Consider the following 144,179-nt stretch of genomic DNA (forward strand, 5'->3'; position numbering starts at 1 on the left):
AGACAGAGAATCAATCAATCAATCGATCAATCGTCTTTATTGAGCGCTTACTGTGTGCAGAGCACTGGACTAAGCGCTTGGGAAGTACAAGTCGGCAACACATAGAGACAGTCCCTGCCCAACAGCCGGCTCACAGTCTAGAAGGGGGAGTCAGAGAACAAAACCAAACATACTAACAAAATAAAATAAATAGAATAGATAAGTACAAGTAAGATAAATAAATAAATAAATAGAGTAATAAATCTGTACAAACATATATCCATATATACAGGTGCTGTGGGGAAGGGAAGGAGGTAAGATGGGGGGGATGGAGAGGGGGACGAGGGGGAGAGGAAGGAAGGGGCTGAGTGTGGGAAGGCCTCCTGGAGGAGGTGAGCTCTCAGCAGGGCCTTGAAGGGAAGAAGAGAGCGAGCTTGGCGGCTGTGCGGAGGGAGGGCATTCCGGGCCCGGGGAATGACGTGGGCCGGGGGTCGATGGCGGGACAGGCGAGAACGAGGCCTAACGGTGAGGAGATTAGTGGCGGAGGAGCGGAGTCCGCTGCTCCCTGGGGCCTCTGTCCCCTGCCCTTCTTCTTTAGGGGGTATCCATTCATTCAGTCATATTTATTGAGCGCTTACTACTACTAATAATAATATTTATTAAGCGCTTACTATGTGCAAAGCACTGCTCGAAGCACTGAGAAGCAGTGTGGCTTAGTGGAAAGAGCTGGGGCTTTGGAGTCAGAGGTCATGGGTTTGAATCCCAGCTCCGCCACTTGTCAGCTGTGTGACTTTGGGAAAGTCACTTCACTTCTCTTTGTCTCAGTTCCCTCATCTGCAAAATATGGACTAAGACTGTAAGCCCCCTGTGGGACAACCTGATAACCTTGTATCTATCCCAGCGCTTAGAACAGTGCTTTGCACATAGTAAGCGCTTAAAAAATGCGATTGTAACAAATACGATTGAATGAATGTACTGTGAACAGAGTGCTGCATTAGGTGCCCACTGGATGCAGAGTATTGAACGGGAAGCTCACTTGTGCAGAGCGCTCTATTGGGCCTGTACTGTGTACAGGCACTTGAGGACTACACAGAAGCATGAGAGTGCAGAGGAGCAGCGTGGTTTAGTGGAAAGAGCATGGGCTGGGAGTCAGAAGGTCCTGGGTTCTAATCTCGACTCTGCCACTTGTCCCCTGTGTGACTTTGGGCAAGTCACTTCACCTCAGCACTTAGAATAGTGCTTTGCACATAGTAAGTGCTTAATAAATAATAATAATGATAATGGCATTTATTAAGTGCTTACTCTGTGCAAAGCACTGTTCGAAGCGCTGGGGAGGTTACGAGGTGATCAGGTTGTCCCATGGGGGGCTCACAGTCTTAATCCCCATTTTACAGATGAGAGAACTGAGGCCCAGAGAAGTTGACTTGCCCAAAGTCACACAGCTGACAATTGGTGGAGCTGGTATTTGAACCCATGACCTCTGACTCCAAAGCCCGGGCTCTTTCCACTGAGCCACGCTGTAAATGCCATCATTATTATTCTCTGTGCCTCAGTTCCCTCATCTGTAAAATGGGAATGAAGACTGTGAGCCCCCACGTGGGACAACCTGATTACTTTGTATCTACCCCAGCGCTTAGAACAGTGCTTGGCATATAGTAAGCGCTTAACAAATACCATTATTATTATTATTATTATGGCTCAGCCCAACTCATCAGCACTTTCATGATGCGGTACAGAGATATGAGGTCTTAATCCCCATTTTACAGATGAAGTAAGTGAGGCACAGAGAAGTTAAGTGCAGACATATGAGGTCTGAATCCCCATTTTACAGATGAAGTAACTGAGGCACAGAGAAGTTAAGTACAGACATATGAGGTCTTAATCCCCATTTTACAGATGAAGTAACTGAGGCACAGAGAAGTTAAGTACAGACATATGAGGTCTTAATCCCCATTTTACAGATGAAGTAACTGAGGCACAGAGAAGTTAAGTGACTTGCCCGTGGTCACACAGCAGACAAGTGGCAGAGCCAGGAAAAGAACCCAGGTCCTCTGACTCTCAGATCCAAGCTCTTTCTACTTCTATGGCACATTCCCAAGTGTGTTTCCTGCACAACTGTAGCACCCAGCCTGGAACCCTGCTCAGAGTAGGCACCCAAAGCAGCACCCTTCACACAGTAGGTGTTCAGTTCAGTATCCTACACTCAGCAGAGGCTTAGTACAGTGCCCTGAACACTGTAGACACTCAGTACAGTGTTCTGCACATAATAGACCCTCAATAAAGTGCCCTGCACATAGTAGGTATTGAGTAGCATGCTCGGCAGATAGTAGACAGTCAGTGACGCTACTGATATAAAGAGTAAAGGGAGGCTGTGAAGGGGCTGGGAACCCTGGTGTCAATCAATCAATCAATTTATTCATTCATTCAATTGTATTCATTCATTCAATCGCATTTATTGAGCGCTTACTGTGTGCAGAGCACTGTACTAAGCGCTTGGGAAGTACAGGTCGGCAACATATAGGGACAGTCCCTACCCAACAACGGGCTCACAGTCTAGAAGAGGGAGCCAGACAACAAAACATTTACGAGAGCGCTCAGTAAATAGGACGATTTGACGGATTTATGAAAGCGTTCAGTAAATAGGCTGATTTTAGGGATTTACGAGACCGCTCAGTAAGTGGGCTGATTTTAAAATGTTACGAAAGTACTCAGTCATTACGGTTCTAGAGATTTACGAGCGCTCAGTAAATAGGACGATTTGACAGATTCCCGAAAGCGGTCAGTAAACAGGAGGATCTTACAGATTTAGGCGCGGTCAGTAAATAGCTGACTTTACAGATTTACGAAAGCTCTCAGGAAATAGGCTGAGTTTAAGGAGTTCAGTCATGACGATTTTTCAGCGCTTACAACAATGCTCAGCACCTAGTAAGCATTTAACAGATACCAGCTGAAAACGCTCAGAAAATAATAATAATGGCATTTATTAAGCGCTTACTATGTGCAAAGCACTGTTGATCTGACGGATTTACGAGCGCTCAGTAAATCATCATCATCAATCGTATTTATTGAGCGCTTACTGTGTGCAGAGCACTGTACTTAGTGCTTGGGAGAGTACCATACAACAGAAATAGCAGACACGTTCTCTGCCCATAACGAGCTTCCACCCGGCTCTGCCACGTGTCTGCTGTGTGACCTTGGGCAAGTCACTTAACTTCTCTGTGTCTCAGTTACCTCATCTGTAAAATGGGGATTAAGACTGCGAGCCCCATGTGGGACAGGGACTGAGTCCAACCTGATGATCTTGTAAGCACCCCAGCTCTTAGAACAGTGCTTGGCACATTGTAAGCACTCGAGAAATACCACAATTATTATCATTATTATTATTATTATAGACATTAATGTGACGCCTGAATTCTTCCCCTTTGCAGGTATCCCTGCTCCCCTAACTCCAGGGGAGACGGGATGGATGGAAGGTCCCAGTTTCAGAGGCCCAGCCTATAGTTTGAGGGCATTAGGCCAAATGTGTTGGGTTCTCCTCCTGCCCTGGCCTGCTTTATAAACAGAGAGAGCGCATTCCAGCTGCCATCCACCTGGGAACTAAATTGCCCGACTTGGGAATGTCATCAAAAGCAGCTGAGGCGAACGGGGCCAGACAAGTTCCAAAATTATTCCCGCGAAACCCTTGCATGCCTGCTTGAAAATAGGAGAAGGACAGAGGTTAGGGAAAGAGGGATCTGAGGTGCAGGAACCTCCGGCTGCCGCGATCCCCTCTTTCTCTGGGTTCAGAGCCCACTCACCGGCATTGTGGGGACCCGTCCCCCAAATCCCCGAGTCTGCTTGGCTACATCCTTCTAGAAGCAGTGTGGCCCAGTGGAAAGAGCCCGGGCTTTGGAGTCAGAGGTCATGGGTTCAAATCCCGGCTCCGTCAATTGTCAGCTGTGTGACTGTAGGCAAGTTACTTAACTTCTCTGTGCCTCACTTAACTCATCTGTAAAATGGGGATGAAGACTGTGAGCCCCCCTGTGGGACAACCTGATCACCTTGTAATCTCCCCAGCGCTTAGAATAGTGCTTTGCAAACAGTAAGCGGTTAATAAATGCCATTATTATTATTATTAAGACTGTGACTTTTCCATTTAACATTCTGAACTTTAACCTCTAATCGATCCTCCTTAGACTTACTGACATTTCTTCTTTTTCTTCTTTGACCGGACTTTGATTCCTCTTCCCAGGATCTTACAATGGCCAAGAGTTCCCTGTTAATAATAATACTCTGTGGGCAGGGAATGTATTGACCAACTCTGTTGTATTGTGCATTACAATCTGTGACCTGTACATTGTAAGTGTTCAGTAAATATCACTGATTGATCGATTGATGATAATAATTGTGGTATTTGTTAAGTGCTTACTATGTGTCAAACCGTGTTCTAAGCACTGGGGTAGATTCTAGATAGAGCAGACACGGTCGCATATGGAGTTCAATGTCTCAGGGGAGAGGGGAACAGGTATTTAACCCCCATTTTACAGATAAAGGAAACAGAAGCACAGAGAAAGTAAGCAATAACAATAATCATAACCCCATTCCTCTTCTCTCACTCCCTTCTGCAACATCCTGACTTGCTCCCTTTATTTATTCCCCTTCCCATCCCCGGAGCACTTATGTACATATCTGTAATCTACTTATTTATATTAGTGTCTGTCTACCCCTTTAGACTGTAAATTCGTTGGGGGCAGGGAATGTGTCTGTTTATTGTTATATTGTATTCTGCCAAGCGCTTAGTACAGTGCTCTGCACACAGTTAGCTCTCAATAAATGTGACTGAATGAATGAGATTCCGCCCCCTGCCCCTTACACTGTGAGCCTGATGAGGGATAGGACTGAGTCCGACCTGATTATTCTAGTACAGTGTTTGGCACGTAGTAAGTGCTTAACAAATACCTCAGACACCTCACCTGTAAAATGGGGATTAAAAAATTCTCCTCTCTCTTACACTGTGAGCCTGATGAGGGGTAGGACTGAGTCCGACCTGATTATTCTAGTACAGTGTTTGACACATAGTAAGTGCTTAACGAATACCTCAGACACCTCACCTGTAAAATGGGGATTAAAACATTCTCCTCTCTCTTACACTGTGAGCCTGATGAGGGATAGGACTGAGTCCGACCTGATTATTCTAGTACAGTGTTTGGCGCATAGCAAGTGCTTAACAAATACCTCAGACACCTCACCTGTAAAATGGGGATTAAAACATTCTCCTCTCTCTTACACTGTGAGCCTGATGAGGGATAGGACTGAGTCCGACCTGATTATTCTAGTACAGTGTTTGGCGCATAGCAAGTGCTTAACAAATACCTCAGACACCTCACCTGTAAAATGGGGATTAAAAAATTCTCCTCTCTCTTACACTGTGAGCCTGATGAGGGATAGGACTGAGTCCGACCTGATTATTCTAGTACAGTGTTTGGCACATAGTAAGTGCTTAACAAATACCTCAGATACCTCACCTGTAAAATGGGGATTAAAAAATTCTCCTCTCTCTTACACTGTGAGCCTGATGAGGGGTAGGACCGAGTCCGACCTGATTATTCTAGTACAGTGTTTGGCGCATAGCAAGTGCTTAACAAATACCTCAGACACCTCACCTGTAAAATGGGGATTAAAAAATTCTCCTCTCTCTTACACTGTGAGCCTGATGAGGGATAGGACTGAGTCCGACCTGATTATTCTAGTACAGTGTTTGGCACATAGTAAGTGCTTAACAAATACCTCAGATACCTCACCTGTAAAATGGGGATTAAAAAATTCTCCTCTCTCTTACACTGTGAGCCTGATGAGGGGTAGGACCGAGTCCGACCTGATTATTCTAGTACAGTGTTTGGCACATAGTAAGTGCTTAACAAATACCTCATCATCATCATCAATCGTATTTATTGAGCGCTTACTATGTGCAGAGCACTGTACTAAGCGCTTGGGAAGTACAAATTGGCAACATATACAGTCCCTACCCAACAGTGGGCTCACAGTCTAAAAGGGGGAGACAGAGAACAAAACCAAACATACTAACAAAATAAAATAAATAGAATAGATATGTACAGGTTAAATAAATAAATAAATAGAGTAATAAATATGTACAAACATATATACATATATACAGGTGCTGTGGGGAAGGGAAGGAGGTAAGATGGGGGGGATGGAGAGGGGGACGAGGGGGAGAGGAATACCTCAGATACCTCACCTGTAAAATGGGGATTAAAAAACTCTCCTCTCTCTTACACTGTGAGCCTGATGAGGGATAGGACTGAGTCCGACCTGATTATTCTCGTACAGTGTTTGGCACATAGTAAGTGCTTAACAAATACCTCAGTTACCTCACCTGTAAAATGGAGATTAAGACTGTGAGCCCTATGTAGACAGGGACTGTGTCCAACCTGATTTTCTTGTACTCACCACAGTGCTTAGTATAGTGCCTGGCACACAGTAAGCACTTAGCAAATATACCACAGTGCTCTGCACATAGTAAGCGCTCAATGAATACGATTGATGATGATGATGATGGTGATGATTATTCTCATGATTCGTCGTCTTCTCTGTGTGTTGGGGGTTCCTCTCCTGTGAGGGTGGGAGGAGGAGGAAAGGAGTAGCCCCAGAACCCCACTGTAGAACCACGGCAGGGAGCAGGGAACCCCCGGACTGCAGTCAGCTTCCAGATCTGTTCAGATCCAGTCAAGTGGTCTTCATTAAACTTTGCAGTTCAGCAAGGCCATGACTCCCTCCTTAGGCCTCCCTGCCCAGCGTCCCATCTCCCCATGGCTCAGAGCGACCCTTGGGTCTCGCTTTTTTTTTAACGGCATCTCATTCATTCAGTCGTATTTATTGAGCACTTACTGTGTGCAGAGCACTGTGCCTAGTGCTTGGGAAAGTTCAACAGTAAACAGACACATCTCCTGCCCACTTGTTAAGCTCTTACTATGTGCCAGGCACTGTACTAAATGCTGAGGTGAATACGAGATAATTGGGTTGGATCCAGTCCCTGTCCCACATAGGGCTCGCAGTCTTAATCCCCATTTTGCCGATGGGGTAACTGAGACACTGAGAAGTGAAATGACTTGCCCAAGACCACACAGCAGACAAGCGACAGATCCAGGATTAAAACCCAGGTCCTCATACTCCCAGGCCTATGCTCTTTCCACTAAGCCACACTCCTTCTTTTTGCTTCCAATCAATCAATCAATCAATCAATCAATCGTATTTATTGAGCGCTTACTGTGTGCAGAGCACTGTACTAAGCGCTTGGGAAGTACAAGTTGGCAACATATAGAGACAGTCCCTACCCAACAGTGGGCTCACAGTCTAAAAGGGGGAGACAGAGAACAAAACCAAACATACTAACAAAATAAAATAAATAGAATAGATATGTACAAGTAAAATAAATAGAGTAATAAATATGTACAAACATAAATATATATATATATATATATATTCCAGGCCCACAATTTCCATTTCTTCCTCCAAGAGTAGTTTCGAGCTGTGGTCCTTCGACAAGTCAGAGGAGGGTTTGCTTGCATCAAAGTTCCCTCTGAATGGTGAAAATATACAAGGCTGAATTCCAAGATAAATATTTGGCGACCAGCTTGTCCTTCAGCACAGGGGAGGGATGGGGGAGAGAATGCAGTATTTGTGTTTTTGCGGTCGTTCCAAGAATCTGCGCTCACGTGACCGGCTCGCGTTGATTAGGGCAGAGATGCAATGAGAAGAGTTCACATGTGCCTCCCAGGGCGTTGTGGGTGCTATACTCAGGGGGAAATCTCGGCCAGGACCCAAGCTCAATCCATAAGGGGAGAGGGGCTCACTGGAGAAACTGGAGAAAAAACCTTGATGTTGTTGCCACAGCCTTTTTTCTTTAGCAGAAGGGAGGCTGGATTCTCCAGGTGTCTACAAACTCTCCACATAATTACTTCTTTCTGTACTTTGCCTTAATTAGACATCCGTGTTCTTAGATTTGATTTGGGAACCTTGAAAAGCTTCCTGGAACAGCTAATCTCCGCAAGCAGATTGAGCACATTGTATGGGCCAATGGGGCCTCTTGGCTTTTCCTTCTGCAACATTTTTTTTGCTCTCTCCCCAGCCTGAGCAGGTTGGGGCTGCCTCTTGGGGGAGAACATTCCCATTCCACCTGCTGCTTTTTACCCTGCCCACCTGACACCATCGGCGAAGTCCAGTCACCGAGATTTGAGAGCCCTCATCATCATCATCATCATCATCAATCGTATTTATTGAGCGTTTACTGTGTGCAGAGCACTGTACGAAGCGCTTGGGAAGTACAAGTTGGCAACATATAGGGACAGTCCCTACCTACCCAACAGTGGGCTCACAGTCTAAAAGGGGGAGACAGAGAACAAAACCAAACATACTAACAAAATAAAATAAATAGAGTAACAAATATGTACAAACATATATACATATATACAGGTGCTGTGGGGAAGGGAAGGAGGTAAGATGGGGGGGGATGGAGAGGGGGACGAGGGGGAACTGAGAGGTCCCTGCGAGAGCCTGGCCCTCCGTTGCTTCTGCGGTCTTCGCTGCCCACATTAGCCAGCTATTTTCCAAGACTCCTGCCTTGCCCGTTTACCTTGTGGAATGGCTATGAGTGTCTTTGGTCAGAAACCTTCTGCACCGATGCCACGACCCCGGACAATGCTCTACTACCGGCAGAGCCGGGGCTAGGATGCCTGATTCCCAGAGTAGCGCTTCTTCTGCTGGACCCCCACCAGAAAAAACACACCAGAGGTAGGGATCTGTGTTTCAGGGAGACCCCCAAATGGGCAACTAGCCCCCAGCCCCAACTGACACACCCACCGGGCTTGAATCCCATGGGCCCTGTGCTATGTTTAAAATGCCAGACAGAGCCCCGGTGATCCAGGGAGAGTCCCTGCAGGCTGGACCACCTGTGATCATGGCAGTAGCTGGTTTCCCTGCAGAGCTCTGGCCCTGGGCCCGTCTCCTGAGGGCTGAGGTCTCCTGGGTGGGACCTGGGCCGCCTTGCAGCATCTCCAGAAGAGATGGTGGAACCTCAACAATGTGTCACTTGAGATGTCCTGGCTGGTTTCAGCCTTCTGGGTGGAGTTCCCTCTGAGGAAGAGCATGACCTAATAGAAAGAGCACGGGCCTGGGAATCAGAGGACCTGGGTTCCAGTTCCAACTCAACCACTCATCTGCTGTTTAGTCCTGGGCAAGTCACTTAACTTCTCTGAGCCTCAGTTCCCTCATCTTCAAAATGAGGGTCAATACCTGTTCCCCCTCCTACTTAGACTGTGAGCCCTCTGAGGGACAGGGACTGATAATCTCACCTGATTATCTTGTATCTTCCCCAGCAGGAATGTGTCTGTTTATTGTTGTATTCTCCCAAGCTATTAGTACAGTTCTCTGCACACAGTTAAGAGCTCAATAAATAGGATTGAATGAATGAAAGCTTGGCACATAGTAAGCCCTTAACAAATATCACAATTATTCTAGACTGTGAGCCCATTATTGGGTATGAACCTTCTCTATATGCTCTATATGTTGCTGATTTGTACTTCCCAAGTGCTTAGTTCAGTGCTCAGCACACAGTAAGTGCTCAATAAATCCAACTGAATGAATGAATGAATTATTATCATTATTACCTTTGACTTCAGACCCTCCAAGTGACAAAACAAATCAATCGATCAGTCAATCAGTGGTATTTATTGAGTGCTTGCTGTATGCGGAGCACTATACTAAGCATTTGGGAAAGCACAATAATATAGAGTTGGTAGACACTTTTCCTGCCCACATGGAGCTTGCAGCCTAGATTGGGAGACAGACATTGAAATGAATAAATAAATAAATATATTGTGGATAAGTACAAAAAGTGCTATGAGGATGAGGGGGGATTGAATATCAAGTGCTTAAAGGGTACAGTTCCAAGGACAAATGTGATGCAAAATGGAGAGGGAGTAGGTAAAAAGAGTGCTTAATTGAGGAAGACTTCTTGGAGGAGATGTGATTTTAATAAGGATTTGAAGGTGGGGAGAGTGGTGGTCGGCCGTATATGGAGGGAATTCCAGAACAGAAGGAGGATGTGGGCAAGGGTTCAGTTGTGAGATAGACAGAGATCAACGTACAGGAGTAGGTTGGTGTTAGTGCGTGGGCTGGATTGTAGTAGAAAATCAGGAAGGTAAGGAAGGAGGGAGCAAGGTGAGTGAGTGCTTTAAAGCCGATGGTAAGGAGTTTCTGTTTGATGTGGAGGTGGACGGGCAACCACTGGAGGTTCTTGAGGAGTGGGGAGACATTAGAAAAATGATCCATGCAGCAGAGTGAAGTATGGACTGGAGTGGAGAGAGACAGGAGGCTGGGAGGTCAGCAAGGGGGCAGACATAGTAGTTAAGGCAGGATCCAATAAGTGCTTGGCTCAGCTTGGTAATCATTTGGTTGGAGAGGAAAGGGTGGATTATGGTGATGTTGTGAAAACACACACCTATCATAAGGTACAAATAGGAATAGCAACAAAAGCACCTGGACACAAATTATGTTCCAAGCCCTATACTAGACACTTGCTGTCTGAAAAGCCCTGTACTTCAATCAATCAGTCCTATTTATTGAGCACTTACTATATGCAGAGTATTGTATTAAGTGCTTGGGAGAGTACAACAGCACTCTTTACACAGTACCCAGAATTACCAGATATGTTCCCTGCCCCTAAACGAGCTTACAGTCTAGAGGGAGAGATCTTGACACCACGAGTGTGCTGACCTCTTACTGTGTGCAGAGCACTGTACTGCGTGCATACTGTGCACAGAGTGCTGTGCTGTGCTCGGTACCTGTTGGGTACAGAACGCTCTCCATTTTCAAAGCTGTCCAAAAAAAAAATGCAACTCTTCCAGGAAGGCTTTCCTGATTCATTCACAACTTTCCAATCACAGTTCACCCTTAGCACTTCTGAATTTTATTTTTATTCTCAGCACCGATGCACATTTGTATGGTTTCATTTATTCATATTTTTATGAGTGCATTAAGCTGTACAGTCAGCTGTATTTTATTTTGTTAGTATGTTTGGTTTTGTTGTCTGTCTCCCCCTTTTAGACTATGAGCCCACTGTTGGGTAGGGACTGTCTCTCTAGGTTGCCAACTTGTACTTCCCAAGCACTTAGTACAGTGCTCTGCACACAGTAAGCGCTCAATAAATACAATTGATTGATTGATTGATTGATTTGGTCCTGAAGTGTTTGTGCTGCTTCCTTCTTTATCCTTGCTCTTCCTCCGGCTTTCTCAATTGGTAAATTATTTTTGCCAGTTTCCCCCTTAAATTAAACGTTCCTAGAGGGTAGGGAATGTGTATCTTGCTACTGTTGAGCTCTCCAAAGGACTTAGAACTGTGTCTAGCACTCATGGGGTGCTCAGTAACTACCCCAAGCTCCGAGCTGCCTCCCCTCCCCTCCTCTTTCCTTGGCTTTCGCTTTGTTTGAATGTGTGTCCCGTTGCCAGGGGCACAGGGATCTGCTGTGTTTATGGGGCCGAGAGGGAGGGTGGGAGGCAGCTGATGGGTAAATACGGTTCTCTGCTTCCCGGGCTGGACCATCGCCTGAGATGGGCAGACCAGGGACCTGCTGCTGCCACTCCTGGGGCTGGGAGTGGGGAGAGGAGGGTGGGAAGTCAATCAATCAATCAATGGTATTCACGCAGAGCACTGTATTAAGCACTTGGGAGAGTACAGCAGAATTAGCAGACAAGTTCCCTGCCCATAAAGAGCTTACAGTCTAGAGGAGGAACAGGCCCAGCTTAGGTGGCTCTAGAGAAAAGAAACCTTCTGCTCTCGTCCAGCCCAGAGACCGCTCCGTTAGTGCCAGCACCAGTGCCCTGGGCCCAGCCCTTGGGGTAGAGGGAACTGGTGCCCTCCCCTTCCCATCCCCTCAGCTCCAGCCCCCGGCTGTGGGGCTAAGTGGGCAAGGGTCTCTTGGCCCTGGGAAAACTCGGTGGCTGCTCTTTCCTTTCAATTGGTAGGAGCTTTTCCGATGGGGAAGGTGGAGTTCCCCAAACAACTTACCGGCTTAAGTAAGTTTCTTCTCCAAAATGTTAGAGGATGTACAAATGCCTAGTACAGTGCTCTGCACACAGCTAAGTGCTCAATAAATACCATCGATTGATTGGTTGGTGTAGGTACCTGGCCACCGACCTTAACTAAAACCCATTCATGGAGCATCCTTCATTCATTCATTCAATCATATTTATTGCATTCTTACTGTGTGCAGAGCACTGTACTAAGCACTTGGGAAGTACAAATCATTCATTCAGTCAGTCATATTTATTGAGCGCTTACTGTGTGCAGAGCACTGTACAAAGCGCTTGGGAAGTACAAGTTGGCAACATATAGAGACGGTCCCTACCCAACAATGGGCTCACAGTCTAGAAGAGAGAGACAGGCAACAAAACAAAACAAGTAGACATCCTTCATTGAACCTATCAGAATGAATCGAAGGAGAGAGTCAGGGGTGGGGAGGGGAGTGTCAGAGGTGGAGAGAGGAGAGTCAGGAGTGTTGGATGGATTGTGCTGGGTCACTAGGAAGATTTAGGGATGGAGAGGGGAAAAGAGTGTTGGATGGTCTGTGCTGGGTTACTGGGGAGAGAAAGGGATAGAGAGGGGAGAGTCAGGGCTGTTAGGTGGTCCATGTGGAGTCACTGGGGAGGATCAGGGATGGAGAAGGGAGAGTCAGGGGTGTTGGATGGTCTGCCCCTAATGCTAAGGGCTGTTTTCGAGGAGGGTTACCAGCACACAGCTCCTCCTCACATTCTGTTGCCCCAGTATGATCTGGAAGGCCACCGGACTACCCCAGAACAGGGTGGCTCCTGGAATGATTTTTCTATGACTCACAAAGACATGTGTTCTGTCTCCTGGCAGCAGGCACCGAGTAGCTATTTGTGTCTCTAACCCTATAAATCACAGGTGAAATCACTGTGGTCGGCGTTAACCCCCCACCCCCGAGGTGGATGAGGGCTGAATCAGCAGCTGCTCTGGGATCAAGATTTCCTGTAATCCAGGTCAGGATCTCTCTCCTTCCCCATCTGTGATTCAGCACCGAGTGACCATCAAGAGTCCTGACCTGGATACCCAGTGGGAGAAGAAGAGCCGTGAACTCCGGGCAGCTGCCATCTTCCTGACCCTTGCTTTCAAGAGCCGCCCAAAGTGAGACTTCTGATGGTAAGGGGTGACTGGTTCCCCCTCGCCCACTGAGGAAATTTGTTTTTAAATAGTATTTGTTAAGAGCTTACTATGTCCCAGACACTATACTAAGCGCTAGGATAGATACAAGCTAGTCAGGTTGGACACAGTCCATGGCCCACAATGTTATTCCCATTTTACAGGTGAGGTAACTGAGACACAGAGAAGTGACTTGCCCGAGGTCACACAGCGGACAAGTGGCGGAGCTGGGATTAGAAAGCAGCATGGCTCAGTGGAAAGAGCATGGGCTTTGGAGTCAGAGGTCATGGGTTCGAATCCCGGCTCTGCCACATGTCTGCTGTGTGACCTTGGGCAAGTCACTTAACTTCTCTGAGCCTCAGTTCCCCATCTGTAAAATGGGGAGTAAGACTGTGAACCCCCCATGGGACAACCTGATCACCTTGTTGCCCCCTCAGTGCTTAGAACAGTGCTTTGCACATAATAAGCACTTAACAAATCCCATTATTATTATTATTTATTATTCTGACTCCCAGGCTCAAGCTCTATCCATTAGGCCATACTGCTTTTTTCACCAGGCCCCGCTCAGCGTGGCTCAATGGAAAGAGCCTGGGCTTGGGAGTCAGAGGTCATGGGTTCTAATCCTGTCTCTGCCAATTGTCAGCTGTGTGACCTTGGGCAAGTCACTTCACTTCTCCATGCTTCAGTTACCTCATCTGTCAAATGGGACAACTTGATCACCTTGTAACCTCCCGCACGCTTAGAACAGTGCTTTGCACATAGTAAGCGCTTAATGAATGCCATTATTATTATTATTATTATGTTGGGTTCACTTCTAGACCGGCCTTGTCCCAACCCCTCTGTTCTTCATTCATTCATTCAATCGTATTTATTGAAAATTCCCCCGGGCCTGGAATGCCCTCCCTCCGCCCATCCGCCAAGCTAGCTCTCTTCCTCCCTTCAAGGCCCTACTGAGAGCTCACCTCCTCCAGGAGGCCTTCCCAGACTGAGCCCCTTCCTTCCTCTCCCCCTCGTCCCCCTCTCCACCCCCCATCTTACCTCCTTCCCTTCCCCACAGCACCTGTATATATGTATATATGTTTGCACATATTTGTTACTCTATTTATTTTACTTGTACATATCTATTCTATTTATTTTATTTTGTTAGTATGTTTGGTTTTGTTCTCTGTCTCCCCGTTTTAGACTGTGAGCCCACTGTTGGGTAGGGACTGTCTCTATATGTTGCCAACTTGTACTTCCCAAGCGCTTAGTACAGTGCTCTGCACACAGTAAGGGCCCAATAAATACGATTGATGATGATGATGATGATGATTTATTGAGAGCTCACTGTTTGCAGTTCTCATCACCATCCACAACAGTACTTGTCATCCCCAGCGGCACACACTCATCATCGTCACCAGTACCGCAAGTTGTCTGCTATGTGACCTTGGATAAATCACCTAACTTCTCTACCTCACCTCATTGATCTTCTACTGCCCGGTCTGCACACTCCTTTCATCTAGCGCCAGTTTACTACTCATGGAGGCCCGATCTCCTCTATCTCGCCGCCGACCCCCTTCCCACCTCCTCCCCCTAGCCTGGAACTACCTCCCCCTCCATATATATCAGACAACCACTCTCCTCACCTTCAAAATATCATTAAGGTCATGTCTTCAAGAAATTCCCAGGTTAAGCTCTCTTTTCCCTGGCTCGCTCTCATCTATGCATTTGGATCTGGAACCTTTGGGAATTCGCTATCCACCCCACCCCCAACCCCACAGCACTTATGAACATATCTTTAAATTACATACTCTGAATTATTTATTTATGTTAATGTCTGTCTCCCCCTTTACACTGTAAGCTCATTATGGGCAGGGGACATGTCTGCTAATTCTGTTGTATTGCACTCTCCCAAGCACTTAGTACAGTGCTCTCCACATAGCTCAATAAATACCAGTGATTGATTGATTCTCTGTGTCTCAGTTTCTTCACCTGTAAAATGGTCATGACTCCATGTAGACAGGGACTGTCTAAGCCATGTCTACCCCAGCATTTAGTTCAGTGCTTGGCACACAGTAAGCGCTTAACAAATACCACCATCATCATACACAGTAACATTTACCTGGTACTTACAGTTTGCAGAACAAAGCAATAAGTACTTGGGTAAGCCCAATGGAGTCAATAGTCGTAATCCTTATGGATCACGGATCAATAGACAGGGAAGCAGCGTGCCTCAGTGGAAAAAGCACGGGCTTGGGAGTCAGAGGTCATGGGCTCTAATCCTGGTTCTGCCACTTGTCAGCTGTGTGACTTTGGTCAAGTCACTTCACTTCTCTGTGCCTCAGTTACCTAATCTGTAAAATGGGGATTAAGACTGTGAGCTCCACATGGAACAACCTGATCACCTTGTATCCCCCCCAGAGTTTAGAACAATGCTTCCGACATAGTAAGTGCTTAACAAATACCATTATTATTATTATTATTGTTATCCTTGCTCTCAAAGAGCTTCCAGTCTGGCAGGAGACACAGGACCTAAAATGAATTACAGACAGGAGGAGATAGTAGAGTATCTGTGTTATGAGTATTAGGCATTTGTGCTCTAATAGTAATAATAATAATTATGGTATTTGTTAAGTGCTTACTAGGTGCCGGGCACTCTACTAAGTGCTGGAGTGGATACAAGCAAATCAGATTGGACACAGTCCCTGTCCCATTTCATAAATGTGGGAACTGAGGCCCAGAGAAGTGAAGTGACTTGCCCATGGTCACACAGCAGACAGGTATTGGAGCTGGGATTAGAACCCATGACCTTCTGACTCTCAGGCCCATGCTCTATCCACTACACCATTCATTCATTTATTCATTCAATCGTATTTATTGAGCACTTACTGTGTGCAGAGCAGTGTACTAAGTGCTTGGAAAGTACAATTCAGCAACAAAGAGAGACAATCCCTGCCCATACCGGGCTTACAGTCTAGAAGAGGGGAGACAGACATCAATCAATCAATCAATCCATCAATCGTATTTATTGAGCGCTTACTGTGTGCAGAGCACTGTACTAAGCGTTTGGGAAGTACAAGTCAGCAACACATAGAGACAGTCCCTACCCAACAGTGGGCTCACAGTCGAGAAGGGGGAGACAGAGAACGAAACCAAACATACTAACAAAATAAAATAAATAGAATAGATATGTACAAGATAAATAAATAAATAAATAGATAAATAAATAGATAGATAAATCAATCAATCAAAACAAGTAAACAGACATCAATATAAACAAAATTATAGATATATACACTTCAAAAGCAAGTAAGCAGGCATTAATACAAATAAAGAGAATTATAGATATGTACATAATAATAATAATGGCATTTATTAAGTGCTTACTATGTGCCAAGCACTGTTCTAAGCACTGGGATAGATACAAGTTAATCAGGTTAATGAGAAGCAGCAGAGCTCAGTGGAAAGAGCACGGGCTTTGGAGTCAGAGGTGGTGGGTTCTAATCCAGGCTCCACCACTTGTCAACTCTGTGATTTTGGGCAAGTCACTTAACTTCTCTGTGCCTCATTTACCTCATCTGTAAAATGGGGATGAAGACTGTGAGCCCCCCCGTGGGCCAACCTGATCACCTTGTAACCTCCCCAGTGCTTAGTACAGTGCTTGGCACATAGTAAGCACTTAACAAATGCCATTATTATAATTATTATTATTAGAGATGATAGCTAAAGCCGTGGGAGCAAATGAGTTCACCAAGGGAGTGAGTGTAGATGGAGAATAGAAGGGGACCAAGAACTGACACCATGCTGCTTAGTTGTTGTGAACAGGGAATGTGTCTACCAACTACTGAATAAATACCACTGATTGATTATTGCAGGGATTATGTCTACTAACTAGCAGACTGTCCCACTTGTTTAGTACAGCAGACACATGACTGATTGACGGATTAGGGTGGGGTGTGTGGTTGGTGTCTCTTCCCCTAACCTAGCTGGGTACTACTAGTTTGAGAAGACCTTATCATAATTATAATTATTATGGTACTTGTTAAGTGCTTGCTATGTGCCAAGCACTGTTCCGAGCTCTGAGATAGATACAAGTTAATCAGGTTAATGAGAAGCAGTTTGGCTCAGTGGAAAGAGCACGGGCTTTGGAGTCAGAGGTCGTGAGTTCTAATCCCGGCTCCACCACTTGTCAGCTGTGTGACTCTGGACAAGTCACTTCACTTCTCTGTGCCTCAGTTACCTCATCTGTCAAATGGAGATGAAGACTGTGAGCCCCACGTGGGACAACCTGATTACCTTGTAACTCCCCCAGCGCTTAGAACAGTGCTTGGTACATAGTAAGCGCTTAACAAATCCCATCATCAGCACCATCAGGTTGGACACAGTCCTTGTCCCACATTGGACTCACACTCTTAATCCCCCTTTTTTACAGATGAGGCAACACAGAGACGTTAAGTGACTAGCCCAAGGTCACACAGCATACAAGTGATGAAGTCTGGATTAGAACCCATGACCTTCTGATTCCCAGACCCGTGCTCTATTCACTACACCATGCTGCTGACAGGATTCAACGACATATGTGACTTTCTTGTTCCTGTTTCATTCCTGTCCCTTGCTGCATTCTCCCCCAGCCCTTTCTGTCTCTCTTGGGAACCTCCCCATCCTGGAGGCGCAGGGGCCTGGTCGAATGGGGATCTCTCTGGTCTGATGGTTGAGAAACACAGGGGATGATTCAAATTTGCTTGTCTTGTCTTATGCTGTCCTTTTAGACGTAGGGACTGTCTCTATATGTTGCCAACTTGTACTTCCCAAGCGCTTAGTACAGTGCTCTGCACACAGTAAGCGCTCAATAAATACGATTGATGATGATGCTGTCGAGCCATAACGACACCATGGACACATCTCACCTGTAAAATGGCAATTAAGACTCTGAGCCCCATATGGGAGAGGGACCGTGTCCAACTGATTAGCCTGTCTCTACTCCAGTGCTTAGAACAGTGCTTAGCACGTAGCAAGTGCTTAAGAAATACCACTGTTACTATTATTATGGCATTTATTGAGGATCCCATTCTGAGGGCTGACACAAGGCGACCGGCTCAGACATAGTCTCCGTGGCCACGGGGTACACCGTCCAAGAAGGAGACTTGGAGAGGGAGGCTGATCCCCACTATACAGATGAGAAAACTGAGGTCCGGAGATGTTAGTGGACTTGTTCTAGGTCACCTCAATATGTCAAAAACAGAACTACTCATCCTCCCGCCCAAATATCCTGTCCTTCCCATCACTGTAACATATTGTACATATTTACTGTTCTATTTATTTTGTTAATGATGTGTATTTAGCTTTAATTCTATTTGTTCTGACGACTTGACACCTGTCCTCATGTTCTGTTTTGTTGTCTTGTCTCCCCCTTCTAGACCGTGAGCCCGTTGTTGGGTAGGGACCATTTCTATATGTTGCCAACTTGTACTTCCCAAGCGCTTAGTACAGTGCTCTGCACACAGTAAGCGCTCAATAAATACGATTGATGATGATGATGATTTAGCTTTAATTCTATTTGCTCTGACGACTTGACACCTGTCCTAATGTTTTGTTTTGTTGTCTTGTCTCCCCCTTCTAAACCGTGAGCCCGTTGTTGGGTAGGGACCGTCTCTATATGTGGCCAACTTGTACTTCCCAAGCGCTTAGTTCAGTGCTCTGCACACAATAAGTGGCTCAATAAATATGACTGAATGAATGAATCTCCTCCAGAATGCCCCATCTCCATCTGCAATCACTCTGGTAGATTATCCATAGTGTTTTATTGGTAAAAATACGGAAGTGGTTTACCATTGTCTCCTTCAGCACAATGAACTTGAGTCTCTGCCTGTTATTTTTTCCCCAAGACTCTGCAGCCCAGCATGGGTAAATTTTGACTTGTAGTAGATTGCCTTCCACTCGCTAGCCACTGCCCAGGCTGGGAATGGAATGCCTCCCATAGTAGAGACTGGTAGAGGACTGGAAACTCTCCACACTGAGAGGGATCACATTTGCTGCAACAAATAAAATTGAGGGAAAGGACGGGTGTTTGTTGGTTGCTGTGCCAATATGGATGACACTGCACAGTTCGTGATACTGGGAGTCATTAAAAAACCGGAAAGACAACCGTGTTACTCCAAGCAAAATTTATTAGAAGTCTATTCAAGAAAAAACACCAAGACCTTTGCTTGTAAGAATTCAATTACCCGAAAGTCAGGCCTGAAAAATCTTCTTTTTTAAAATCAGATACAGAGTGTAGAAACAGCAAATTTCCTTAAATCTTACCAGCAACGGATACTGAAGTATTTCACCCTAAATGGCATCAAAGAGAAGTATTTGCCTCTCAGCAAAGCTACATGCAGGGGGCCCAGCGGCTTCGCCTTTACAAGACGAAGTCCCTCATGCCTTCCTTCTGCAGCCACAGATGTGCCCTTACCCCCGACCCCCCCACCCCCCTCCCGAAGGCCATTTCTTTGTAACAGTGAAGATCCGGAGGCCACTTCCACTGGGCTGGAAAGACCGCCCCCTTTTTATTCATAACATTTTGCATAAAAGCTGGGGTACAGGATTGCACTGTCAAAATGGGCTTAAAGACGGTAGGGAGGTCAGGTAAAGAACACGCAGTGGCACTGCAGCAGCTGGGAGATGTTCCTGGGCGTGTGTGTGAGAGAGAGAGAGAGACAGAGAGACAGAGAGAGAGAGAGAGAGAGAGAGAGTGTGTGTGTGTGTGTGTGTGTGTGTGTGTGTGTGTGTGTGTGTGTGTGTTAAGAGAGGAAGAGAGACAGAGAGAGAAAGAATTAGGGGTCCATCTGCTCTACTAGCAACTAAGGGGCTCAAACACCAGACGACATATATACAAAGGACTCTGGGGTATCTCCATTGTGACAGGCTCCATCACCACCAGAAGAGAAATTCAATACAAACTCCTCTAGGGTGCTGAAGTATTCAAAGGCGAAGAATTTTTGTAAGAAATCACAATACTGGGGGGGGGGGGGGGGGGTTGCCGCATTTTCCCAGGGGCAGCCAGTTACCCTATCTGTAAAATGGGGATTAAAGCGGTCAGCCCTATGAGGAACATGGGCTGCATCCAGCCCAATTATCTTGTGTCTACCCCAGCGCGTAGTACTGTGCCTGGCACATAGTAAGCCCTTAACAAATGCCATAAAACAAACAAAGAAACAAAGATACAAACAAAAACAAGCCCTCCTCCTATCCTCCACCTCCAAGGGGAGGGGAGACATCGCTCTTTTAGGCCTTTTAGACTGTGAGCCCACTGTTGAGTAGGGACTGTCTCTATATGTTGCCAACTTGTACTTCCCAAGCGCTTAGTACAGTGCTGTGCACACAGTAAGCGCTCAATAAATTCCATTGATTGATTGATTGATTAGGCCACCTAGTAGCCTGGAGGAGGGATTGCACACCCCAGGGGAAGAATCGGTCTCAACTCCTCCTGCCTCTAACACGGACTCGACTGTGACCTGTACCTGACCTGCATATGGAAAAGAAATGGCATATCCACGGGGACAGCTTTGTTCACACAAAAACGGACTAAAATCAGGCTTAATACTCATGACATTCCTTTTGAAGTGCTCTATTCCTATAAAATAATGTGGAGCTCGGACTGCCGAACACGGTTGTCACCTATGCATCCAAATGCACATGAATGTGACAAACAGCACAGATGTATATATGCACACGCTAATATGTCGTGAAAGAAAATCAACGATTGACGATACTTCCTGCGAATATCTTTTCAAGTGCCCGGGTTAGAGGAAGCCTTCACACCTCAAACTAACACTGCTTTCACTGAAATTTTTTTCTGATAAATACTAGAAACACTAACACTTCATTGTTCATGTTGCCGACGATTATATTTTTCATATAAAAGAGCAATGCGACTTGAGAAGACGATAGCTTTTTACGGTCCATCTTCCGTTGTTCGCTCCAGCTTTCTAAGGGTTTGCCCAAACGCAGGAAAAGCCCAGGCTGAAAGATTTGGGGTTGCCCAAGGAAGACCGTGCTGATCACCGGTGGTCGACGCAGGTTCACACCGGCCCGTGCTGGTCCAAGGCGGGCCCACGCTCTGGCTCCTGGCCCGGCTGGGACGTCAGGTCACTGTCCCTTGGGTTTAAACATCCCGGGGGCAGGACTGCGATCTGTAATCCTCACGGATGGAACATAGGTGACTCGGTAGCGAGATTGCAGCTCGGGCGGTCAAGCCGAGGCTGGGGAAACACGGTGTCGGCTGGAATCTGTGATAGGCAACCGGCCACCGGCATCCCCGATCGCCCGCAACCACTTGCGGCAGGGGCAGGGCCCCGGCGGGACGCTCCGTTCACCTCTGGGATCCTCCCAGGCCCTCTCGGGCCACACGCTTCAAATGTTGAAAAACGGAGGATGGAAGGAGGAAGGCAGACTCAGTGGGAATCGCTTCTCCTGGGCCCCGCGTGGCGTGGGAGTGGTGGCGGGGGGAAGCCTGGCAGGTGGCGGGGAGGGGGAAGCCGGGCTGAAGCACTAGCGGGGAGACGCGAGAGCCGGGGAGCGTGGTTTCGGGCCAGCTGGAGGTGACGAAGACACAAGAAGTTACAGCCTTCTGACGTAGTTCCCGGGGAAAGTCCCAAAAAACTTGGTTCTCCTTGAGGTCCCTGAAAGTGAAAGCATTCCTTCATTCGATCATATTTACTGAGTGCTCACTGGGTGCAGAGCACTGTACTAAGTGCTTGGGAGAGTACAATAACGTTAAACAGTCATATTCCCTGCCCACAATGAGCTTACAATCTAGAGGGGGGCTTACAGTCTAGAAAGCATCTTGAGTCCTAGTCTAGCATATGGATCTCTGGTCCTGGAGCTGGACAAAGGACCCCCAGACTCCATCCGGACAAGATTTCCAGTTCCAGCTGGAAATGGAACTCCTGGGTCTTGTCCCAAATCCTATCCAGACACAGGACTTCCAGGCCGCCCCCCGAACTCTGGGGCCCCAGGTTTGGGGAAGGGGTGAGGGGAGGGCCGTGGCCCTTTAAGGTTGTGCCCGTAGAGCGGATCCCTCGGCTGGAGGTGGGGGACAAGCCTGGGCCCCACCATGGCACCTCGCCAACCTGACTGCAAGCAAGCCAGTGTCTCCTTCAGGATTGGCAGGATTTTCCTCCCCTAAGGGGAACCGGTGAAAGTTGGCTAGATACAGGATGGGAATGTTGGGGAAACAGAAAAGGGGTGCATGAGGAGCATGGGAGAAGCGGCATGGCTCAGCGGAAAGAGCACAGGCTTGGGAGTCAGAGGACGTGGGTTCTAAACCTGGATCTGCCACTTGTCAGCTGTGTGACCTTGGTTAAGCCACTTAACTTCTCTGGGCCTCAGTTATCTCAACTGTAAAATGGGGATTAAGCCCCTGAGCCCCACATGGGACAACCTGATTACCTTGTATCTACCCCAGCTCTTTTTTATGGCATTTATTAAGCACTTACTATATGCAAAGCACTGTTCTAAGTGCTGGGAAGGTTACAAGGTGATCAGGTTGTCCCACGGGGGGCCCACAGTCTTAATCCCCATTTTACAGATGGGGTAACTGAAGTGACTTGCCCAAAGTCACACAGCTGACAACTGGCGGAGCCGGGATTAGAACCTATGACCTCTGACTCCAAAGCCCATGCTCTTTCCACTGAGCCACGCTGCTTCTCTTTAGAATTTATTAGAACAGTGTTTAGCACATAGTAAGTGCTTAAAAAATACCGTAATTATTATCATTATTTATTATTAAAAGACATAGTAAGCAGTGGGTCCCAGGGAGACTTGTTCCCCAGCAGTCCGGGAGCTTGGAAGTGGGCCAGGACCACGCTGAGGAGCCAGGGCAGTAGAACTGGCCACCTCTACATCCTGAACCCGGTGCCTGCTTCCCTGACCGATTCTAATCAAAATAATAATTGTGGTATTTGTTTAAGCACTTACTATGTGTCAGGCACCGTACTAAGCGCTGCGGTGGATACAAGCAAATCAGGTTGGACACGGTCCCTGTCCGCATGGGGCTCACAGTCTTAATCCCTATTTTACAGATGAGGTAAATGAGGCCCAGAGAAGTGAACTGAGGCCACAAAGCCAAGTGGCATAGCTGGGATTGTTAATAATAATAATAATGATTGCGGCATTTGTTAGCGCTTACTATGTGCCAGGCACTGTACTAAGGGCTGGAGTGGATACAAGTAATCCGAGTTGGACACAGTCCCTGCCACATGTCGGGACATCTCAATCTCCATTTTACAGATGAGGTAACTGAGGCACAGAGAAGGGAAGTGACTTGCCCAACTTCACACAACAGACAAGTGAACCCAAGCCCTTCGGACTCCCAAGCCCATGTTCTATCCACTAGGCCATGCTGCTTCTCTTGCTGTTTCTCGACTGGCCAGGGACGAGTCAGGGGGAAATTGAGTCAAGGGGACAACACAGTCTACAATTTGGACATTTCCAGCCTCCAACCTGCCCCCGTCCTATGGGGATGGGGTGGGGTTCTGTTCCCAGTTCGGTCCACCCACTGGGCCTCCGGACCAGGCCTGGACCTGCTCCGCGAGGGGAAGAGGGTCTCAGAGCAGCTGGACTGGGAGGGGGCGAGGGCCAACTGGTCCGCAGAGCTGAGGGGGGACCGGACAGACGGACATACCCACAAACCAGCCATCATCGCACTTCTCCAGGACATCCACGACGTCGTTCTCCCACAGCTCCAGCTCGTCCTTGTTGCGGGGCGTGTAGTGATACAGGGCTTGGAACCTGCAATGCATCTGGGGGTGGGCACGGCGCCTCTGAAAGCCGGGCATCTAGGGGAGACCTGGGGGTGCCACTGCTGGGGGCCTCGCCCACCACAGCCCAAACTGGCCATCTTCGGGTGAGGGGAAGGTGGGAAGATAGAGCTCTTTCCTCAGTGCCCCCGTTCCTGCCACGCTGCACCCCCTGATCTTCTCCCTAAGTTCCACTGGGGCCAGATCCAGGCTCAGATACATAATAATAATAATAATAATGATGGCATTTATTAAACGCTTACTATGTGCAAGGCACTGTTCTAAGCACTGGGAAGGTTACAAGGTGATCAGGTTGTCCCACGTGGGGCTCACAGTCTCAATCCCCATTTTACAGATGAGGTACCTGAGGCCCAGAGAAGTGAAGTGACTTGCCCAAAGTCACACAGCTGACAATTGGCGGTGCCGGGGTTTGAACCCATGACCTCGGACTCCAAAGCCCGGGCTCTTTCCACTGAGCCATGCTGCTTCTACATGGTGACAGAGCCTCAATCAGTCAATCAATGTCCCATCAAGGATGACAGGCGGGCTTCGGTCAGAACCGCGCAGGGAGGAATTGGTGATAGCCGGTAATAATAATAATTGTAGCATTTGTTAAGTGCTTACTATGTGTCAACCCCTGTACTAAGTGCAGAGGTGGATACAAACAAATTGGGTTGGACACAATGTCCTGCATGGGGCTCACAGTCTCAATCCCCATTTTCCAGATGGGGTAACTGAAGCACAGAGAAGTGAAGTGATTTTCCTAAGGCCACACAGAAGACATGTGGCAGAGCCAGGATTAGAACCCATGTACTTCTGACTCCCAGCCTGTACTGTATCCACTACGCCCCGCACGGAGCCACTCTCCCCTTCTCGTCTCCCCTATCAGGTTCCCGCTGGACCCCGAGTGCCACGAGCTAGGAGGTGGGCAGGGGTTTGAGCCTTGGGGAGGTAGTAGCAGGGGCAGGCTTCCTGCTGCCCTGCTTCCTCCTCGTCCCCCTCTCCATCCCCCCCATCTTACCTCCTTCCCTTCCCCACAGCACCTGTATATATGTATATATGTTTGTACATATTTTTTTTACTCTATTTTATTTGTACATATGTATTCTATTTATTTTATTTTGTTAGTATGTTTGGTTTTGTTCTCTGTCTCCCCCTTTTAGACTGTGAGCCCACTGTTGGGTAGGGACTGTCTCTATATGTTGCCAATTTGTACTTCCCAAGCGCTTAGTACAGTGCTCTGCACATAGTAAGCGCTCATTAAATACGATTGATGATTGATGATGCTGCCCACTTGACTACGGCACAATGCCCACCAAGGGCCACAGAGCCCACGTGTGCCAGCTGTTTCCTGGACCCCACTAGGACTATCCGCTATTGGCAACCAGGGCCTCTCTGAGGGGATGGGAGAGTTTAGAGACCCTTGGCTGCCAGGAGGATGTGCTGGCTTCCTGTCCTCCCCACCAAGTGTGTGAGTCTGTATGTGTGAGTGTGTGTGTGTGTGTGTGCACCCATAATAATAATAATGATGGCATTTATTAAGCACTTACTATGTGCAAAGCACTGTTCGAAGCACTGGGGAGGTTACAAGATAATGATAATAATAATAATGATGGTATTTATTAAGCGCTTACTATGTGCAAAGCACTGTTCTAAGCGCTGGGGAGGTTACAAGGTGATCAGGTTGTCCCCCTGGGGGGCTCACAGTCTTAATCCCCATTTTACAGATGAGGGAACTGGGGCCCAGAGAAGTCAAGTGACTTGCCCAAAGTCACCCAGCTGACAATTGGAGGAGCCGGGATTTGAACCCATGACCTCTGACTCCAAAGCCCGGGCTCCTTCCACTGAGCCATGCTGCTTCTCCAAGATGATCAGGTTGTCCCACAGGGGGCTCACAATCTGAATCCCCATTTTCCAGATGAGGGAACTGAGGTACAGATAAAAAGTGACTTATCCAAAGTCACACAGCTGAAAGTTTGCAGAGCTGGGATTGGAACCCATGACCTCTGACTCCAAAGCCCGTGCTCTTTCCACTGAGCCACGCTGCGCATGCATGCACTGGGTATTTACATATTTACTTACTATGTGCCAGGAACTGTACTAAGCACTGAGGTAGATACTAGCTAACCACGTTGCACACAGTCCACATCCCACATGGGGCTCGCAGTCTTAATCCTCATTTTACAGATGAGGTAACTGAGGCACAGAGAAGTGAAGTGACTTGCCTAAGGTCACACAGCAGACAAGTGTCAGAGCCGGGATTAAAACCCAGGTCTTCCGACTCCCAGGCCTGTGCTTTATCCACTAAGCCACGCTCCGTCCCAGAGAGCATGTATCTTGGAACACGTGTACGCGAGCATGTGTGTGCATGCGTGTGTATGGGGGGGAGTGCATGCACAAGCATTTGTGGTTATGTTCGTGCGTGGGAGGAGGAGAAGGAGGAGGAAGGAGGGAGAGGGCTGAATTGCGAAGCCTTAAAAGGATATTTTTTTCCCTTACAAGCTATTTCGAGCAGAAATGTTTAGAGTTCAGCTGTTCCGAGCCAGAGGGCCAGAAACGCGGCTCAGCCCCGTGACCTGGGGGTCTGGGGGGTTCGGGGTCCCGGGGGCGGCTTGCCTGTCCCAGTGGACTGGAGAAATGGCTAATTAATCAATCAATCATATTTATTGAGTGCTTACTGTGTGCAGAGCACTGGACTAAGCGCTTGGGAAGTCCAAGTTGGCAACATATAGAGACAGTCCCTACCCAACAGTGGGCTCACAGTCTAAAAGTCTAAAAGGATTGGGGAGCTGGGCCCTGCCGGGCAAGGGGGGCTCTTGGGGGCCACCGGTGGGGCATGAACAAAGGGATGGTTTGAAGAGGAGGTGCTCCCTTCCCTCCAGACAGCAGGGGCTCCTGGGGTGGGGGTGAGGCAGGGGTAACAACCCCTGGCCACCCGAGGAGGAGAGGCAGGAAGGGGCTGGTGGGAAGGAGACAGAGTGGCCCACCAAGAGAGAGCCAGCTGGGTGGACTGGCAACCGGCCCAGCAGATGAGTGTGGGAGGGACATGGCCTAGAAAGGATGGGTGAGGGAGAAGCAGAGGAGAAGGAAGAGGGGAGGGAGATGGCGAGGATACTGGGAAGGCGGAGGGAGGAAAGATCAACTGCGGGGGGGAGAAGCGAAGGGGAAGGGAGGAGCAACTGGGAAAAAAATGATGGCATTAAGTGCTTCCTATGTGCAAAGCGCTGTTCTAAGCACTGGGGAGGTTACAAGGTGATCAGGTTGCCCCACGGGACGCTCACAGACTTAATCCCCATTTTCCAGATGAGGGAACAGAGGCCAAGAGAAGTGACTTGCCCAAAGTCAAACAGCTGACAATTGGCAGGGCCGGGAGTTGAACCCCTGACCTCTGACTCCAAAGCCCGGGCTCCTTCCACTGAGCCACGCTGCTTCTCATGAAGGGAAGGGAGAGGGAGGGAATAGTAAGAGGCAGTAAGGAGAATGGTGGGGATTAGAAGAAATGAAAGGAAGTGGGGGAATGGGAGGGGTCCGAGTTCAGCTCCCTCATCACTGCTCTCACCCCGTGGAGGCACAGGCCGCCCCCCACCCCCAGCTGTCTCTGGCCTCAAGCACTTAGTACAGTGCTCTGCACACAGTAAGTGCTTAATAAATAGGATTGAATGAATGGTAGACCCTTCTGGGCTGAGGATCTCAGTGGCTTTGCCACCGTTTCCTGGTCAGAGACTCCCTGCGTGGGCTAATGTTTGCCAACCATGGCTGCCAGCATCCCCTTCCCTCCTTATTCTGAGACTATGAGCTCCACGGGGGGGGACGGTTTTCCAGCGCTCAATATTGAGTGTTGCACTCATAGTAAGCGCTCATGCAGTGACAGTGAGCACCCAGTTAGTACTCTGTAAATACTGTTCTTGCTGCCAGGAGAGTGCTGGGAAGGTCTATTCATGTAAGCTCCTTGTGGCTAGGGAATGTGCCTGTGTATTGTTGTATTGCACTCTCCCAAACACTCTGCACACAATAAGTGCTCAATAAATACAATTGAATGAATGAGAGAATGAATGACACTACCATAGCAGCTGCAGTTCCTTTTAGAAAAATCACTGCTGGGAGAAATAGTTGTAAAGGGGAGGGGGCTCATTTCCCCTCCTCCTCACTCACTCGGGGGCAGGTGCCCTGTCTGGTGTCCAGCCAAAGTGCCAGGCATGGTGTCTTCCTGGAATAGGGGTTAGTGCAGGCAGGAGAGGGCATCAATAACAATAATAATTTTGATATTTGGTAAGCGCTTACTATGTGCCAGGCACTGTACTAAGAGCTGGGTTGGATACAAGCGAATCAAGTTGGACACCATCCCTGTCCCATGTGAGGCTCGCAGTCTCCATCCCCATTTTCCCAGATGAGGTAACTGAAGCCCAGAGAAGTGAAGTAACTTGCCCGAAGTCACACAGCAGACAAGTGGCAGAGCTGGGATTTAGAACCCATGACCTTCTGAGTCCCAGGCCCAAGCTCTATCCACTATGCCAAGCATACTCACGGTTCCCCTCCGCTGCGGGCGCCTTCCTGGGTGAACGCAGGCCGCTGAGGCTGGAAGGAAAGAGTCGCCAAGGTCAGGGGAGGCCAGGACCCCTCCTCACCGTACCTTTGGTAAGGGGCAGCGTGTCAGGACCTTCCGGCCATGGAGGAGAGGTCAGCGCCATCATCATCAATCGTATTTATTGAGCGCTTACTGTGTGCAGAGCACTGTACTAAGCGCTTGGGAAGTACAAGTTGGCAACATATAGATCCAGTCCCTACCCAACAGTGGGCTCCCTCCGCGGGCTTTAGGGGTGGTCTTCGCCCTCCCCACAGCCCGCATGCTCAGCCTGGCACGTTTCGGTCCACAGATCCACACGGAGCTGTGGCAACAGGTCAGTGGAGTCATCACCATCACTGCTATCATTCATTCATTCAATCGTATTTACTGAGAGCTTACTGTGTGCAGAGCACTGTACTAAGCGCTTGGGAAGTACAAGTTGGCAACACATAGAGGCGGTCCCTACCCAGCAACGGGCTTACAGTCTAGAAGGGGGAGGCAGACAACAAAGCAAAACATGGGGACAGGTGTCAAGTCATCAGAATAAATAGAAATAAAGCTAGATGCACATCACTAACAAAATAGATAGAATAGTAAATATGTACAAGATATTTACAAAATATGTACAAAATATCATTACTGTTATCCATGGTCCCAATCACCACCGTCACATAGGTCACCCCAATAGCCACCGCCACCGCCATCATCACTCATCACCACCATTGCTGCCGTCACCAATCATCACAGTCACCGTCATCCGCGTCTGTCCCGAGCCCTTTCTCCCCAAGAGACCCCACCCCTCCCTCATCTTAGCCCTTACAGGGAAGGAAAGGTGGGGCTGCTTATCCCCATTTTACACATGAGACAACTGAGGCCCAGAGAAGTCAAGTGAGTTGCTTGAGGTCAAACAGCAGGCCCGGGACCGAGCCTGGATCAGAACCTGGACTCCTGATCCCTTGCTCTTTCTGCTAGACGGTGAGTGTTCAGGAAGAGAGATCATCATCATCATCAATCGTATTTATTGAGCGCTTACTATGTGCAGAGCACTGTACTAAGCGCTTGGGAAGTACAAATTGGCAACATACAGAGACAGTCCCTACCCAACAGTGGGCTCACAGTCGATCCCCTCTCCTGAGATTCAAACGCCAACATCTGAGACAGGGGAAAGTGCTTTTGGTTTAGTGGATAGATGAGCTCTGACCTGTGACCCTAGGTCTCACCCCCAGAGCCCCCATACCAACGCTGGGACGTGCCTTCATCTGAGCCCCATGAGGGACCACAAACTTAAACCGTATCTACCCCAGCTTTTTCTTAACACAGTGCTTGGCACACAGTAAGTGTTTAAACCATACCACAATTACTAAGTGGCTCCTTTTGGTAGAATCTCAATCCGAGCTGTGGCAGGGCTGGGCGGGGGCTCCGTCTGCGGGTTGGGAGGTGGACGGGGCTGTCCAGGCTCTGCCCACTCGGCTTCACCCCTCCTCCCATTTCAGGATCTCAGCGTCTCCAGCCCCACGTCTGCCCAGGCTCAGCTATTCCTATTCCTATTCCTATTTTAACCCAGGCAGAGGCATTCCAAATACTCAGAATCCCCCCCTCCTACGGGTAAAAATAGCCCGGCTCACAGCTGTGACCTTTGGGCAGGGGGCGGTGGGGAATGAGGTTGGGGCAGCAGGCGGTCCAGCGGCTCAGGACCCAGACCGACTGAGGCGCACACTCTGTGCCTGGAACCTGGAGAAACCCGTATCCCATTTCCTCTCCTCAACTACTCCGGGTGGTCGAAACCCGGGACAGTCCCTGCGGGGCTCGCGACCCTTTTTTTTTCTCTTTCGTGATATTTGTTAAGAGCTTACTACGCATCAGGCACTGTACTAAGTGCTAGGATAGATACAAGTTCATCAGGTTGGACCCAGACCACGTCCCAAACGGGGGTTAGTCTTAATCTCCATTTTTGCAGATGAAGTAACTGAGAACCAGAGAAGATTGAGAGGCAGCGTGGCTTAGTGGAAAGAGCCCGGGCTTTGGACTCAGAGGTCATGGGTTCAAATCCCGGCTCCGCCAATTGTCAGCTGCGTGATTTTGGGCAAGTCACTTCTCTGTGCCTCAGTTACCTCATCTGTAAAATGGGGATTAAGACTGTGACCCTCCCCGTGGGCCAACCTGATCACATTGTAGCCTCCCCAGTGCTTAGAACAGTGCTTTGCACGTAGTAAGCACTTAATAAATGTCATTATTATTATTATTATTATTGAGTGACTTGCCCAGGGTCACACAGCAGATGAGGGGCTGAGTGGGATTAGAACTCAGGACCTTCTGATTTCCACATCTGTGCTCTATCCACTAGGCCACACTGTTTCTCTGCAACTGCCCTCCGCCACATGGGAGATTTGACCGCTTTGGCCTCTTCCTCCAACCGCTTTCCACTGTTGGACTGTGAGCCCGAGCTTTCTGCTGTTGGGGCTGTGCCCTCCCAGCTCCCGGTAAAAGGGATTCTGGATCTCAGAGCCTCCTTTCCCAGAGGCCTCTGAGAAGGCCTCATCTAGGCCGCTCCCCCTGGGCTGATGGAGGTCCAGACTCCCCTCGCTGGGGATGGTGGTCCAAAGAGGAGGGACACGGCGGGAGGGGAAAGCCTGCAGGCATCGCTGCACAGATTAAAAAGGCAGGTGCTGCATTACACTGGAGAAGCAGCGTGGCCCAGTGGAAAGAGCATGGGCCTGGGAACCAGAGGCTCCACCACTTGTCAGCTGTGTGACCTTGGGTGAGTCACTTCACTTTTCTGTGCCTCAAGTTTCCTCATCTCTAAAATGGGGATTAAGACCGTGGGCCCCAGGACGGACAGGGACTGCCTCCAACCAGATTATCGTGTTATCTACCCTAGAGCTTAGTACAGTGCCTGGCACATAGTAAGCACTTAAGAAATGCCATTGCTATTGTTATTATTATCATTAATCAGTCAATCAATCAATCGTATTTATGGAGCGCTTACTGTGTGCAGAGCACTGTGCTAAGCGCTTGGGAAGTACAAGTTGGCAACATATAGCGACAGTCCCTACCCAACAGTGGGCTCACAGTCTAGAAGGGGGAGACAGAGAACAAAACCAAACATATTAACAGAATAAAATAAATAGAATAGATATGTACATGTAAAATAAATAAATAAATAAATGGAGTAATAAATCCGTACAAACATATATACATATATACAGGTGCTGTGGGGAAGGGAAGGAGGTAAGACGGGGGGATGGAGAGGGGGACGAGGGGGAGAGGAAGGAAGGGGCTCAGTCTGGGAAGGCCTCCTGGAGGAGGTGAGCTCTCTCAGTAGGGCTGTAATGTAATTATTACATTATTATGTAATAATAATGTAATTATTATTATTACATTCCAGCCACCTCTAGTCTCAGTGGCTGCATCTGGCCAGATGGCTGCTGTCCATCTGATCTGGCCTAGGAGGAGGGATTGTACCACTGTTCCCCAGCTAGAAGAGACAGTGGAAGGAAGAAAAATGGAGGGGTGAGGAGGGCAATGAGGGAATTGATGGAGTTGGAACCCGTTACCAAGCAACACCCCCTGCCCACCATGAGTAAAGATCTGAATCCCTCACAATTGAAGATGTCCTCAGCAAGCCCACAGCCTACAAAGGATGCAGCGTGCTTTGTCGAAATGGCGGACGGAGGGGGTAGAATTCAAGGGGCCATGAGGGGCGTTTCCAAACAGCTCACGACACATCACCTCCAAACCCAATGTCTTTGTTCAACCAAAAGATCACAAGAAATGTAAGACCCTAAGCCCCCTGAGGACGGGGACTATGCCATTTGCTTATGTTGTACTCTCCCAAGCACTTAGAACGGTGCTGTGTACAAAGTAGGAGCTTCACAAATACTATCGGTGGATCGGTCAGTAGATCAAAGCCAGCTGGCTAATGAAGCCAGGGGTCACTGAAAAGTTCCAGTGGGGGAGAGCACAAAGCCAGGCATCCATGCTTTCTGTAGCACTGCCTTTTTGGATGATGGGAGTTTGCTTTTTCAGCGTGATTTGATTTCAGCTGCTCTTGGACTGATCATTCTTCCCTAAGAACTTTTGACAAATGGTCCCGAAGGGCCACCCAGGAGAACTGGCACTCAGCCTTCAGAGCTGACTCTGCCCAAAGGGAGATCAGGGATACATAGTACCAGCTTCACCATGGCATGCTGGCAGCAGACGGTGCCCACAGTTGGGCAGTTTGGACAGATTCAGGGCCAAGATGTCTACCAGGAATTATCAGGAGAGAAGCTAGGTTCATGGGCAACACAGGCCCAATGCAGACTGACAGGAATGAAAAGTTAGGGCAGCTTGTTACAAGTGGGGAACCTATCTGCTAATTCTGCTGTATGCTCCCAAGTGCTTAGTATAGTGCTCTGTACATAGCAAGTGTTCAAAATACCAGTGGTTGATTGAATGATTGATGTTAGCGCAACAAGGGTTTAGTATTCTTCAACAAGTGACTCATGCTGGGGCACTGAAGCGAGAGTTAGGGATGGAGAGGGGAGAATCAGGGATTTTGCACAGTTCATGCGGTTCACTAGGGGAGAGTAGGGGATGGAGTGAGAAGTGTTCACGCTGGGTCACTGGAAGGGGAAGAGTCAGGCGTGTTGGATGGTCCATGCTGGGTCACAGGAGAGGGAGTCAAGGATGGAGAGGGGAAAGTCAGAGGTGCTGGATAATGCATGCTGGGTCACTAGGGGAAAGTCAAGGATGGAGAGGGGAGAGCCAGGGATATTGGATGGTCCATGTTGGGATACTGGAGAGGGACTCGGGGATGGAGAGGGAAGAGTGAGAGGTACTGGATGGCCCACCTATAACCATGACGGTGGGTTTCCAGGAGGACAACCAGCACCCAATTCCCCCAGTAGTCCTGGGCCACCTGTCCGAGACAGAGTCCTGGACTGGAAGGACCATGGGGATGAGCTGGGAGAGCCACCTGGGACCACCAATGGCAATCAATCCCACTGCCAGGTCACCAGGGAATAATGAAATAGCAGAAATCACACATTGCGGGCAGTGGGTACCCTACCCTGGGCGAGCCACCGTGGCTTCGGGCTGGCGGGCTGCCGCACCTCCTGGCTGCCCCCGGGCTCCGAGGCGGCTTACTCGTGACGCAGAGCTCGCCGTTTAGCCCAGCCTGTAAGAACCACAAAGACGGGGTCAGCTGCGACCTCCAAAGGGCTTTTGGGCAGGGGAGACCCGGCTGCCCGCCTGCCAATGGTTACACTGAGCAGCTCTGTTGAATCTCTCATACTGGAGGCCCTGGGTCTGGTGGGGAGCGGCCACCGCCCATCTGTGGAGAGCAGGTGGTACCCACCATCCTGCTGGCATCCCTGGGCTTGTGGTAAGGGTACGGGGGCCCCAAGCCTCAGGCTGCAGGGGCACCATAGGACTATCATGTGGCCCATTTCCGCTGGGCCAACGGGGCAGTGCATGGGAGTTGTGTCAAGATGCCCGGGCTGAAGCCACTTGGGACTGGGTGCCTCAGGTCACCCTTAGGACCTTGACCCTCCTTGCCCCTGGCCCCCAGGTCGGATTGGGGCTGGAGGAAACGAGACCCACCCTCCACCAAGGAAAAGCAGATGGAAAGCTGCAAGGGTGGAGCGGTAAACGTGGGGGCATGGTAACAAGAAGGAAGGGATGGGGCTGAGCAGAGAGCGAAGGCAGGGACCAGTATCCAAGGATGGAAATGAGGCCAGGGCAGGAAATGCAAGCACATCTCAGCACCCTTAGTCCCAGCTCCGACAGTGGGCACGAAGGTGTCCTTTCCCCTCGGCAGTGCCAACTCCCAAGTCACCAAGATGGGGTCCAGTAGGCATTTCCTCTTCAGGGCTAGTTCTTCTCAGTCTTGCCCTTCCAGCTGGCTACTGCTCGGGCTACAGAAAGCTGCAGGTGCAAACATGAGGAGGCACCAGCGATCTGTGCCCTTGGGGGGGCCCGGTCAGCCGGAAGGCGCAGTGGCCTGATCAATCAATCAATCATATTTATTGAGCACTTACTGTGTGCAGAGCACTGTACTAAGCGCTTGGGAAGCACAAGTTGGCAACATATAGAGACAGTCCCTACCCAACAGTGGGCTCACAGTCTAAAAGGCCTGACGAGTGCGCTTTCCCAGGATGCCCCGGCCTGGATTTGCGCCATGGCTCACTCAACGCCCCATGTGTCCAGCTCGTGTTCTCCACTGCTGTAATTGCATGGGCAGTGAGTGGTTGGAGAGGAGCCCTGAGGATCAACCTGCCCTGATGAAATGCTCCACTACCTCCTCTGCCAATCCCCTCCCCAGACACGAAGACACCTTCCCTCCATTACCCACTGACCACCGCCAACCGCTTTCTCCCGCAAGTCAGGGCCAGTCGCCCCAGCCAGAGGGTCCATGGGCTGGGCCGAACCTGCCAACTGATGGGGTGAGTCTCATCCACTAAAACGTGCCAAGACAGCACACGCTTTGACCCTAACGGGACGGTATGGGCTGCCTCCCCCGGCCCCCTGACAGCAGCCAGGTCCTGGGCCACGAGTCTCCTCAAGAGGCTGCTGGACCCTGGGGCTGTCGAGGCTCCAGGAAGCCATGCGAACTCGGTTACGGGTTAGCAGCGGGGATTTGAAACAGCTGTTTAGTGGTTGCAAGACAGGAGATTAATGGGAACATCCCAGTTCCTTTCCAGCGTTGCGTGCGTCAGGATGCCATGCAGTGGGGTCAGGACCCCCACAGGCCGGTTACCTTTCGCTGGGCCGAACTGAGGGTTGATCTGGAGGGGCATTTAGGAAGGAGAGGAGGTGAGTAGCACTGGGTAGGCTGCGGCCCAGAGAAGGGGCACTCAGAGAGCGGTGCCCAGGGGTAGGGGGGCAGGGGGATAGAGGGCAGCAGGTCCAGGGAGGCGGTGGGGCTCCCTCGATTCCCAGGAGAAACGGAGGCCGGCTTAAACATGGAAGAGAGACAGGAGACAGGAAACACTCCACATACGGTAATGCAATGAACAAGAGTCTCTACAACCGCCACGGAAGGGACCCCGGCATCTGGATAAAGTGGGCCCCTGGCTATTCGCGTATTCTCCCTGGGGCCTGTTCCGTTTGAACAGACGAGGTCACTGCCCGAGGCTGGATTAGAACCCAGGACTCCAGAGTCTCCGCTTTCTCAAGGAGTGGCCCTGAGGCCTCTGACCCTCCCGGACGTCACTGACTAGGTGAGTTAGGAAGATCGTGGAAACTCTTGGTTCTCAAAGCCCATCCTCTGGATGTGGGGAGGAGGAAGCCACTGGGACTTGGTGCTTGGGAGTATGATTAGTCTAATGACTGGGCTTCCCAAGCGCTTAGTACAGTGCTCTGCACACAGTAAGCGCTCAATAAATACAATTGATGATGATGATGATTGGGAATGACCTCATCTGAGGACCTCTACTCTCTTTTTTATTACAGAATTTATTAAACGCTAACTATTCCCGGGCACTGTTCTAAGCACTGGGGTAGATAGAAGCTTATAGGGTTGGACATAGTCCAATTCCCACATGGGGCTTTCAGTCTTAATTCCCATTTTACAGCTGCGGTAACTGAGGCATGGAGAAGTGACTTGTCCAAGGTCACACAAAAGACAAGTGGCGGAGCCAGGATTAGAACCCTGGTCCTCTGGCTCCCAGGACTGTGGTATTTTCCACTAGGCCATGCTAGTGAAGCATGAAGCTAGAGAAGCAGCGTGGCTCAATGGAAAGAGCACATGCTTAGGATTCAGAGGTCATGGGTTCAAATCCCAGCTCTGTCAATTGTCAGTGGTGTGACTTTGGGCAAGTCACTTAACTTCTCTGTGCTTCAGTTACCTCATCTGTAAAATGGGGATGAAGACTGTGAGCCCCACGTGGGGCGATCTGATCACCTTGTATCCTCCCCAGCGCTTAGAACAGTGCTTTGCTCGTAGTAAACGCTTAACAAATGCCATCAATATTATTATTATGCTGCTTCAAAGGGACAACAAGGTGAACCCCAAACTCCGAGAAGGGAAGGGCCTTCTCTGCTCTCAGAGCACAAGTGGGTGCAAAGTCACCCATCTATATCTCATCAAGCTTGGTGGATGACACCATCACCACACTCCGAGGAAGGCACGTGACACCGTCCCTAGCTGGTGGCCGTGAGGATGAGTTTGCTCCTTAATTGGGTTGCTGGAGATCAAGAAATTAAAATACCTCTGGATTTGGGGCATGGCATTCTTGCTTAAAGAGACCGGGATCACTTCCAACTGTTCCTGGGCTTTTGGGGCCATCATGGTTTGCCTCCCCCTCTGCTTCCTCCTCCGCCTCCTTCTCCTTATCTTTCTCTTCCTCCTCTTTCTCCTCCTCCTCCTCCTCCTCTATGAACAGTCTGATGGGGGATCCTGACGTTTCGGCTGGCTCCTGGTAGAAAGCCAGGCCTTCACAGTTTGGCATTTCCGCTTCGAGTCCTGACATCAGTTCCTCCCGGAACTCCTCCTCCCGCTCCTCGATGGCAGGGAGCGTTCTGGGCGAGGGCCCTGTGTTCGAATCCTCGAGGTCCTCAGAGGGTTCCCTGGTGTGGGAGAGGCTCACTGTCCCTCTGCCAGAGGGATGGCCTCTTGCTTCCTTCCAGCCCAGGGGCATCTTTTCCCCTTGCACGGTCCCGCCGCGCCAGGACCAGGCCGCCGGTAGCGGAGGGGAGCCGGGAATTGGGGGCGGGGGTGAAAGGCATTTTGGAGGGTGGGAAGGGACTCTCAGGATGGGAGAAGAAGGCACCTCCTTCGCGTGAGGGTGGACGGTTCCTGAGGCGGCCGGTGTGGCCAGCCACTCTAAGGAGGCCAGCTCTCTCTCTAATTCATCGAAGAAGCTGTCGGGGAAAAGGGGTGTGGTTGGGGCCCCCAGAGTCAGTGCCAACCACTCACTGGTGACCTCTTGAAGGGTCCCCTCAGCCTCCTCTGGGGCCGGCGATGACTTCTGCATGGGAGGGCGGGGAGGGAGGCGGGGGCGGCCGAGACCACGTGTTGGGATCGAACGACGTCGACCAGGAGAGAAAAACAGAAAAGAAAATGACTGCGGCAGCCAGGAAGGGTGAGTCAGGGAGGAGGCCGGGCGAGGGAAGAGAAAGGAGGGTGCAGGGGAAGCGGGTGTGGAGGCAGAGGGAGGGAACGGAAGAAAGCGAGCAGGGGAAGCAGTGGATGGTAGTCCGGAGCAGAGTAGGAGATGGGAAAGGTGGCCAGTGGGCACTAGAGCAGGAAGTCACTTGAACAAGAGTCGGAAAAGATTTAAGAAAAGAGGAACTCGGTCACAAGCCCTCATTGTCAGGGGAGACCGAACCTGACACCCTCGATTTTAGGCTCAGGTCTCCCTGCCTCTCACCAGCTCTTTTTCTTTTATGGTATTTGTTAAACACTTATTATGTGCCGGGCACTGTACTAACCGCCGGGGTAGATATCAAGATAATCAAGTTGGACATGGTCCCTGTCCCACACGGGGCTTACAGTCTTAATCCCCATTTTAACGATGAGGTAACTGAAGCATAGAGAAGTGAAGTGACTTGCCCAAGGGCACACAACTGACAAGTGGAAGAGCCGGTATTAGAATGAAGCTCCTTCTGACTCTTGGGCCCATGCTCTATGCACTAAGTAATGATGCTTTTCTCCATAGGACAGGCAGAATTATGGTCACCCTCTAGACTGTAAGCTCGTTGTGGGCAGGGAATTTATTCATTCATTTAGTCAGTCAGTCAGTCATATTCATTGAGCACTTACTGTGTGCAGTGCACTGTATTAAGCACTTGTACAACAATAAACAGACACATTCCCTGCCCACAACGAGCTTACAGTCTAGAGGGTAATGTGTCTTGTATTGTTATATTGTCCTTTACTCATTGCTTAGTACAGTACTCTGCACACAATAAGCACTCAATAAATACAGTTGACTGACTAGGAGATCATGCCCTCCTCCTGGAGGCAGTTGCTATTTTGCCGTCCCCCGTCCCCCACAGCACCCCTCCTCAGGCTGACTAGGGCGAACAGTCATTCTACTGGGGGCAATCGCACCCTCGAAGCTGTGGGCGTGCGGGTGTGTAGTGCTGCCCATGTTTCCACATGAGAGAGCTGTGCCACGGTTACAGTTTCCATTCGAGCCAGGAACTTTCATTCATTCAATCATATTTCCTGAGCGCTTACTGTGTGCAAAGCCCTGTACTAAGCACTTGGGAGAGTACAATACAACAACGAACGGATACATTCTCTGCCCGCAATGAGCTTACAGTCTAGAGGTGGGAGACAGACATCAGTAGAAGTAAATAAATGACAGATATGGACATAAGTGCTGTGGGGCTGGGAGGGGGGGAAGAGCAAAGGGAGCAAGTCCTGGTGATGCAGAAGAGAGTGGGAGATGAAGAACGGCAGTGGATGACCCAAACTGACTGGAATCCAATTGGCTAACTAACAGCCGGCAGGGAGAAAGGACCAATGTCTCTCTCTGCGATGTCTGGGCACAAGGTCCCAATATTATTATTATTATTGTGGTTAATAATAATGACAACATTAATTATTATTAATAATAATATTGATCATTAACTATAATAATAATTATGGAATTTGTCAAGCGCTTTTCTATGTGTCAAGCTAATCAGGTTGGACACAGTCCATGTCCCACAAGGGGCTCACAATGCTATTCCCATTTTACAGATGCGTTAACAAGCACAGAGCAGTCAAGTGACTCGCTAGACTGTAAACCCGATGTGGGCGGGGACTGCCCTCTTTATTGCTGAATTGTTCTTTCCTAAAGCTTAGTATAGTGTTCTGCACACAATAAGCGCTCAATAAATACGATTGAATGAATGAACGAATGCCCAAGGTCACACAGCAGACAGGTGGTGGAGCCGGGATCCTTCTCACTCCCAGGTCCGTGCTCTGTCCACTAGGCCTCGCTGCCTCCCCTCTGATACAGTCCCAATATCGGAGACGTCACCATCAGTGAGAACCAAGTCAATAAGAACCACAACAATACAAGTCCTAACATCAGTGAGAACCTTCCATCCGTGAAAAACACCATCCTTGAAACCCCACCACTATCAATTGTCCCACCCTCAATCCATCCCACTGTCAAGGAGATCTCACTACAGTGAGAGCCACCATCAGTGAATCCCACCATCAGTGAATTCCATTAAGAGAGAACCTATGATCAGTGAGAAACACCGTCACTGAACCCACTATCAGTAATCCCACCACTGGTGACTTCCACCATCAGTAAGTGGTTCCCGGGGCCTCTCTGACCCCTGAGGCCCTGAGGAAACAGCATCAGCCTCTGCCCTAGACTCCCTCCTGCATCCAAGACAGAACCTCACCCACCTCCTCTGCTCCCTGCCAACGTCCAGTCTCAGGAGGAAGGCGAAGGAAAGAGGTTCCAGGCAAAATCTTTTTCCAACAGGAGGCCCCAGGGAAAATAACTTCTCCACCACCAAGCTCCACTGGAAACAACTTCCGCACCAGGAACCCCATCGAACGCCATTTCACCACGGTGGCGCCTCACTGAAAGCAGGGCTTTTTTTATGGTATTTGTGGTAATACTAATGATGGCATTTATTAAGCGCTTACTATGTGCAAAGCACTGTTCTAGGCGCTGGGGAGGTTACAAGGTGATCAGGTTGACCCATGGGGGTCTCACAGTCTTCATCTCCATTTGACAGATGAGGTAACTGAGGCACAGAGAAGTTAAGTGACTTGCCCAAAGTCACACAGCTGACAATTGGCAGAGCCGGAATTTGAACCCATAGCCTCTGACTCCAAAACCCGTGCTCTTTCCACTGAGCCACACTGCCTCTCCTAGTAAGCACTAGTACAGTGCTCTGCACACAGTAAGCGCTCAATAAATATGATTGAATGAATGAATGTGCCAGGCACTGTACTAAGTGCTAGCATAGATACAAGATAATCAGGTTGGACACAGTCCCTGTCCCCCATAGGGCTCACAGTCTAAATCCTCATGTTACAGATGAAATAACTGAGGCACAGAGAAGTGAAATGACTCCCCCAAGGTCACGCAGGAGACAAGTGGACGACCCGGGAGTCCTTCTGACTCCAGGCCCGTGTTCTGTCCACTAGGCCATACTGCTTCCCTCCCCAATGGGGCACTGGGGTGCGGTCCAACATCACATGGGAAGCAGAAGAAGAAGCAGCATGGCTCAATGGAAAGAGCACGGGCTTGGGAGTCAAAGGTCATGGGTTCAAATCCCGGCTCTGACAATTGTCAGCTGACTTTGGGCAAGTCACTTCACTTCTCTGGGCCTCCGTTAACTCATCTGTAAAATGGGGATGAAGACTGTGAGCCCCATGTGGGACAATCTGATCACCTTGTATCCTCCCCAGCGCTTAGAACGGTGCTTTGCACATAGTAAGCGCTTAACAAATGCCATCATTATTATTATTATTATTACATGGCCTCCCCCAGCCATCCCCACCCCTTTCGGTCAGTTGGCCCAGCCCCAGCTCACCTTGCCCATGGAGTGGCCGTAGCCGTGCGGCGGCGGTGGCGGCGGTGGGTCGGGGTCATCGTTGCCACCCGTGGGGCCGCTCCCCTTCACCACCTCCACATAGGACACTGGGAAGATGCCCTGCCGGTTGGTGCCAGGCACCTTCCCCTCATACCAGTTCTGGTCCACACGCTTCACCAGCACGACTCGGTCTCCCTGCGACACAGATGGCATTTTATTAAGCGCTTACTATGTGCAAAGCACTGTTCTAAACACTGGGGAGTTTACAAGGTGATCAGGTTGTCCCACGGGGGGCTCACAGTCTTAATCCTCGTTTTACAGATGAGGTAACTGAGGCCCAGAGAAGTGAGGTGACTTGCCCAAAGTCACACAGCTGACAGTTGGCAGAGCCGGGATTTGAACCCATGACCTCTGACTCCAAAGCCCGTGCTCTTTCCACTGAGCCACGCTGCTTCTCAGATGGCACACTGTCAGGGATCGGCAGCTTGGCGAGAGGCATCCAGTACAGTGCTCTGCACACAGGTGTTCCCAGCCCAGCGTTCTGCACAAAGGGATGCCCAGTACAGTGCTCAGCCTATACAGGTGCCCAATTCATTCATTCAATCGTATTTATTGAGGGCTTACTGTGTGCAGAGCACAATGCTCTGCCTAGAGGTACCCAGTATAATGCTCTCCTCACAGTGGGGTCTAGTACAGCGCTCTGCCCAAAGGGGTGCGCAGCACAGGGCTTTGACTCAGGGGTGCCCAGTACAGTGTTTCACTTGAGGAGGTACCCAACACAGTGCTCTGTATGCCAATTCAGTTCTCTGCCCACAGTGGTGTGCAGCACAGCCCTCTGAACATAGTGGGCACCCAAAACTGCACTTTGCCCACAGCATGGTGCCCCGTGCAGTGCCCTTCACCAGTGGGCAGTGCGTAAATGCTGTTGACCATGACGAGGGGACAATGTGTTTCGTCTGCCCGTGCCCATTTCCTTGTCAGCCCATACCTTTCTCAGGGACAGTTCCACATTGGTGTCTGCATTAAAATTGTACTTGGCCACGGCTTGTCCGATTTCTCCCAGCGGGGACGGGGGCGGGGGTCTCACGGGCTGTGCCCTTTCCGGCGGAGAAAGCTTCTGAAAGGAAGAGAGTTTCTTAGCGCGAGGCCGGGGCGCCCCTCCAACCCACCACCTCAGCACAGCGAGAGAGGGAACCAACCTCCACGTAGGAGACGGGGAAGATCCCAACCTTCCCGAGGCGCTCGCCCTCGTACCAATTCTGGTCGATCTTCCGAAGGATGTAGATCGTGTCGCCCTTCCAGAACGACAACTCCCTGCAACGGAGTTTCCACAGTCACCTTCCTCGCTGAGGCCGGACGGTTGCCTCTTGGCTGAAGTTGGGTGGTCACCTCCCCTCCCCAAGATGAGGGCAGACGGCCGTCCCTCCCCAAGATGAGGCCGGATGGTCACCCCCCTCACCCAAGCTCCCCCAGATTGGGGGCACCAATAGTCCCTCTGCTCACCATTTTCCAGTTTTTTCCCGACTCAGGCTCCCTCTCCCCTAACCCCCAGGTCTCTCATCATCATCATCAATCATATTTATTGAGAGCTTACTATGTGTAGAGCACTGTACTAAGCGCTTGGGAAGTACAAATTGGCAACATATAGAGACAGTCCCTACCCAACAGTGGGCTCACAGTCTAAAAGAGTGGGCTCACAGTCTAAAAGACTGCGCAAGCTCATCTCTCTCCCTTGGTTAACTTTGTGCTCTCCCTTCTCTCTCTGATCTCTCCCCCACATCCTCCCCCACCACCTCCCTCCCCATCTTCAAAGCCTCCTGAACCCCCTCCTCCAAGGATCACCCCAGCAAAAAAAAAAAAAGAAAAGAAAAAGTGGTATTTGCTAAGCACTTACAATGTACCAGGCACTGTACTAAGCAATACAAGCTAATTGGGTTGGACACATCCCGGCCCAATATGGGATTCATGGTCTTAATCCCCATTTTCCAGGTGAAGTAACGGAGGCACAGAGAAGTGAAGTGACTTGTCCAAGGTCACACGGCAGACTAGTGACGGAACTGGGATTAGAACCCAGGTCCTTCTGAGTCTTAGGCCCGTGCTCTATCCCCTCGGCCATGCTGCAGATGATTCCCCTCAGCCCCACCTCCCCGCCCAACCTCTGCCACCCCAAATCACTCCAGCAGGTACGGAGTGATTTTGGTGCCCCATGTGCCTAAGCCGTCGGTCAATTCTCCAACCTCTGGTCGATCCCACGTGTGTTCCCCTTCACTGTCCCCATTGACCTCTAAACTCTTTCAATCAATCGGATTTATTGAGCGCTTACCGTGTGCAAAGCACTCTACTAAGCCGGAGAGTACGCTACAACGGAATTGGCAGACACGTTCCCTGCCCACAAGGAGTTACAGTGTACAGGAAGAGACGGACATTAAAATGAATAAATAAATCATCAATATGTACGCCAGGGCTGAGGGAGGGAGCAATCAATCAATCAATCGTATTTATTAAGCGCTTACTGTGTGCAGAGCACTGTACTAAGCGCTTGGGAAGTACAAGTTGGCAACATATAGAGACGGTCCCTACCCAACAGTGGGCTCACGGTCTAAAAGATGAACAAAGGGAGCAAATTTGAGAGCAAGGGCAACACAGAAGGGAGTGGGAGAAGAGGAAACGAGGGCTTAATTTGGGAAGGCCTCTTGGAGATCATCATCATCAATCATATTTATCGAGCGCTTACTATGTGCAGAGCACTGTACTCAGCGCTTGGGAAGTACAAATTGGCAACATATAGAGACAGTCCCTACCCAACAGTGGGCTCACAGTCTAAAAGAATTTTTAATGGCATTTATTAAGCGCTTACTATGTGCAAAGCACTGTTCTAAGCACTGGGAAGGATACAAGGTGATCAGGTTGTCCCTCATGGGGCTCACAGTCTTCATCCCCATTTTACAGATGAGGTAACTGAGGCACAGAGAAGTTAAGTGACTTGCCCAAAGTCACACAGCTGACAATTGGCAGAGCCAGGATTTGAACCCATGAAGGAGATGTGCCTTCAATAAGGCTCTGAAGGTGTGGAGAGTCATCTGAGGGCAGGGATGAGCTCCACTGCTTCTTTTACGACCCCAAGCTCTTGGTACAACGCTCGCCATAGCGCTCGGCACCAAGTGCTCAGCACACAGCGGACACCCAGTACAGCGCTCCGCACACAGCAGGCCCCTAATTCAGTGCTCTGCATGCAGAGAAGCAGCGTGGCTCAGTGGAAAAGAGCCCGGGCTTTGGAGTCAGAGGTCATGGGTTCAAATCCCGGCTCCGCCAATTGTCAGCTGTGTGACTCTGGGCAAGTCACTTCACTTCTCTGGGCCTCAGTTACCTCATCTGTAAAATGGGGCCTAAGACTGGGAGCCCCACGTGGGACAACCTGATCACCTTGTAACCCCCCCAGCGCTTAGAACAGTGCTTTGCATATAGTAAGCACTTAATAAATGCCATTATTATTATTATTAGTAGTAGTAGTAGATGCACCGTACAGCACTCGGCACAGAGTAGGCACTTAGTACAGAATAGCCCCTCCCCACAGTAGACACCCAATACAGCACCCGGTACCATCATCATCATCAATCGTATTTATTGAGCGCTTACTATGTGCAGAGCACTGTACTAAGCGCTTGGGAAGTACAAATTGGCAACACATAGAGACGGTCCCTACCCAACAGTGGGCTCACAGTCTAAAAGGGGGAGACAGAGAACAAAACCAAACATACTAACAAAATAAAATAAACAGAATAGATATGTACAAATAAAATAGAGTCATAAATATGTACAAACATATATACACATATACAGGTGCTGTGGGGAAGGGAAGGAGGTAAGATGGGGGGATGGAGAGGGGGAGAGGAAGGAAGGGGCTCAGTCTGGGAAGGCCTCCTGGAGGAGGTGAGCTCTCAGCTCCAGGAGATGTCCAATACAGTGCGCTGCATCCAACTGGCGTCCAGTACAGAGCTCAGCATGCAATGAAATCATGCCCCCGCTCTGTCATGGACTGACTGCGGACCCCCCCTCTCCCCTGAAAGCCCACCCAGCCCGGTCCGGCCAGTTGGAGCTGACGGGCCGGACGCCTTACACTTACTTTGAGGTCTGGGCCTTGAAATCATACACCGCCCGGGCCGGCAGCCTCTGTGGAGGGAGAGAGACCGTCAGGGGCTCGGCTAGTCCCAGCTGGGCGACCGAGCCCAAAAAACGTAGGGAGATCGGCTAGTGGGCTGGAAAGGGTTTGGGGGATTGGCTCAGCTACCTCCTTGGGTAGGGGGGAGAGTTGACCCCAGCCGGGCTGCCCACAGATGGGTTGGAGTCATCTAGGAGGGCCCCTCATCCCAGGGGAACGCTGCCTGGCTGGCAGTCCCCTCCCTCGATTCCTCAGGCTGTTGCACCCGTCATCCATGGAAGAATTCTGTTGGGATGCTTGTCCTCTGCCACCTGCCCACACCCTCCCACCACAACCCTTAATTTTTTCAAATGACACTTGTTAAGCACTTCCTATGAGCCAAGGACCGCATTAAGAGAAGCAGCATTGGCTCAGTGGAAAGAGCCCGGGCTTTGGAGTCGGAGGTCATGGGTTCGAAGCCCGGCTCCGCCGCAAGTCTGCTGTGTGACCTTGGGCAAGTCACTTAACTTCTCTGAGCCTCAGTTACCTCATCTGTAAAAATGGGGATTAAGACTGTGAGCCCCACGTGGGACAGCTTGATCACACTGTATTCCCCCCCCAGCGCTTAGAACAGTGCTTTGCACATAGTAAGCGCTTAACAAATGCCATCATTATTATTATTAAGCACGGGGGTAGACACAAGATAATAATAATGATAATTGTGGTATTTGTTAAGTGCTTACCATGTGCCAGGCACTGTACTAAGCGTTGGGGCAGACACGAGGTAATAATAATGATACTAATAATGGTAATTGTGGTATTTGTTAAGCGCTTACTTCTAGACTGTGAGCCCGTTGATGGGTAGGGACCGTCACTATATGTTGCCAACTTGTACTTCCCAAGCGCTTAGTACAGTGTTCTGCACACAGTAAGCGCTCAGTAAATACAACTGAATGACTATGTGCCAGGCACCATACTAAGCGCTGGGGTAGACACGAGGTAATAATAATAATAATAATGGTAATTGTGGTATTTGTTAAGCGCTTACTTCTAGACTGTGAGCCCGTTGTTGGGTAGGGACCGTCACTATATGTTGTCAACTTGTACTTCCCAAGTGCTTAGTACAGTGCTCTGCACACAGTAAGTGCTCAATAAATACAACTGAATGAATATGTGCCAGGCACCATACTAAGCGCTGGGGTAGACACGAGGTAATAATAATAATAATGGTAATTGTGGTATTTGTTAAGCGCTTACTTCTAAACTGTGAGCCCGTTGTTGGGTAGGGACCGTCACTATATGTTGCCAACTTGTACTTCCCAAGCGCTTAGTACAGTGCTCTGCACACAGTAAGCGCTCAATAAATACAACTGAATGAATATGTGCCAGGCACCATACTAAGCGCTGGGGTAGATACAAGGTAATTGGGTTGGACACAATCCCTGTCCCACATAGGGCTCACAGTCTTAATCCCCATTTTGCAAATGAGGTAACTGAGGTACAGAGAAGTGAAGTGACTTGCCCAAGGTCACACAACAGACAAGTGGTGGACCCTGGATTCCTTCTTATTCCCAGGCCCATGCTCTATCCACTAGGTCTGGGTTCTAGGCTCAATCAATCAATCGTATTTACTGAGCGCTTACTGTGTGCAGAGCACTGTACTAAGCGCTTGGGAAGTACAAGTTGGCAACCTAAGTTGGCTCAGAACCCAGAGAAGTCACTTAACCTCTTGGGGCCTCATTTTCCCCATCTATGAAATGGGTATAAGATCTCTGCTCTCCCCATGAGGGACTGTATCTGATCTGATTGTCTGAAATCAACCCCAGGGCTCTGCACAGTGCTTGGCACCTAGTAAGCCCTGAATCAAGACCACAATGAAGTAGTGGGGATGGGACTCAACCACATAGCAGAGATAGATTGTAGAGAAGCAGCGTGGCTCAGTGGGAAAGAGCCCGGGCTTTGGAGTCAGAGGTCATGGGTTCAAATCCCGACTCCGCCAATTAGCTGTGTGACTTTGGGCAAGTCACTTAACTTCTCTGGGCCTCAGTTACCTCATCTGTAAAATGGGGATGAAGACTGTAAGCCCCCACCATGGTGTCCCAACCTGATCATCTTGTAACTTCTCCAGTGCTTAGAACAGTGCTTGGCACATAGTAAGCGCTTAATAAATGCCATTATTATTATTATTATTATAGATCTAGAGGAGGAAATAGAGGCAGGGCTTTTTTTTTCTTTTTTTTTTTTTTTTTGATGGCATTTGGCTTTCTCCATGGGTGCTCCAGACCCCAACTGGGCTGCCTCTGCCCCGGATCCCGATGCATATTCGGGATGAGCCCACCTAACCCCCAACCCCAAAGCCCTCAGGCCGCCCTCCTGTTCTCCAGTCCAAGGGCAGTGGAGGTCATGCCTGAGGGCAGAGCCTTGAAACAGCAAGGCCCTGCCTGGCAGCGGCCACGACCACCCCCCAACACACACCCAATCCCCTCGGCCAGCTGGGTACCTCTCTCTCCAGCGTGGCTCTCCGCTCCCAGGGGCTGCCGCGGACCCCGTCCGTGGCCAAAGATCCGGAGCTCCTCGGACACTCTTGCTCTGGAGAGGGATGGGGCAGGGCATGGTGAACCAGGCTCGGGCCCAAACCGATAGGCTGAGCCCAGCGCGAGGCCCACCCCAGCTCCAGGGCACACTGGAAAATCCACAGGTCATGGGCGGCCGGGCAGCTCAGGGGACAGCAGGATGAGAGGAAGAGTGAAATCGGAGGGCCCCAAACCAGGCCCGAAACCACGCGGCAAACCCACCGGGAGGCAGAGGGACCCCTGCTGCAGGGGTCTGCTCTCGGAGACCCTGCTTGCTGAGAAGGTTACAGCTCTCAAGACAGCCAATTCCCTCTGCAGCCCCCCGCCCCCCAGACCCAACTCCCCACTTTACCCCTTCCCTCCCCTCTTGCCCCTGGGGGACTGAGAAGAAGGGCTCAGTCCTAACCTGCCCGTGGGTGCCGGGAAACCCCGGACTGAATTTCAGGTCATGTCTGGTTACATGCAAGGTGAAGGGTGACTGCGGAGATGAAGCCCGGTGGGAGATGGATAGACAGGTGGTCAGGATGGTTTGGGGGCGAGGCTCCATCCAGGATGCAGAACTCTTTGATTTGTGGCCCTCCCCTGAGTGGGGGAAACTGCAGGTGTAGGGTATCTGTGACAGATCTTGGAGGAAAGGGAGGTTCTTGGGCCTCTGTTTCCACCGCTAGACTATAAGGAACCTTAGGGCAGGGACCATATCCTCTGACTGTACTGTACCTGCCCAAGTACTCCTAGATATTAGGGAAGCAGCCTGGCCTAGTGGAATGAGCAAGATTCCAGAAGTCAGGAGTCTGGAGACTCTTTTTTTTTTGGTATTTGTTAAGCGCTTATTATGTGTCACGCACTGTACTAAGCACTGGGATAGATAGATACAAGCTAGTCAGGTTGGACACATTCCTTGTCCCACACTGGGCTCAAAGTCTTAACCCCCATTTTACAGATAAGATAACTGAGGCACAGAAAGGTGACATGACTTGCCCAAGGTCGCACAGCAGACAAGTGGCAGAGCCGGGATTAGAATCCAGTTCCTTTTGTAACTCCCAGGCCCCTGCTCTAACCACTAGACCGTGCTGCTTTCAATCAATCAATCAATCAATCAATCGTATTTATTGAGCACTTGCTGTGTGCACAGCACTGTACTAAGTGCTTGGGAAGTACAAGTTGGCAACATATAGGGACAGTCCCTACCCAACAGTGGGCTCACAGTTCTGTTCATGGCCTGCTCTGTGACCTTGGGCAACCTCTCTATGTCTCAGTTTCCTCATTTTCAAAATAGGATTAAAATACCCGTTCTCCTTCCCTCTTAAACTGCGAGCCCTATGCTGGGCAGAGACTGTAATTTATCTGGTCATCCTGTACCCGCCTACCCTAGGAATTGGCCCCAGTAGCATCAGTATTATCAGTCTAGTTTTCCACACACAATAGATGCTGAGGAAGTTCCACTGACTGATGGACTGAAATGCTGACGAAGGCTGGGAATAAAGGCAGTTTTTTTGTCGTTGGGGGCAAAGCGCTCAATAAATACGATTGAATGAAAAAGGAAAGGACGGAGGGAAAGAGCTGGAGATTTGGGGGAAATTGCCAAAGTCACTCACCCCAGGCCTGGAATGCCCTCCCTCTGCCCATCTGCCAAGCTAGCTCTCTTCCTCCCTTCAAGGCCCTGCTGAGAGCTCACCTCCTCCAGGAGGCCTTCCCAGACTGAGCCCCTTCCTTCCTCTCCCCCTCGTCCCCCTCTCCATCCCCCATCTTACCTCCTTCCCTTCCCCACAGCACCTGTATATATGTATATATGTTTGTACATATTTATTACTTTATTTATTTATTTATTTTACTTGTACATATCTATTCTATTTATTTTATTTTGTGAGTATGTTTGGTTTTGTTCTCTGTCTCCCCCTTTTAGACTGTGAGCCCACTGTTGGGTAGGGACTGTCTCTATATGTTGCCAATTTGTACTTCCCAAGCGCTTAGTACAGTGCTCTGCACATAGTAAGCGCTCAATAAATACGATTGATTGATTGATTCAATGTGCCGGTGCTACGTCGCCCCCTGCTGGTGGATTAGAGAGAAATCCCTCCCGCACGGCTGGTTTCCTTGGAAACGGACTCAGTGCGTCGCCTGGGGGGAGAGGTGCTGAACTGAGCGGAATAATAATAATCATCATAATGATAATAATAATAATAATAATAACAATGGTGGTATTTGTTAATAATAATAATAATGGCGTTTGTTAAGCGCTTACTATGTGCAAAGCACTGTTCTAAGCGCTGGGGGGATACAAAGTGATCACGTTGTCCCACGTGGGGCTCACAGTCATCATCCCCATTTTACAGATGAGGGAACTGAGGCTCCGAGAAGTTAAGTGACTTGCCCAAGGTCACACAGCAGACATGTGACAGAGGCGGGACTCGAACCCATGACCTCTGAGACTCCCAAGCCCGTGCTCTTTCCACTGAGCCACGCTGCTTCTCTAAGTACTTCTCTGTTAATAATAATAATAATAATGATGGCATTTATTAAGCGCTTACTATGTGCAAAGCACTGTTCTAAGCGCTGGGGAGGTTACAAGGTAATCAGGTTGTCCCCCGTGGGGCTCACAGTCTTCATCCCCATTTTACAGATGAGGTAACTGAGGCACAGGGAAGTTAAGTGACTTGCCCAAAGTCACACAGCTGACAATTGGCAGAGCCGGGATTTGAACCCATGACCCCTGACTCCAAAGCCCGTGCTCTTTCCCATTGAGCCACGCTGCTCCCCAGTAAGTAAGTACTGTTAAGTACTTACTATGTACCAAGCACCGTACTACACCGTACTACACCGCTGGGCCTGAGTCACTCCTGGCCAGGGGACAGCGAGGGAGGGGGCAGAGGCTGTTGGCGGGTCACCTCAAAGGCTAGTGCATCTCTGGACCCCACCTCCCCCCAACTACCCCCTGGATGCCACATTTCACGGAAACAGGACACGGACAGGGACAACTGACTGATGAAGATACAGACGTCTGCATGGAGGGATGGGCACGGGGCCGAAACGCGAGTTGCTTAAAGTGACACTCCCCAAAATGTCATCCGAATCGCCGCTTCCACGGGGCCCAAAAGATGGACAATTTCTCCAAACTCCTGATCGATCAGTAGGAGGCTCCCAGAATCCTTTGTGAGCCAACACTCGACAGGGTTGAAGTGGAGGCATCTCCCCTCCGCTGCAAAGGGCAGATGTAGAAAAATGGCAAAATCTTCCTGAAGGTTTCAGTAAGGTGCCCACTCCCTGGGGCAGGAGGTGGGCGATGGACCCCTCCCTGCAACTTCTGAGCTAGCCCCCGGTCCTACTACCCTGGCTCACTGACAAAGGGTTTCCCCAGTATGGCAGCCTTCTGGCCTGTTCGCTCTGTGACGCCAGACCTCCCACAATCTACCGCTCTCCTCTGCCCCGTGCTCCAAAGAGGCCGGAGTTCCGGGCATCCCGGGATGCAGACCAGGATGCCGGGCGAAGCTCGCCCCAAACGATCGCATCTACTGTGGACTGGCCACTCTCCAGGGCCTGACCCCAAATGTCTCCCGGCCGGCTCCGGCACTGGGCCTCCACGGGATGTGAGCTGCCAGCCCTCGGAGCGGGTCTCGCCTCGCAGCTCCAGCCCAAACATTTCTGGGAGCAGATGGTCACTTTAAGCAACGGACCTGCCGCCCGGAACGGTCACGACTCTCAGTCGCGCACTACGGGGTGAGGGAGGCGAATCAGCCGGGCATCCCGACACCGGGCCAGCATGCAGGATGGGTGGAATGGAAAGGACACGGGAGGAGTGGCTGGGCGTGGAGGACGGGGGGGTGGATGTCTGAGGGAACATTAATCCACCTGGGAAGCACAGGGAGCCGGTGCTGTCCGGGCGGTGGAGGTGGTGGGGGTGGTGGAGGTGGTGTGGGGGCCGGAGGTGGGCGGTGTCCACGTCGTGGCAGGACGCGCTGCGGGGCATCCGTCCCCAGGCGGGCGCGTGCAGCGGGCAGCGGGGGCCCTCCCTCAGGGCCCGGAGAGAGGAGGTCCTCTCGGGGACGTGCGGCAGCAGCTCGGCCAAGAGCCTGTGCAGGATGCTACTGTCGGGCAGGCTGCCCCGCCGCCCCTCGGCCTTGATCTGATCGCAGATGTCCTTGAGGGCCGAGTCCAGCGCATCCAGCACCGAGGCCTTGCGCTTGGCCTGCTCGCTCCTCCGCTTGGGGGTGGCACTCTTCTTCCGGCGGAAGGGCACCGGGCTGACCAGGAAAGCGATCTTGGACAGGCCGGGGTCGGCCCTGGGCCTCCGGCGGTCCTCCGGGTGCTCCTGCCTGGTCCTCTCGGGTTTCTGCGCGGCGGTGAAGCGCGTGTGGGCGGCGGGACAGCGGCCCTTGCAGGAGCCGACGGGCTGTCGCGGGTGGTGATGGTGGTGGAGGTGGTGGTGATGGTGGTGGTGATGGTGGTGTCTGAGGCCGACCCCGTGCCCCAGGCTGCTGGCGTGGCCGTGGCAGCTCTCTGAGGACGTGAAGGAGGAGAAGCGGTCCAGGTCACTCTCACTGCAGAAGGAGGAGCCATCCACGTGGGTGCAGTCGCTCGGGTCGGAGGCGGCGCCATCCTGCTCACTGTCCGAGGACTCGGCTGGGGCCCGGCTCGGTGGCTCGCCGCCGCTCACCTCGATGTGGACGGGCACCGGCGTCCGGGGGCAAGGGCCGCGCGGGGCCGGGGGCTCCTCCTCCAGCAGGGACTCGATGGAGAAGCGCCGCGGGGGGCCCGGAGCGGGCCGAGCCGCGTCCGGCCCCTCTGCCGCCCCGGTGGTCGAGGCCTCAGCCCCCAGAGTCTCGGCCTCCAGCGCCGCCTCGGCCTCCAGCGTCCCGGCCCCCAGGTCCGGCATGGACTTGGACTTCTGGATCAGCTTCTCGAACTCCGAGACTCGGGTGGGCACCACGTGGCGCGGGACGCCCTCGGCCTCCGGCGGGCCCCAGCCACGCAGGACTCCCCCGCGCCTCTCCTTCTCGTACTGCAGGATGCGGGCCCGGACGGAGCACAGCACTTCCGAGCGCATCAGCCCCTCACGGTCGATGCGGTGCATCTTCCGGTACATCCGCAGGAACCCTGGGGTGCCATGGGCCGGGCGCGGCCGGAGAGGCCCACCCCCGAGGGCCTCAGCCCCGGCCCCGAAGGCTTCGGCCTCGCCCCCGGCCCCGACCCCCAGCTCGGGAGCGCCCGGCAGGTTGCCCAGGCTCTCAGACCGGAGCTGCAGCTGCGGGGGTGGCGGCGGCGAGGAGGCCTGGGGGTCCCGATCGTCGGCCAAGAGGTCGTCGCAGCTGCGGGACTTGAGCTTGGGGGTGGACGCCGGGCCCGTGGCCTCCTCGCTGCTGCTCCAGACGTCGGCGGCATCCTGCCGGCTCCTCTGCCACCCATTCTTCATGCCGAGGGCCCTCCGGGCATCCACGGGCACAGCTAAGTGCTGCGGGCGTGGGCCGCCGGGCTCCAGGGGGCTGAGGGGCGGCTGGCGCCGGGGAGGCGGCGGGCTTGGTGGGCGCGGGGGGCACGGGGGGCTTGTGGCTCCACCTCCGCCTCCAAGGGCAGCGGGGTGGGAGGGACCGCACCGGGGGCGAACGGGGCGATAGAAAGGAGAGACCGGTCGTGGGTTAAAATCAGACGGCGGAGGCCACAGCCAGCCACCACCGGTCACTACGAGGCTCAGAAAGGAGCGCGGCTAGGGCAACGCGGGCTGAGGGGCTGCCCACTCCCGCACCCCGGTGTTAAACAGGCCAAAGTCAGACCCCGCTGGGTAACACGGAGACCTCTACTTCCAGGCCTGGCTGGGTGGAACCGGACCAGAGAACGGAGCCCCCGGTAAACCCGCAAACTCCACTGACACCCCCCAAGGGGCAAGGCCTGGTCTTAGCACGGGATACCCCAAAGCCGAATTCCACTCCTCTGGGCATCTTGGTACGAGCCATAGCTCTCTGTGCCCAACAAGGAGCCACAGAGGGCACACTCTGGTCACGAGGGCACCCTTCACCCCAGGCCTGATCCCACCAAGGCGGTGAGACAGGGCAGGGCGCGGGACAGTTGGCCAGGAGCCGAGGACTGAGCAGTCAGGGGCCAAAGTTTTGACCAAAAATCCACCCAAGGTGTGCCTTGAGGTGTCAGGCCCTTCAGGGATACTAAAAAATCACAGTGGCTCCTGAGGTGACCGCCTGCTGGCGTCGCATCGGCACTGGTTGTGGGAACTTCTTACTGCACATAAAAACCTTTGCCCTCACGAAGTTAGTGCTTGGGGATTGGCTCAAGGGGGGCTTAATGGGCTCTGACCATACGCTCCCTCTGAGGGATGGGTGAAAAAAGACCCTTCTCTGAGCTCTACAAGAGACACAGGCAGAGTGCCCCTCCTCTTCCTGCCCGCCCTGCCACAAAATCCTCTTTCTGAGTAGCGATCTCTAGAAAACCAGCTACTAAAAAGATAGGCTAAGTGGGAGGCCAAACCAAGCCCATCTCCCAGGAAAGGGGTCTGCTCCAGATTGGACCGCTCGGCCTGGGGTTCATTCCGGACGGGTTATAACGGGGCTGGGGGCTGGGGGCTGGGACTTTCTTCAGGACAGGACAGGGCTCAGCTCTGGACAAAGTGCTCACTGTGTGCCAGAATAAGCCTAGAAAGCCACAGTGACTTCACCCTGAGCTGAAACCCTGGGCCTCCCCTGGTCCTGGAAGCGGAAGGCGGAGCTCGACTCCAAAGACCTCTCGCCCCTCGACATCAGCGGCATGTCCCAAGGCTCCCTGACCCTAGGAGCGGACCTCGGCCCCTTACCTTGAGTTCTGGATGGGGAAGAAGGGGAAGAGGTCGTGAAAGACTTGACGAGCGTTGGATTTGGGCTTGGGAGGTCGGACCGGGAGGGGCTGATCCTGTTGGCGTTCTGGTGGCCCACGGCCGGCTCACTCTTCCGCCTTTTCCGGTAGTCACTGGAGGTGCTCGCCGAGCTGGGGGAGGGGTCGGATGAGCATCTGGTTCTCTTCCTTCCTTCAAAGCCCTACTGAGAGCTCACCTCCTCCAGGAGGCCTTCCCAGACTGAGCCCCCTCCTTCCTCTCCTCCTCCTCCCCATCCCCCCAGCCTTACCTCCTTCCCCTCCCCACAGCACCTGTATATATGTATATATGTTTGTCCGTATTTATTACTCTATTTTATTTGTACATATTTACTCTATTTATTTTATTTTGTTAATTTGTTCATATGTTTTGTTCTCTGTCTCCCCCTTCTAGACTGTGAGCCCACTGTTGGGTAGGGATCGTCTCTATACGGTGCCAGCTTGTACTTCCCAAGTGCTTAGTACAGCGCTCTGCACACAGTAAGTACTCAATAAATACAACTGAATGAATTAATGAATCTGGAGAGGCAGCCCCCCACCCGCTCTCAAAAGGCACCACCCAGCCTACCAGCTCACGCTGGAGAAGCAGCGTGGCTCAGTGGAAAGAGCCCGGGCTTTGGAGTCAGAGGTCAGGGGTTCAAATCCCGGCTCCACCACTTGTCAGCTGTGTGACTTTGGGCAAGTCACTTAACTTCTCCGGGCCTCAGTGACCTCATCTAAGACTGTGGGCCCCCCGTGGGACAAACTGATCACCTTGTAACCGTCCCAGCGCTTAGAACAGTGCTTTGCACATGGTAAGTGCTTAATAAATGCCATTATTATTATTATAATAAGTGGCCCCTGTCCAGGACACACCATCAACCTCCTCCTGCCCTCCTGCCTCTTGGTCACGGCTCTGCCTAAACATGGGCTCTGAGCTTGAGCTAGTCAGATAATCAATCAGCAGTATTTGAGTGCCTACTGTGTGCAGAGCACTGGACTGGATGCTTGGGAGAGAACTACAGCACCATGGCCTAGTGGAAAGAACACAGAACTCAGAATCAGGAGACCAGGTTCTAATCCTGGTTCCACAACTTGCCAGTGGGTAAGTCACCTTGGGTAAGTCACGTAACTTCCAGCGCTTAGAACAGTGCTCCAGTGCTTAGAAAAGTGCTTTGCACATTGTAAGCGCTTAATAAATGCCATTATTATTATTATTATTCTCTGTGCCTTCATTTGTTAATCTGTAAAATAAGGATTAAGTACCTGTTCTCTCTCCCCAGTAGACTGTGAGTTCTACGTGGGAAAAAGATTGTGTATGATCTGATTGCACTGTATATAACTAGGGTTTAGCACAGCGTTTGGAAAGAGCTCAACACTTTGCTACTCAATAACCACTGGTCTTGCTGATATTCCCCTCCCTCAAGCTTGGAACTCCCTCCCCTTCCATATCTATTAGACCTCCACTCCCCTCATTTTTAGACTGTGAGCCCACTGTTGGGTAGGGACTGTCTCCATATGTTGCCGACTTGTACTTCCCAAGCGCTTAGTACAGTGCTCCGCACACACTAAAAATCATACCTCCAACTTAACCCTTCAATTCCTCAACTATCTGACTCCCTTCTGCATCATATCTAGACTAGACTAGACTGCATCTAGCCTGTGAGCCCGCTGTGGGCAGGGATTGTCTCTATTGCTGTATTGTACTTACCAAGCGCTTAGTACAGTGCTCTGCACACAGTAAGTGCTCAATAAATACGAAAGAATTAATGAGTGAATATGACAGAGTGAATGAATGAATGAATAAATGAATGCACTTCGGTGTTAACCCCTTAAAGCACTTTCTCTCCCCACCTCAGCCCCACATCAGCCTTAAGCACTTTGAAACTCACCCAATTCCGTCCCCATAGCACTTGTGTACCTATCCTCATACTTGGCCATTACCCCTATCTTTAATTTATTTTAATGTCTGTCTCCCCTACTATATTGCAAGTTCCTTAAGGGCAGGGGAGCAGCGTGGCTCAGTGGAAAGAGCACGGGCGTGGGAGTCAAAGGATATGGGTTCTAATCCCACCTCCACCACTTGTCCGCTGTGTGCCCTTGGGCAAGTCACTTAACTGCTCTGTGCCTCAGTTACCTCCTCTGTAAAATGGAGATTAAAAGTATGAGCCCCCTGTGGGACAACTTGATTACCCTGCATAATAATGATGGCATTTATTAAGCGCTTACTATGTGCAAAGCACTGTTCTAAGCACTGCGGAGGTTACAAGGTGATCAGGTTGTCCCACAGGGGGGCTCACAGTCTTAATGCCCATTTTACAGATGAGGTAACTGGGGCCCAGAGAAGTGAAGTGACTTGCCCAAAGTCACACAGCTGACAACTGGCGGAGCCGGGATTTGAACCCATGACCTCTGACTCCAAACCCCGGGCTCTTTCCACTGAGCCACGCTGCTTCCCCTCAGTGCTTAGCACATAGTAGGCACTTAAATACCATTATTATTATTATTACCAAGTCTAATAATAATAATTGCAGTATTTGTTAATCACTTACCACGTGCCAAGCACTGTACTAAGCACTAGGGTAGCTAGTTAGGTCCCACAAGAGACTCAAGGTCTAGGTAGGTGGGAGACAAGATATTGAATCCCCATTTTGCAGATGAGGGAACTGAGGCTCAGAGAAGTGAAGTGACTTGACCAAGGCCACACAGCAGACAGGGGCAGAGAGAGGATTAGAACCAGGTCCCCTAACTCCCAGGTCTGTGCTCTTTCCACTAGGCCACACTGCTTCTCAGATCTCTTGTACTCTCCCAAGCACTTGATACAGTGCTTTGCGTATAGTAAGCAAAAAATAAATACCATTGGTAACTGATTAACAAATACCACAATCATTTTTACTATTATTAGACATCATCTCTCCTTTTGACACTGTGGCCCACCCCCTTCACCTGGAAACATTATCTAACCTTGGCTTCGCTGATACTATCCTCTCCGGGTTCTCCTCCTATCTCTCTGGCTGCTCATTTTCAATCTCTTTTGCGGGCTCCTCCTTTGCCTCCCACCTTCTAAATTATGGTCCCCTTCTATCCTCCATCTACACCCACTCTCTTGGCTCGTCCATTTGTTTCTACAGCTTCAACTACCATCTCTATGTGGATGATTCCCAAATCTACCTCTCCAGCCCTGACCCGCCTCCTCTGCAGCCTTGCATTTCCTCCTGCCTTCAGGATATCTCTACCTGGTTGTCCTGCTGACACCTCAAACTTAAAATGTCTAAAACAGAACTTCTCATCTTCCCACCCAAATCAATCAATCATACTTATTGAGCACTTACTATGTGCACTGCACTGGGAGAGTCCAATACAACAAAACTGGAAGACATGTTCCCTGCCCAAAACAAACTTACAGTCTAGAGGGGGACCTCACTCCCTTTCCTTTCCTTATTCTCTGTTCAGTCCACAACACTTGTGTACATATTTATAATTTATTTTAATGTCCTTCTTCCCCTCTTCATCATCATCATCAATCGTATTTATTGAGCGCCTATTTTGTGCAGAGCACTGTACTAAGCGCTTGGGAAGTACAAATTGGCAATATATAGAGACAGTCCCTACCCAACAGTGGGCTCACAGTCTAAAACTCCTTGTGAGCAAGAACCATATCTATCAATTCTGCTGTATTATACCCTCCCAAGATCTTAGTATAGTGCTGTACACACAGTGAGTGCTCAATAAACACGATGGATTGATTGACTGAAATAATTTGCGTTTGTCTTCCCCAATAGACTGTAAGGTCTTTGAGGGCAGGAGTCATGTTTGCTAACTCTGTTGTACTCTCTCACATGCTTAGTATAGTGCTCTCTAAACAGTACGCACTCAATAAATATCATTTGATTGATCAAACTGGGAAGAGTTCCCTACCCTTACAGGAGGCTGAGGATCTAATAGCTAATATTTTGCTTTTTAATTATTACCCAAACTAAAGAAGTCAAAGGAAAAAATGCCTCAAAGAGTTTCAGTACACAAATGAGAACTAGATCAGACATGTGCCTCCCTCTCTCTCTCATATTTCACATTTTCTAGGAAGAAATGGGCCAGTTATTTGGTTGAGTGCTAGAAAAACGATTACTTACCTAGATGGTCTGTCTGGGCCTCTCTCTCTCTCTATAGAAGTTTGGTATAATGAGGCCTGTAAAACCAAAGAAAGATTCCATTGTGCTTTATGACAAGAAAACCACACCGTTCATTCTTAATGGCTAGAGCCCACACCGCTCATTCTTATTGGGTAGAGCCAACACCTTTCATTCTTACTTTATTACTCTATTTATTTATTTATTTTACTTGTACATACCCATTCTATTTATTTTATTTTGTTAGTATGTTTGGTTCTGTTGTCTGTCTCCCCCTTTTAGACTGTGAGCCCACTGTTCGGTAGGGACTGTATATGTTGCCAATTTGTACTTCCCAAGCGCTTAGTACAGTGCTCTGCACACAGTAAGCGCTCAATAAATACGATTGATTGATTGATTACTGGCTAGAAAACTGACAGTGTTGATTCTTACTGGCTAGAAAGCTGACTCCTTTCATTCTAACTGGCTAGAGATCTGATACCATTCGTTCTTACTGGCTAGAGAGCCATGTGGCCTTTCCTCAATGATCTGAAGAAAGACCCCATAATAATCACAGGTTGTTGGAAGTAAAAATTCTTTTGCCCAAGTGCTCAGTACGGAGGACTGCATCCAGTAGATGCCCAGTAGTACCATTTCTGCCATTACAGCTAGAGCCATGACTCCTTCGGGGCAACATCAGTTTGGGGGTGACTGTGGCTTGATCAGCTCCTGTTCCCCTGTGAATCCACTGATGAAATTCTCGGGGATAGGGTCATTCAAAAGGGAGCTGAGTGTTAGACCCTGAGAAACTCCCCAGAGTGGTACAGGATTTTTTGTCTGGAAGGAAAAGTAGTGGGAAATTCTGTGGGAGGGCAGATGGCCTGAATTTCGCAGCAGTGACTCGGGGCCCCATCCCAGAGGAGCAGAAACTTGTGACAATATTGAGAGGCGGCCCATGTTCCCATCTCTGCCGCACCCTTTACCCACTTTGGCACCCAGAGGTGTGGTGAGAAGCACAATGCGATGGGGCTCTACACAAAAATTACAACACAGAATGTGGTGGATGGTGGGGCCTACTATCAGAGTAAAATTGTAAGCTCCCTGAGGGCAGGGATCATGCCTTTTGTTCTACTGAAAGTTGAAAAGCCTTGTACTTTATTACAGTGTTCTATTCACAACAGATACTCAATACAGTGCTCTGCCTAGGGGAGATGCCCAGTACAGTGCCCTGTACACAGAAGGCACTCAGTACAGCTCTCAGCACACAGTAGGTGACCAGGATGGGGCTCTGAACGCAGTAGGTGCCTAGTATAATATGCACTCAATGACCTAGACAGGCATGCATGATATGCATCAAACAGAAAGTTACAACATTCAAACATCAATCTAAATATAATAAAACTTCTTTATTACGTCACAATAGGGTGATTTTGTGGAATTTGTCCCGTGAAAGTTCTTAGGATGGAGGAAACACTTCTTCACGCACACACAATGGATGGGAAACATATGGAATTTGTTACTACAGGAAGCTGTGGTAACCAAAATATCAACAGGTTCAGGAAATGTTTGGATGAGGAACCTATGGTAGGCAGTCAGAGGGAAAGTCAAGATTGGGGAGGGGAGAGTTAGGGGTGTTGGATGGTCCTTGCTGGGTCACTGGGGGAACAGAGAGGAATGGAGAGGGAGAGGGAGAGTCAGCTGTATTGGCAGTCAATCCCTGATCATGAAGGTGGGCTTCCAGAAGGACAATCACCATGTTTTTTGTTTGTTTTTTTTAAGTGGTATTTGTTAAGCGCTTACTTTGTGCCAGGCACTGAATGTACTTAGCACTGGATAGATACAAGCTTATCAGGTTGGACACAGTCTATATCCCACATGGAGTTCACAGTCTTAATCCCCACTTTATGGATGAGCTAACTGAGGCACAGAGAAGTGAAATGATTTATCCAAGATCACACTAGTGGCAGAGCCGGGATTAAAACCCAAGTCCTCTAACTCCCAGGGCTGTGCTCTTTCCACTAGGCCATGCTGCTTCTCCTGTTTCTTCCAATCGTCCTGGGCTGTTCAGACCACCAGTCTGAGCCAGCACTGACAGTACCCACAGTCTTATCTTTCAAAAATGTATTGATTACACGGTGGGGAATGGGGCCAAAGGCCCACGATCTCTTTGTTTCCAAGACGTTCACTATAAAGCATTGAGCCAACAAGTTTAAGGACCTGAACAAGACTAAGGTCACTTCCAAACAGCACTGATTCCCTCTCTGCAGGCCCAAGATGTTGCTGACAGTGGCCAATCCTCACCGGAAAGACACAAAAGGAGCCTCCAAACCTGATTTCAACCAAGCATTCCAACTCCCTCCCCAACAAAACCACTGGACGGGGTGGCTACCCAGAACAAAGTTGCTGGGTACCAGCCAGTCTGGTGTAACAACCGATAGCCCCAGAAAGTGGTGGTTCGAGAGACAAGGTGGGAGAAGAAGTCAGCTTACGGGGTAACCCATTGTCTGGATAATCCACAGCCCCGATCAATCAATCAAACAATCATATTTACTGAGCCCTGATGACCCAGAGTCCAGATGACCCAGAGTCTAGATAATCCAAAATCCGGATAATCCAAAATCTGGATAATCCTCATTCTTGGTGACCCACAGCCCAGCTATATATGTATATATGTTTGTACATATTTATTACTCTATTTATTTATTTTACTTGTACATATTTATTCTATTTATTTTATTTTGTTAATATGTTTTGTTTTGTTGTCTGTCTCCCCCTTCTAGACTGTGAGCCCGCTGTTGGGTAGGGACCGTCTCTATATGTTCCCAACTTGTACTTCCCAAGTGCTTAGTACAGTGCTCTGCACACAGTAAGCACTCAATAAATACGACTGAATGAATGAATATCACATGGGCCAGTTGATCCACGGTCCAGCTGGCCCTCATTTTGGGGACTCTGGTTTGGACAGTCCAAACAACAAAACATTGGTGAGAGGAATTTATCTACAGCAGTATGGGTTGGGGAATGTGGGTCAAATGGAGGCCGAAGTAAGATTTCACCACTTGTGATTCACATTGGCTTTGTTTGGTTCTGGAGTGTCAGAGGAAAACCTGTGGGTGAAGAAAACCTAGGAATATGAACAGCAACGAGTTCCCAATTTTGACCGGCCCCATGCGACAGGCCTCACACCACCCCCACAAATACATTTCAGTCCCAGCAAACTGGTAACGGAAGCACTTTCCTCAGCCAGAAAGTCATTGCTCTTCTTCATGCTCATTACCGAGAGGTTGCATGGCCTAATTGTCGGAGCACAGAACTGGAAGTCATGACATCCAGCTTCTAGCTCCGGCTATGCCAAGGGCCTGCTGCATGATCTTGTCAAGTCACTTCATCTCCCAGGGTCCCAGTTTCATCATCTAAATAACGAGGTTAAGTTACCTGTCCTCCCTCAGTCTTGGACCATGAGCCCCATGTGGAACAGAGACTGTGTCCGATTGGATCATCCTGATTCTACCTCAGCACTTAGCACCGTGATTTACTCATATTAAGTAGAGAAGTAGGGTGGCCTCATGATAAGAACATGGGACTGGGAATCAGAGGACCTGGGTTCTAACCCTGGCTCTGCCGCTTGTCTACTCTGTGACCTTAAGCAATTTACATAGCTTATCTGTGCCTCCGTTTCCTCATTTGTAAAACGGGGATGAAATCCTACTCCCTCCTACTTTGACTGTGAGGCCCAGGTGGGCAGGGTCTGTGTACAACCTGATTAACTCGTATCTACCCCAGCGCTTAGTACAGTCCTGATACAAGTGCTGAGCACGTGCCATAATTAATTCTAGTAAGCGCATACTCAACGCCATCACTAGCTCATTCAGGCCACCAAAGGGCAGATCAGTGCCTGACAATGGTGCAGGCCAAGTGGTGGGTGGAATACACTGAAGTGTCCTTTGTAGTCTAAAGACATTAACACTCTTCTAAAAGACCTGATTTTCCACCAGGGAGTAGGCTTAAGCCCTGGGAGACTTAGGGTCTCCCCACTTCACCTGTGCAAGCCACTATAGTCTAAAGCAGGCACCCTCTCAGAAATGGCTCAGCAGCCAGAGAAAGGACCAGAGAGCTCAGAACTTGGGCATCCGGCTTGGAAAAATCAGGGCGGCACACTCAAGAGCAGGGGTCACACCAACGGGCAGGGGTCACACCTGAAAGAAGGGCTTACACCAAGATCTCTTCAAGGCCCTACTGAGAGCTCACCTCCTCCAGGAGGCCTTCCCAGCCTGAGCCCCCTTTTTCCTCTCCTCCTCCCCATCCAGTGGCTACCAATCAACCTACGCATCAGGCAAAAACTCCTCACTCTCAGCTTCAAGGCTGTCCATCACCTCGCCCCCTTCCTACCTCACCTCCCTTCTTTCCTTCTCCAGCCCACCCCGCACCCTCCGCTCCTCTGCCGCTAACCTCCTCACCGTACCTCGTTCTCGCCTGTCCCGCCGTCGACCCCCGGCTCACGTCCTCCCCCTGGCCTGGAATGCCCTCCCTCCGCACATCCGCCAAACTAGCTCTCTTCCTCCCTTCAAAGCCCTACTGAGAGCTCACCTCCTCCAGGAGGCCTTCCCAGACTGAGCCCCCTCCTTCCTCTCCCCCTCCCCCACCCCCCCCCCCACCTTACCTCCTTCCCCTCTCCACAGCACCTGTATATATGTACATATGTTTGCACATATTTATTACTCTATTTATTTTACTTGTACATATTTATTCTATTTATTTTATTTTGTTAATATGTTTTGTTGTCTGTCTCCCCCTACTAGACTGTAAGCCCGCTACTGGGTAGGGACCATCTCTATATGTTGCCAACTTATACTTCCCGAGAGCTTAGTAGAGTGCTCTGCACACAGTAAGCGCTCAATAAATACAACTGAATGAATGAATGAATCCCCCTGTCCTACCTCCTTCCCCTCCCCACAGCACCTGTATATATGTTTGTACAGATTTATTACTCTATTGATTTTACTTATACATATTTACTATTCTATTTGTTAATGGTGTGCATCCAACTTTACTATTTATTCTGATGATTTGACACCTGTCCACATGCTTTGCTTTGTTGTCTGTCTCCCCCTTCTAGACTGTGAGCCCACTGTTGGGTAGGGACCGTGTTTATAGGTTGCCGACTTGTAGTTCCCAAGAGCTTAGTACAGTGCTCTGCACACATGAAGCGCTCAATAAATACAAATGAATGAATGAATGAATAATTAATTCTAGTAAGTGCATACTCAATGCCATCACTAGCTCATTCAGGCCACCAAGGGGCCGTTCAGTGCCTGACAATGGTGCAGGCCAAGTGGTGGGTGGAATACACTGAAGTGCCCTTTATGGTCTAAAGATATTAATACTCTTCTAAAAGGCCTGATTTTCCACCAAGGAGGAGGCTTAAGCCCTGGGAGACTTAGGGTCTCCCGACTTCACCTGAGCAAGCCACCATAGTCTAAAGCAGGACGCTCCCTCTCAGACATGGCTCAGTGGCCAGAGAAAGTATCGGGTAGCTCAGAACTTGGGCATCCGGCTGGAAAAATCATGGTGGCACACTCGAGAGCGGGGGTCACACCGAAGTGTAGGGGTCACACCTGAAAGAAGGGCTTACACCTGAAAGTGGGACTCTTTCTCAAGAGTGGGGTCACACCTGACAGCAGGTTTTGTTCTCTGTCTCCCCCTTTTAGACTGTGAGCCCACTGTTGGGTAGGGACTGTCTCTATATGTTGCCAATTTGTACTTCCCAAGCGCTTAGTACAGTGCTCTGCACACAGTAAGCGCTCAATAAATACGATTGATGATGATGATGATGATAGCACTCAAGGAACCCAGACCTTGAAGGCCAGCCACGACCGTCACAAAGAGGGACTCCGAGACCTGATGACTTTCTATAGAGGCCAAATCCTGACTCCGCCAATTGTCAGCTGTGTGACTTTGGGCAAATCACTTAACTTCTCTGGGCCTCAGTTACCTCATCTGTAAAATGGGGATTAAGACTGTGAGCCCCACGTGGGACAATTTGATCGCCTTGTAAACTCCCCAGCGCTTAGAACACTGCTTTGCACATAGTAAGTGCTTAATAAATGCCATCATTATTATAGAGGTCATGTTTGCAGAAGTCTAGCCAGTAGAGAGCTGTTCCCAGGAGGACCCCTCACCCCAGGTCTCTCGCCTTCCCCTCACAGTCCCTGGGAACATGGTTGCTGCTTCCAAGCTGTGGGACTAGGAAGCAGGAGCCAAGGTAGAGGGAGGCTGGATGGTGAGAATAAAATCACCAGACACAAAGGTGTCCTGGGCCTTATTTAGAGCTGAACGGTGGACAGAGCAGCTGGACACCAAACTGTCACAATGGTATCACACTGAACAACTGGCCACCCTAGGGACAGACCAGCTGGATATCAGACTGTCACCGTGATATCATACTGAACTAATAACCACCTTACGGTCAGACCTACTGGATATCAGACTGCCACCTGGTATCGCCCTGGACTAATAGTCCACATGTTTTGTTTTGTTGTCTGTCTCCCCCTTCTAGACTGTGAGCCCGTTGTTGGGTAGGGACCGTCTCTATATGTTGCCAACTTTTACTTCCCAAGAGCTTAGTACAGTGCTCTGCACACAGTAAGCGCTCAATAAATTGAATGAATGAATGAATAGCTACCCTTGGGACAGATCAGCTGAACATCAAACTGTCACTATGGCATCACCCCCTAGGAACAGACCATCTGGACAATGGACTGTCACTGCAGGATCAAAATGCATGATAGGCCACCCTAGGAAAAGACCATCCTGGACTAATAACCACAATAGGGACAGACCGACTGGACACCAGACTGTCACCAAGGGATCACACTGGGCTGATAGTTGACCTAGGGACAGACCGGCTGGATATGAGACTGTCTCCATGTTAACTCGCTGGATTAAAAGACACCCTTGGGACAGACCAGCTGGACACTGGACTGTCACTGCAGGATCACACCAGATGACAGGCCGCCCTAGGGGAAAGCCGGCTGGACAGACTGTCACTGTGGTATCACACTGGACTAATAGCCGCCCTAGCAACAGACCGACTGGACATCGGATTGGACTTATAGCTATCCTGCGGACAGACCGACTGGATATCAGACTGTCCCCAGGGTATCACCCTGGGCTGATGTGGGACAGACCAGCTGGACTTTGGACTGTCACAGCAGGATCACACCAGATGACAGGCCACTCTAGGGAAAGACTGGCTATACAGACTTTCCCTGTGGTATCACACTGGACTAACAGCCAGCCTCAGGGCAGACAAGCTGGACACCGGACGGTCCCTGAAGTAACACAGTGGACAGCTGACTGCCTTAGGGACGGCCTGGCAGGTCTGGAAAGGAAAAAAGGATCCATTTACCTCAGTGACGCCCCATGGAGATCGGTCTTGCTCATACTCCAGAGGCTTTTTAGGAGGCTGGGGATGCGAGCCCCGCGGCAGCAGGAGGGCCGCGGATGGGACGCAGGAGAACCGGTGGCAGCAAGAATGAATGGGGAAAGGTGACATAGTTAGAAACAGAGTGTCGGGGCTCCAAGTGGCGCAGTGCCCGGCAGCGACAGAGCGAGGGAAGAGGTTAGCCTGTTAGTGGCATCTTGCCAGCTGACCTTTAGCGGCCTGGTTAGTCCAATCAAACCCCCGTGCCCAGTACTGCCCAGTAACCTGGAGGACTTTGAGGCTATCAGCTCCGGGGAGGCAGAACTGGTGACCCAAGCAGGGGTTAAGGATTAAGCGTGTGAGCGGGCCGGGAGATTCCCATCCAGGGAGTGGTCACCGGTGTCGGCAGGCAGGCTGCCGCAGGAAAAGAGCGACCAAGCCCTCCGGCTGCCTAGGAAACATCCGCAAAGTGGCAGGGAGAGGAAGGCCAAGAGAGATCACTTCTCCCAAACAAAGCCCTAGTGCTGCACTGAATGCAAACTGGGAATTTTGTAATGAATGGTTGGGAAAGTTTTACGATCTAAATCAATAGTCTTAGAAAAGTGTGGGGAAATGTAATTCATCCACAGCCAGACTCAGGCCAGGGGTCAAGAGAGGCCAAACAGCCCATTTCCAGCTTGGCTAAATGAGACAGGGCGGACGTCAGAGGTCCTGAACACAGTCTCTCTCCTGTCCGCTGCCCGGATGGTTTTGTCTTCAAGGGGCCTGGTCCCAAGGGGCCCTGCACTCCGGAATGCTGGTCCCGGGGGTGGCTGGGCTCTGGGATTCTGGTCCCCGTGTTTCCAGGCCTCAGGAATGCTGATCCCCAGGGTCCAGACTGCTGGTCTCTCTGGGGTACCCAGTCCCTGGGGTTCCTGGTCCCAGAGGTCCCTGGGGGCCAGACAGCAGGTGCATCACCTGGCTACTGGATCTGAGGACGTGTTTGCACTTGAAAATCTCCTTTGGTGACTGACCATGGAGGTCATGAGCTCCATCGTTCCAGGGAGATGAGGGGTGGAGTTTGGGAGGTGGGGAGGGTCTGGGTGGGAAATGGAGTAGTGGCCGGGGACATCGTGGAAACTGGGGATGAGGGGGGCATTTCTGCATCCTGGAAATCGGGGGCACTAGAAGAAGCAAGGGGAGCGTTTCCCTCTCCCTGGACAGCATGGTTTCTGGGGCATTGGGTTAGAATCTAGAAAGGGGATCGCCCACCCTTCACCCTGAGATGGCTCTTCAACAGGGACAGGAAATGTGGGGGTGCACTGGGGTGTCATTGTTGCTAGGTAATGGTGGTTAACAAGAGGTTTCCATGCCTCTTGATGCAGAGACATGGCCAAGGTGGCTCGGAGTTTCTCAAACTTGCGGGGTGGGGATGAGGCTGGTTTCAATGCCCTGACCGGTGCCTCAGTCCATGCCCCGGTCAGCGCCCCAGCAGACACCGATCCCTCCTCGTGAGTGCGTTCTGGGGACTGCCACGACTAGGCTCCCAGCTCACTTACCGGCCGCCCGAACTCCAGCTGGGAAAAGAACTGATACCAGGGCTCGTGGTCTAAATCTAGGTCACCGGGGGCTATGCAGTCAGTCTGGAGCCGATGCAGAGGGAACAGGAAGGAAACGGCATACTGAGCCACGTGCTAGAAACACTGCCAAACGCACACCAACACACATGCAAAAACACACACACACACACACACAAACAATTCTTGCCTGAAGATGGGGTGATTATGGGGTGATTACAGAGATCTGTACTGGGAACCTACTGTATACACAGCACTGACCTGGGCACCAACTATATGCAGAGCACTGTGGCAGGCGCCTGTGAGCAGGGTGCTATACTGGGTGCCTACTGCACGCAGAGCACTGTGCTGGGCGCTGACAGTGGATAGGGTGCTGAACTTGGAACCTACCATTCATCTGGCTTCTGGTGTCCTCTCCCAAATGCTCAGGTTAGTGTACTCTGCACTCTGTAAGCACTCAGTATACACACCATGACTACTATGCCAACCCCATCCCTAGATGCCCCTCATCTTCAGGCCCCAGAAGTGGCATACTTGGTCCCGGCACACCCCGGCCGGGGTGGGGGGGTCCTTTCTGTGCACATGGCAGTGAGTGGGGTCCATAGGCCCCTCAGACCTCCTTGAGCCAGGCTTGGCTGGTCAACCCCAGAACCCTGCTCGGAACCCGCGGCTCAACTCCGCGGGGCCACCAACACGTCGCTCCTCCTCCAGCCTTCTTCCCCCACCCTCTTCCCCTGTGCCAACCCCTTTCCCCTCCCAATTCAAGACAAGAAACAGACCAAACTAGCAAAAAGAAGAAACCTGAACAGCGGAGCCGGGAGAGAAACGACGCCTCCCTGATCTCAGGGGCTGCCATTTCCCAGAGCAGAGGCACTCTCAGACTTCTGTTCTGGGGGGACTTTGAGAGCTGCATTTGAGAGCTTGAGACTTTGAGAGCTGTATGCATTTCTCTCACATTTTGATAGGTGCTGTATGACGAAATACATTGTTTCCATTTTAACCTACGGTCCTTCGGGGTCATTTGTTCCATCACGAGTAATTGAAAATAGATCACGAGTAATTGAAAATAGATCACGAGTAATTGAAAATAGGTATCAGAAGTAGTTTGCCTTTCACAATCACTCAAGTGTTGTTTCGGTTTTTATTCCTTTTCTTAAAATCATTTTCGGTGGAAAGAGCACGGGCTTTGGAGTCAGAGGTCATGGGTTCAAATCCCAGCTCCGCCACTTGTCAGCTGTGTGACTTTGGGCAAGCCACTTAACTTCTCTGTGCCTCAGTTACCTCATCTAGAAAATGGGGACTGTGAGCCGCCCGTGGGACAACCTGATCACCTTGTAACCTCCCCAGCGCTTAGAACAGTGCTTTGCACATAGTAAGCGCTTAATAAATGCCATCATTATTATTATTATTATTATTATTAGCTGCGTATGATTGATCAATGTTCCATAGTACAAAGGAAGAAATGGCTCCAAAACCCACACGGGCCTGTTGCCCTACACAAAGGGAGGGTGGGGGTGCTCTGAATTTGGGGTGAGGCCTTGTAATGCTGAGCTGGGGAAACTTTTGAAGGAAATTCCTTTCTTCTACTTTTACAAATACTTGTAAAACCTGGCTGAAGTAAAACCTGTTCACAGACGTTTTCTTTGTGCTCTAAATAAGGGTTGTTTGGGCAGAAAGCTTGAGTGAAGAGTCCACCCCAGCCTCAGTCCACACTTGGGGTGACTTTGAAAAGAAAGTTTGAAGCATCTGATGGGACGGTAAACAGGAACTGATTGGTTGCAGAAATTCTCAGTCTGGAAGGACACAGCGACTTGCACATGGGACCCCATTGGTCCAGCTAACACAACCAGAAGCACAGCCCCATCCTTTTTATTTTTTTAATTGCTTTTCTTAAGCACTTACTATGTGCCAGGCACTGTACTAAGCACTGGGATAGATACAAGCTGATCAGGTTGAATACACTCCATGTCCCACATGGGGTTCCCAGTCTTAATCCCCATTTTACAGATGAGGTAATTGAGGCCCAGAGAAGTGAAGTGACTTGCCCAAGGTCACTTGCCTAGAAGCAGCAGGGCTTAATGGATAGAGCCCGGGCTTGGTAGTCAGAGGATGTGAGTTCTAATCCCAGCTCCGCCACTTGTTTGCTCTGTGACTTTGGGCAAGTCACATAACTCCTCTGTGCCTCAGTTCCCTCATCTTTAAAATGGGGATTATTCATTCATTCAATTGTATTTATTGAGCACTTACTGTGTGCACAGCACTGTACTAAGTGCTTGGGAAGTACAAGTCAGCAACATATAGAGATGGTCCCTACCCAACAACGGGCTCACAGTCTAGAAGAGGGAGACAGACAACAAAACAAAACATGTAGACAGGATTATGACTGCGAGCCCCACGTGGGACAACCTGATTACCTTGTATCTAACCCAGCGTTTATACATTGTTTGGCACATAGTAAGCCCTTAACAAATACCATAATTATTATTATTATCATTAAAGTCATACAAGAGACAAGTGGTGGAGCCAGGAGTAGAACCCAGGTCCTTCTGACTCCCAAGGCCGTGCTCTATCCACTTGGCCACGCTACTTCTCGTCGCTCCAGCCCCTGTGCCAAGCGTCTGGGGGAAGATTTAAAGCAGAGAGGGCTAAGCTCTCAACCCCATGCTTGTCCATGGCCTTCCATGGCCATGGGCACACAAGCTTCCTCCCTGAATGAGACAGACAGGGGCTGGAGCCCTGAAGGAAAGAAGAAGTTGTTTCTGAGAGGGTGGTATCACAGAGCAGGGCACAGTGTGGGCTACTACTAGGTGCTGATCCCCGAGCCATGACCCCTCTCCTGGCACCACTAGATGGGCTCCCCAACCCACGTCCGCTGGTCTGCCACCTCCCGGCACCACTGGTTGGCAAGACTTCACCTTGATTGCCATTGTCACCGGCCCCGCCAGGGGACAAGACACTCACCGGCCTTTCGTGCTGGAGGATGGACGACTTCCCCGGCTCGTACTCAAAGATGCTCCTGGGCTCAGAACGGAACTTCCGGGTGTCCACCTTCCTGTCCGGGGGGTCCCAGTCATGCCTGGGATGAGACGTGTGGGGCAGTGAGCTGACTGGCGTCCGCCACCCCTCTCAAAGGTGGCTCGAAGGTGGCTGTCGGAGGCGGGACAGGCCAAAGGAGCAGGGGCAGCCCCGCAGCCCTGCCACCAAGAGTGCCACAGCCTTGCAATCTACAGTCCCTCAGCCCTGCAACCAACAATCCCACAGCCCTGCGGCCTGGCAGCCCACAGATTCCTCTCTCTCATTCAATCCATATACTCAATCTGTCACCACATCCTGTCGATTCTACCTTCATAACATTGCTAACATTCATAACATAACATTCCCCCTCGTCCCCCTCCCCATCCCCCCATCTTACCTCCTTCCCCTCCCCACAGCACCTGTATATATGTATATATGTTTGTACATATTTATTACTCTATTTATTTATTTTACTTGTACATATCTATTCTATTTATTTTATTTTGTTAGTATGTTTGGTTTTGTTCTCTGTCTCCCCCTTTTAGACTGTGAGCCCACTGTTGGGTAGGGACTGTCTCTACACGTTGCCAACTTGTACTTCCCAAGCACTTAGTACAGTGCTCTGCACACAGTAAGTGCTCAATAAATACGACTGATTGATTGATTGAGTGATTGCTAAAATCCATCATTTCCTCTCCACCCAAATGGCTATTACACTGATCCAAGCACTTATCCGATCCCACCTTGACTACTGCATTAGCCAACTTGCTGACCTCCCTGCCTCTTGTCACTCCCTACTCCAATCCGTACTTCATCTGCTGCCCAGATTATTTTTTCTAAAAAAAATTTCAGCCCATGTCTCCTCACTCCGCAGTACCTCCAGGGACTTGGCAACCATCCTTACCATCGGTTTTAAAACACTCAATCATCTTGCCCCCTCCTATCTTACTCACTGATTTCCTTCACTCCTCTAAGGCCAACCTACTCACCTGCCTATATCTCATCTATCTCGCCCACATCTTCCCTCTGTCCTGGAACTCCCTCCCCCTTGATATCCTTGATCACGCTCCGTTCCTTCAAAGTCTTATTAAAATCACATCTCCTCCAAGAGGCCTTCTCCAACACTAAGCCCTCATTTCCAGCACTTAGAACAGGGCTTGGCACATAGTAAGTGCTTAACAAATACCAACATTATTATTTCCCCTCCTCCCTCTCCCTTCTGTGTCACTCTTGCACTTATATTTGTACCTTATATTCTTCTCACCCTCAACCCCACAGCACTGATGTACAGGGATGTAACTTATTTTAATGTCTGTCTCCCCCTCTAGATTGTAAGCTCATTGTGGGCACAGAATGTGTCTACCAATTCTGCTATACTGTACTCTCCCAAGCACTTTTTTTAATGGCATTTATTAAGTGCTTACTACATGCCAAGCACTGTTCTAAGCGCTGGGGAGGTTACAAGGTGATCAGGTTGTCCCACAGGGGGCTCACAGTCTTCATCCCCATTTTACAGATGAGGGAACTAGGGCTCAGAGAAGTGAAGTGACTTGCCTAAAGTCACACAGCTGACAATTGGCAGTCGAAATTTGAACCCATGACCTCTGATTCCAAGGCCCCTGCTCTTTCCACTGAGCCACGCTGCTTCTTAGTACAGTGCTCAGCACACATTAACTACTCAATAAATATGACTGATTGACAGTTTTGCAGTCTCACAGTTCTGCAGTCCACAGTCTCTCAGTCCAACAGCCTCACAGCCCAGAGTCCCTCAAGATGAGCAAATCCTGAAGGTAATGGGACTGAGTCACCACACACTCTGTGCTGAGCACTGTATCTGGCACTGGGGAAGATACAGTGCAGTCAGATTGAAGCCCATCCCTCTCCCACATGGGGGTCAGTCTAAGAAGGAGGGAGAGCATCATCATCTTATCCTCATTCGTCAGAGGAGGAAAGTGGGGGCCAGAGAGGTCAAGTGCCTTGCCCAAGGTCAACCACAAACTGGAGCAGGGGACTCCACACTTCTAAGGCCCAGAAGCTCCCAAAGCAAGAGAGGACAGTGATTCAACATGGAGGCCACCCCATTCTTATACTAATACTGACCAGTTCTGTCTAACAACCTACCATTCTCTGTATCCCAACTACACTGGAAGCTCCTCAAGGACAGCAAATGTGTCTTATGCTTCTCTTTTACTTTCGCGTGCTCAGTACAGCGCCCCACACCCAGTGGGCACTGAAAATGCCATCACTTCTGCTCCTACTAATGACCCATCACTAAGAAACCCACTCATGAACCTGGTCAGACCCTCAGCCAGGATACTTTTCTGGGCCATGAGGGTCTCAGGCAGAGTCTTCTGCTGGGCAGAGTAGTGGGCTGGAAGGACACAAGAGCAAGGGCTTGGGAATCAGAGGTCACTGGCTCTAATCCCGGCTCAACCACTTGTCAGCTGTGTGACTTTGGGCAAATCACTTCGCTTCACTGGGCCTTAGTTCCCTCATCTGGAAAATGGGGATGAAGACTGTGAGCCCCATGTGGGGCAACCTGATTACTTTGTATCCCGCCAGCTCTTAGAACAGTGCTTGGCACTTAGTAAGCACTTAACAAATGCTATTATTATTATTATTATCGGTGCCTCAGTTACCTCATCTGTAAAATGGGGATTAAGACTGTGAGCCCCATGTGGGACAACCTGCTTACCTTGTATCTTCCCCAGAACTTAGAACAGTGCTTGGCACATAGTAAGAGCTTAACAAATACCATTATTATTATTATTTTTTTTTAATTAATTGGTGGCTGGATGCCCCACCTCCACAACCTGAATTTGACATCTCCCTCCCCACCAACATCCTCAGGCCTGATGGCTGGAGGCAGCGTTGCCTATTGGAAAGTGTGTGGAGCTTGGAGTCAAGAGACCCATGTTTGAGCCCCAGCTCCTGAGCCTAGACAGTTGGGCATCCCTGGGCAAGTCACTTACCCTCTTCTGGCCCTCGGTTTCCTCCTCTGTACAATGGGGAGAAGATTCCTGCTCTCCCTCCCTGTTAGATCCAGGGTCCCAGATGCCACAGGGACTGTGTTCAATCTGATTATCTGTTTATACTTCAGTGCTCAGCACGGTGCTGAGCAGAGATTAAGTGTTGAATCAATGCTGTCATTACTGTAACAACAAATGATTGTTCAAGGGCTGGCTGTTTTTTCTTTCATTCATTCATTCAGTGTTATTCATTGAGCACTTACTGTGTGCACAGCACTGTACTAATAAATGATTGTTCAAGGGCTGGCTGTTTTTTCTTTCATTCATTCATTCAACGTTATTCATTGAGCATTTACTGTGTGCACAGCACTATACTAAGTGCTTGGGAAAGTACAATAAAACAATAAACAGACCCATTCCCTGCCCACAGGGAGTTTACAGTCTAGACAGGGTGGGGAGACAGAGAAAGGCCAACAAGGGGCTCCCCACAGGTGGAAAGTAGGGATTCCCTTCCCCTCGTCCCAGTCACCTCTTCCCTGCCTTTCCTCCTAGACCCCTTCTCACCATTCCCCTTTCAATCCCTTCCCCAACCCCCTAGTCCCCTCCCCCCAGGCCCCAGCCTCCTCTCCATGTCCCCATCAGTCCCTTCCAGGTCTCCCTATCATTATCATCATTATCAATGGTATTTATTGAGCGCTTATTGTGTGCAGAGCACTGAACTAAGTGCTTGGGAGAGCAGAGCACACTCTCCATTTCCCCTCCAGCCCCTTCCCCAACTGCCCGGCCCCTGCTCCCACCCCACCCTCCTCTCCTCTGTCTCCCCCCAGCCCCTCTCAAGCCCCCCAGCACCCCCGCCGGAGTGGTTCTCTCACTTTTCCCGGTCCCTTGGCCGCAGAGGTGGGATGGGCGGCGGGATGTTGGGGGGCGGCGGCAGCAGGGACGGCGTTTCCTTGAAGACCTCGGGCCCGTTGTCGGAGAGACTCTTGGACAGGGGCCGGTAGGTCTGGGTTTTTGCTGCGGGATGAGGCTGGTTGGTGGTCGTGGGGTGGTACACTCCTGCGGGGAGAGGGCAGGCATTCACAGGGTTTGGGGTGCCCCCACCCACCAAACAGGCTGGTTGCCTGGTATCCCCAACCAAACCCCAAACCCAGGAGCACATTTTGCCAGTGTACACGTGGAATCCTGCAGAGACAGACGCCCTGCTGTGGGTGCCGGGGGAGAGAGCCCCCACCCCCCCGCCCCCTGGGAAGCAGAAGACCTGGGTTCTAGTCCTAGCTCTGACACGGGCCTGCTGTGTGTCCTTGAGCCAGTTAGTCAACCTTTCTGGGTCTCCATTTCCTCATCTGTTAAATGGGGATAATGAACCTTGCCTCGCCCCACTACAGAGAAATTCTATTCCACAAAGTGTTTTCACATCAGTAAACAGCACTTACTGACTGCCTTCTGTAGGCAGAGCACTGTACTGGGTGCCTACTGTGTGCAGACTACTATATCATATAACTTTAATTCTATTTGTTTAATTTAATTTAATTCTATTTAATTCTATTTGTTTTAGACTGTGAGCCCACTGTCGGGTAGGGACTGTCTCTATTTGTTGCCAATTTGTACTTCCCAAGCGCTTAGTACAGTGCTCTGCACATAGTAAGCGCTCAATAAATACGATTGATGATAATGATGATTTGTTCTGACGATTTTGACACCTGTCTCCATGTTTTGTTTTGTTGTCTGTCTCCCCCTTCTAGACTGTGGGCCCGTTGTTGGGTAGGGAGCGTCTCTATATGTTGCCGACTTGTACTTCCCAAGTGCTTAGTACAGTGCTCTGCACACAGTAAGCGCTCAATAAATATGATTGAATGAATATCAGGTGCCTACTGTGTGCAGAGCACTGCATTTAATGCTTAGGAAAGTGCAATATAGTCACTAAACATGATTCCTTCCCTTTTTTTAATGGTATTTGTTAAATGTTTACTATGTGTCAAACACTGTTCTAAGCACTGGGGAAGGTACATATTTATTAGGTCGGACACAGTCCCTGTCCCACATGGAGCTCGCAATCTAAGTCTAAGTAGGAGAGAGAACAGGTATCCCCATTTTACAGTTGGGGAAACTGAGGCACAGAGAAGTTAAGCGACTTGCCCAAAGTCCCACAGCAAGCAACTGGCAAGTCACTGCTGGTATTAGAATCCAGGTCCTTCTGAGTCCCCGGCCTGTGCTCTCTCCACTAGGCCACACTGCTTCTCCTCAAGGAGTTTACTGCCTAGAACTATCACTTAGCTTAGCTTTTCCTCACCACATCCCAGTGATGCAGATATTATTATCCCCATTTTAGAGAGGAAGAGGCTGAGTGAGTTGCCCAGGGTCACATGGAAGGCTGGTGGCAGAGCCAGGACTAGAACCCGGGTCTCCTGTCTCCCAACACCCTTTCCCCCAGATCACGCTCAAATGTAAACGGCAGAGACGATCCTTGAGCAAGGCCCTGGGCCCAAAATCCTGTGGATCTGTGCAGAGGTGTTGACTAGGGAAGCCTGTCTGCCCAGCACGGGAACGTTTTACCAAGCAAACACCATCCCTGGCCCCCCAGCATCCCAGCCCCCAACCATGACACCCCTCCTGGCCCACCAGCCTGCTGCCACCCTCTAGTCCCCGGGTCCCCAGTCCCTCCTCCCCCGCCACTCTTTCTGGCCCCGCCACCCCCAGCTAAAGGGAAGAGTCCTACCTGCATTGTATGCGTACGGAGTGTGGTACATGTCAGTGTCATCACCTGGAAAGGGAAAATGCAGGTGTTACATGGGGCTATGTGGACAACTGGCACTTCCCTGCCATGGGGCTTCACCACGGCACATGCCAGTAGTGTTGGATCGGGCCAATCATCCGCCATCATCATCATCATCATCATCAATCGTATTTATTGAGCGCTTACTATGTGCAGAGCACTGTACTAAGCGCTTGGGAAGTACAAATTGGCAACACATAGAGACAGTCCCTACCCAACAGTGGGCTCACAGTCTAAAAGGGGGAGACAGAGAACAAAACCAAACATACCAACAAAATAAAATAAATAGGATAGATATGTACAAGTAAAATAAATAGATAAATAAATAGAGTAATAAATATGTACAACCATATATACATATATACAGGTGCTGTGGGGAAGGGAAGGAGGTAGGATGGGGGGATGGAGAGGGGGAGGAGGGGGAGAGGAAGGAAAGGGCTCAGTCTGGGAAGGCCTCCTGGAGGAGGTGAGCTCTCAGCAGGGCCTTGAAGGGAGGAAGAGAGCTAACGCTGTCCACCCTTCTGGGCCCAGCTGGTCTGCTTAGGTGGCCCCTGCAAATTTGCCTCGGCCACCGCTCCCTGCCACTGGCTCATGCTGTTGCAAGTGGGCTCCACCCTGTCTCCACTCACCCACCCGAGAAGGAAACGTGCGACATAAAAGCGACGGTGGTTCAGACTGTGACCGCCCACCACTAACCGTCCTCCACCAGTGTGGGGCAACAAGGGCAGAGTGTGGGAGAAGGGTCGAGTGGGATGGGGCTCCTCCTCCTTCAACTTGCTTGGTGGGCAGGGATCGGGTCACCTAACTGCTGTCCTCTCCCAAGTGCTTAGTGCAATGCTCTGCACACAGTAGACTGTCAGCTCCTTGAGGGCAGAGGTTGCGTCTACTAACTCTACTGTCCTCTCCCAAGCAACAGTAAGTGCACAGCACATACTATGATTGGCTTAAGGGGGAGCGAGCCTTCGAGGCCTAACTTGTCAAAAAATACCTAATTCTAGGTCTCCCCAGGCCTGCTTGGAAGCTCTCAGGTCTGGTCAGAGAGCCAGGGGAGCGAGGCTTGGAGTCCAGCCCAGGAAACAGTAGGGGAAATCACGGCTTTAGGCCTGCACCTGGAGGGTAGCCCAGGTCCGGGGGGGGGGGGGTGGGCAGAGGGGTGGGCACAAGCTCAGACCGACTCCATGTCCCCAACTTTCATTCATTCATTCATTCATTCAATCGTATTTATTGAGCGCTTACTGTGTGCAGAGCACTGGACTAAGCGCTTGGGAAGTACAAGTTGGCAACATATAGAGACGGCCCCTACCCAACAGTGGGCTCACAGTCTAGAAGGGGGAGACACACAACAAAACAAAGCGTGTTAACAAAATAAAATAAATAGAATAAATATGTACAAGTAAAATAAATAGAGTAATAAATACGTACAAACATATATACATACATACAGGTGCTGTGGGGAGGGGAAGGAGGTAAGGCGGGGGATGGGGAGGAGGAGAAGGGGGAGAGGAAGGAGGGGGCTCAGTGTGGGAAGGCCTCCTGGAGGAGGTGAGCTCTCAGTAGGGCTTTGAAGGGAGGAAGAGAGCGAGCTTGGAGGATGTGCGGAGGGAGGGCATTCCGGGCCAGGGGTCGACGGCGGGACAGGCGAGAACGAGGCCCAGTGAGGAGGTGAGTGGCGGTAGAGGAGCGGAGGGTGCGGGATGGGCTGGAGAAGGACAGAAGGGAGGTGAGATAGGAGGGGGCGAGGGGATGGACAGCCTTGAAACCGAGAGTGAAGCGGCAGCGGCGGGCAGATACGTACCCGGCTTGTGCACTGTATGGATCTGCTTGAACATAGTCTTGTACCAATCCTTTGGCCTGTCCACCGTCTGCAAACACAAGGCCTGTCGTCAGCCCCTTCCCTGCTTCACGTACCCACCACTGCGCTTAGAACAGTGCTTGGCACATAGTAAGCGCTGAATGAATACCACCATTATTAATACTGTTATTAATAATTATTACATTATTACTAACAATAATAATGGTGGTATTTGTTCAGTGCTTACTATGTGTCAAGAGCTGTTTTAATACTGTTGATTTTTTTCCCTTTTCTGTGGTATTTGTTAAGTGCTTACTATGTTTCAAACACTGTTCTAAACGCTGGGGTAGGTACAGGTGGGTGAGGTCAAACATAGCTTCTGTCCCGCATGGGGCTCACAGGCTAAGGAGGAGGAAGAACAGGTACTGAACCCCCATTTAACAGTTGAGGGAACTGAGGCCCGGAGAAGTTAAGTAACGTGCCCTTGGTCACACAGCAAGCGATTGGAAGAGCTGGGATTACAGGTCCTCTGACCCCCAGGCCCTTGCTTGATTGACTGCTTGATCCCTGTATGTTGCCAACTTGTACTTCTCAAGCGCTTAGTACAGTGCTCTGCACACAGTAAGCGCTCAATAAATACGATTGAATGAATGAATGAATGAATGAATGCTCTCCTTCCCTCTTAGATCACGAACCTGTGTGGGGCAGGGACTGGGTCTCATCTGATTGCAGCAGAGAAGCAGCGTGGCTCAGTGGAAAGAGCACGGGCTTGGGAGTCAGAGGTCATGGGTTCTAATCCCGGCTCCGCCACTTATCGGCTGTGTGACTTTGGGCAAATCACTTAACTTCTCTGTGCCTCAGTTACCTCATCTGTAAAACGGGGATTAAGACTGTGAGCCCCACGTGGGACAAGCCGATCACCCTGTATCCCCCCAGCGCTTAAAATAGTGCAGCCCTTAGTACAGTGCTCTGCACATAGTAAGCGCTCAATAAATGTGATCGAATGAATAGTAAGCGCTTAACAAATACCATTATTATTATTATTATTATTGCACCTACCCAGCACATGGCACAGAGTGGGCACTCTGCGACCATTCATTCATTCATTCAACTGTATTGAGTGCTTGCAGTGTACAAAGCACTGTACTAAGCGCTTAAGGACTACTGTTATGGTACAGTTCAGGGATGCCCGGTAGCATGGACACCAGAGGTGACATTATCCCATCTTGTTTTGTTTTATTATGGTATTCGTAAAGCACTTACTAAGTGTCAGGCACTGTACTAAATGGTGGGTACCGAACTCTGTATTAAGCCCGGTAACGCCCCACCTGTTGCCCCATTCCCTGGACCGCTCCATCTCAACTTCCTGGCCCCTCCGTGCCTACCTGGGGACGTTTCCACCTTCAGTTTGGGTCCACACATTTCCGAACCCAGATCCTTAACCCCTTCCAGTGGACCGGGCTTGGGTCTAGCCCAGAACCGCTCCCGTGGGCACAGGCCGGGCGAACCTCGCGGCTCTGGCCCCTGGAAGGCACCTTCGGCTGCCCCTTTCCCCGCATGGGTTCCTGGGGGGAAATCGAGGCAGATGAGGCCTGACGCCCCTTTACCCAATCGGAGGTAGCAGAGAAAAGGGGGGCACCCCAATGTCCACACATTGTAATGCCTTGTCATAATAATAATACTAATAATGGCATTTATTAAGCGCTTACTATGTGCAAAGCACTGTTCTAAGTGCTGAGAAGGTTACAAGGTGATCAGGTTGTCCCACGGGGGGCTCACAGTCTTAATCCCCATTTTACAGATGAGGGAACTGAGGCCCAGAGAAGTGAAGTGACTTGCCCAAAGTCACACAGCCGACAGTTGGCGGAGCCGGGACTTGAACCCATGACCTCTGACTCCAAAGCCCGTGCTCTTTCCACTGAGCGACGCTGCTTCTCTGCTTGTCATCCTATGAAACACTTCACAGAAACCTGCAGGGGACTGGGGAAGGGGACACTGGTGCTTAGAATAAAATCACGGGACACAGAGGTGCCCCCAGCCACGCCAGTTGATGATGATGATGATGATGGCATTTATTAAGCGCTTACTACGTGCAAAGCACTGTTCTAAGCGCTGGGGGAATACAAGGTGATCAGGTTGTCCCACGTGGGGCTCAGAGTCTTAATCCCCATTTTACAGATGAGGTAACTGAGGCTCAGAGAAGTGAAGTGACTTGCCCAAGGTCACACAGCAGGCATGTGGTGGAGCCGGGATTCAAACCCATGACCTCTGACTCCAAAGCTCCCGACTGGGGGTCACTCGGGGAATGTGACGGCCGAGGGGAAGAAGTGTAGGGTAGGGGAGTTGTCACCCTGGTCAGGGGAAGCTGCAGTTAGCTCGGCCCATTTCGTTTCTTTTTATGTTGCCAATTAATGACAATATTACTACTACGACTACTACTAATGATGATGATGTTGATAATAATTGTATTAGTTAAGCGCTTACTATGTGCCAGGCACTGTACTGAGTGCTGGGGTGGATACAGAGAAGCAGCGTGGCTTAGTGGAAAGCGCACGGGCTTGGGAGTCAGAGGACGTGGGTTCTAATCCCAGCTCCGCCACTTGCCTGCTGTGTGACCTTGGGCAAGCCACTTAACTTCTCTGTGCCTCAGTTCCCTCACCTGTAAAATGGGGATTAAGACTGTGAGCCCCACGTGGGACAACCTGATGACCTTGTATCTACCCCAGCGCTCAGAACAGTGCTTGGTTTATAAGTGCTTAACAGAAACCATTATTATTACTACAAGCCAACTGGGTTGGACACAGACTCAATCCCCATTTAATCAATCAATCGTATTTATTGAGCGCTTACTATGTGCAGAGCACTGTACTAAGCACTTGGGGAGTACAAATTGGCAACATATAGAGACAGTCCCTACCCAACAGTGGGCCATTTAACAGATGAGGTAACTGAAGCCCAGAGAAGTGAAGCCACTCGCCCAAGGCCACACAGCAGACAAGTGGCAGAGCTAGAATTAGAACCCATGACACTGTGGAAGCAGCGTGGCTCAGTGGAAAGAGCCCGGGCTTTGGAGTCAGAGGTCATGGGTTCAAATCCTGACTCTGCCACCTGTCAGCTGTGTGACCTTGGGCTTCACTTCTGTGGGCCTCAGTTACCTCATCTGGAAAATGGGGATGAAGACTGTGAGCCCCCCGTGGGACAACCTGTTCACCTTGTAACATCCCCAGTGCTTAGAAAGTGCTTTGCACATAGTAAGCGCTTTATAAATGCCATTATTATTATTATTATTATTCCGACTCCCAGGCCTGAGGTCTATCCGCTGTGCCAAGCCTTCTCTGCCCCTTGGCGCGGTGGGTCGGTGAGATTCATAGGCTGCCGCTAGGCAGCAGAGAAGGGGGTATCGTGGTCCAGGAAAGAGACAGAGATAAGGCCAGGGTCACTGGAGCCGAGATACAGCACCCGTAGGTGGACCTGGGCCCGAGCGGCTCCAAGGAGCATGTGGTGGACGAAGCTCTGAGCCCGAGGGTGGCCCCAGTTGGCCCATGGCGCGGGTTATGGAAAGGAATGTGGCAGCGGGGTTTCCTTCCCATGTCTGGAGGCTTTCCTTGGAACTGGGCTCCAGATCTGCCTTCTTTATAAGGAGACCCTAGGGAGAGGGCCTCCTTTCTGCTCCGCTTCCTTGCTGCAGCCAGAGAAATGGAATTCAGGGCCTTTTAGGGTAACGGGAAACCCCTAACCCTTCCCAAAAGCTCCCCCTGACCCTTGAGAACAGCAGCGATGCACTGCCGAGGGGTAGGGAGGGATTGGGGGATGGGGGGAGGAGGAAGGAGTGGGAGACGGCAAGGGAGAGGGGCACTGTGGATCTCTAGTAATAATAATGGTATTCGTTAAGCGCTTACTATGTGCCAGACAGTGTTCTAAATGCTGGGGTAGATACAAGGTAATCAGATAATCAGATAATCTCTATATGTTGCCAATTTGTACTTCCCAAGCGCTTAGTACAGTGCTCTGCACATAGTAAGCGCTCAATAAATACGATTGATGATGATGATGATGAGGTTGGGCACAATCCCTGTCCCACACAGGACTCACTGTCTTAACCCCCATTTTACAGATGAGGAAACTGAGGTACAGAGAAGTATAGTGACTTGTCCAAGGCCCCACAGCAGACAAGTGGTGGAGCAGAATTAGAACCCAGGTCCTTCTGTTTTCCAGGCCTGTGCTCTAACCACTAGGCCATGCTGCTTCTCCAGTTCTCCAAGCATCCATCCACTGGCTCCCAGAGGTTCAGTCAATCATATTTATTGAGCATTTACTGTGTGCAGAGCACTTTACTAAGCACTTAATACAAAAGACTCCTGACCCCAGAAGCCCCCCCGCCCTTAGGACCATGATCCAGTCTGGGTGCCTGGCAGGAGAACTGGAAAGATTCGGGGGGCTTCTTGCTGGGAGGTCAGGAGAAGTTTCCTGCTCCGCCATAAGCTCGCCGTGGGGAGGGACTGACCGTGTTTACCAACTCTGTTATATTGTTATATTCTACCAAGTCCTTAGTACTATCCCAAGTGCTTAGTACACTGCTCTGCACATAGTAAGCGCTCAATAAATATGATTGACTGAGATGGAGGGGGAGAAAGGGAGGGTCTTAAGAGTCGTCTCTCGGGCCCTGGAGGAGCGAGCCGACAGCGTCGGTCCGGTCCACTGGGCCATGAGGAAGGAAGCAAAACCTAGATCATCGTGGGCCAGTGCTCCACGGTGAGCAGGGTGAACTTTCCTTCCAGGTTCCTGGAGGAACCCGAGAATGGATCTGGGGGGCTCAGCATTCATTCATTCAATCGTATTTATTGAGTGCTTACTTGTGCAGAGCACTGTACTAAGCGCTTGGCAACATATAGAGACAGTCCCTACCCAACAGTGGGCTCACAGTCTAGAAGTCTCGTTCCTGCCGGTCTCTGGGCATGATGAGCGGGTAGGCGGGTAGAGGGGTGGCACCCAGCGCTTAGAACAGTGCCTGGTACATGGTAAGTGCTTAACAACTACTATTACTACTATCTGGCAAAGTGGAAGTCAGTGGTGTTTCCCTTGTAGTATAAGCCACTGGCCAAAGTGGCCATGACACAGTCGATAATAATAGTAATTGCGGTATTTGCTGGGTGCTTACTATCCACCAGGCACTGTACTAAGCGCTGGGGCGAAGCAGCGTGGCTTAGTGGATAGAACACGGGTTTAGGAGTCAGAAGGACCTGGGTTCTAATCCCGGCTCTGCCACTTCTCTGCTGTGTGACCTTGGACAAGTCACGCTCTCAGCCCCTTACACTAACCCTGGCCTGGCCCGCCCTGCTCAAGGGCTGCAGAACACCCCAGCTGTCCCCAAGCCAGTCTCCCCTGCCCTTGGACATCCTGGACATCTCTGCTCCCAGCACCCCGGTCCCCAGAGCCACCTGAAATTCTTCTGGTTCTCCTGTCTACTGGGGCCATTTCCAAGTGACAAGGCAGAAACCCCAAAGTGAAGTAACGGAATCCACGGCCTGGGGTTGCCCCAGGAACAGGCACTGTCTCCCCTCCCCAGGTAATAATAATAATGATAATTAAGGTGTTTGTTAAGCACTTACTATGTGCCAGGCACTGTACTAAATGCCATTATTATTATTACTAAGTGCTGGGGTGGATACAAGAAAATCAGGTTGGACACAGTTCCTGTCCCACGTGGGGCTCACAGTCTCAATCCCCTTTTTCCAGATGAGGTAGCTGAGGCACAGAGAAGTGAACGATTTCGACACCTGTCTACATATTTTGTTTTTTTGTCTGTCCCCCCTTCTAGACTGTGAGCCCGTTGTTGGGTAGGGACCGTCTTTATATGTTGCCAACTTGTACTTCTCAAGCACTTAGTACAGTGCTCTGCACACAGTTAGCGCTCAATAAATATGATTGATTGAATGAATGAGTGAATGAATGATAGAATGAATGAATGAAGTGACTTGCCCAAGGTCACACGGCAGACAAGTGGCAAAGCCAGGATTAGATCCCATGACCTTCTGCCGCCCAAGCCTGTGCTCTATCCACTAGACCATGCCCCATGCGCTGACCACTTCCTCTCCCATGGCCAGAAATTCATTCATTCAATTGTATTTATTAAGCGCTTACTGTATGCAGAGCACTGTACTAAGCGCTTGGGAAAGTACAATACAACAATAAACAGTGACATTCCCTGTCCACAATGAGATTACAGTCTGTAGGGCGGGGGAATGGGGAGAAAGACAGACATCGATACAAATAAATAAAATTATAAATATATACATAAGTGCTGTGGATCTGGGAGAAGAGGGAGAAGGGCAAAGGGAGCAAGTCAGGGCGATGCAGAAGGAAGTGGGAGATGAGGAAATGTGGGGCTTAGTCTGGGAAGGCCTCTTGGAGGAGATGTGCCTTCAATAAGGCTTTGAAGTGGGGGAGAGAGGAATTGTCTGTCGGATTTGAGGAGGGAGGGCGCTCCAGGATGGAGAGGTCACTCCCCGCCAGACTCACAAACCCACTGCAGGATGCGGCTCCCAAGGGCAGCTGGATCCACTGGACAGGAAGGAAAATTCTGCCTCGGGAGGAGGCAGATGAGACCCATTCTCTCTACTAACTGCAGCATGCTCTCCCAAGTGCCTAGTACAGTGCTCTGCACAAACTGAGCGCTCAATAAACACCACTGATTGATTCTCTCTGCCCTTCGAGAGCCCAATCCCCTTCCTTCCCCCCACCTTACACAGCCTTACCCCTCGTCGTTTCGGCAACTTTTTCCACTCTTTTCCGGGTTTGGCCTCCGGGGCCTCTCTCCCGCTTGCATCCCGTTCCTGGGAAAATGCTCTGGGCCAGGACTGGACCTCTCCGGGGGGAACAGGGCTCCGACCCCCAGAACCTTCCACCTGGCCCGCTGCCGCTCTCATGCTGCCTCTCCTTCTCGCCCTCTTGCCCTTGACAGCCCGGGCTCTCTGCTCCTGGGGAAGGCGGGTGCGTCCTTTTGGCCACTTACAGCCCTATAATTCCAGCCACACTGCCACTGTCTCCCCTCGCGGCAGCTCTCCTCTGTAGAGACAGCTCTTGCCTCCACAGACAGCTCTCCCCCTTCAGAGTCAACTTTCCCCTCCAGAGACAGCTCGCCCCTTCAGAGACAGCTCTCCCATCGAGAGACAAATCTTCCCTCCAGAGACAACTCTCCCTTCCAGACTCTTCCCGTCTTAAGACAATTCTCCCCTCCTAAGACAACTCTCCCCAAGACAACTCTCTGCTCCAGACACTTTCCCCTCCTAAGACAATTCTCCCCTCCTAAGAAACACTCTCCCCTCCAGACACTTCTCCCCTCCTAAGACAATTCTCTCCTCCTAAGACAACTCTCCCTTCTCCTCCTAAGACAATTCTCCCCTCCTAAGACAATTCTCCCCTACAGAAACTACTCTCCCCTCCTGAGACAACTCTCCCTTCCAGAAACAGCCTCCTCTTTGCTCAATCCCAGCCCTCAGCATCGGGCTGCTCTCTGCCTCTCCCTCCCCTGCCTCCTCCCCTCCTCCGTGTCAGCCAGCCCGCCCTTGGCTCTCCATCTCCTCCAGGATTCTCCCACCCCTTTCCAGACCCAGTTCAAGTTCCCAGAGTGCCGCCCCACCATCCACCCGCCCCCTCAACAGCACCGGCTCCTTCAGCTCCTCCGCTGCGGCCGGCGGGGCTGACTTCGGAAGGCCAGTGAGGCAGTCCGGCCAAGACCTCAGGGAGAGGCACTGGTGGAGCAGTTAGAAATTGGGAAGCTTCCAGACCCTGATCCGAGCTGGACACAGCCCCCAAGGGGACAGCGACTTGGAGGGGAATGCAGTGGCTCTGGACTGAGTAACCTGTTTCTACCCCAACGCTTAGTACAACATGGAACTTAGAAATGTGTTTAATCAATACCACGATTAGCAACAGGGGTGGGAGAGTGGCTCACAGCACCGTGGAAAAGCACCCCAGGTAAGGGGCCCAAAAGGGCTTCCTGTATCCCCCCCGCAACTCCCAGCCCCACAGCACTTATGTCCACATCTGTATTTTACTTATTTCTATTCATGTCAGTCTCCCCCTCTAGACCTTAAGCTCATTATGGGCACTAAATGTGTCTGTTTATTGTTATATTGTACTCTCCCAAGTGCTTAGCACAGTGCTCTGCACACATTAAGTGCTCAATAAATACGAATGAATGAATATTGCCAGTGTGTTACACATTGCGAGCAGGGAAAATGATGACATCATCTGGAAGCGGTGTTGCCTAGTGGAAAGAGTATGGGACTGGGAGTTGGAGGACCGGTATTCTCGGCCAATTGCCTACTGTGTGACCTTGGGAAAGTCACTTCACTTCTCTGTGCCTCAGTTTCCTCAACTATAAAATGGGGATTAAACACCTATTCTCCTTTCTGCTTGGACTGTAAGTGTGTGTGCAGGACAGGAACTGTGTACAACCTGATTAACTTCTATCTATCCCAGCGCTTAGAACAGTGTTTGATATACAGCAAACGCTTAACAAATACCATTTTAAAAAAAAATTGGCTGGGCCAGTAACGTTTCCTTGCCACAGGGCACTCAAGAGTCAAGTGTCCCAAGAGAAGCACCGTGGCTCAGTGGAAAGAGCATGGGCTTTGGAGTCAGAGGTCATGGGTTCAAATCCCGGCTCTGCCACTTGTCAGCTATGTGACTTTGGGCAAGTCACTTAACTTCTCTGTGCCTCAGTTACCTCATCTGTCAAATGGGGATTAAGACTGTGTGCCCCTGTGGGACAACCTGATCGCCTTGTAACCTCCCCAGAGCTTAGAACAGTGTTTTGCACATAGTAAGCGCTTAATAAATGCCATCATTATTATTATTAAGTCATTGTGAGTTTGTTCAGTTCCAGACCACAGCCCATCCGGCCCAAGGCCAAACAAAATGCCCGGCCCAAGGCTCATGGCCCACGGCAAACCCAGCCCAAGGCACATAAAATGCCCTGCCTGGCATGAGGCCCACCTCATGTCCCACCCATCCTGGGGACCGCTACCTGCCTGGCCCAAGGCCCACCATCCATCCTGCAGCCCACCCTGTGACCCACACATGCCGGGCCTCCGCCGGAGGGGATGGTGGGTGGGGTACAGACCCTGACGCTGCTCACCGTTCTGATGGCAGTGGGGATGCCCGACTCGTCCACGGGCCCGATACCGGGGTAGTGTGGAGCCTTGATGACCGTGACCTTCTTCTCCTCCTCGGAGGATCGGCAGATCGGGATGATGCTCGTGGGGCTGTGGCTGTCAGGACCCCGGGCAGGCTGGAAGCATGTCTCGCCAGGGTCTGTGGGGACAAGCCGGAGAGCGGCAAATAGCTCGGGCACTGGGATGGCTCTCCCCAATCCCAAAAGCCCTGGTCCAAACCCCCTCCACTAAGAAACCTTCCTTGCTAAATCTCTTGTATTGTACTCTCCCAAGTGCTTAGAACAGTGCTCTGCATATAGTAAGCACTCAATAAATACCATTGATTGACTGATTGGCAGAGTCCCCACAGCCACCCATTGCCCTCACATGCTTGATGCCACCCTCCGAAACTGTATGCAGGGCTCATTCAATGGTGGATTCGGTGACTTCAGCTTGACCATGTTCTGCCTCAACTTATCTCTTGCCCCCACTGTTGGTCTCCAATTTCGGTCTGCCTCTCTCCCCCATTAGATGGTCAGCTCCTTGAGGCCAGGGAAAGTAGGTTTGTTTGTCGTACACTCGCAAAGGGAAAGGAAAGAGGTAAGAAGAGAAGGAGGTGGAGGAGGAGAAAGGGAAGGAGGAGGAGGGAGAGGAGGAAAAGGAGGGAAGTGGGAGGGGAAGGCCTTACCCCCGGCCCTGCCATGCTGCATGATGAGGCTGGAGCGGAGAGACACCGGCAGCGAGTAGGACGAAGATGGGGAAAAGGGTCTTTGCCAGCGGCTCATCAGGTCGATAGTCCCGCTGGAGTTTCCGTTCACAGCTACTGGGGCCTGGGGGACAGGAAGGAGACCCGTTAGCCGCGGGGCATCCCAGGGTCCCCAATGCCCACCCACCCCAAGGGCAGAAATTGGTGGGGGGAGACAACTAGGGAGCAGGGTCCCGGGCCTTAGGGTGAAAGGCAAGAAGATGCATTGATTGGGGGGTAAGAAGGGAGGGAGGGAGAGAGGGAGGAAGAGATGGGGGTCCTTGCAAATCTCCTCTCCCCTCCTTCCCTGCAATGTCCCCGGGGACAAAGGAGGTGACAAGCAGCAGTTGTGGCTGGGGAGGAGCAGGAGCCAAAGGAAAAGGCAGAGATCCCCTCCCTCATGGAGGCATTGGTGACTGGTTGGCCCTCGGATACCCTCTGCCAGGAAAGCGGGCACTGACCCAGTTCAAAGCCAAAATTAAGACAGGACCGACCTCCATCCCCTATCTGCCAAGGGAACAGAACCACCAAGAGATCAGAACCCTCCAAAGTCCATGCTGGCCCTCCAGGGGTCCATCAGATTTGGGGGCTCCAACGTGACACCCAGGGATTCAGAACTTGAGCCCAAAGTCAGCCACCTGAATGTAACCACCCCAACAGCAGCCTTGCGCTCCTGTCCCTCCACCTCCCCCTTCAAAATAAATGGGATAATTTGGTCACTCAATCCAGGGGTCACCAAACAGCCCACCTATATCCAGCATGGGAAAGGCACATTGATGTCTGGAAATAGGTTGGCAGCTCTTCCTCCAGGGACCCAATATGGACCACACAATAACCCTGACTTACCCTTCTCTATCGTTGATTCGCACCAACTCAACCAATATGGACCATCCAATACCCCTGATTCTTCCCTACGGACCCAGCATGGACCATCCAATTCACTTGACTATTCCCTCTCCACCCCCTGACTCTCCCCCAGGGACCCAGAAAGGACTATCCAACACCCCTGACTCTCCCCCACTGACCCAGCGTGGACCAACCAATAGCCCTGCCTCTTCCCCAGTGACCCAGCATAGATCATTCAACATTCCCAACTCTGGCCTCTCCAGCTCCCAGTTCCTCTCTATTAATGTCAATGGTTACACTTCAGAACTTTTTGATGGTATCTGTTAAGCACTTACTATGTGCCCGATATTATTCTAAGTGCTGGAGTAGATAAAAAATAATTAAGTTGGACACAGTTCATGTCCCATGTGGGGCCTACAGTCTTAACCCCCATTTTACAGATGAAGCAACTGAGGCACAGAAAAGTGAAATACTTGCCCAAGGTCATGCAGAATAATAATAAATAATAATGGCATTTATTAAGCGCTTACTATGTGCAAAGCACCGTTCTAAGCGCTGGGGAGGTTACAAGGTGATCAGGTTGTCCCATGGGGGGCTCACAGTCTTAATCCCCATTTTACAGATGAGGTAGTGAGGCACAGAGAAGTTAAGTGACTTGGCCAAAGTCACACAGCGGACAAGTGGAGGAGCCGGGGTTTGAACCCATGACCTCTAACTCCAAAGCCCGTGCTCTTTCCACTGAGCCACGTGGCGGAGCAAACCAAGGTCCTTCTGATTCCCAGGAACATGCTTCATCCACTAATAATAATCCTGGTATTCGTTAAGCGCTCACTGTGCTGGGCACTGTACTAAGCCCCAGGGTGGATTCAAGCAAATAGGGTCGGACACGGTTCCTGTCCCACTTTGAGCTCCCGATCTCAACCCCATTTTCCAGTTGAGGTAACTGAGGCCCAGGGAAGTGAAGTGACTTGCCCAAGGTCACACAGCAGACAAGTGGCAGAGCTGGGATTAAAACGTATGACCTTCTGACTCCCAGGGCTGTGGTCTAGCCACTCCACCATGCTGCTTCTCTAAGCCACAGAGAAGGTAAGACAGCACTGCAGCTCCGTGGTCCTGTAGTTTGAAACTATAATTGCCGCCACATTCTGTCTGACAGTCTTCCGAAGGATGTGCCGGCCTCCTTCATCCCGTGTTTTTTTCTCCTTGTCCCTCACTTCCCATTTTGCTGACGACCTTCTGCATCCCACCAAGCTGACTTCTCTCCCTGACAGAGGGGTCCTTCAGTTCTGCCATGCGGCCCATCTGCACCTCAAGTCTGCTGAGCTAAAATGCAATTCTTTCACGTGCGACCGCCAGAAGAATCCGATGCGAGCACCTGCTTAGGGCTGCTCAAGGGACGAGTGCTGTGCCTGAGGATTCCTTAGGGCAGAGGGCTGGCAGGGTCCCCCCTCACCACTCCCCCATCCCCTGGGTCCTCCACAGTCCCAGTGGCCCAGGAAAAATGGGTGTTTGGCACCAGGGAATCAATCAATCAATCAATCAATCGTATTTATTGAGCGCTTACTGTGTGCAGAGCACTGTACTAAGCGCTTGGAAAGTACAAGTTGGCAATATATAGAGACAGTCCCTACCCAACAGTGGGCTCACAGTCTAAAAGTGGGAGACAGAGAACAAAACCAAAATACCAGCCTTACTGCACCACTGGAGCAGAGAAAACAATGCCAACTCAGTGGGCTGTTGGGGCGCTGACAGGCACTAGCCAGTCCAATCCCTCACCCCTGTGGTTCCCGATGACGAGGATTTGTTCCCAGAGGATAGCTGAGCTGCGCCCACTTTCCCAACGAGTTTGGGGAGACGAGGGCTTGGACAAATCCACCAGTTGAGACCAGGGGGAAGAGGATGATAGAAGAAAGCCGAGCCCATGACCCGTCATGCGGCGGCAAGTTATGACTGAAGTCCACGGGCCCTGAAGGACGCTGACCCTAACATGCCCTGTACCTGCTCCAGGACCCACCCACCTGCTACTTCCCCCAAATCGCTCGGATGACAAGAAAGTTTGTGCTGAAGGAGGACTTAAGTTTGGTTCAGCGGGCTAATGCCCATTTGCTCCTAAACCACAGATGTGTGTGAAAGGAGCAAGGATTCGGTGGCCCGGCCACTGCTTAGGGGCTGGGGCAGGAGTCAGGTGAGTCCAGAGGGAAGCTGGTACCAGAACCCATCAGCCGCAGGGCCATTTCCTGCTCCCTCCAGACCCCTGACCCTCCAGGGAGGGGGTTTCTAGCAGAGCCAGAAGGTTTTCAGAGATGCCACCCTCCAGAGTGGCCATCAGGCTGGATGGCATCACTGCAGCACTATCTGGGCATTGTCCACGAACGTAGGGTGGCCTTTGCATGCAATGGCTGGACCACAAGATCCGCCCTTTGGGGACCGAGGTGCCAAGCGTGCCAGGCCTCCATCATGTTTCCCTGCTCCACAAGAAACTCCAGTGGTTGCCCATCCACCTATGCACCAAACAAATTCCTCACTATTGGCTTTAAAGCACTCAATCATCTTGCTCCCTCCTACCTCACCTCACTACTCTCCTACTACAACCCAGCCCGCACATTTCACTTTTCTAATGCCAACCTTCTCACTGTACTTCGATCTCATTTATCTCACTGCCAAACCCTCGCTCGTGTGCTGCAACACCCTCCCACCTCAAATCTGACAGACAATTACTCACCCCCACTTCAAAGCCTTACTGAAGGAATATCTCCAAGAGGCCTTCCCTAAGCCCTCCTTTTCTCTTTCCCCACTCTCTTCTGCATCACCGTGACTTGCTCCCTTTATCTGTAATTTATTTCTATTATTATTGATAATAATAATAATAATAATGGTATTTGTTAAGCGCTTACAATATGCCAAGCACTGCTCTAAGCACTGTGGTAATAACAATAATGATGGTATTTGTTAAGCACTTACTATATGCAAAGCATTGTTCTAAGCGCTGGGGAGGTTACAAGGTAATCAGGTTGTTCCACGGGGGGCTCACAGTTTTAATCCCCATTTTACAGATGAGGTAACCGAGGCACAGAGAAGTTAAGTGACTTGTCTAAAGTCACACAGTTGACAGTTGGTGGAGCTGGGATTTGAACCCATGACCTCTGACTCCAGAGCCCAGGTTCTTTCCACTGAGCCATGCTGCTTCTGTCTCCCTCTCTAGACTTTAAGCTCATGGTGGGAAGGGAACGTATCTGTTTATTGTTATACTGTACTCTCCCAAGTTCTTAATACAGTGCTCTGCACACAGTAAGCGCTCAATAAATACGATTGAAAGAGTGAACTGTGCTCTCTCGTGTCCCCTGGGTGATGGCACAAGCCCAGGGAAGGAGGCTGCAAGGTGGCTGGATGTTGGAGGTCAAAGGCGGGCCTTTGGGTCACCAACACCGTGCCCGAGATGAGGAGGGCAGATCAGGTGCCTCCAAAAGAGGGACCAACCTCATCCTGGGGAGGGAAACGTCACATCTGAGAACGGCAGGAAAGAAGGAACTCCAATGCCTGTGATTTGCCCAGGCCCCTTGGAGTCCCTGGTCCCTGCCATTGGCACCTAGGAAGCTTTTTGTAAATTCTATTATTGGTATCGATGATCGTTACCACTTTGATAGTTAATTATCATTATTATTAATAATATGAGAAAAGAGCAGAGGGCTAGTAAAAAGAGTACGGAGTCAGAGGACCTGGGTTCTAATTCCCGCTCTGCCACTTGTCTGCTGTGAGACCTTGGGCAAGTCATTTAACTTCTCTCTGCCTCAGTTACCTTACCTGTAAAATGGGGATTAAGGGTGTGAGCCCCATGTTGGGCAAGGACTGTGTCCAATCAGATTATCTTGTATCTACCCCAGCACTTAGTACAGTGCCTGGCATATAGCAAGCACTTAACAAATACCATTTTTTAAAAAAAGGTGGGAGGAATCATGTTGCACTTTGATGAGTGACCTTTGGGCATTTGATATCTGCCCCACCTTCAGCCTCACAGCATTTATGTAAGTATCTATAAATTATATATTACAAACTATTTATTTATATTATTGTCTGCCTCCCCCTCTAGACTCTACGCTACTTGTGGACAGGGAAATATGTCTACCAATTCTGTTGTATCTGTACTCTCCCAAGAGCTCAGTACAGTGCTCTGCATGCAGTAAACGCTCAATAAATACCACTGATTGATTACGTGTCACTGAGCCCGGGGACGACGAGGTGAAAATCCGGTCGGAAGAGGAAGAGGTTTGGAGGCTGATCATCTTACAGAGACTTAGGCATCCCAGCCCTGGGCTCGTCGTTGGCCGAAGCCCATTCCAGCATCGAGCACGTCCCTGACCGGTGCGCTCCCCTGATCAGGGCACATCCTAGCATTAGGCACATCCCTGACCGGGGTACATTCTTGATCGGGGCACGACCCTGACCAGGGCACATCCCTGAAAACAAGTTTGAGGACTTCCTGGCCAGCTGGAGTAAGGACCCACTGCCGTTTGAAACCAGACTCTGACCTGGCTGGCACCAGGCCGCAGGCACCCCCCCCTTCAGGGACAGCACTCGGGAGTGGTTACCCAAGTTACTGACAGTCCGTTTGGACCTGGGGTTGGAGTCCGGTCAACCCTGCTCCTTTCCCTCCACCACAGTCAACAGTGGAACGGGGGGCTGTCCACACTTCCACAGGCTCTCAGAAAGCCAGGTTAATCCACCCCCTCCCCTGCTTGCCTCCCACTCACTGAAGCCCCCATCACTCTACCATCCACTCCTGCTCCTCTGCCATGGGCTGGACCACCCCCTCCTGGGAGGGCCCAAAGGAGTTTGTCCTCTGAGATGGGGAGACAAGGCTGTCTCAGGGGCCTCCTCGGTAGACAGCATTGGCACCCCTGGCCCAAAGTGATCATTTCAATCACCCAGCCCAGAACAATCCAGACCCTGACCCACGCCAGCTCCGGTGCTTTTGGCTAGGGGAACAAAGGTACTTTACCAACTCTCTCCCCGGAGCATTAACGGTTGCGGGAGTGGGTATGAGGGCGATTCTGAGCAGTGTACAAACCTACTTCCCCCAAAGCCGCGGACTGAATATTTCGCATACTGAATGGACAATACACTCTTTCATTGTGACAAGGTTGAGTCACCAGTCCGGGGCTCAGCAAACACATATCTACTTGCCAAGGGAAGGTGTAGGTTAATGAGCAGGTAAATCCCATGTTAATTAGCAAACACAGCAGCAGGAGGCAGAGGGGTATTCGGAGCAGACGTCAAACCGATGCAAACAAACACACACGTACACACAAGAGTCAAAGGCAGCGCAGTCAGGCCAAAGTCCAGATCCTCTCACGAGTGGAATTTTGTTTGCCTTCAGCAAACAATCCATCAACCACAACGTCGACTAAGAGCTTACATTATGTGATCTGCCGTGGTCTGTACAGTGCTCTGCACACAGTATGCACTTAATAAATACTATCACTACTGGAGGGGATCAGGATCTTGGCTGGAAAATGCAGGTGATCCTGGTTGGGAGCTACGGGTGCCTACTGAGAGACTGAGCTGGAAACATTTCTGTATGCCCTGGGGGAAACCAAGTCACAAGAATGTGGTCAAGATGTCCACGAGGGACAAGCCTGACTTGGAGGGCTGGAGCAGGGTCATGGCCAGAGAGAGGAGATGTCCATGCAGTGTTTTCAGTTCACTGTGGGCAGGGAATATTCCTACCGACTGTTGTATTGTATGCTCCCAAGTGCTTAGTACAGTGCTCTGCCCACAGTAAGCGCTCAATAAATATAACTGATTTTTTAATGATATTTGTTAAGAATTTACAATGTGTCAGGCACTGTTCTAAGCACTGGGGCAGATACAAGGTAATCAGGTTGGACACGTCCATGTTCACATGTGGTTTACTGTAGTAATCCCCATTTTATAGATGAGGTAACTGAGGTACAGAGAAGTGAAGCGACTTGCCAAAGTCACACAGCAGATAAGTGGCACAGCCGGGTTAGAACCTAGGTTCTTCTGGCTTCCAGGCCCATTAGACCACACTGCTTCCCAATTGACTGATTGATGGATTGATTCAGTTTCTGCCCTCACAAACGATCCAACCCAAACACCGAACTGTCTGATCAATTACTCGCAGTCTACAGGGGCTTTTATACAGCTCCCATCTGCTCCTATCCCATCTATGAAGAGAGGGTGAGCACAGGGAACTGTGAAGACAGAAAAACCAGCTGGTCCAGAGAGGTTTGGGCAGATCTACGGGCTCTGCTGGATCACTGGAAGAAAAAGAAGGGATGGAGAGGGGAGAGTCGGGATGTCAGTTGGTCTGTGCTGGGTCACTGGAGAGAGTCAGGGATGGAGAGGAAAGATTTGAGGGTGGCATCAGTATAAGTTTAACTTTGAATGTGAGTGTCCACGAGGGCATCTAGCACATAGCTCCTCCAGGTGTCCTGGTGTCCCTATTGGTGGTCTATGCACTTGGCTCTTTCTACCTCCATCCTAGTATATATCTTTTACACTCTGGTCCTTCATCTTCCTGTAATTTTAGTGTCTGTCTCTCCCACTAGACTGTGACCTCTCTGAGGACAGGCCCCGGTAACTCTACCACAGTCTCCCAAATCCTTAATTTAGTGCTCTGAATACAGTAAATGCTTAGTCGATACTACTGATCGTTGATCGACTGATTGACAGTGGGGATGATCCAGGGGGTGTCTCTCAGTGACTGATTTCCAATCAGACTGGTGCTGACACAAACCAGATTGGGCACCACAGATCTGGAAGTTGAAAAACTCTGGAAGAGGCCTCTCGGCTGGAAGAACAAGTCACTTCCCGAGGTGTAGAAGCAGAAATCCTCACCCTCGGGATATAATACATTCAGGGGCATCGGGGAATTCTGTCGATTTCCTGACCCCCGTCCCTCATCCTGCCCTCGCTCCCTGCCCAGTCTCACGCCCGTGGGGTTACTTGGAGGCAGCACGGATGGGTTAGGAGACTCAAGACAGCTCCGACACAGGAGGCGGGCAAACAGAAATACCGGCTGGCAGCCTGGTGCCCAGGCGGGAGCAGCAGCTGAAGGCCTCGATCCCACATCTTTAAGAGGCATCTGGCTGGGTTCTGGAGGAAGCCAAGTGGGCTGTGGTGCACTTTCGGGGCCAGGTCCTGTTTTAGTGTCGCAGAATGGAGCTAGCTGGACCGAGAGGCAAGCCGTGTGGGTCTCAGGCCCAGGGGCCCGGGTGGGCGGGAGAGGCCTCGGTGGGGACGCTGAGGCTTCTGGTAGCTGAGAGGACTGGAGCAGGGTCCCCGGGGGACTCCCTGCAGGGTCTCTGTGGCCCTCAGGAAGTTTCGGAGCGGATGCCTGCCGGGCCCAGCCATCTGCCCCGGGAGCAGGTCCGGTGCCCGGTGTGTGAGTGACCGTCTCCATGTATGAGACCGTCGTGGTGGACTGTTGGGAGTACGTGGCCGTCCACTGTGCCGCCGCCGCCTCCTCCTCACTCGGACGGTGCATGGTGTCTGCCGACGTCCAGGGCGTGGCAATCTTCACCGCGGCGATTGTTGACCGTCTAAGCCTATGCCTGCCGCGCGATTGGCTAGTGAGGACCTACCCAGGCCAGCCGATCTAGCACAGTGGGAGGGGCGAGGACAGGGACCCTTCTTGGGCTAAGACCACCCATACAGCAAGGTGGCAGGAAGGAGAGAGAGAGACAGGTAGTTAGCAGGAGCAGAAGCTGAAGGCGGCTGGTCTCCCTGTGGCCACTCTAAGGGTGAGGAAACCAGGGACTCCCAGAGTGCAAAACAGCATCCTGGTTCAGGCTATCACTCTGCCTTTAGACCCCCAGGAGAGGACCCGAGTGCGGGCCGGACCCCATGGCCGGGCGTGTGCGGTGGATAATAATAATTATGGTATTTGTTAAGCGCTTACTATGCGCCAGGCACTGTACTAAGCGCTGGGATGGATACAAGCAAATCGGGTTTGCACTGACTCTGGGGACTGATCCAGGGCCACCCCCTGAAGGCTGATGACTACACAGAGGACCCTGGGCAGTATAAGCTCCTCGTAGGCAGGAATTGAAACTACCAACTCTGCTGCACTGCACTTTCCCAAGTGCTTAGTTCAGTTTTCTGCACCAAGTAAGCATTTAATAAATACCACTGATTGATTAGTGGCCGTGCTGACATCGAGATGTCTCTGCATACACCTGGTCAAACCTCCAATACTAGCAGACAGCTGCGATCTCTCTGGCATCTCCCCAAGGGCCACAGAGATATATGTGGGAGCAAAATCCCCAAAATGGACACAAGACGTACTTTAGGCTGAGGAACGGGCAACATGTGAGAAGGTTTATAAGCCATCCAAATGACTCAGCTGCTCATATCAAAATAAGAGATTTGGAATTCCTTCACCTCCATGCCCCCTCCCCTCAGGAGTCTGGATTTCAGAGTGGGTGAGACTCTTGGCTGCTTTAAGTCAGCACTCCCATAACGCCACACATCCTACTGGTGGGTCACCTGTCGCATTGGGATCAGAGATATGGGGATGCAGACATTCCGGGAGGTCCTTTAGGCCTCAATGCGGTTGTGCCACGGTGCCAGTGGGCGGGATGCCCAGCCCCTGCTCCACAACATTCTCTGAGCATCCCTGGCCAGCTGGCCCTCATATCCTGAACCCTTCCAGCAAATCAGATAAACCCTGGAACTGGACATGTCTCGACTCCATAAATAAAGCTCTCCTGCCTCTGCGGAGCCCTGGTCTCCCAGCGTCAGCCCCGAGCCCTTTCGGGGTCAGAACTTCCTGAGAGAACTCTGCCGCGTGGGTGGAAAGACCTCAGTCCACTACCCTGCCCGCGGTGCGGTCCATGGGAGCTGAAGGGCAGAACAAAGGAGACGAGGGCAGTTATCGGTGGGGTGAGCAGTGCCCAGAGGGCCAGATTGAGACCTCTGTGGGTCCCGGGGCTATTCAGTTTGGGGACCACTCCAACCCCGATGCCACAGGAGATGTCATTATGTCACACTGGGCCCCTCCTTCCTCTCCACTTCGAGGCAACAGCTGGAGTCTACCACACTCCCAGTTCCCAGATGGGGGAAGGATTGGGCAGGAGGCACTACAAGCCAGATCCAATTCTGCACTGCCCCCTCTGATGTCACCCATGCAAGGTGGCCTTCTTGGGAAAGTCTGGTTCAGGCACCATCTTTAAAATGGCCTAAGCCAATGTTAGTCACGTCAGGGCAGAAGCAGTTCAAGTTGCACATCTCTTGGTGGTAGCTGGGACCATCCCCCTTTTTTAATGGCATTTATTAAGCGTTTTACTATGTGCAAACCACTGTTCTAAGCGCTGGGGAGGTTACAAGGTGATCAGGTTGTCCCATGGGGGAGCTCACAGTCTTCATCTCCATTTTACAGATGAGGTAACTGAGGCACAGAGAAGTTAAGTGACTTGCCCAAAGTCACACAGCTGACATTTGGTGGAGCTGGGATTTGAACCCATGACCTCTGACTCCAAAGCCCGGGCTCTTTCCACTGAGCCACGCTGCTTCTCGGTACTTGTGCTTCATCAGCCAAACATGCCATTAGACTGTCAGGTCATAGTGGCAGGGAATATGTCTACCAACTCTGTCATAGTGTACTCTCCCAAGTGCTTAGAACAGTGCTCTGTACAGAATAAGTGTTCAATAAAAACGATTGATTGATTGAAGCCACACTGCACTCAGAGGAGATACAAGCAAAGCCAGAAAACAGTGAATCAAAGCCTTTGAAAGGCCCCCAGAGGTGCAGGATGCCAGAGGACAGCGGGAGAAGAAGGGGGAGTGTACCTGGGAAGAAGGTTTTTTGTCTTGCAAGTTGGGCCGGACACTTCTGAATCCTTTTGCTGCAAGTGATGAATAAATCGCATCTCCGCTCAGCGGCTCTTGGGCTCGCTCATTGTAAGCCCTCCAAGTTTCTGGGGAGGCAGAAAAGCATAAGCAGCTATTGGATGCATCAGCCCCACCCTGGCCGGTCCCCTAGAGAACATATCCTGGGATGCCAACTGGTTCCACCGTGCTAGAGTGGAAGCTCATTGTGGGCAGGCAATGTGTCACTTCTCTTCTCATTCCTTATCTCCCCTCTCTATGTCCCTTCAACAGCCACTTCAACACTTCCCTGCCATCTAAACACTGGGTTTGTGCCTCGCCCCCACTCTACTGCTGCATTTCTGTACCGACATTTATACTCTACTGCTTCCTCTTACCCCTAATTGATTGCGGCACCTGTTTTCCCCCACTAGCCGGTAAGCTCCTTGAGGACAGGGATCATGTCTGCTAACTTACTGCACTCTCCCAAGCACTCAGTACAGTGATCTGTGTCTGGTGGGTGCCCAGTACAGGGCTCTGCACCCGGTGAACACTCAATAAAGTGCTCTGCATCCAGTGGGGCTCAATCCATACTGTACTGCTACCGTCCGTCCCCAGGAGTTGGACACAGGGCTGTCCAGAGCAGCGTGTGGGGCCCCAGACGGCACAAAGGAGCCACATTTGCTGGGATTAAGGAAACACTCTGAGTTTGGAAGGTTCTTTTCTTTTACCTGAGTCTGGAGACTGTGAGTCCCGCCCTGAAACAAAAAGAAAAACCAAGGTTATTGTCAGCCCACATTAAACCACTGGGTACAAAACCGCTGAAATAACACTTTTACTTTCCATTTTATTTATTTTGATTCTTCCATTGGTGACTATTTCTCTGCCTCCCTCCCCTTCTAGAGAGGAAGCTCCTTGTGGGCAGAGAATGTGTCCTGTGCTTCTGCACACTCCCCCAAGGCTTAGTACAATGCATTGCCCTCAACAGGGACACAGTAGATACAATTACTGCTACTCCTACTGCAGCCCACACCACGTTCCTGAAAAACTGCTCATCGGACTACAGAGGTGCCCATGCTTCATGCTTTTCATGGGAGCCATCGGAGCCCAGACCAGGAGTGAGTCAAGAATACCTGTGGCCAATAGGTTTGGAGAACTCTGCACTCTCTTCACCGCGGTTAGTGTGACAGACATGGCGGAGGTTTAGTCAGCCCCACTGCGATCTGCAAGCACAAAATGACATTGCACAGGCCCCACACAAAGAGCAAGCACAAACAGAGTCCACATCGAGGGCCTGGAGGCGGTGACGTGAGGGAGGGGTGGCTGGTTCAATGGGGACCGTAGACCCCCGCTCATGAATCTGAAAACAGAACTCTTCATCTCCCCACCCAAACCCTGTCATCCCCTTGGCTTTTCCATCACTGTAGACAGCACCACCAACCTGCTCGTATTCTCACAAGTCTGTAGCCTTGACATTATCCTTGACTCATCTCTCTCATTCAACCCACGCAGTCAATCTGTCACCAAACCCTGTGGGTTCAACCTTCACAAAATTGCTAAAATCTACCCTTTCCTCTCCATCCAAACTGCTACCATGTTAATCCAAGCATTTATCCTATTCTGACCAGACTACTGCATCAGTCCCCTTGCTGACCTCCCTGCCTCCTGTCTTTTCCCACTCCAGTCCATACATTACTCTGCTGCCCATTCAATCCACGTTTTTCCATTCCTCAGGAACCTCCAGTAGTTCCTGATCTACTGCTGCATCAAACAGAAATTTCTTACCAGCAGTTCTAAAATCCTCAATCAGCTCTCTCTTCCTCCTATTTTACTCACTGATTTCCTAATAAAACCCAGTATGCAGACTTTGCGCCACTAATGTCAACCTACTCACTGTATCTCGATTTCATCTGTCTAATATCTGGCCTCTGTCCTGGAACTCCTTCCCCCTTGATATCCGATGAGCAATCACTCTCCCCATCTTCAAAACTTCATTAAAATCACAACTCCAAGAGGCCTTCCCTGACTAAGCCCTCACTTCCACAACTCCTTCTCTCTTCTGCACTGCCCTTGCACTTGGATTTGCATTCTTTATTCATCCCACCCTCAACCCCACAGAACTTACGTACATAACCATAAATTATTTTAATGTCTGTTGCCCCCTCTATTATGGCCTAGTGGATAGAGCACGGGCCTGTGAGTCAGAAGGACCTGGGTTCTAATCCCAGCTCCACCAGTTGTCTGTGTGACCTTGGACAAGTCACTTCACTTCTCTGCACCTCAGTTACCTCATTTGTAGAATGGGGATTAAGACTGTGAGTCCCATATGGGACGTGCACTGTATCCAACCTGATTAGCTTCTATCTACCCCAGCACTTAGAACAGTGCTTGACACATATTAAGAGCTTAACAAATACCATCATCACTATTATTATTATCAATATTATTGTGGATAGGGAATATATCTACCAACTCTACTGTATTGTATTCTCCGAGAAATTAGTAGTAATAATAATAATGTTGGTGTTTGTTAAGCGCTTACTATGTGCCAAGCACTAAGCGCTAGGGTAGATACAGGATCAACAGGTTGTCCCATGTGGGACTCACAGTCTTAATCCCCATTTTACAGATGAGGTAACTGAGGCCCAGAGAAGTTAAGTGACTTGCCCCAAGTCACACAGCTGACAAGTGGCGGAGCTGGGATTAAGAACCCACGACCTCTGACTCTCAAGCCCCCGCTCTTTCCATTAAGCCACTATGTGCTCTGCACACCAAAAGCGCTCAATAAATACCATTGATGATTGACTGATTCAGTCAATCGTATTTATTGAGCGCTTACTGTGTGCAGAGCACCGACTGATTGATGTGTCTCCCCGGGACTTTGTTTTTTCCCTCGCTTGGGGGAAAAGGCCTCTCCAGGCCCTGGCTGGGGGAGCTAGCTTGGAATCAAATGATAAATGTTCTTCTGGGAAAATGAGGCCATGGGTTCCAGGCACCTTAGTCCCCCATCTGGGCCATAAACAAGTGTGCTGTGGCCCCTGGTCTAGACTGTTCTATCCAATGGCTTCCAACCACATCCCTTCAACCCATCCATTCCCCTGTATATATGTATATATGTTTGTACATATTTATTACTCTATTTATTTATTTATTTATTTTACTTGTACATATCTATTTATTTTATTTTGTTAGTATGCTTGGTTTTGTTCTCTGTCTTCCCCTTTTATACTGTGAGCCCACTGTTGGGTAGGGACTGTCTCTATATGTTGCCAATTTGTACTTCCCAAGTGCTTAGTACAGTGCTCTGCACATAGTAAGCGCTCAATAAATACGATTGATGATGATTCCCCTCAGTGTTCTTACTCCAGCTCACCTCTTCCCGACGTGATCAAGCCTGGTGATTGATCCACTCACCTACCACCCCTTGTGCCAGCATGGAAAGCCTCTCCCTCCTCCAAATGGAAAACCCTCATCCCTCCACACCCATTCAGAGCAACCTCCTCCAGGCAGCCTTCCCTGATTAATTCCCCACTCCTGGTCTTGTCATCTTGTTCCCCTTCATCCACCTGTCCACCTACCTACCTCACTGCTGCCCTAGGGAGGGTTGAAATTGGGAAACTGCCATGGTCAGAACTGCATGGAGCACCGCTTTCCCGAAAGGAGCTGCTCTTTCTGGAAGAAGCTCGGTAAGGATTGTGAGACAAGGATGCAAAAGCAAAAACAACACCGGGCACTGAAAAAAGCAAACAAGACAGGACAACAAGGGTTCGTGTCTGTGCCTGTGCACAGTGCTCTAGCAGACAGAGATCACATCTGCTAGCTCTACCGAACTTTCCCAAGCATTTAATACAATGTTCTGTACCCATCTGGCATTCATAAATAGTACTGACTGAATAATTGCAATGCAGCTGGAACAGTAGCTTCCACATTGTCCTTTTCAGCCACACACCAACACAACCGAGGCTGAATGTCTCAGAGAATGGCATCTCTCCAGACATGAAGGACAGCAGCAATATACCTGCAAGCAGGCACATTTCTACGACTGAGACATGCAGCAGTCTAGTGGATAGAGCACGGCCCTAGCCTCATCTTCCCACCCAAACCCTGTCCTCCCTTGACTTTTTTTATCACTGTATAAACCACCACCATCCTCCTTGTCTCACAAGCCCATAACCTTGGCATTATCCTCGACTTGTCTCTCTCATTCAACCCACACATTCAATCTGTCACCCAACCCTGTTGGTTCAACTTTCATAGCATCGCTAAAATCTGCCCTTTCTTCTCCATCCAAATTACTGCCATGTTAATCCAAGCACTTATCTTATCCTGCCTCGACTACTGCATCAGCCTCCTTGCTGACCTCCCGGACTCCTGTCTCTCCCAACTTCACTTTGCTGCCTGTTTCCAAGACTGAGCCCCTTTTTCCTGTCCCTCTCCCTCCCCTCATCCCCCCTGCCCTACCTCCTTCCCCTCCCCACAGCACCTGTATATATGTTTGTACAGATTTTTTTACTCTATTTATTTTAGTTGTATATATTTAATATCCTACTTATTTTGTTAATGATGTGCATTTAGCTTTAATTCTATTTGTTCCGACGACTTGACACCTGCCCACATGTTTTGTTTTGTTGTCTGTCTCCCCCTTCTAGACTGTGAGCCTGTTGTTGGGTAGGGACCGTCTCTATGTGGTGCCAACTTGTACTTCCCAAGCACTTAGTACAGTGCTCTGCACACAGTAAGCGCTCAATAAATACGATTGAATGAATGAATGCCTGGATGATTTTTCTATGAAAACATTGAATCCACGTTTTCCTACGCCTCCAGTAGTTGCTGATTTCCTGCTGCATCAAACAGAAACTTCTTAACATCAGCTTTAAAGCACTCCATCACCTCTCGCCTCTTATTTTACCTTGCTGATTTCCCACTACAAGCCAGCATGTGCACTTCACGCCTTTAATGTCAACCTACTCACTGTACCTCGATTTCATCTATCTTGCTGTCAACCCCTTGCTGTCCTACTTCTGGCCTGGAACTTCCTCCCCCTTGATATCCAATGGACCATCACTCTCTCCATCTTCAAAGCCTTATTAAAATCACATCTCCAAAGAGGCCTTCCCCGACTAAGCCCTCATTTCCCCTACACCCTCTCTCTTCTGAGACTCTCTGGTACATGAATTTGCAGGTGGTGGCGATGCTGCTGATAGTGGGGGTACAGATGGGGCTCAGGGAGAAGGTGGTGGGAGGGATGGGGATGCTGGCGGAGATTAGGGTGGGGGAATGACGAAAGGAACGAGAAGGACAATAGGTATAATGGGGGTGGGGAGGATGGGAATGAGGGAGGACATGGGGTGACACAGAGGGCCGTTTGGGGGTGACGTTAGAGGTGGTGATGATGACAATGTTACCCTCTGGCCATGAGACAATCCCTGCCAGAGAGTGAACGTACCCTCTCTAATGGGAAGGCACTCTCTGCCAGGAAAACAGACTATAATCTTCTCTGCGATTTGTCTCGGGGAACCAGGGGAGAAGCCATTTCCCCCCTTCCCAGCTCTGAGATGGGGCTGGCCACTGGGAATCTGGTATCCAGCAGCGTGGCTTAGTGGTAAGAGCTCAGGCTTGGGAGTCAGAGGTCGTGGGTTCTAATCCCGACTCCGCCACTTAGCTGTGTGACTCTGGGCAAGTCACTTCACTTCTCTGTGCCTCAATTCCCTCATCTGTAAAATGGGGATGAAGACTGTGAGCCCCACGTAGGACAACTTGATTACCTTGTATCAACCCCAGGGCTTAGAACAGTGCTTTGCACATAATAAGCGCATAACATTTATTCACTACTCAATCGTATTTATTGAGCACTTACTGTGTGCAGAACACTGTGCTAAGCGCTTGGGAAGTACAAGTTGGAAACCTATAGAGACGGTCCCTACCCAACAACGGGCTCCCAGTCTAGAAGGGACAGGCTCACAGTCTAGAACAAATACCATTATTATTATCCAGATGTGTGACTCACATCGCCAATGGGCTGAGAACTCACAACCACTTGCAGCACTCAGTACATGCCCCACACCAGCAGCACTCAGTACACACCTCAAGCCTTCAGGACACAGTACACTCCTCACACCTGCAGCCCTCAGCATGCTCTTCTCATTCCCTAGAGCTTATAGTCCCAACTCATCTGAGCTTCCCCTTTCCCCTTTTCCTCCTGTCACTAATTGACTTTAGAGTCTGTCACCTTTCCAAGACTCTTGTGGGCAGGAATCCTGTCTATTTCACTCTCAAGCACAGCCGACTTGTACTTCCCAAGCGCTTAGTACAGTGCTCTGCACACAGTAAGCGCTCAATAAATACGATTGAATGAATGAATACTCTGCACACAGTCGATGAGGTAACTGAGGCACTAATAATAATAAGAAGAAGAAGAATGGCATTTGTTAAGTGCTTACTACGTGCCAAGCACTGTCCTAAGCACTGTGGGGGATACAAGGAAATAAGGTTGTCCCACATGGGGTTCACAGTCTTAATCCCCATTTTCCAGATGAGGTAACTGAGGCACAGAGAAGTCAAGTGACTTGTCCAAGGCCACAAAGCAGACAAGTGGTGGAGTTGGGAAGGGAGTCCCCCTCCCATCCCCACTCTCCATCGCTAAATCCAGAATCTGCTCATCATCTGACCAGCCCGGAGTGAAAGGGTGGAGGCTGGTGCCCGGAGAAGCAGAGCTTCTCAAGGAGCTGGTACTGGAGGGGGAGACAGAGAACAAAACCAAACATACTAACAAAATAAAATAAATAGAATAGATATGTACAAGATAAATAAATAAATAGAAAAATATGTACAAACATATATACATATATACAGGTGCTGTGCGGGAGGGAAGGAGGTAAGATGGGGGGATGGAGAGGGGGATGAGGGGGAGAGGAAGGAAGGAGCTCAGTCTGGGAAGGCCTCCTGGAGGAGGTGAGCTCTCAGTAGGGCCTTGAAGGGAGGAAGAGAGCTAGCTTGGTGGATGGCAGATGGGCAGATGCCTAATGGTTAGTGCATGGGTAGGTCCGCTGTTGGGTAGGGACTGTCTCTATGTGTTGCCGACTTGTACTTCCCAAGCGCTTAGTACATCATCATCATCAATCGTATTTATTGAGCCCTTACTATGTGCAGAGCACTGTACTAAGTGCTTGGGAAGTCCAAATTGGCAACATATAGAGACAGTCTCTACCCAACAGTGGGCTCACAGTCTAAAAGGGGGAGACAGAGAACAAAACCAAACATACTAACAAAATAAAATAAATAGAATAGATATGTACAAGTAAAATAAATAAATAGAGTAATAAATATGTACAAACATATATACATATATACAGGTGCTGTGGGGAAGGGAAGGAGGTAAGATGGGGGGGATGGAGAGGGGGACGAGGGGGAGAGGAATGAAGGGGCTCAGTCTGGGAGGTCATGGGTTCTAATCCTGGCTCTGCCACATGTGAGCCCCATGTGGGACAACCTGATCACCCTGTATCCCTCCCAGCGCTTAGAACAGTGCTTTGCACATAGCGCTTAACAAATGTCATCATTATTATTGTTATTGTTATTGTTATTATTATTACTATAGTACAGTGCTCTGCACACAGTAAGCGCTCAATAAATACAATTGATTGATTGATTGATTGATTGATTGGACAGGGCCGACAAAGCGCACACTCTGTGCCCAGCACTTCTCCACATTAGAGACGGAATGGGGTAATTAGATCGGACGACCCCTGACCCTCACGGAGCCCCTAGAGACAGAGGGAGATGCAGAGAGACAGACAGAGATGCAGACGCGAGAGCCAGAAACACCCCGTTAAATATAACCCGGGAGCCTGGGCGCCGGGGGAGCCCAGAAATAGAAGAGGACGGCGGGTGCGGGAGGCTGTTTATAGCGCTGTGGCGCGCAGACCCCGAGCGTCAGAGCCGTTTCTGGAGGCCGCAGGAGACCCTCTCGGCCTGCCCTTTTCGGGATTTCACTGGCGCCGGCCAAAGCCAGGCCGGGGTGGTTCTCTCCTATAGAGAAGCAGCCGGGCTTAGTGGAAAGAGCAGGGGCTTGGGAGTCGGAGGACGTGGGTTCTAATCCCGACTCTGCCACTTGTCTGCTTTGTGACCTTGCGCAAGTCACTTAACTTCTCTGTGCCTCAGTGACCTCATTTGTAAAATGGCGATGAAGACTGTGAGCCCCACAAGGGACAAGCTGATTACCTTGGATCTACCCCGGTGCTTGGATCAGCGCTTGGCACATAGTAATTGCTTAACAAATGCCATTATAATTATTATTATTACCAGCTGGGCACCCTGGAACAGCCCCGGGCCAAGGGCTGAGCTGGGACTAGGCCAACGCAGGGCTGTTCGGTGCTGGAGTGGACCACCAGGCCGCGGAGAGGACCTCGATGACCTTGTGCCCAGCCCTGGACCCTCCCCTGGCCGTCCGAATGGCCAGGGAAGCACGATGATACCCACCAGGGCCAGGACCACCCCCTCTGGCACCCTGTTTCCTACTGTGTGTTGGTGCAATAATAATAATAATCATGGTATTTGTTAATCAATCAATCAATCGTATTTATTGAGCGCTTACTGTGTGCAGAGCACTGTACTAAGCGCTTGGGAAGTACAAGTCGGCAACACATAGAGACAGTCCCTACCCAACAGCGGGCTCACAGTCTAGAAGGGGGAGACAGAGAACAAAACCAAACATACTGACAAAATAAAATAAATAGAATAGATATGTACAAGATATAAATAGAGTAATAAGCGCTTACTATGTGCCAAGCACCATACTAAGCACTGGGGTGGATAGCAGCACGGCTCAGTGGAAAGAGCCCGGGTTTTGGAGTCAGAGGTCATGGGTTCAAATCCAGGCTCCGCCACTTGTCAACTGTGTGACTTTGGGCAAGTCACTTAACTTCTCTGTGCCTCAGTTACCTCATCTGGAAAATGGGGATTAAGACTGTGAGCCCCCCAGAGGACAACCTGATCACCTTGTAACCTCCCCAGCGCTTAGAACAGTGCTTTACACATAGTAAGTGCTTAATAAATGTCATTATTATTATTACTATTACAAGCAAATCGGGTTGGACACAGTCCCTGTCCCATGTGGGGCTCACAGTCTCAATTTCCATTTTACAGATGAGGCAACTGAGGCTTAGAGAAGTGAAGTGACCCAAGGTCACACAGCACCGGCCTGTCTCCAGAAAGCCTTGGCACCCCATCCCTACCCTCCAATGCAGCACGTCGCCCCAGAGATGGCCGAAGATCTCACCGGATGGGCTCTCTCGCGTTGCAAGCACTCCAGCGGCCTGTCTGGAATGCGTCTCTGCTTTTCCTCCAGTGGTTTGTGTTCATCATCATCATCAATCGTATTTATTGAGCGCTTACTGTGTGCAGGGCACTGTACTAAGCGCTTGGGAAGTACAAATTGGCAACATATAGAGACAGTCCCTACCCAACAGTGGGCTCACAGTCTAAAAGGGGGAGACAGAGAACAAAACCAAACATACTAACAAAATAAAATAGAATAGATATGTACAAGTAAAATAAATAAATAAATAGAGTAATAAATATGTACAAACATATATACATATACACAGGTTCATCCCAACACAGTTGTTTTTTGCTTAAATGATGTGCTGCCCCGTCCCCCGCAGCCCCCTCCCTGCCCAATCAGTCAATCAATCAATCGTATTTATTGAGCGCTTACTGTGTGCAGAGCACTGTACTAAGCGCTTGGGAAGTACAAGTTGGCAACATATAGAGACAGTCCCTACCCAACAGTGGGCTCACCGAGTCATCATTTTCCACACATGGGAGGCAGCGTAGCCTAGCAGACAGAGCAGGAGGCCGCGGGCAGGAGACCCGGGTTCTAGTCCTGGGCTCTGCCCCTGCCCTACCTTGGACTACTCAATCTATCTATCTAGAGAAGCAGCGTGGCTCAGTGGAAAGAGCCCGGGCTTTGGCGTCAGATGTCATGGGTTCAAATTCCGGCTCTGCCAATTGTCAGCTGTGTGACTTTGGGCAAGTCACTTCACTTCTCTGGGCCTCAGTTCTCTCATCTGTAAAATGGGGATTAAGACTGTGAGCCCCCTGTGGGACAACCTGATCACCTTGTAACCTCCCCAGCGCTTAGAACAGTGCTTTGCACATAGTAAGCACTTAATAAATGCCATCATTATTATTATTATTATTATTATCTGGGCCTCCGTTTCCTCACCTGCAAAATGGGGATGAAACATCTACTCTCCCTCCCATTTAGGATGTAATCTCCATGAGGTGCAGGGACTACGTCCTATCTGGTTATTTTGAGTCTACCCCAGAGCTTAGCATAGTGCTGACCACATAGTAAATCCACAATAAAAACCATTATTAATAATTAACGTTATTCTGAGTCCCTAAATGCCATGTTTAGTTCCTGATAAAGGAGACATTTTTTAAAAAATGGTTATCCCTTTCGGGGCAGTGAAGAGAGTGCAAACTAGGGTAGTGGGAGCTTGAGAGACAATGGGAGCAGTGAGCAAGGATTCATTCATTCATTTGTTGAATTGTATTTATTGAGCGCTTACCGTGTGCAGAGCACTGTACTAAGCGCTTGGGAAGTACATGTCAGCAACATATAGAGATGGTCCCTACCCAACAAAGGGCTCACAGTCTAGAAGGGGGAGACAGACAAGACCAAACATGTAGACAAGTGTCAAAACCATCTGAATAAATAGAATTATAGCTATATGCACAGCATTAATAGAGTAGCAAATATGTACAAATATATACAAGTGCTGTGGGGAGGGGATGGAGGTAGGGCAAAGGTTGGGGGGCGATGGGGAAGAAGAGAGGGAAAAGGGGGCTCATTCTGGGAAGGCCTCCAACGGGCCGCGGGGATACAAGGTGATCAGGTTGTCCCCCGTGGGGCTCACAGTCTCCATCCCCGTTTTACAGATGAGGGAACCGAGGCCCAGAGAAGTTTAGTGCCTTGCCCAAGGTCACACAGCAGACAAGTGGTGGAGGCGGGATTAGAACCCATGACCTCTGACTCCCAAGGCCGGGCTCTTTCCACCGAGCCACGCTGTCCATTACCCCTGAGCCCTGAGCACAGGCGGACGGAGGACTACGGGGCTTCAAGAGTCCGCGACTCCAGGCGACGGCTTTGCCAGCCGGGGCAACCCTGCCGCCGCTGGGGCTACTTCAAAGCCCTACTGAGAGCTCACCTCCTCCAGGAGGTCTTCCCAGACTGAGCCCCCTCCTTCCTCTCCCCCTCATCCCCCCTCTATCCCTCCGCCTTACCTCCTTCCCCTCCCCACAGCACCTGTATATATGTATATATGTTTGTACGTATTTATTACTCTATTTATTTATTTATTTAATTTGTACATGTTTATTCTATTTATTTTATTTTGTTAATATGTTTTGTTGCCTGTGTCCCCCTTCTAGACTGTGAGCCCACTGTTGGGAGGGGACCGTCTTTATATGTTGCCAACCTTGTACTTCCCAAGCGCTTAGTACAATCAATCAATCGTATTTATTGAGCGCTTACTATGTGCAGAGCACTGTACTAAGTACAGTGCTCTGCACATAGTAAACGCTCAATAAATACGATTGAATGAATGAATGAATCTCAGGGAGTCATCCAGGCCCCGCGGGAGCGGCAGTAACTCACTGAGACCACTATGGGGCAGTGTAGCACATCGCAGCGGCGCATGCGCAGTGCAGGCAGTTGTGCACATTACGGCCCCCTCGTGGACAAAAAGAGTTACTGCTCCTCCCGGCCCCAAAGGGGCGCTCGTGGCGGGGCGAAGGGAGGTCAGTCATTCATTCAATCGTATTTATTGAGCGCTTACTGTGTGCTGGGTACTATACTAACCGCTTGGGAAAATACAATACAACAATAAGGAGACCCATTCCCTGCCCACAACGAACTTAGAGGGGGTGGCAGGCGTTGATATATATAAATAAAATTACAGCTATGCACATTCAAGCGCTTAGTACAGTGCTCTGCACACAGTAAGCGCTCAATAAATACGCTTGAATGAATAAATTAGTGCTGTGGGGCCGGGAGGGGAGATGAATAAAGGGAGCAAAGTCAAGGCAACGCAGAAGGGAGTGGGAGGAGAGAAAATGAGGAAGGCTTCTTGGAGTGGAGGTAGCCTTTGGTTCAAGGAGAATAATAATGATGGTATTTGTTAAGCGCTTACTATGCACAAAGCACTGTTCTAATCGCTGGGGGGGATACCAGTTGATTGGGTTGTTCCACAGGGGGCTCACAGTCTTAATCCTCATTTTACAGATGGGGTAACTGAGGCCCAGAGAAGTGAAGTGACTTGCCCAGAGTCACACAGCTAACAAGCGGCGGAGTCGGTATTAGAACCCACGACCTCTGAGTCCCAAGCCCGTGCTCTTTCCACTGAGCCACGCGGACCCCCTCTTACTGTGGGGGTCTGAATTTCTAAGGACCATTAGGCTTCCAACTCTCAAAGGTGGAAACAAGTTGCTAAAGGCGAAGCAAGGCCAACCCTAAACCTAGCCCTAGGTTTAGCTCTTACTGTTGTGCCGAGAATCAGCGAGTGAGACCCAGGTAGTAATTTAGAAGTGGGTTTTATTAGCGCGCGACTGCAAGGGGCCAGGAACCCAGATCAAGCAGCCCCGATCAGGGGTAGGGCCGGAGTTTATAAAGGCACAAAACGCAAGGCTAACGGTCAGGAGTTGCGAATCAGTGGAAAGGTTACAGAAACAGAGGCTTGCAATTGGTTAATTTTCGCTTGGGGTCATATACGGCCAGCCCCCAGCTCTGACCCTGGTCTTCATCAGCCCAGTCCCTAGCCAGCCCAGCACCTAGTGAGCCCTAGACCCTATCTCTAAACTAGCCCCATAGCCCCAGGTCCCTCCCCAGAAGTTCCCCGCCCTGGCCCTGACAGACCTTCGTGCCCGTTCCGCTCTCAAGTCACAACCTCATCCTGCAATACAGCACGGCTCCGGGCAGGACGGCTCCGGCCCGCAATGGAAGAAGATGGCCCTTCTCGCCACAGTAAATCAGCATCCGCATCCCCCTCTCCATCCCCCCCATCTTACCTCCTTCCCTTCCCCACAGCACCTGTATATATGTATATATGCTGGTACATATTTATTACTCTATTTATTTTACTTGTACATATCTATTCTATTTATTTCATTTTGTTGGTATGTTTGGTTTTGTTCTCTGTCTCCCCCTTTTAGACTGTGAGCCCACTGTTGGCTAGGGACTGTCTCTATATGTTGCCAACTTGTACTTCCCAAGCGCTTAGTACAGTGCTCTGCACACAGTAAGGGCTCAATAAATACGATTGATTGATTGATTGATTGATCAGTCATGGGGGCCCTCCTACCTGGCCAGAGTAACCTGACACAAACAGGATCCAGGGATTGGGGAAGCAGTGGGGTCTGGTGGAAAGCACCTAGGGCTGGGAGTCAGGAGACCTGAATCTGAGTCTCCACTCTGCTCCTGGCCTGCTCTGTGACCTTTGGCAAGTCACCAAACCTCTCTGAGCCTTTATTTCTCCATCTGTAAGATGATTTGAGTATCCTGTATCTACCCCAGTGCTTAGTACATAATAACTGCGGTATTTGGTAAGCACTTACTATGTGTCAAACACTGTTCTAAGCACTGGGGTAAATATGAGTTAATCCAGTTGAGTGCAGTCCCTGTCCCATTCATTCATTCATTGAATCGCATTTATTGAGCGCTTACTGTGTGCACAGCACTGTACTAAGCACTTGGGAAGTGCAAGTTTGCAACATAGAGACGGTCCCTACCCAACAGCAGGCTCACAGTCTAGAAGGGGGAACAGTCTGGGGGAGGGGGACAGTCTAGAAGGGGGGCTCACAGCCTAAGTAGGAGAGAGAACAGCTAATCCCCACTTTACAGGTGAAGAAACTGAGGCACAGACAAGCTAAGCAACTTGTCCAAGGTCACACAGCACACAAGTGTCAGAGCTAGAATTAGAACCCAGGTGCTCTAACTCCCAGGCTGGGGCCCTTCCCACACTGCTGCAGTGCTTGGCACATGAAAGTGCTGAAGAAATATTATCCAGATTAAATTTGTTGCTGAATGCTCTCTCCCTCTGCCATGTGTATGCTCTTTGCTGAGCAATTGGCAGCTTTGCCAACAGGAAGGCGTTTGGCTAAACTGCTAATCTTGGTCAGACGTCTCAAAGAACTAGATCCGGAAGCCCGATTCTACCCAAATTCCCTCCCATCCTGTCCCCAGGTGAAAAGGAAACGCTTGCTGGAGGCCAGGGTGGGGGAGGTAAAGGGCTGAGAGTTTCGGGGGACCGGGGGTTGTGGTACAAAAAGGTCCGAGGGGTCTGGAGCCCAGATCACTGGACCTGGCTTACCCCATCTCTATATCTGGTGCCTGGCCAAGAATTTCCTACAAAACTATTTTCTTTCTATTTCCTGCCAAGAAATGTCCCCCTACAAGATTCCACCCTCTTCCCCTCCCATATCTGGCCCAGGACAGAATTTCTTCTTTTCTAAGAATAAACAAATGATTTTGGTTCACAGCAATGCCGGCCTGCGGCTGGAGCTGAATATCTCTTTATATAGTAAAAGTGGCCCAGACCCTCCGCCCGGTGGGGGAATGAAGGGTCTCCACTGGATGGGAATTTGCAGAATGAGGTTTTTCTCCCAGCCCGAACCACAGCATTTCTGAGAAGCCTGGTGGAAGGCAGCCTGATTCTTTCTTCTCCCCTGCCTCCCCTCCCTCCTTCACACTGCCCTTCCCTGGCCACCTCCTTTCTCTAGAAAGCAGCAAGCAAAAATTAATTTCTCTGACCAAACAGCATCTTGGCAACCAATCCGGGTGTCAAGGGGCTACAGGGGGTCATTTCCTGCCAGCACCATCAGAGTGAGAAGGCGAGAGCGGCAGGGTGAATATAAACATACGAACTTGCCAATTAGCTGTCCCCAACCAACTAGGAGAACAGGAGAAGCAGGCTGGAGCAGCCTGCTAGCTTCCGGGAGCCCGGGATCTCATTGCAGGGAAGAGCTCAGGCCCCAAAGAATATTGGGAAGCGGCAGGTAGCAGGGCAATGAATGGGAAGAAGGGGGATTTTATGTTAGAGAGAAGGGAAGCTCCGTGAGCTTGTTTTGGGCAGGGAATATGTCTGTTTATTGCTGTATTTTACTCTACCAAGCGCTTAGTACAGTGCTCTGCACACAGTAAGCACTCAGTAACTATGATTGAATGAACTGAATGAGTGAGCCGAGGACCTGGACGGAGGCGGGCAGGGTGGCGCACATTGTGCCCTATGTTGGGAAAAGATTGGATTATGACAGTCGGCAGAAATGCCCAGACCACTTCTGCCGCCTTTTCACAGGGGATGGTGCCTCTCTCTCCACCCTGCTTCCCCATCCCCTAAGTCAACAGTATGCCCACACCACACACACATATATGCATATATACTCATTTCCCTGCACCCTCACGCACCCCTACAACTTTGTACACACCCATTCACCCCCATGTACTCCTTCATACACCCCAACAAATCTGCCCCCCTGCATACACAAACCCACGGAGAAGGTAGTGGGATGTTCAAAAGGCAAGCGGACCCGTGGAAGGAAGTGGACCCACTGAAGGGTGAGGACCCATGGAAGGGAGCAGACCCACGGTAGGAGCAGCGGGGGACACTCACACTGTAGTAGATGCCTCCCTCCATGGTAGGGGTGGCAGAGGACCGAGACTGTTGAGTACGTCCCGGCAATCGGGGCTGCCGCGACCCTGGCCCGGGCAAGCAGGAGCGGTACTGTCCACCCTCGACTGTGGTCTGGTGTCAGGATTATCAAAAATGGATGACGGAAAACAGGAGCTCTCCACCGAAACACAGTCTGCTCTGTGGGAGGCGGGGCGGTGGGTTATGCCTCCCTCTGGCCCTCGGCTTTGGGTATCCACACTGGAGGGGGCATCGGTTCAGAGACCACCCAGGCCGGAAGGGACATGGGTTCAAGGACAACCCAAGCCAGAAGGGGTGCGCGTCAAGGGACCACCTGGGCCAGAGAGGTTGGAGAGTCAGAGACCACCTGGACCAGAGAGGTTGGAGGTCCGGAGACAAACCCGGGCCAGTCCTCACCACCAATTCCGGGGCAGGAGCGAGGAGATAGATGGGAGTCTGGCCGGGAGCAGGTACTCCTCTGACTGTAGTGGCAGGGCGAGCTCCCCGTGGCCTGAGGCTGGAGACCAGGCTGGACCACAACCTCCTCCCCCCCTCTATCAATCAATCAATCAATCGTATTTATTGAGTGCTTACTGTGTGCAGTGCGCTGTACTAAGCGCTTGGGAAGTACAAGTTGGCAACATATAGAGACAGTCCCTACCCAACAGTGGGCTCACAGTCTAAAAGGGGGAGACAGAGAACAAAACCAAACATACTAACAAAATAAAATAGAATAGATATGTACGGGTAAAATAAATAGAGTAATAAATATGTACAAACATATATACAGGTGCTGTGGGGAAGGGAAGGAGGTAAGATGGGGGGATAGAGGGGGGATGAGGGGGAGAGGAAGGAAGGGGCTCAGTCTGGGAAGGCCTCCTGGAGGAGGTGAGCTCTCAGTAGGGCCTTGAAGGGAGGAAGAGAGCTAGCTTGGCGGATGGGCAGAGGGAGGGCATTCCAGGCCTGGGGGATGACGTGGGCCGGGGGTCGATGGCGGGACAGGCGAGAACGAGGTACGGTGAGGAGATTAGCGGCGGAGGAGCAGAGGGTGTGGGGAGGGCTGTAGAAGGAGAGAAGGGAGGTGAGGTAGGAGGGGGCGAGGTGATGGACAGCCTTGAAGCCCAGGGTGAGGAGTTTCTGCCTGATGCGCAGATTGATTGGTAGCCACTGGAGATTTTTGAGGAGAGGAGTAACATGCCCAGAGCGTTTCTGGACAAAGACAATCCGGGCAGCAGCATGAAGTATGGATTGAAGTGGGGAGAGACACGAGGATGGACTAGACTAGACCTCTAGACTGTAAGAACGTTGTGGGCAGAGAACGTGTCTGTTTATTGTTGTATTGCACTCTCCCAAGCGCTCAGCAAACAGTAAGCGATCAATAAATATGACTGACTGACTTGGAGAGAAGCGATCAATTGTTGATATTTATTGAACACGCACTGTGCGAGGGGCACCGGGCTAAGTACTTGGGAGAAAACAATTCGATAGTTGGTAGGTGTGATCCTGTCCTCAAGGAGCTTTCAGTCTAGTGGAGGAGACAGATATTAAAATAAATTATAGAGAGATGAACTGGCAGAGGACGGGGATGTGTGCTGGACGGTGGGTGGTGTGGTGAGCTTGGTGTAGGGGATAGATAATCGGCTAATGAGTCAGAAAGTCATAGGTTCTAATGCCTTCTCCACCACTTGTCTGCTGTGTGACCTTCGGCAAATCATTGCACTTCTCTGTGCCTCAGTTGCCTCGTCTGTAAAATGGGGAGTGAGACTGCGAGCTCTATGTGGGACAGAGATTATGTCCAACCTGATTAGCTTGTATCTACCCCAGCACTTAGTACAGTGCCTACCATATAGTAAGTGCTTAACAAATACTATTATTATTATTATTATTATTATTATGTGCTTAAACTTTACAGACCCACATGCATAAGGCGGTGCACTGTTTGCTCTAATGCATGTTTCTCCAGCACCTCAAGCCCACCTGCAGTAGATGCCCAGCCTGGAGCCCCGCGCACAGCCGGTGCACAACACAAACCCTAGCGAGGGTCAGGCCAAGCACACAGACTGCCCTCTTGGAGAAGCAGCGTGGCTCAGTGGAAAGAGCCCGGGCTTGGGAGTCAGAGGTCATGGGTTCAAATCCCGGCTCTGCCAATTGTCAGCTGTGTGACTTTGGGCAAGTCACTTAACTTCTCTGGGCCTCTGTTACCTCATCTGTGAAATGGGGATTAAGACTGTGAGCCCCCCGTGGGACAACCTGATCACCTTGTAACCTCCCCAGCGCTTAGAACAGTGCTTTGCACCTAGTAAGCGCTTAATAAATATTTGTACATGTTTATTCTATTTATTTTATTTTGTTAATATGTTTTGTTTCGTTCTGTGTCTCCCCCTTCTAGACCGTGAGCCCACTGTTGGGTAGGGACCGTCTCTATATGTTGCCAACTTGTACTTCCCAAGCGCTTAGTACAGTGCTCTGCACACAGTAAGTGCTCAATAAATACGACTGAATGAATGAATGAATAAATGCCATCATTATTATTATTATTATTATTATTCTCTGTGCCTCAGTTACCTCATCTGTAAAATGGGGATTAAGATTGTGAGCCCCACATGGGACAACCTGATCATCTTGTACCCTCCCCAGCGCTTAGAACAGTGCTTTGCACATAGTAAGTGCTTAACAAATACCAAAATTATTATTATTATTATTATTATGACGGGGCTATGGGGCTGCCAGGCTGGGGACTGGTCCGATGCAGCTCCTCTCGCACCTGGGCCCCAGCCACTCTGACCCGCCACCCAACCCCACCACTCTGACACAGATCTGCCCCGTCTCTGGTTCCAGAGATCTGCTGAGCTTTGCCCTCACGCCCAACCTAGATCTGAACCTGAGACGGACGGAGGGTCTCCCCAAGCTGCAAACCTTCCCCACAACAATCCCTCAGAAGCCACCTTCTCCCTCTAGCCCCCCCACACCGGCCCCACTGCCCTCACCTTAACATCAAGCAGCCCCTCAGGACCATTGTGGATTTCATCTCATTTGCTGCCCAATTTAATTTATTCATTCGTTTTTTGGCTTTTGTTGTCCCCAGTCAGATCTACTTTCCCTCTCATCTACAATCCACATCTACTTGTCTCCCCACTAGATTGTCAATGTCTCTACGGCAGGGACTGAACCTTCTATTACTGGTGTATGCTCTGAAGCATCTAGCAGAGTGTCTGGCACCCAGCACAGTGCTCTGTACATTGTAGGAGCCCAATGGCTGGGCCTTGCATGACTAAAGCCATTCAGCTCGTTCAAGTAATTACTTTCTGGATATGTGTGTGTATGAGTGAGCATGTAGGGCCATGTGAGTGTGACCAGGTGTGATGGTGAAGCAGCGTCGCTCAGTGGAAAGAGCACAGGCTTGGGAGTCAGAAATCTGGGTTCAAATCCCGGCTCCGCCAATTGTCAGCTGTGTGACTTTGGGCAAGTCACTTCACTTCTCTGGGCCTCAGTTACCTCATCTGTAAACTGGGGATTAAGACTGTGAGCCCCACATGGGACAACCTGATCACCTTATATCCTCCCCAGCGCTTAGAACAGTGCTTTGCACATAGTAAGCGCTTAATAAATGCCATCATTACTATTGTTATTATGGTGGCTACAGCAGCGTGTCGGCGTTCTGGGCAGTTCCACAATGGAGTGAGGTACTTTGCGCTACAGCACGTTAATCAAGCAAAATCCTCCAAAATGACCGGATAAAGGTGTCTAACCAGGACAACTCCTGAAGGGCTGTCTTCACCTGGTCTGAGCTCACCTGGTCTTCCAACCAGGAGTCGGGACTGGGGAAGAGGGAGGTGGGACTTTCCATGAAGCTCAGGAAGAAGGGACCCAGGCTGACCGGAGCTCCCTGAATCGGGGGGCACAGTCTGTCTACTAGGGACACATACTCGTCGTTTCCTTCCAATGTCCTGACTCCTTGGGCGAGTTCGTGCCACCCGGGGTCTGTCCCCCCGACCCTTCAGCCCGGGCTCCGGCGTGGCAGCCAGAGCGGGGAAAACAGGATAGGCCCTGTGGCTCCTCGCTAGACTCCAGACCCTCTGGCCCAGTCCCAAGGTGGGTGGAGGAGATGAAACGAGAAGTTTCATGTTTGTTTTTCTTTTTATTTAAACAACCAACAACAACAAAAAAATCCCCTGGGGCCAGCAGCGGTCCGGGGAAAGGGTGACCCTCAGACTGGGGAGTGTTGTGGTCACAGCCCAACCCAACAGGACAATGCCCCTGCCTCCATCACCACTGTACTAACGTACATGAGGGAGAGGCTGGCACTAAATGGCATCAGATTGCATCACATGAGTGGAAAGGGAAGGCGGTGCCATGTTCGGTAATAATTCAACTCCTTCTACTAGGAATTGGTAGAACTGATAGGATACCAAGACAAATTAGTCATCCAACCAAATTCCTCTTATGTAAAGCGCATCCCCATCGTGGACCCTTCTGGGCTTACTAAGAGTTATGGAATTATTGATTAATTAGGCTATTGGCTTGCTTGATGCCCTTGGGCAAGTCCCCTTCCCCTCCGTTTCTCCCTTGTAAAATGGGGAATACCTATTCTTCCACCCCTTAAACTGTGAGCCCTCCCTCCATAGTGGGCAGGGATTGTATCTGAAATGATTGTATTGTATCTACTTCAGTGCCTAGCAAAATTCTCTGGCACATAGTACAAGATTAGCAAATACTATATTATTAACATTAATATGCAGGTCAGAGGTCCTCTGGCTCTGTTCGGGGGTTCACTTTCCCCAGGTCCAGACCATGCCCTAAGAAAGCTCTATGTTCAACGGAGCTGGCATCAGATGGACAATAATTAAAACAGAAAATATTACAAGTAGACTGCAAGCTCCTTGGGGTCAGAGATCATGTCTACCAAATCCACTGCATTATAATCTCCCCAACTCTTAGTCCAATCCTCTGCACACAGCCAGGGCACAATAAATATCACTGATTGAATACTGTAAGTCCATCTCTCACAATCCAAAGTAGTCCAAGAGTGCAAATTTTACATAATAATAATAATAATGATGGCTTTTGTTAAGCGCTTACTATGTGCCAAGCACTGTTCTAAGTGCTGGGGGGGGATAAAAGGTAATTGGGTTGTCTCACATGGGGCTCAGGGTCTTAATCCCCATTTTACAGATGAGGTAACTGAGGCCCAGAGAATAATAATAATGGCATTTATTAAGCACTTACTATGTGCAAAGCACTGTTCTAAGTGCTGAGAGGATACAAGGTCATCAGGTTATCCCACGTGGGGCTCACAGTCTTCATCTCCATTTTACAGATGAGGTAACAGGCCCAGAGAAGTTAAGTGACTTGCCCAAAGTCACTTAGCTGACAAGTGGTGGAGCCGGCATTTGAACCCATGACCTCTGCCTCCAAAGTCCGTGCTCTTAAGTGATTTGCCCACAGTCACACAGCAGACAAGCAGCAGAGGCAGGATTAGAACCCATTACCTCTGACTCCCAAGCCTGTGCTCTTTCCACTGAGCCATGCCGCTTCTCTAACATTGACATCAATCATATTTACTGAGCAATTACTGTACTAAGCACTTGGAATAGTAAAATACCACAATAAACAGACACATCCCCTACCCACAGTGAGCTTACAGTTTAGAGGGGGAGACAGACATCAATATAAATAAATTACAGTTATGTACATAAGTGCTGTGGGGCTGCGAGGGGGGATGAATAAAAGAGCATGTCAGGATGACACAGAAGGGAGTGGGAGAAGGGGAAAGGAGGGCTTAGTCAAGGAAGGCTTCTTGGAGGAGGTGTGCATCAGTGTTGCGTACGATGGGAAAAAACCTTGAGCCTAGGACAGGAGGCAGTTCCTGAGCTGAAGCCTTCCAAAGGGAGGGAACCCAAAATCTCAGCACCAATTGGCCTGGCCACCCCTGGGGCCCACCAGCTCAGTGGACACAAACAATTTCAATGCTAGGCAGGCAGCCTGCCCAGCTTGGGAGAGATTTGATCCTAATTGGAACTAATGATTATATCTGAATTCCCCCTTCCCTTACCATAGTCAACAAATGTCTGCCATTTCACTGTCTGTCTAGTGCCCAGTACCGATCCCTTCTCCTCAGAACTCCTGGTGGTGAGGAAACGGAGGAAGATTGAGCCCTAGCTTACCCCGGGCCATGGAAAACCGGGACAGAATCCATTTTATTCACTCCCTGTCCTATGTCTAATGCTCTGCAACCACCTGGGAGAAGACTGGGTGGGCTCTGGGGTCCAACATCACATAGGGAGCAAAGGGAGGGAAAGATTCAGGAGGAAGGGGCAGGAATTCTGGGTGGTGCGGGGAGCAGGGATTCTGAGGGTGGGAAGGGGCAGGGATCCTGTTGGGTTGAAAGGGGCTGGGATTCGGGGGGGGGGGGGGGCAGGGATTCTAATGGGAACAGGGAAGGGTAAGGATTCAAAGAGAGATGGGGAGGGGCAGGGACTCTAAGGGAACCAGAGATGGGGAAAGGGCAGGATTCAAAGGGGGAAAGGGGAATATGTCTGTTTATTGTGGTATTTTACTATTCCAAGTGCTTAGTACAGTAACTGCTCAATAAATATGATTGACTGATGTCAATGTTAGAGAAGCAGCGTGGCTCAGTGAAAAGAGCCCGGGCTTTGGAGTCAGAGGTCATGGGTTCTAATCCCGGCTCCACCAATTTTCAGCTGTGTGACTTTGGGCAAGTCACTTCACTTCTCTGGGCCTCAGTTCCCTCATCTGGAATACGGGGATTAAAACTGTGAGCCCCACGTGGGACAACCTGATCACCTTGTAACCTCCCCAGCGCTTAGAACAGTGCTTTGCACATAGTAAGCGCTTAACAACTGCCATTATTATTATTACTATTATTCTCTGGGCCTCAGTTCCCTCATCTGTAAAATGAGGATGAAGATTGTGAGCCCCACGTGGGACAACCTGATCACCTTGTATCCCCCCAGTGCTTAGAACAGTGCTTCGCACATAGTAAGCGCTTAACAAATACCATTATTATTATTATTCAAGGAGTAAACAGGCCAGAAAGCCTCAATTTGGGGGCCTTTCTACCCCGTTAGGAACCTCACCTGGGAGGGCTTCTCCTCTTCTTCCTTTTCTTCTTTCCTCACTTCCTCCTCCTCCTCTCCACTTCCATGCAGATCTTTTCTGGAGTCCCTGAAAGCTCCAGTATGTGAGTGATGCCAGAAGAACCAGCCTCTCTGTACTTCGGTTCGCAGGCTTACCAGAAGGCCGAGGGCGGTGAGGTAAAAGACTCTCCCTGAATCCAGGTTGACCTGGTGTGGCTGAGCCCAGGGGGCCCAACAATCAATCAATCAATCGTATTTATTGAGCACTTACTGTGTGCAGAGCACTGTACCAAGCGCTTGGGAAGTACAAGTTGGCAACATATAGAGACAGTCCCTACCCAACAGTGGGCTCACAGTCTAGAAAGGGTAGACAGAGAACAAAACCAAACATATTAACAAAATAAAATAAATAGAATAGATATGTACGAGTAAAATAAATAGAGTAATAAATATGTACAAACATATATACAGGTGCTGTGGGGAAGGGAAGGAGGTAAGACGGGGGGGATGGAGAGAGGGACGAGGGGGAGAGGAAGGAGGGGGCTCAGTCTGGGAACTCCCAGTCCTGCTTGGCGCTGGGCCTGGGCACCCACCAGTACTTCCCCCACACACTGTGGGGTGGGAACGAGGATGCAATCAATCAAACCATCACTTTGGCAATCAACAAAAAATTAGCCTCTGCCCAAAAATGATTCTTGTTAAATTTCAATGAAGGAAAGGGAAAATTTCTTCTTTCTTCCTTTCATTTTTGCTCTGCGAGCCCCCTGCAAGTGGCTACAAAAATCCATCTAGCCCTGGGTAGCTGATGAAGGGTTTACTTCCCACAAAATTTTGTCTCGAAGCCCCCACCCCATTTCACTCTCTCTTCTCTGCTCCGAGATCAAAGAGCCTGCTTTCTCTATTTCTGTACTCATGCTGCTTAGGAGGCTTAAGAATGTATCTTTCTTCTAAATGTGAAAAAAAGAATTTCCAATAATTATATCTCTGCAAGGACCACTGAAGTCCCAAGTACAGGGCATCCCCACAGTAGACACTCAATAAATACCAACAATAACTGTATTCGTTAAGCATTTACTACATGTCAAACACTATACTAAGCCCTGGAGTAGATACAAGATAATCAGATCCCACACGGGGCTCACAGTCTGAGTAATGATGGTATTTGTTAAGCCTTACTATGTGCCAAGCCCTGTTCTAAGTGCTGGGATAGATACAAGGTTGTCAGGTTGTCCCACGTGGGGCTCACATTCTTGGTCCCCACTTTACAGATGAGGTAACTGAGGCACAGAGAAGTTAAGTGACTTGCCCAAAGTCACACAGCAGACAAGTGGCCGAGGCAGTATTAGAATCCATGACCTCTGACTCCCAAGCCCGTACTCCTTCCACTGAGCCACGCTGCTTCTCATAAATAGAAGGGAGTAGGAGAGAGACTAGGAATTGAATCTCCACTTTTCAGATGAGGGAACTGAGGTACAGAGAAGTGAAATGACTCATCAAAGGTCACACAGCCGACAAGAGGTGGGGTCTGGATTAGCGCCTAGGTCCTCTGACTCCCAAGCCTGTGCTCTATCAACTAAGCCACACTGCTTCTCACTTGGTTTTTCATAGCACTTTTATTCCCAAAGCACTCTCACATTAATTAGTTCATTTTAGTTTACTTTGACCCTACTACTACTACTATTCCTGAGGGAGAGGAGTGAAGTCTGTTATTCAAGTACAACTCTGCCAACTGTGTGGTCACAGTGCAGCCAGGACTGTGAGTGCAGCGTAATCAACCAATCTATGGTATTTATTGAACGCTTACTGTGTGCAGAGCACTGTACTAACCACGCGGGAGAGGAAAATACAACAGAGATGGTACATGCACTCCCCACCCACAACAACAATAATAATAATGGCATTTATTAAGCACTTACTATGTGCAAAGCACTGTTCTCAGCGCTGGGGAGGTTACAAGGTGATCGGGTTGTCCCAAGGGGGGGCTCACAGTTTTAATCTCCATTTTACAGACGAGGTAACTGAGGCCCAGAGAAGTTAAGTGACTTGCCCAAAGTCACACAGCTGATAATTGGCGGAGTCGGGATTTGAACCCATGACCTCTGACTCCAAAGCCCGGGCTCTTTCCACTGAGCCATGCCGCTTCTCACACAGTCTAGAGGGGGAGACAGATATTAATATTAATAATTTACAGAGAGGTACTTTAGGGTCAGAAACGACTCGATGGCATAAGACAAGACAAGACATAAGTGTTGTGGGGCTGAGAGTGGGGTGATTATCAAGTACTTGAAGGGTACGGATCCAAGTGCGTGGATGATGCAGAAGGGAGGGAGAATTTGAGAAAAGAGGCTTAATTGGGTAAGGCCCCTTGGAGGAAATGTGACCTTAATGAGGCTTTGAAGGTGGGAAGAGTGGTGATCTGGCAAAACAGACGGGGAGGGCATTCCAGGCCCTGGCATTTTCAGCTCCAATGGCTGAATTTCACTATCAGTGGAATTTTTCTTCCAAGAGGTATAACAGCTAACTATATTTATTGGTTGATATGCTTATATACTTGTGTATTCTAACTGGCTGCTTTGGCTTTTATCATCTGTATTTATAGGCATGGGTAGAGCGCAGAGCAAAGGGTCCCTATTCTGAGACAGGGAAGTAGGAGATCTTCTTCCCCTGGGCTGGGGGAACAAACTGGCTGGGTTAGTGCCCTCCATTGGAGTCACAGTCCTAGCCTGGGTGGGCCGCGGGGACTGAGCCATAGGGTGTGGCTCAAGATCAAATATCCTGGACCTGAGTGGACCGGGGAAATATCATGGAGGAGGAGAGGCTCTCACGACCTCGCCTGGCTATTTCTGCTGTCACCAGAGATGCCCACGGGCCTGCTCCACTCCGGGACCACTCAGTCACCTTGCCCCCTCCTACCTCACCTCACTACTCTCCTACTACAACCCAGCCTGCATACTTCGCTCCTCTAACGCCAACCGACTCGCTCTACCTCGAGCTCATCTGTCTCACCACGGACCCCTCACCCCCATCCTGCCTCTGGCCTGGAATGCCCTCCTCATATCCAACAAACAATGAATCTCCCTCCCTTCGAAGTCTTCTTGAAGGCCATCCTGACTAAGCCTCCCTTTCCTCTTCTCCTATTCCCTTCTGCGTCACTCTGACTTGCTCCCTTTATTCATCCCTCCTCCCAGCCCCACAGCGCTTGTGTACATATCTGTAATTTATTTATATTAATGTCTGTCTCCCCCCTCTAGATTGTAAGCTTGTTGTGGGCAGCGAATTGTGTCTATTATATTGAGCTCCCCTCAGCAGGCGGTACAGTGCTCTGCACATATTAAGCGCTCAATAAATATTACTGACATTCCCAGACTGCCACTGCCAGCCCCAAACCCTCCGTAGACCTCCAGAGAAATAGTGGACACATACATGCCTGCCTTGATTGTACATGCTTCCAATATAAAAAGAATATTTGGGCAAAGTGCTCTCAAGGACTTTTTTTGCACTGATTTCAAACCAGACTGACCAGGTCAGAAAGGACAAGGGAGAAGTCTGTGCTCTGGACCACGCCCATCGCGACTGCAATATGTAGGAGCTTGTGCAATGGTGAAAGCAAGTCAGAACTGCGTGGTTGCAATGGGTGACTAGTAGAGGAACAATGTGATTGTAGTAGTTTGACTCTGTAATGCCAGTGAAGGCAAAGGAGATTCACGGGGCTGGTGAAAGACATAGAAGAGGGGATTTATGAGGCTGGAAATGTTTTAACTATGGTACTTGTTAAGTGCTTACTTTTGTGCCAAACGCCGTTCAAATAATAATAATAATGATAATAATGGTATTTGTTAAGCACTCACTATGTGCAAAGCACTGCTCTAAGTGCTGGGGGGATACAAGGTGATCAGGTTGTACCACATGGGGCTCACAATCTTAATCCCCATTTTACAGATGAGGGAACTGAGACACAGAGAAGTTAAGTGACTTGCCCAAAGTCACCCACCTGACAAGCGGCAGAGTCTGGATTAGAACCCATGACCTCTGACTCCCAAGCCTGTGCTGTGTCCACTGAGCCACGCTGCTTCTTTAAGCACTGGCATAGGTAAAGGTTAATCAGGTTGGTCACAGTCCTTGATCCCACATGGGGCTTGCATTCTTAATAAGAGGGAGAACAGGTATTTAATCCCCATTTTATAGTTGAGGAAATTGAGGCACAGACACTTGCCCAAGGTCACATGGCAGGCGAGTGGTGGAGCCCGGATTAGAACCCAGGTCCTCTGATTCCCAGGACTGTGCTCTTTCCACAAGGCCATGCTGTTTCTTGCTAACTTTATTACTCTAAATCCCACCCAGAAAATAGGAAATATTTCTTTTGGGCACGCTGACCAGCCCACTTCCAGCTTCCACTTCTTTAATAAATAATAATTTTAGTATTTGTTAAGTGCTTACTGTGTGCCAAGCACTGAACTAAGCACTGGGATAAGCACAAGATAATCAGGTCGGGCACAGTCCCACATGAGGCTGTCAGGCTAAGGGGGACGGAACCAGGTATTTAACCCCCACTTTACAGATGAGGAAACTGAGGCATGTAAAAGTAAAGAGATTTGCCCAAGGTCACACCACAGGCAAGTAGTAGAATTAGGATTAGAGTCCCCGTCCTCTGATTCCCAGACCCCCGCTCTGCTTAGTATGGCCAGCACTCTGTCTCCCACTTCGCCTGAGTGAAGGAAGACTAGGACAATAGAATAAAGAGAATCGCTATTTGGATCAAGAAGCCATTCATCAACGGCAAAAATCCATGCCAGTGCGTTCACAGAGGCACACCTCTCTCCTCCTCTGTCTCTCCTACAAAGAGGAGAGTTGGCCGAGGTCGGGACGCTGATTAGCATGAGAAAGCCCAGTCCTGGGGGGATTCTGAGCTGAAGAAGGCCATGGTATTCATTAACCGTGCAGCAATGTGAGGAATGCGAAGGTCCTCTGAGCTCTGGGAACAGAAGATGCTCTAAGGTTACCGGCTGCCCTATCGCCAACATGTTCACACGAGAAGACACAGGCCAGGGAGCTGTGGAGCGGCCGGGCCAGAGCTCCTTTACCTGCATCGGCCCTGCTTCTGAGAGCAATTAGAGGCTTTCACCGATGACCACGTACTAAGCTTCGTGGTGTCTGTGTCCGAAGTTCTACAGGGTCCAGGACATACAGAACCAAACTACTTTCACCATTTTCAAAGAGAGAAGATAGGCCTGGTGTAGCCTGCTGACTCACAAACCTGTCCCTGACTCTTCCTTTCCTGGCCATTTACTTACAACTGAATGTAATCATCACATCACATCTCCTTCCTCTTCCCCTCGTCCCCCTCTCCATCCCCCCACCTTACCTCCTTCCCTTCCCCACAGCACCTGTATATACGTATATATGTTTGTACATATTTATTTATTTTACTTGTACCTATCTATTCTATTTATTTTATTTTGTTAGTATGTTTGGTTTTGTTCTCTGTCTCCCCCTTTTAGACTGTGAGCCCACTGTTGGGTAGGGACTGTCTCTATATGTTGCCAACTTGTACTTCCCAAGCGCTTAGTACAGTGTTCTGCACACAGTAAGCGCTCAATAAATACGATTGATGATGATGATCACATTTTCAGCCACGTAAATTTCCAATTGCAGGATTACCTTTCTGCCTAATTCATCTGATTTCTGAGATGTCGCTTGCTTTACTCTGATGTAGGATTTTGTCACCTACTGTGTGTAGTGAGCACTCCTTTCCTTCAAGGCCTGACCCACATCACCCCGTGGAGGGCAGGGGAGTGAAATCTTCAGAAGCAGAGGAGTTCCTGCAGAGGTAATTTTTAAATGGTATTTGTTAGCGCTTACTATGTGTTAGTAACTACATAGTAGTTACTATGTGTTACTATTTATTTTACTTGTACATATCTATTCTATTTATTTTATTAGTATGTTTGGTTTTGTTCTCTGTCTCCCCCTTTTAGACTGTGAGCCCACTGTTGGGTAGGGACCGTCTCTATATGTTGCCAACTTGTACTTCCCAAGCGCTTAGTACAGTGCTCTGCACACAGTAAGCGCTCAATAAATATGATTGATTGATTGATTGTTAGGCACTGAACTAAGCACTCAGGTAAATACAAGCTAATCAGGCTGGACACAGTCCATGTCCCACATGGGGCTCACAGTATTATCAGCACTTAGAACAGTGCTTCGTACATAGTAAGCGCTTAACTACCATCATTATTATTAATCCCCATTTTATGGATAAGGTAACTGAGGCCCAGAGAAGTTAATTGACTTGCTCAATGTCACACAGCAGACAAGTAGGGGAGCCAGGATTAGAACCCAGGGCTTTCCGACTTCCAAGTCTGTGTTCTATCCACTAGGCCACACTACTTCTCATGGATCATGCCATCAGTGGGGAAGGTTGTGTTTTTTTTCCTCGAAGAACCCCACCTAGGACATTCCTCAAGGTGGACAGGCCCAGCAGGAATCCTGGGAACTACCCGTTTAAAGTGAGTGAAGACTGCACTAAGGCCAGAGCCTGCTGGGTCAATGGCACTTCAGCACTGGATTATAAACTCCTTGAGGGCAGGGAACATGTCTACTAACTCTATTATGCTGTACTTTCCCAAACACATAGCACAGTGCTCTGCACACAGTAAGCGCTCAATAAATATGACTGATTCAGCACAATGTACGCTCTGGCCATCAATGGGTCCCACCCATAAAACCTTAATGTGAACTTCGCCAACAACTGCTTCCCTTGCCCACTTCTAGCGGGAATAAGGGACCAGAGAGGATGCCTGGCACTGGGCAAGCCATTAGCCCTGTCACCACTTCCTCCTCCCTCTTCTCAGTCCCAAACTCTTTGTGACTAGACGGAGGCTTGTCCCTCATTCTTGAGGGGAAGCTCCACCTTCATCATCCCGCTATTCAGCATCAATTCTGCTGATGAATTGAAATTCATCTTAGTAAATATTATTATTATTATTATGCGACTTTGGTTCCAACCAAGAGGCCCAAGTTGGTTCAGACTTCTTTCATTCATTCAATCAGTCATATTTATTGAGTGCATACTGTGTGCAGAGAACCACACTGTAATTTACTCAGGGCTTTTTTGTTGTTGCTTTTTATGGCATTTGTTAATCACTTACAATGTATCAAACACTCTTCCAAGCACTGGGGTAGATACAAATTAATTAGGTTGGACACAATCCCTGTCGTGCATGAGGCTCACCATCTAAGTAGTCTGGTTACTCCAAGTCTGCCCCACATACAAAAACAGGAGCAGAGGACTAGGAAGCTTGTGAAGTCTGTCGTGGGCAGGGAATGTGTCTGTTTGCTGTTGTAATAATAATAATAATAATAATAATAATGGCATTTATTAAGCGCTTACTATGTGCAAAGCACTGTTCTAAGCACTGGGGAGGTTACAAGGTGATCAGGTTGTCCCACGGGGGGCTCACAATCTTAATCCCCATTTTATAGATGAGGTAACTGAGGCACAGAGAAGTTAAGTGACTTGCCCAAAGTCACACAGCTGACAATTGGCGGAGCAGGGATTTGAACCCATGACCTCTGACTCCAAAGCCCGTGCTCTTTCCACTGAGACACGCTGCTTCCAGCATGCACTCACGCTGCATGCTGCTTAAGCGCTTAGTACAGTGCTCTGCACATAGTAAGCGCTCAATAAATACGATTGATGATGATGCACTCTCCCAAGTGCTTAGTACAGTGCTCAGCACACAGTATGCACTCAATAAATATGACTGATTAAATGAATGAATGAAAGTCTGAACCAACTTTGGCCTCTTGGTTGGAACCAAAGTTGCATAATAATAATAATAATAATAATATTTACTAAGAGCATACATTTTTCCAAGCACTGTACTACACACTGGGGTAGATACAAGATATTCAGGTCAGTCTCAGTCCCTACCTAACATGGGGCTCACAGTCTGAGTAGGAGGGAGAATAGGTATTGAATCCCTATTATACAGATGAAGAAACTGAGGCACAGAGAAATTAAGTGACAAGCCCAAGGTCACACAGCAGAGCTGGGTTTAGAACCCAGGTCCTCTGACTCCGGGCACATGCCTTTTCCACTACAGTGTAGCTCAGGGGAAAGAGTAGAGGCTTTGGAGTCAGAGGTCATGGGCTCAGATCCCGGCTCTGCCAATTGTCAGCTGTGTGACTTTGGGCAAGTCACCTAACTTCTCTGTGCCTCAGTTGCCTCATCTGTAAAATGTGGATTAAGACTGTGAGCCCCCTGTGGGACAACCTGATCACCTTGTAACCTCCCCAGTGCTTAGTACAGTGCTTTGCACATAGTAAGTACTTAATGTCATATATATATATACTCAAGTTGAAAAGGTTCATGCGTGGATTTTTCTAGATATGAGGCCATTAAGCTTCTCCTGTCTGTAATATATTTTAATGTCTATCTCCCCTACTAGATTATAAACTCCTTGAGGGCAAGCAAGCAAGGATTATGTCTGTTACCACCTCTTCCATATTGTATTCTCCCAAGGGCTTAGTACAGTGTTCTGAATACAGTAAGTATTTAATAATAATAATAATAATGTTGGTATTTGTTAAGCACTTACTATGTGCCAAGCACTGTTCTAAGCACTAGGGTAGATACAAGGTAATCAGGTTATCCCACGTGGGGCTCACAGTCTTCATCCCCATTTTACAGATGAGGGAACTGAGGCCCAGAGAAGTTAAGCGACTTGCCTAAGGTCACACAGCTGACAAGTGGAGGAGCCGGGATTAGAACCCACAACCTCTGGCTCCCCAGCCCGTGCTCTTTCCACTGAGCCACGCTGCTTCTCTCTAATTTCTCGACTGATTCTGAGGTTCTGCCATTGCATCAGTGGTAAAGAAAATGCCGCCAAGAGACCACTCTCTTGGAAAGCAAGTTCTCTCACTTTGGTGTCAAAATTCTCACTGTTTCCTTTGCACTGCCACACTGGGAGACATGAAAAGTCTTGATGCCTGAGAAACTCTATTTCTGCCTTTTTTAAAAATGGGATGTTAAATTCTTATTATGTGCCAGACACTGTACTAAGTGCTAGGGTAGATATAAGAAAATCAGGTTGGACACAGTCCCTGTCCCACACAGGGCTCACAGTCTTCCCAGACAAATTCCATCTTCTGCATGGGGTCAAGCTTGAAATCAGAGTGACGGGGCCAAGAAGCAATCACCGAGAGTCAGGAACAAAGACCTCACAAGCTGGAGGGTCCTGAGCAGGGGGTATTTGGATCGTTTTTTCAACTAAAGATTTCTGCTGAACTTAAATGGGTTCATTCATTCAATCGTATTTATTGAGTGCTTGCTGTGCGCAGAGCACTGTACTAAGTGCGCAGAGCACTGTACTAAGCGCTTAATGGGTTCATTCAATGGGATGAACAGAATTCTATCGGCTCTCACGTTCCAACATGGAATCAGCCAACTGGATGACCACAAGCCTACTACCCTGATGAGGGAAGAAGGGCTGATGGCATGGGAGAACAGCTTGGGAGTCCAGTACAATGGGTTTCATTTTATCACAGAAAAGTATGAAGGACTTTGTGTTAGATTCAATTGCTAGTCCCAATCTATGGCAACACAGTGAATGCTGGTGAAATTCCCAAAAGGCTGAGAAAAATTCAGGGATGTCTGAAAGAATACATGGACAAACATCCACGCTGGGTCATTATGGAGAGAATTAGAATAGAGAGGAGAAAGTCAGGAGCATTGGACAGTCCCTGCGGGTTCACTACACGGTCTAAGCTGGGTCATGGAGTCCCCAGCATGATGGGATGGAGAGGAGAGAATCAGGGATGTTGGATGGTCCATGCTGAGTCACTGAGGGAAAGTCAGAAATAGAGAGAGGAGAGTCGGGGGGGTCAGATGATCCATGCTGGGGCAGGAATGGAAAGGGGAGAGTCAGGGGGTGTTGGCTGGTCTGTGCTGGGACCCGGGGAGGAGAGCCAAGGACAGAGAGGGAAGAGTTAGAGAAGCAGCGTGGCTCAGTGAAAAGAGCCCGGGCTTTGGAGTCAGAGGTCATGGGTTCAAATCCCAGCTCTGCCAATTGCCAGCTGTGTGACTCTGGGCAAGTCACTTAACTTCTCCGTGTCTCAGTTACCTCATCTGTAAAATGGGGATGAAGACTGTGAGCCCCCCGTGGGACAACCTCATCAATCAATCAATCAATCAATCGTATTTATTGAGTGCTTACTGTGTGCAGAGCACTGTACTAAGCACTTGGGAAGTCCAAGTTGGCAACATATAGAGACAGTCCCTACCCAACAGGGGGCTCACAGTCTAGAAGGGGGAGATAGACAACAAAACCAAACATATTAACAAAATAAAATAAATAGAATAGATATGTACAAGTAAAATAAACCTCATCACCTTGTAACCTCCCCAGCGCTTAGAACAGTGCTTTGCACATAGTAAGCACTCAATAAATGCTATCATTATTATTATTATTATTCCCTGAGACCGAAAGAAGGTCTGAGACTTACCCCAGGCCATGGGAAGAGATGGGACTGGAACCTCGTGCCTTGACCCCCAGCAACCATGCACTTCCCACCAAGCTGCTCAGAATTGGGAAGGAGGCTCGCCATTTCCTCATCTTCCGACCCCGTAGGGATGGACATCGAGGCAACAAGCCCCTCTTCTCCCAGGAGAGCTAGAGAGGCAGGACGGCTCGTTATTGCGCCTCGGCAATCTAACTGGCCACCTCTTGGAGACGAGGGATCCCATCCAACACCCAGCCTGACGCCTTGTGCCCCACCGCCTCCCGCTGCTTGCCAGACACACTTGACCCGGCACAATCTGTACCAGTTCTGTGCCCGGGGCTTGGCCTCATGGTAAGTGAGAGTGAGTCTGTGAGTCTGGAGAACTGGGTTCGAGTCCCACCTCCAGTATCGGCTGCTGTGTGACCTCGGCAAATCACGGAACTTCTCTGGTCCTCAGTTGCTCCTTCCGTAAAACGGGGATGAGAATAATAATAATAAATTATTATTATTATTATGGTATTTGTTAAGCACTTACTATGTGCCAAGCACTGTTCCAAATGCTGAGGTAGATACAAGGTAATCAGGTTGTCCCACTTGGGGCTCAAAGTCTTAATCCCCATTTTACAGATGAGGTATCTGAGGCCCAGAGAAGTTAAGCGGCTTGCCCAAGGTCACACAGCATTCATTCATTCAATTGTATTTACTGAGTGCTTACTGGGTGCAGAGCACTGTACTAAGCACTTGGAAAGTACAATTTGGCAACAGAGACAGTCCCTGCCCAACAACGGGCTCACAGTCTAGAGCAGGCAAGTGGCAGGGCCGGGATTAGAATTCATGTCCTCTGACTCCCAAGCCCAGGCTCTTTCCACTAAGCCACGCTGCTTCTGATGATGCCACCACTTGTCTGCTGTGTGACCTTGGGCAAGTCACTTAACTCTCTGTGCCTCAGTTACCTCATCTGTAAAATGGGAATTGACAGCGTGAGCACCATGTGGGACAGGGACTGCGTCCAACTTGATTACCTCTTATCTATCCCAGAACAGTGACTGGCACATAGTAAGCACTTAACAAATACCACAATTATTATCATTACGATGATGATGACCGTGCTATCCGTCTCCCTCCCAGGAGACAGAGGGAGGGTGAAATGGGGTCTTTGAAGGGTGGTCTTCTGGCTAACCCCACTCGAGGGCTGTGAACGGCGGGGGCGAGTTTAGGGTCGCTGCCTGAGGTTCACCGGGGCAAAATCTGTTGGCCAAAACCTGCAGCTGCACCGACCTGATAATGTTGACCCAGACGCGGGTTTCCACGCCCGCCGAGGCCTCTCTACTGAGGCCTCTTTCTTCTCCAGCCCCGGCTCGTGGGGCCGGGCTGGTCAACGCTCCCTCTGTGCCCCGGGGAGGAGAAACCGGGAACTTGATTATTTTTCCGCCGCCGTGTTCGACACGATCTTTGGAGAGGGAACAAAGCCGCAGTGTGGAGCGGGGAAACGCACCACCCGCCAGGGACTGCCTGCTGGTTCTGACAGCACGCAGTACACAGAGGGGCATTAAGGAAGGCACCCCCCGCCCGCTCTCCTGAGGCCCACGACACCAATACGTCCACACACCGAGGGTCTCAAATCCCTCCCCCCACCCTTCTCTTAGTAGCGCCGGACGCAGAGTCGGTTTTCAAAAGGCCCGGGACATTCCAATCGCCACCAGAAAAACAAAAAAATGATAGGTTTGGCCTAGAGACGGGGATGCTGGCCTCGGGGATGGGTTCGGAGAGATTCAGGCCCTGGGACTTCGATTCCTGACTGGGATTGAGCTCTTGGGAGAGTCGCCCGGCAATGGGCAGCTATGGGAGCTTACCTCCGGCCGGCCGGGATCCAGGAAGCCAAGGAGCCTCCGGGAAGGCTGGTCTTGGAGAGGGCCGGTCCTAGGCCGAGCCCTGACCATCCGGGGACCCTGGGGGATGGTACCTGTCCTGAGCTTGCCTTTTTTTTTGGCTACTGAGGAGAGACAACATAGCCCTGGGGAATACGGTCATAAGGTTGTCCCCTTATGTTGCTGATTTGTACTTCCCAAACGCTTAGTACAGTGCTCTGCACACAGTAAGCGTTTAATAAATATGAATGAATGAATGAATAGGACACTGGTCTGGGGGCCGGGAGACCTGGGTTCTGGTCCCGGCCGCTGTGAGTCCTCGGACAAGATCCTCCGGGGCCACATAATGATAATAATTATGGTATTTGTTAAGCACTTACGTGAAAAGCACCGTTCTAAGCTCTGGGGTGGATACAAGGTAATCAGGTTGGCCCATGTGGGCCTCTGGCCTCAATCCACATTTTACAGATGAGGTAACTCAGGCATAGAGAAGTTAAGTGACTCGCCCAAGGTCACACAGCAGAGACGTGGCGGAGCCAGGATTAGAACTCAGGACCTCTGACTCCCAAGCCCGTGCTCTTGCCACTAAGCCATGCTGCTTCACATGCCACATGTGTGGAATGGGATGAAGGGGGATGAAGGAGAGACTGTGAGAACAGCATGAGGTAAAATAATACTAATAATAATTATGGTACTTGTTAAGCCCTTACTATGTGCCAAACACTGTTCTAAGCACCGGAGTAGATACAAGGTAATCAGGTTGGACCCAGTCCCTGTACCACATAGGGCTCACACTCCCCATTTTACAGAGGAGATAACTGAGGCCCAGAGAAGTGAAGTGAGTTGCCCAATGTCACACAGCAGACACATGATTAGAACCCATGACCTTTTGACCCATGACCAAAGGCCCATGCTTGCAGGTAGTTGAGAGGGGGCTCTGCAAACCCCTGCACTTAGTCCATCCAGTGACAGCCCCTTACCCCCCACCCCCAAAGTGGCCCAGGACTCTGGCTACACGAGAGTGTGCTCTGCGGCTGGGAACCCGTAAGCAGCATCTCCTCGCCGACAGCCCAGGAGGAATCTGAGCGTCTGCAGCGTTCTTAACGACTCCACGAGAAAATCTCCCAGGCCAAGCCTGGGGAGGAGAAACGGGAGCTTGGAAACGTGTAAACTCTTAGATGAAGTAAAAGCCAGGAAATTGACCACCCGGTTCCCCGTTCCCACGGCCTACCCTGCTGGCGCCTAGCGGTCCCCCCTCCCCCCAACAACTGCCCTGCCTTAAAAACAGCATCTCCTCCGGGAGTCCCGGCTCCCCCGCATCCCTCAGCCTGCTGGACCGGCCCTTTCCCCTCCCTTGGCGTTTCCTAACCAAACGGGCCCACCCCCACTCCACGGCTCCCTATCCCACCCAGATGAATTAATTGTTATTATTATATGTTAGGCGCTTACTATGTGCCAGGCACTGTTCTAAGCACTGGGATAGATACAAGGTAATCAGGTTGTCCCACGTGGGGCTCACAGTCTCAATCCCCATTTGACAGATCAGGGAACTGAGGCACAGAGGAATGAAGCAGCTTGCCTAAGGTCACACAGCAGACAAGTGGCGGGGTTGGAATTAGAACCCACGTCGTCTGACTCCCAAACCTGAACTCTTAATAATAACAATGGCATTTGTTAAGTGCTTACTATGTGCCAAACACTGTTCTAAGCACTGGGGGGATACAGGGTAATTAGGTTGTCTTACATGGGGATCACAGTCTTAATCCCAATTTTACAGATGAGGTAACTGAGGCACAGGGAAGTTAAGTGGAAGAACAAAAGTCACACAGCTGACAAGTGGCGGAGCCAGGATTAGAACCCATGACCTCTGACTCCGTAGCCTGTGCTCTTTCCACCGAGCCACGTTGCTTCTACCCAGGGAGCCCTGGCTGCGTTTCCCTGGATGTTTTCAATAGACAGGCGACTGTGAGCCCCGCAAATTTTCCGGAAAGAAGCTCTGAGCGCCAGATCCCGGCCGGACAAGACAGTGTCAGTGTCGGAGGGCCGGATCCTGGACACAGGAGTTTCCTCGGAGCTGCGGCTGGGGAGGGGGCGATTATCCAGGGCAGATCCAGCCAAGATTCCCGGCCCGCCCCCCGACCCCTGGGCGGTCCCCCCAGCTTGGGAAAAGTCGTGTCTAAAGCTCAAGTTATTCATTCAATCATATTTATGGAGCGCTTACTGTGTGCAGAGCACTGTACTAAGCGCTTGGAAAGGACAATTCGGCAACAGAGACAATCCCTACCCAACAACGGGCTCACAGTCTAGAAGGGGGAAACACACAACAGAACAAGTAGGCATCAATACCATCAAAATAAATAGAATTCTACATATAAATAGAGAGAGAGAGAGAGAGAGAGAATTATAGCTATATATATATAGATATATTTAGAGAAGCAGCATGGCTCAGTGGCAAGAGCCTGGGCTTGGGAGTCAGAGGTCATGGGTTCTAATCCCGGCTCCACCTCTTGTCAGCTGTGTGACTTTGGGCAAATCACAACTTCTCTGTGCCTCAGTTCCCTCATCTGTAAAATGGGGATGAAGACTGTGAGCCCCATGTGGGACAACCTTGATTACCCCCACAGCATTTATAAAAGTGCTTGGCACGTAGTAAGCACTTAACAAACACCAACATTATTATTATTATACACTTCATTAATAAAATAAAGAATAAATATGTACAAGTATACACAAGTGCTGTGGGGAGGGAAAGGGGGTAGAGCAGAGGGCCCAGAGCAGGAGGAGTAGAGGAAAAGGCGGGGCTCAGTTTGGTAAGGCCTCCTGGAGGAGGTGAGTTCTCAGTAGGGCTTTGAAGGGAGGAAGAGAGCTAGTTCACGGATCAAAGGTCCCTGCAGAATGTGGTAGGCATTCAGCGTTGAGCCGTGGGATGAGGGTAGGGGGGCTGGGGGTAGCAAATCAGGCCCCCGGGAGCTATCGGGGGCCACCCCCTCTGCTCCAGAGCAGTCACCACAACCACAGGTTGGAGCCCCGGACCTCATCTTCTAGACTGTGAGCCCACTGTTGGGTAGGGACTGTCTCTATATGTTGCCAACTTGGACTTCCCAAGCGCTTAGAACAGTGCTCTGCACACAGTAAGCGCTCAATAAATACAATTGATGATGATGATGATATTCCGCCCCCCGCCCCCCACGCAGCTCCTGCACATGCAACCAATCCTTGGTATCTGCTGGGCGCCCCTGGAGCGCAGTACACTCTGCGTAGTGGAAAGAGCCCCGGCTTGGGAGTCAGGGGACGTGGGTTCTAATCCCGGCTCCGCCACTTGTCTGCTGTGTGACCTTGGGCAGGTCACTTAACTTCTCTGGGCCTCAGTTCCCTCCTCTGTAAAATGGGGATTAAGACTGTGAGCCCCACGTGGGACAACCTGATTACCTTGTATCAACTCCCAGTGCTCAGAACAGTGCTTGCAATCAATCAATCAATCGTATTTATTGAGCACTTACTGTGTGCAGAGCACTGTACTAAGCGCTTGGGAAGTACAAGTTGGCAACATATAGAGACAGTCCATACCCAACAGGGGGCTCACAGTCTAAAAGGGGGAGACAGAGAACAAAACCAAATATACTAACAAAATAAAATAGAATAGATATGTACAAGTAAAATAAATAAATAGAGTACACAGTAAGCACTTTACAAGTATTGTTATTATGATTTAAACTCTTGGGAGAGTACTGCAAAAACCTTTCCCCGCCTGCAAGGAGGGTCGGGTCAGAAGAACAGGGTAACTATCGAATGACGCTGCGAACAACTGGATTCCTAATAATAATAATAATGATATTTGTTAAGAGCTTACTACGTGCCAAGCACTATTCTAAGCACTAGGATAGATACAAGGCAATCAGGATGTCCCACGTGGGACTCACAGACGTAATCCCCATTTTACAGGCGAGGGAACAGAGACCCAGAGAAGTGACGCGGCTTGCCCAAGGTCACACAAGCAGACAAGCGGCCCAGCCAGGATTTGAACCCACGTCCTCTGACTCCCAAGCCCGGGCTCTTTCCACTAAGCACGCCGTTTCTCTAAGAGCCCTCCTCTCATTCATTCAATCGTATTTATTGAGCGCTAACTGTGGGCAGAGCACTGTACTAAGCGCTTGGGAAGTACAAGTTGGCAACACACAGAGACGGTCCCTACCCAACGGTGGGCTCACAGTCTAGAAGAAAAAACCCCCGACTCCTCTCCTTTCATTCATTCATTCAATCGTCTTTACCGAGCGCTTACTTTTTTTTAATGGCATTTATTAAGGGCTTACTATGTGCAAAGCAATCAATCAATCGTATTTATTGAGCGCTTACTGTGTGCAGAGCACTGTACTAAGCGCTTGGGAAGTCCAATTTGACAACATATAGAGACAGTCCCTACCCAACAGTGGGCTCACAGTCTAAAAGGGGGAGACAGAGAACAAAACCAAACATACTAACAAAATAAGATAAATAGAATAGATATCATCATCATCATCAATCGTATTTATTGAGCACTTACTGTATGCAGAGCACTGTACTAAGCGCTTGGGAAGTCCAAGTTGGCAACATATAGAGACAGTCCCTACCCAACAGTGGGCTCACAGTCTAAAAGGGGGAGACAGAGAACAAAACCAAACATACTAACAAAATAAAATAAATAGAAATCATCATCAATCGTATTTATTGAGTGCTTACTGTATGCAGAGCACTGTACTAAGCGCTTGGGAAGTCCAAGTTGGCAACATATAGAGACAGCCCCTACCCAACAGCAGGCTCACAGTCTAAAAGGGGGAGACAGAGAACAAAACCAAACATACTACCAAAATAAAATAAATAGAATAGATATGTACAAGTAAAATAGAGTAATAAATATGTACACTGTTCTAAGCGCTGGGGAGGTTACAAGCTGATCAGGTTGTCCCACGTGGGGCTCACAGTCTTCATCCCCATTTTAGAGATGAGGGAACCGAGGCTCAGAGAAGTGAAGTCACACAGCTGACAAGTGGCAGAGCGGGGATTTGAACCCATGACCTCTGCCTCCAAAACCCGGGCTCTTTCCACGGGGTGCAGGGCACTGTACTAAACGCTTGGGAAGTACAAGAGGGCAACATATACAGCCGGTCCCTACGCAACAACGGGCTCACAGTCCCCGGTGCCGTCCCAGGCCCACCCACCCATCGGCACAGGGCCCCGCATCGAAGAGCGTCACCTACCCGACACGGGCGTCCAGTACGTTCCCGGGGCCGCCGGCGGGCGTTAAGCAAACACGCTGGGACCGAGGAGGGGGGCGACGGAGGTGGCAGCTGCCAGCCGCGCGATTTCCAGCAGCAGGAGCAGCCTGCGATCAGGGAAAAAATGCCAATAACGCCCAGTCCCAGCCGGCCGGGGGCGGGGAGGGGGCGGGGACGGGAGGGGGGGGGGAAGGGGGTGCCAGGAAATTCTCGGCCACTCGGTGCCCCCTTTAAATCAATCAATCAATCGTATTTATCATCATCATCAATCGTATTTATTGAGCGCTTACTGTGTGCAGAGCACTGTACTAAGCGCTTGGGAAGTCCAAGTTGGCAACATATAGAGACAGTCATCATCATCATCAATCGTATTTATTGAGCGCTTACTATGTGCAGAGCACTGTACTAAGCGCTTGGGAAGTACAAATTGGCAACATCTAGAGACGGTCCCTACCCAGCAGTGGGCTCACGGTCTAAAAGGGGGAGACAGAGAACAAAACCAAACATACTAGCAAAATAAAATAAATAGAATAGATATGTACAAGTAAAATAACTAAATAGAGTAAATAAATATATCCCCCCCTTTTAGACTGTGAGCCCACTGTTGGGTAGGGACTGTCTCTATATGTTGCCAATTTGGACTTCCCAAGCGCTTAGTCCAGTGCTCTGCACATAGTAAGCGCTCAATAAATACGATTGATGATGATGGTACAAACATACATACAGTCCCTACCCAACAGTGGGCTCACAGTCTAGAAGGGTATTTATTACTCTATTTATTTATTTTACTTGTACATATCTATTCTATTTATTTTATTTTGTTAGTATGTTTGGTTTTGTTCTCTGTCTCCCCCTTTTAGACTGTGAGCCCACTGTTGGGTAGGGACTGTCTCTAGCTGTTGCCAACTTGGACTTCCCAAGCGCTTAGTACAGTGCTCTGCACACAGTAAGCGCTCAATAAATACGATCGATGAGGACATTGGGTAGGGACTGTCTCTAGATGTTGCCAACTTGGACTTCCCAAGCGCTTAGTACAGTGCTCTGCACACAGTAAGCGCTCAATAAATACGATTGAATGATTGACTGATAGAAGGGGGAGACAGAGAACAAAACATATTAACCAAATAAAATGAATAGAATAGATATGTACAAGTAAAATAAATAGAGTAATAAATACCCTTCTAGACTGTGAGCCCACTGTTGGGTAGGGACTGTCTCTAGCTGTTGCCAACTTGGACTCCCCAAGCGCTTAGTACAGTGCTCTGCACACAGTAAGCGCTCAATAAATATGATTGATGATGACGTTGGGTAGGGACTGTCTCTATATGTTGCCAACTTGGACTTCCCAAGCGCTTAGTACAGTGCTCTGCACGCAGTAAGCGCTCAATAAATACGATTGAATGATTGACTGATAGAAGGGGGAGACAGAGAACAAAACATATTAACCAGATAAAATGAATAGAATAGATATGTACAAGTAAAATAAATAAATAAAGAGAGTAATAAATACCCTTCTAGACTGTGAGCCCACTGTTGGGTAGGGACTGTCTCTAGCTGTTTCCAACTTGGACTTCCCAAGCGCTTAGTACAGTGCTCTGCACACAGTAAGCGCTCACTAAATATGATTGATGAGGATGTTGGGTAGGGACTGTCTCTAGATGTTGCCAACTTGGACTTCCCAAGGGCTTAGTACAGTGCTCTGCACGCAGTAAGCGCTCAATAAATACGATTGATTGATTGCTTGATAGAAGGGGGAGACAGAGAACAAAACATATTAACCAAATAAAATGAATAGAATAGATATGTACAAGTAAAATAAATAAATAAAGAGAGTAATAAATACCCTTCTAGACTGTGAGCCCACTGTTGGGTAGGGACTGTCTCTATATGTTGCCAACTTGGACTTCCCAAGCGCTTAGTACAGTGCTCTGCACGCAGTAAGAGCTCAATAAATACGATTGATTGATTGATAGAAGGGGGAGACAGAGAACAAAACATATTCAGCAAATAAAATGAATAGAATAGATACGTACAAGTAAAATAAATAAATAAAGAGAGCAATAAATACGTACAAAGGCCCCCACCGGTCTCTGCCCGCCCCCCCAGCCCACCAGGACCGGCCGTGGGTGGGTGGGAGGGAGGCAGGACAGAGAGGAAGGTGGGGAGGGGGGCTTCACCCCCCGGGCAAGCACTGCAAATTCGCTGAGTTATTCTGGGTCGCCGCCGGCGGGAAGGGTGACATTGTTGTCCACCATTCATTCATTCAACTGCATTTCTTGAGCGCTTCCTGTGTGCAGAGCACTGAACTAAGCGCTTGGGAAGTCCAAGTCGGCGGCATAGAGAGACGGCCCCTACCCAACAACGGGCTCACAGTCTAGCAGGGGGAGACAGGCAACAAAACATGTGGACAGGTGTCCAATCAATCAATCGTATTTATTGAGCACTTATTGTGTGCACAGCACTGTACTAAGCGCTTGGGAAGTGCAAGTCGGCGACATTGGGAGACGGTCCCTACCCAACAACGGGCTCACAGTCTAGAAGGGGGGAGACAGGCGACAAAACAAAACGTGTGGACAGGTGTCCAGTCAATCAATCAGTCAATCGTATTTATTGAGCACTTACTGTGTGCAGGGCACTGTACTAAGCGCTTGGGAAGTACAAGTCGGCGACATTGGGAGACGGTCCCTACCCAACAACGGGCTCACAGTCTAGCAGGGGGAGACAGACAACAAAACAAAACATGTGGACAGGTGTCCAGTCAATCAATCAATCAATCAATCGTATTTATTGAGCACTTACTGTGTGCAGAGCACTGTACTAAGCGCTTGGGAAGTACAAGTCGGCGACATTGGGAGACGGTCCCTACCCAACAACGGGCTCACAGTCTAGAAGGGGGAGACAGGCAACAAAACAAAACGTGTGGACAGGTGTCCAGTCACTCAATCAATCAATCGTATTTATTGAGCACTTACTGTGTGCAGGGCACTGTACTAAGCGCTTGGGAAGTCCAAGTCGGCGACATAGCGAGACGGTCCCTACCCAACAACGGGCTCACAGTCTAGCAGGGGGAGGCAGACAACAAAACAAAACACGTGGACAGGAGTCCAGTCAATCAATCAATCGTATTTATTGAGCACTTACTGTGTGCAGAGCACTGTACTAAGCGCTTGGGAAGTACAAGTCGGCGGCATAGAGAGCCGGTCCCTACCCAACAACGGGCTCACAGTCTAGCAGGGGGAGACAGGCAACAAAACAAAACGTGTGGACAGGTGTCCAGTCAATCAATCAATCAATCGTATTTATTGAGCACTTACTGTGTGCAGAGCACTGTACTAAGCGCTTGGGAAGTCCAAGTCGGCGGCATAGAGAGACGGTCCCTACCCAACAACGGGCTCACAGTCTGAGGGAGACAGGCAACAAAACAAAACACGTGGACAGGTGTCCAGTCGTCAGAACAAATAGAATTAAAGCTAAATGCACATCATTCATTCACTCATCCAATCGTACTTATTGAGCGCTTACTGTGTGCGTGCTCTGCACTTAGACTTGGACACCACTTGGACACCAGGCGGGGTCCCTCGGGACGCCCCCTCCCCATCACCGGCCGCCCCTTTGCAGGGCGGACCCGTCTTTACACCAACCTTGGAGGGGGGCTCTCTGCAATCAATCGATCAATCAATCGTATTTATTGAGCGCTTACTGTGTGCAGAGCACTGTACTAAGCGCTTGGGAAGTACAAGTCGGCGACACATAGAGACAGTCCCTACCCAACAGCGGGCTCACAGTCTCTGCAGCCCCCAAGCCCCCGATTGGAGGGTGGTCGACCGCGGGCTCCGTGTTGTCTGTCTCCCCCATCCCGCCCCTTCTTGACTGTGAACCCACTGTCGGGTAGGAATTGTACTTTCCAAGCGCTTAGTACAGTGCTTTGCACACAGTGGGCGCTCAATAAATACGATTGAATTGAATGAATGAGAGTGACTACTCAGCGACCCTTCCGCTGCCCCTTTGAGGATACGACTTGTCCCGGTTCCGGCATCTTCTGCCCATCAATCACCCTCTGCCCTCTCTGTCAAAGCTTAATGGGAGCTGAAAGCGTGACATAGTCCCATTTTACAGATGGGCAGGCTGGGGCCCAGAGAGGTTTAAGTGAATGTCTGGGGTCACCCAGCATCAAGTCAGGGTCAGAACTGAGAACCCAGGTCTCCTGCTCTGCCCTGCACCCACTCCCCCCACCCACCATGCCACTGACGGCGATGATAAGTTACTGGTGGCTATGACCTCCCTCCCCACCTCCCTTTTTTTTTCCTCTTTAGTCTTTCGGGCTGGAAGCTGGAGGGATTTGTGAATCATTAACTCGGAAGGCCCGAAGCAAACGGCTCAAGGGAAAGGATGCAAGGCCTGGGATGTCTTCTTTCCCCCCTCCGGGAATGAATCCCAAACAGCAGCAGCAGTGGTAATGGTGTTTAATGAGCGTCTCAAAATAGACTAAGAGCTGATTCAAGGTCTGCGTGGTTGGAGGAAAGAGCACGCTGGGAGGCAGGAGACCTGGGTTCTCAGTTCTGACCCTGACTTGATGCTGGGTGACCCCAGACATTCACTTAACCTCTCTGGGCCCCAGCCTGCCCATCTATAAAATGCGACTACATCACGCTTTCAGCTCCCATTAAGCTGGGAGCCCCTTGTGGAATAGGGACTGGATCTATCCACCCCAGTGCCTAAAACATAAGTGCTTAATGAATGTCATGATTATCATTGTTATTGTTAGTATTATTCCTATTATTACTCCCAGATGGTGCCCAAAGAGTTTAGCAAATGGACTGGGACCAAAACAAGGCAGCGTTCCTGGCTCCAGTTCCCAGGGTGTGTGACCCGTGACAATCCTTTAAAATGCACGACAAATTTCCGCTCATGTACTTGGCTACACTGTGGATGGATTCCTGGATCCAGTTAACGGTCACTTCCAACTAACTAATCTTTATGGGAAGGCAACTCCTGACTGATGATGTTTCTTCTCTTTCCAGTCTATG

At 50.1% G+C, this 144,179-nt stretch overlaps 1 protein-coding gene across 1 annotated transcript; it reads right to left on the minus strand.

The window, feature by feature from the left end:
- Positions 1 to 20,185: 20,185 nt before the first annotated feature.
- Positions 20,186 to 99,937, minus strand: SORBS2 (sorbin and SH3 domain containing 2). The gene is made up of 25 exons (XM_038755072.1): positions 99,877 to 99,937; positions 99,475 to 99,501; positions 98,726 to 98,853; positions 88,013 to 88,154; positions 87,309 to 87,484; positions 78,170 to 78,236; positions 76,318 to 76,362; positions 74,474 to 74,657; positions 70,579 to 70,693; positions 58,663 to 58,718; positions 54,498 to 54,667; positions 51,562 to 53,260; positions 51,031 to 51,035; positions 47,632 to 47,720; positions 45,117 to 45,163; positions 42,193 to 42,307; positions 41,982 to 42,110; positions 40,994 to 41,188; positions 36,709 to 37,467; positions 36,610 to 36,644; positions 35,256 to 35,664; positions 33,567 to 33,674; positions 28,478 to 28,527; positions 23,838 to 23,944; positions 20,186 to 21,834 (listed from the first exon to the last, which is right to left on the minus strand). Exons 1-25 carry the CDS (start codon positions 99,935 to 99,937, stop codon positions 21,773 to 21,775), a joined length of 4,980 nt encoding a protein of 1,659 aa, XP_038611000.1. The 3' UTR covers positions 20,186 to 21,772.
- Between the last annotated feature and the right edge of the window lie 44,242 nt (positions 99,938 to 144,179).

This window comes from Tachyglossus aculeatus, chromosome 12, assembly GCF_015852505.1.
Source record: "Tachyglossus aculeatus isolate mTacAcu1 chromosome 12, mTacAcu1.pri, whole genome shotgun sequence".
NCBI lineage: Eukaryota > Metazoa > Chordata > Mammalia > Monotremata > Tachyglossidae > Tachyglossus > Tachyglossus aculeatus.

What these genes read in the sequence shown, in the direction of transcription:
- SORBS2 (XM_038755072.1), bottom strand. Translation starts at nt 99,937, where the DNA reads ATGTCTGTCACACTAACCGCGGTGAAGAGAGTGCAGAGTTCTCCAAAC. An exon ending in TTCCCCATCCAGAACTCAAG is followed by an intron (nt 53,261 to 54,497) that starts GTAAGGGGCCGA and finishes CTGCCCTTGGAG; the next exon opens with GCGGAGGTGGAGCCACAAGC. An exon ending in TCAGTTCGGCCCAGCGAAAG is followed by an intron (nt 33,675 to 35,255) that starts GTAACCGGCCTG and finishes TGGTTCTTACAG; the next exon opens with GCTGGGCTAAACGGCGAGCT.